Source organism: Phyllostomus discolor, chromosome 14 (genome assembly GCF_004126475.2).
Source record: "Phyllostomus discolor isolate MPI-MPIP mPhyDis1 chromosome 14, mPhyDis1.pri.v3, whole genome shotgun sequence".
NCBI classification, from domain to species: domain Eukaryota; kingdom Metazoa; phylum Chordata; class Mammalia; order Chiroptera; family Phyllostomidae; genus Phyllostomus; species Phyllostomus discolor.
In genome coordinates this window covers 17,935,452-18,058,355 of record NC_040916.2, presented here as the reverse complement: position 1 = coordinate 18,058,355, position 122,904 = coordinate 17,935,452, and the positions used below count along the sequence as shown (strand labels likewise).

Below are 122,904 nucleotides of genomic sequence, written 5' to 3'. Positions count from 1 at the left end.
CACTAGTTAATTCATTTTTTTATTTTATTTTAATCATTGTTCAAGTACAGTTCTCTGCCCAGTTAATTCATTTTTTTAATCAATGAAGGGAAATTAAAGGTAATGGGAATAATGATGTTTTAAAATTTGGGTCCTGGTCATGGCTCTGTCTAGATAAATTTGTATTCTGATTTCGTCCCATTGCTTCTGTGTTTTCTATGCTGAAAAAGGGAAATAGATATCACAACTCCAGGTACTATCTTGCCTTGGCTGGTATGGCTCAGTGGATTGAAGGTCAGCCTGCAAACCAAAAGGTCACCAGCTCCATTTCCAGTCAGGGCCCATGCCTGGGTTGCGGACCAGGTTCCCAGTAGGGGGCGCATGAGAGGCAACCACACTTGGATGTTTCTCTCCCTCCCTCTCCCTTCCCTTCTCTCTAAAAATAAAAATGATTTTTTTCAAAAACATAATATAAATAAAATATTTTTTAAAATTTATTTTCAGAGAGAGAAAGGAGGGAGGGAGGGAGGGAGGGAGAGAGAGAAAGAGAGAGAGAGAGAGAAACATCAATGTGTGGTTGCTGGGGGCTGTGGCCTGCAACCCAGGCATGTGCCCTGACTGGGAATCGAACCTGTGATGCTTTGGTTCACAGCCCGCACTCAATTCACTGAGCTACTCCAGCCAGAGCTATAAATAAAATCTTTAAAAAAAAAACAAACCTCCAGAAACTATCTTGATATATAATGGCTACTATTTGTTGGTAAGATCCTCAAAAGAACAGAGCTTTCTTTAGTTTTCAGTCTGTGTCTTGGGCAGGTGAGGCATGATTGGCAATCGTGTCCCCCTGCTTCAAACCTAATGTTTGAGTGTTTTCCCACACTTGCCACCATTCTTGGGCTAAGTCGAGAAGAGAATCTGGCCGGTGCTCTGCTGCTCAAGAGAGAACTTTCACCCACAGTCAGTGCGTGCGCTTCTTAGTGGGCAAAATGTTTAAATCTCTTCTCAGTCTCTCGTAGTTTAAATGGACTCCCTCTTATTTTTTGTACGATGAAGATGGAAGCGAGCTATATAAAGATCTTCATAGTTGAATAAGTATTGAGTTGTCCTTCACCCTTGTCCATATTTTGTTATTTACTGAGTACTTATTAAAGCTGTTCCAAGTGCTTTACATGTATTAACTGATTGAATTCTCGCAGTAACCCAGTGAAGTGGCACCGTTACCCCAGTTTAATAGGAGACTGAACCACAGAAAGGTAGAAAGTGACATTCAAGAATACCCACGGAGCAAGTGGTGAAGCAGAGATGCCAGCCCAGGCAATCTGGCTTTAAAGTATCTATTCTGACCACAGTGAATATAACTTCAAGATCCCCATATATCGTCTTTTCCCCCCAGTCTCTCTGGTCTCTATGCAGGCTGGAGTACATTTCTGACCTGTGGGTTCTCATTTGTGGCTCTCTCTTAAACCCTCTTCTTTCCTCCTTGCTCAGCGTTGTGGCATCCAGCATTGCCCACACGGAGGGTGTGAAGACATCCGAGTAGAGAGAGATAGTCATCATGCAGTCCTATCTGCTGACTCATGTTTGCGTCATGCTGGCATCATGCTTTTGGAACTAAAGGCCGGCAGTATTGGTTCACAGTGCATCTTTTTGCAAAATACCTACATGCAACCTGGGCGTTAGCTCTCCCTGCATGCCACACAGCCTTTGTTCGTGCCCTCTCTCAGCCCTGATGCAAAATGACACCTCTTTGAATTCCTGAGATAGAGCGCATTTGTATCCAAAGCCTTGGCAATTTCACAGAGACAGAGGGGAGAGTGTGATAAGAGAACAGGCCCACGGTCTACATTCTTCCCTGCCTGAGAGTCCCAGTCCCCGCTCCGCACTGAATGACACTGGCAAATTACTTCTCTCAGCCCCAGTTTTCTCATCTCTAAATGGAAGGGAATCGTGGTAACTTCTCTCCTACAATGTGAGGATTAAGTCAGGTAGTACATGCAAAGCACTTAGAAAGTGCAAAGCACATCAAAGGTACGATGTTAGCTATTTTTGTTGCCCTAAATCCTTAGCAACAATTCTCCTTGCCCCTTCTGACTGGCATCAACTGTGACTGGCTGCTATTCTCACCTTCCTGAGTGACTCATTATGCAGAATATGCCAGATTTCTCCCAGGTTGCACCTCCCCTACAAACCCCAACCCATCACAATGTTCATTAAACAAGGGGCTTCCAGGTACCAGAAATGTGAGGGCTTAAAAATGAGAAAGCTTTCCATCATTCGTCTGTAGTTCTTTTTTCCTGTTCCCATGGCTTATTCTTACTCAGCTCACGACCCTGCTTTTGTCCTTAAAGACCTCACTTTTATTCAAGCATCTGTAATTTGTTGATATTCTTTTCCGAATGCTGCACAGAGCCCCCTGTGTTGAACGCTGAAGGTGCATGCTACCTAGGCACCCTTAAAGGAAGGATTTGTTGCACCTGCCGCTGGGAGGGCAGTCAGTGGACAGCCCCCACTGTCAGTCACGTCTCGGATTGCCCCGGCTGCAGAGAGCCACTTTGCCAGAGGTCGTGCCCAGCGAGGGGGAGAGCGGTGCACAGCAATGCCTGGTGGAGGGAGTATAAAGGCTCAGCTGCCTCAGCGCAACACAGTACAACTCGTGTGGGCCACCTGCACTCAAGCTTCCCATGGCATGGGCGAGGCTATGGGACCTGTATTACACCGAGACTTCTCTTTCCCGATCCTGTTTCCTTCCCTCCCTCCCACAGGTGTTCATACTAAGGGCACTCCCTGGTAGTGCAAAACAGAGTGCAAAAAACATTTATCATGCTGCAAACTAAATTTTGTCTCATAGTCTGCTTTACAGAGACCCCAGCCTGGGCCACACCAAACTTAGTACAGCCTAAGCTAATGTCTATTAAGCACATAATATGATGTGCCAGGCACCATCACAAGCATTGTACACATAGTATCTCATTTAATTTTCATAATCCTTTGAAGTAGATACTGTAGATGAGGAAACAAAGACACAAAGCTATACTGTTAGTAACCGGTGGCGATAGGATTTGAACTCACTCTCTGACTCCAGAGCCTACTTTCTTAACCATCATGCTATATTCTATCCCATAATATCTACTTCTTAAGGAGCAAAAGCGATATTAAACCATGTCTTACAAACCACAAACATATAATGGCTATAAGGGAAATAGTGTTAAGCCCATAGTATTTTGCTTGATTTTCTGATGCAAGTCTGTCTCCTACAGCCCATAACCTGTCCATTGTGCCGCAAGTGAGTCAAGCTTTGTTTGAATGGTGTCATGCTTGCCACTTGAAACATAACATCTCTGTGGGCAGATTCCAATGACAGCTGTTCCTTTGGAAACAGTCCCAGGAATTAGATTTTCTGTTGTTACCTGGTAGATTCCAAAGACCAGGTTGCTCCTCTGACATCTTTTTACCAGCCTTGGATCAGAAGGTTGACAGACAGAGGGAATGAAGTGCTTTCACGTTCAGGAAGCGCAGCCGACTTCCTCCCTCTGACTTCATCTCCAAGTTTTAGTTGTTACTGAATCAGCAGCTCTGCTTTTTGAGTCATCTGGTTCCTGAAGTAGCCCTTTGACCTTTGCCATCTTAGCTGAGGGGATCAATATGTATCAGCTGGTTGGCCTAGAGGTTAAGCTCAGACTTAGTCCTCGGGAAATGATCTTTTGCCCCCACCCCCTTGTATTGTGTTATCTTGTTTCTCTAAAAAAGGGACACAAACCTCAAAACTGACAGCAGTTGCAACATCCACCTTAAATCTCTCGCCAAGTGTACAGGGAGGGACGTAAGGATATGTGTGCATGCTCAAAATTCCCTTTTATAATGAATTAAAGCAAATAACTTCAAACAGGAAGCCTAATATAACTCTCATAGCTGTAATTACAAAGTTGTTTAAGTCCTTTTTTATTTGTTTCAAATCTTAAGCATAAGCACATGAACGTAAACAACAAAAAAAGTAGAAAACGCAGTAAAGGGTGGTCTCGTGGTTTCTTCAAAGCATCGACTCTCCTCAAAACAATGCAAACAGTGCGATGAAGTTAAAACACCTAAAGAGTGTAAATAGACATGAATACAATGAAAAGCAAGTGGAACAGGGAGAGTGGGGAAGGTAGGTGATGAGATAATCAGCGAGGCTTGGTAAAGTCCAACTTTGAACCCGAATGAGGTCATGCCCAGATAACGAGTACTTCTGGCGCCTCGCAGCTGAGGCTCTCCAGGTGCTCCGCTGACATAATCTAATAGCAAATGTGACTGCCCCTATTTCATGGGTGGAGAAAGAAAGATACTAAGAAACCGAATAGCTTGTTTAGGCAGGCACGATGAGTTGCTGATGGAACTAGAGAATTATTTCAGGAATCTAACCTACTTTTCTGAGTGTAGCAGCAGGTCAGCTTTCTACATACCAAAAGACATTTATTAGCGAAAATTGGTAGTGAATGTACTTTTGAAATTTATCTTCTGTAAACAATGTGATGAAAATACCTTCGGAGTAAGTCATGGTTGCTTTTTGTGGGAGACATTTCAGAGACTTAAATATTTTATTTATCTTTTGGGAAGGGAGGCGAAGGGAGAAAGAGAGGGAGAGAAACATAGATTGGTTGCCTCTCACAAGCCCCCAGCTGGGGACCTGGCCTGCAACCCAGGCATGTGTCCTAGCTGGGAATTGAACTGGAGACCCTTAGGTTTGCAGGCTGGTGTTCAATCCGCTGAACCACACCAGCCAGAGCAAGAGATGATTTAAAAATAAATTCTTCCAGATTCAAAAAAGTACCCACATTAGGTTTAGTTTATTTAGTAGAACTCATTTTAGGCACCTAACATGAACCACAGTGAAACTGTATCAGTTACTACCCAATGTCCTAGTGGTTGTGTGTGTGTGTGTGTGTGTGTGTGTAAGATTCATTATTTCTGGGGGGTGGGCCATGAACTCGCTCTCTAGGAATTATTCTATGTTTTCTATCCCCACTCAGCTCAGGATTGTCCCAAAACATTCTGTAATCTTTACGGGAACATATTATGGGAGGTGGGGGTGGTTCGTGGTGGCTGTCTTCTCAAGAATGTTACTCTTTCCCTTTTCGCCCTATAAATTTAGTCCAAGCTCCTATAAATGTTTTATAATCTATTTCATGAACACACAATCTTTGGTGCAAAGTCAATATCACTACTTCTGGTGAAAACACAAATAGAATTTCTTTACATACTACTACTATCAAACACTTCTGCTAAAAGTAAACTATAATCACAGCACAACGTTTTACATGAACTGCATGAACTGGGACTACATTTCGAAATGAAGAATTGATACATTTCTCTTTCACTCTGGCCTGAGCTCAGGATTACAGTGACTGACAAGAGGTCGGTTCATTCAGGGCAGAGCACTACACATAAAGCCCTGTAGATGTGTCTATCCGCAAAAGGGGGGGGGGGCAAAAGCAGGTTTACAACTGTTCAAATGCAAAATAATGCAATAGTTCATAAATGATAATGCAAGAATAAACTCTGTTTCCCGTACTCACAGCGGTAAAGCTACTCTGGCTGCTCCTGGTACATCCTTTGTCACCTGTGTGATCTAGTGAAACGGTGACTAGAGATTCGGCGAGAGAGAGGAGCCATAGACTCAGCAAACAGAACCACTTCCCACTTAGACACTCGGAACGTCTGAGTTTGGCCAAAGCACAGAATCCCACCCTCCGGTGTTCGTTCTGAAGAGCCTCTGGCGGCCTTGAGCAGCCAGCAGTGGTGGCCCAGGCACGCGACCGGGTTCAGGAGATGAGGTTCCTGCTCTAGCTCACCACTCTCTACCCTTGTGACCGAGACCAAGTCACTGCACCTCCCCAAGCACCGGCTTCCTCACCTGTGAAAGAGGGTGACACAGCAGAGGTTTCGATGAGAATTAAAGCCGACAATGAGAATAGCTGAGGGTATTAGAGTTTATTCAAGAGTTATTTACATACGTGTTATAAGATACATATATTACATGAAATGCATATGTATGAGTTATCATATCACTTTTACATGTAAAATAGTTGTCAGCAAGTTAGAACAGTACATATGTTTATTTTGCCAGATTTTTCACTCCATGCTTGATAAAATATGTAATCCCTCCCAATTCCCAAACCAGCTATGTCTCCTCCATCACTCTTAAGCCTGTCAATTTTTCTGGGAGACAGTCCCAGCTGCTTCTGCCCTCTTGTAATATTTTGCGGGCCTTCCGCTAATGCAGTGGGATTTGTAAGCAAATGCTCACGTGTTCTCATTTCTTGTGTAACAGGTGGGGGGCATCCAATCTCGGGATTCCGGGAGTGTTTTAGTGGCTGATAAGTCCCACTAAAAACCTGTGGGTCTTCTTCCAGCCCGGGTACCCAGCTGCCTTTTTCTATTTTTGGAAGGGCCATAGAAACTCTCCTGCCAAGAGTTTAAAACTTTCCACTGCCTGGAAATAAGCTGGTTCACCCCTTGCAAAATACAACCTCGTTCTGACTTATATTCTTCAGCTTTTTTTTAAATTGCAGCTGTCTTGCTATATTTTATTGCATGTTTCTATTACTAGTCTATAAATCATCATCGAAACAAAGAGATGCTATAAAGAAAGAAGTTCTTCTGTTTGAGTGTTCCAAGAAGAAGGGGTTGCCTGTACGTAGTAAAAGGATCACCGGGTTTATTAAGCTAAACAATTTAAAAGGGATGTCAATAGGGAAAATACTAAGAAAAAGAAGGTACTCAACAGCAAAATAAACTAATCTTTGAAGGTTCATGGGGGTTAAATGTAGGAAAATGTAATTTTTAAAGCTTAAAAACATTTCAAAATCACATTGAAGAAGTATTTCTGTTCTTAGCGAGCACAAAATTTAATTTGGGGAACATGAGAAAGACTTAATACTTGGATTTAAGTATATTGACTGTCCCATTGACAAGACTGGTTGAGGGAACCTAACAAGATAGGAAGCAAATCATAGTAACACAATGATGAAGTCAGCCTCACCTCAATCCAGATCTGTTCCCTAACACCCGGGTGTACCCCTTTTCCATATTGTTATACACTTGGGTATATACATGTGTCCATAGAATATGTATTGAATTATTTTGGTTCTTATGTCCATAAACGCCAGACCGTGGATATCATTTAAGCAAGTTGTTTTTTTTACACTCAACAGTGCTTTTATTAAGCAATGTTTTTATGATGCACCCATTGTTTCCAATGCCTCACAACTGCTACAATAAATGAATCTGTGATTCTAAGCCTCTCTATTAAAAAAAATGTCAGTCCTGATTGGTATGGCTCAGTTGGTTGGGTGTTGTCCTGCAAAATGAAAGGTCATAGGTTGTATTCCTGGTCAGGGCACATGCCTGGGTTGTGGGTTTGGTCCCTGATTGGGGCATGTATGAGAGGCAACTGATTGATGTTTCTCTTCCTTTCTTTCTCCCTCCCTTCCCCTCTCTCTAAAAATAAATAAATAAAATCTTTTAAAAATCCTTAAAAAATCAGCCTCAGGTTTGTACTAAATCCTGGTTTGCTTTTGCCCTTACTAGAAGTCAAGGAAGGAAGAAACACACTAATCCCATTGCCTGGCTTTGTTCCAAGAGCACTTCAGTACTCATTTTAAAGGAGGGATTAGTCACCAAAAGTGAGATGTGGATTTGAAGCAATTTGCCAGATAATTCAGTCCCCAAAAAGCTATTTTGAACTGAGTAACTAGTCTTTTAAGATGTGGAATTTGCTCTGCCTTAGAGTTCCAGCTAGTTCTCCTGGCCTATTTCATTGATGGAAGTCATCCATCCATCCATCCATGCATGCATGCATCCATTTAATGAGTTTTTATTAACTGTTAAAGCTAAATGCATGGCACTGTTCAACACATTTATGTTTTATTTGTGATCTTGTAGAAGGGCATACATACTCTTTGTGAGGGCATGTTTGTTCTTTTCATGTCAACTTTATACTTTATAGAATATGCTTCCTAAATCCTAGCTACCTTTACCAACTGCTATGAACCAATAGTTCAGAGTGGGAAGAAAGTGTAAGTCCTATCCCTAATTTAACTGTTTGGCCTACAGTTCCATCAAGTCTTCAAGTCATGTCCTGAATATCAGAAAAGGATATATACTCTAGAGCCAGAATCTCTGCTGACGCTATGTCCATCCAGGGTGAATTCCTCGTTCTAGACTCAAAGGGCAAATCGTTGTGAGTAGAGGGTTTGGAATCAGATGTGGGCTGGATTGACAATGCTCTGCCCTAACATGAAAGTGTCAAGACCTCATAAACCCTGAGGTATTTGATCACAAGCATTTCATTCTCAGCACCTGCTTCATACAAAATCAAAGTTAATTGTATTTATAGATTATTTGGAGTAGGCACTCTAAAATCTTTTTTAAAGTTAGAAGATAAATTTCCGGACCATCCAAAAATAAGTGTGTGCTTATTTGAGCTTGTTTCTTGCTAAATTCATGTAGCTGCAATGCACAAGGAAAATCTCTAATCTCTTTCCTAAGAGTCTTATCTTGACTTTCTCAGACAGGAATCTTTTATCTAGCAATACGTCAGAACCAACCTGTTTTAATATTTACTCAACAAGAGGTTGTAGGTAAGTTGAGTAAAGGGCCCTGTCTTAATTTTACTAGACTTTGTTTTATTAGAATTTCTTCCCTTCAAGCTATGGTTTTTTTGTTTGTTTTTGTTTTTTGGCAAGGGACAGGTAACTATTCACATTTAAGAGGAGTGAGATTCTGAGCTACTGCTGAGTTTGAATACCAAGTTCCTCTTTTTCAATAACGTAGACAAACACTGTTTGACTGTTTGCTTTATTGGTTGGTGTGTTTTACCTGTGACTGTGGTTGAAACTTTAAGGTACATTCCACGTTCTGTTATTTCTGACCAGCAATAGGCCCTCTCCCAGGCAATTCCTCTGAGTTTTTCTTAGGTTGTTTTTCTTACTGCCATTTGCACCATCGGGATACCCAAGTTTCCTGTTCACAGTACATATTTTACAAAAGTGCAGCATTTAGTACGTCCATTTAGCTCCTATTCAGGCATAGCCATCAGCTCTCCAAAGAGGGGGCAGCTACCGACTCCAGCTTTTATCGATACGATCTACTCAACATTGATTGAGCATCTACAGTGTCCTAGTTACTGTGCTAGGCCCTGTTGCGGTATAGAGAAATAAAAGACATTTAAAAATCCTCAAAATACTTAAAAATGAGAAACAGTCCCTGGGGAAAATAGCTACTGGATTTCAGAAGGTGGAGAAAAGTGATGGGTGGGGAGTTTGTGTGCGGTGAACACGCATAGGAAGGTGCCACGATTTGCACCAGAGCTGTCATTTAAGCTAAATCTTGACGGATGATAGAATTCACCACGCAAAGACTGGGGACAGAGGATAATGATATTGGAAGATATATTGATCACAGGGAGTTTTCCAAAGCGGAGTTTTATCAAAGACAACACCCAACGGGAGGAATCTCCCTTCTACTTGCTCTGGAGTCTTAAGCCATTAGAGTGAATGCAGAACAGAACAGTAACCCTCGCGAATAAAACGGCCAATGACAGCAGTGGATGACTGCAGCAGCCGCAGAGCTGCGATCTCTCTGAAACTCACTGGGGTAAAGGAGATTTATTTGGACAATTGGTGAAACGTAGCAAACTCTGAGAAGCTGCAATTTCTACACTTCCAGGTCATCCTGGTCCACAACCCCCGCCCCCAGCTTGTTTCCTGAGGCCGAGGATGAAATGCGCAGCCAGAAGGCCCAGCTAGAGTCAGAGGAAAGAGAGCGGGGAAGGTCTCCGCTGCGGATCTACTTTGGCTCCTCCCGAGTCCTGCAAGGCTCCAACTTCGCCACACCAATCATGGCGTCCTCGAGCTTCCTCTCCTCGCTTTCGGTCGCCCATACCTGTCGGCCACAATTAACATGGCCCTAACCGAAGGTTGCATTCCTGTGGAACCGTCTCGGGACAGTTCTCGCGAGGTTTGCCTGGGCCCCTACTGCTCCCGCCCTGCCTCGCGCCGTCGCCGCCGCCACCGCCGCCGCCGCCGGCGCCGCTCCTCCTCCGTGTCAGTTGTTGGGCTGTAATGGCGACTGGGCCGCCACTGCCGAAGTGACTCCCGGGTGGGGGAGCGGGGCCAGACCTGCGCCAGAGGGAACTGCAGAGAGCCGCAGCTCAGGGGCCGGCTTGCTGTGGGGGAGGGGAGGCAGCCTTTCCGCCTCTCCTTCCGTCTCTGCAGACCCGCGGCTCCCGGGAGCCGGTGCGAGGCGGGCACCCGGTGTGTCCCCGGCGCAGGGAGGCCAGGCCGGGCAGCCCTGGGGCCGGTCGGGGCGGCGTCACTGTACCCTCCGCCAGGCCCCGCGGGATGCACCGTGGGAGCCGAGGGCGGAGGCGACACTCTCAGGTGAGCTTCGGCGGGACCTGGCTGGGACCACGGAAGCCCGCGTAGCCTCCGCTGCCTCTGTCCGCGGTCCCGGGTCCCCGGTGGCGGCGAGAGAGGCGGGGCGGGGCGCGGGGGCCCCGGCGCAACCTGGCGTCCCCCTTGGAGAGCCAGCCTGGGTCCTGAGGCTTTGCCGGGAGGGCCGTCTCTTATTCCTGAGACCTGGGTTTCCAGCCCCACCGGTGCCTGCCGGAGACGGGCTTTCCTTCTTTACCTGCCAGTGTCGATCCCCCACCTCCCCGCCCCTCCCTCCTCTGCGAAAGGTGTACCCTACCTGTCACCTTTGGTTTCTGAAGTGTCTCTTACTCATGTAGAGAGATCAGGCATATTTTGGGAAATTCCGGGGAACTGGCAGGGATGACTAGTTTCTGTTCCTTTTTGATGGGGATAAACATGCTCAAGTATAGGAAAAACTTTGATTTTCTGCTCCAGTCCAGCAGCTGCTGAATGTGAATGTGGTCTTGCGATTTATTAACACACGATTGAAGGGGAAATTTTAAAGTTGTCATTTTCCTCTGCCCTCTCTGAAAACGTAGCCCAGCGTGCTAAATAACACTCAGCTGATGTTACACGTATGGGTTGGAATGTGGATGGATTTTTCGTTTTCAGGTAGGAAGTTGCACACAGGTACAGGTTTTCATGTGGCTTTAGTGTAGTAGCCAGTCCTCCGTGTGGGAGGAAACCGGTTGTCAGGAATAGTGGGCAGGGTCCATGTACGCCGCCGGGTCGTTTTGTTTTGATGGTGATCCTTGTTTTGAATTTGGAGAAGTCGTTAGGGTTATGTTGCCATGTTAACGTACCTCCTCCTGCCCTCTCGATTTTCAGGGTTTTAAAGGAAAGGCTGACTTAGGCAGATTTAGTAACGCCCTGAAAAAGGTTTGTACAAGCAGTGATAAAACACCGAAAGCTGCTCTCTCCATTTAGAAAAATGTCTTCGTGTAAAATTTTGTTTTTAAGTAAGGCAGTGTGCTGCTAATAACAGGAGATCGTGACTTGGGAGGATTGGTGGTTAGACCAGTGGTAGAAGTTGCCTCAGACTCAGGAGTGGGCGTGTAATTGCTCGGTTGTGCTAAATTGACAAACTCCAATAATCAAGTCAGCCAGCCATTGGACCTCATTGCGTCGAATTTAAGATACTTGAATCAGGAAATAAACATCATGTTAGAGTACACTGTAGGTGTGGATAAGTACATGTGTATCTCGTGTTTTCCTAGTCAGCAGGATTTTGTTATAATGAGTTATACGTAAATTCCATACATACGTGAGAAAATTTCTCTGATTCTCAGGGATACATTGCTATGTAGTGTTATGTAAGAGTATTAATACTTGGACAGCCAACCTCCTGTGGGGTAATCAATCTGTGAAGTAGGAAGTTTTGAATTTTTTTTCTGATGTTTCTGATTGCCAGTCTTCTGCCCATTTTATAACATGTCTGCCTTATCATGGACAGAATGCAGGAGATTAAGTCCCTATCCAATTTTATTTTTACTAAATTGCTTTAAGTTATAGTGGGAACGAAAAAGAAGCTGCTGTCTGAAATAACTGACATTATTTTTTGGTCTGCTTCCACATACATTACTTTATTTAGTCTTCATAGCAGTTTTGTGAAATGGGTTTGGTAAATATTGTCCCTATTTTGCAGCTGTGGAGATTGACACACACAGAGGTTCCTTCATGTGGAGTGAATGCTGCCCTTATCTCTGCAGTAGATCTGGAAATAATTTTTTCCACTGTTTTTTTTATTGATAACATGTTAGTTTCAGGTATACAACATGATTATCAATACATGTGTATGTTGGAAAATGATCACAGTAAGTCTAACATTCTAGAATTAGTATTATTTAAATTGAATATTAATATAGATATTTTTGGCCTTTAGCTTTTTAAAATCTAAATATAAATATGTTTTTGTTCCTTTTGACATGTCACTTGCCCCTTATGCTGATAATTGTCAGTTCTTTAAAAACATTAGTATTTTTATAGCATTTCATTAATTGTTACAAGTCATGAAGTATAATAATATATTGCTTTACTTCTATATGTACTTTTTGCTTGAACAGTGTTCCTAAGAAATTGCAGTTGATTTGTTGTCTCTCATTTTGTTTGGATACTCATAGTTCTGTCATCTGTGGTGCTTCAAATCATTTATACTCTTAATTATGTAAAGGAAACATTCAAGCTACATGGTCAGTAGCATAACTGAAAACTAGTAACAATTGGCGATTTTTATTGTAGATTTAAAAAGTTAACTGGCCATGTATACTTGTGATTGTTCTTTTTGTAGGGTGGAACAAGTTGTGAGCCACACACACACACACACACACACACGAGAGCCATATACACACACAAGAGAGCTATATATATATATGCCTTAAGACCTAAATGGCTTTATTAAGCAATTCATGATTCAGGCAGCATCGTATCTAGAACTAGAAGGGTGCTCCCAAAATACTCCTAATTACCTTCATTGACTTTTTACCCTATATTAAACAATTTCTAGTGTCACAAATAGTCCCCCCAAAACTGGATAATCAAGTGGTTGCATAGTATTTCCTGCACTAATATTTTTTGCTTGTTGTTATCACAAGTGTAGCTTTACATTTACTAGTTGTTACTTGGGTTATTATTGGACTTTCTCATCTAGTCTGTAAGTTCTGTGATTACAGAGATCCTCCGTTAACTATTTGGCACCCAGCGCCTGGCACATAGTAACATAGTAAATGTTGGTTGAATAAATTGACTGAAGAATGGTCTTGACATAATATTTAAAAAACCAAAACCAAAGCCATACTAGTTCATGGATCCTAGTTCTTTTTAGGAATATACTCCAAGGGTATATTCAAGTTCTCCAGGAAGAAGGGGAATGACAAAAGCCACCTGGGATTAAAAAGCCACTGCGAGTAAGGCACAGGTGGATCCTGAAAACTTTATTGACTATTTTAATGATTTGCCTAGCTGTTCTGGCAATAGTTTGTGTAATTTATAGAAAATAGGTGGTTTAAGACCCTACCTATTATACTAGTACTATAATTATAGGCTTGTAATAACTTTAAGTCACTTCTTAATTACAGGATTGGGAGTTTTAAATCTTAAAGTCCAGCTAGTCCACTTCTCACGTTTTATATCTAAGTAAACAAGCATCATGTGATGAAAATCTCTTACCCATAGTTGGTTTTATAACAGGATGAAGAATTCACTGTATAGCTGCTAAGTCTACATTTGTTTAATGTGTCAGATAATTATCCAATGAGAAGATAATTGTGAACAACCAGGCAATCTATTCTACATCAGTGTTAATTAAAAACTCAAAACAGGCTTCTCTTTTCAGTAATCAAAAATACTCGTTAACTTAGAAATGAATCTCAACCTTCTCTGTAATTGGGACTACAAATTGGTGCAACTGGAACGATGTTCTGGAAGGACATTTGGCATTACCTGTTAAAATTAAAAGTGCGCTCTTTTTTGGTAGAGTCATTTCATTTTTAGGAGTTTATCTTACAGAAATTTCGATACAAGAGCATAGGAACAAATCTGTAAGGATGTTCATTTTTAGCATTATTATAGATAAATGTCATTGACATTTATCAATAGTGAGAAAATGTCTTAAATGTCCATTGGTAAGGGAATAGTTAGTATTATAGTATATTTATGATATGAGGTACTACACACTTGTTAACAGTTTGAGGACATTTGTATTTACTTCTGAGAAGCAGCTGAGTGTATCCTTGAACTTGTATTCAGAACCATGTAGCAGACTTTCCAGGTTCAAATACTAACTACATCATTTATTAGCTGTGACTGTTAGCAAGGTACTTAAACTCATCTATAAAGGGGATATAATTATTGTTCTCTCTTACAAGTCTGTTGTGAGAATTAAGCAAGTTAATATTTAAACCCTAAATAAGCATAGTAGGTACCACATAAGTGTTTGCATTTACTATTATGTACTGACATGGAAGAATGTTTATTACATAATGTTGAGGGGGAAAAAATAAGTTGCACTGCATTGTGGAATATGATTCAGTTTTGTAAAAACACACAGAGGCAAAGAAATGTAGTTTGATTTTCTTTTGATTTCTCTGTGCTTGAGGAGTCTGTAAGGATAGACATTAAACTATTAGCTGTGTTATCCCAGGGAGAATGGATGACTTCCCTTTTGATACTTTAGACACTTTAGTGTTATTTGTCATATGTCCCACTTTTACAATTTCTGAAAACTAAAAAAGAAAATATTGAAGCAGAAATTTTCTTTTATTATATGGTCATATAAATGTATTTTTGAAGATAGTTGTTTTTCAGAGTTCTACAGATTTCATCAATAGAATATCACATGATTAGGTTCTGTTTCAAAACTTTTATTGATGGAAGGTTAAAATTAATTTATGAAAATTCCTAATGTATTTATTTTTCTATACGCTTTGTGACCTTAAACCTCATTTCTGATTTTACAAAGTAAGCATGTAGGCTGGATCAATAATTTTTAAACCCAAGATTCCCAGACTGTGCCCCAAGTTACCTTGGAGCACGATAGTGAACTCACATGGGCATTGTGGGGTATTTTTTTTTTAAGATTTTATTTATTTATTTTTAGAGAGGGAAGGGAGGGCGAGAGAGAGAGAGAGAGAGAAACACAGAGAAACACATCAGTGTGCGGTTGCTGGAGATCATGGCCTGCAACCCAGGCACGTGCCCTGACTGGGAATTGAACCTGCGACACTTTGGTTTGCAGCCCGTGCTCAATCCACTGAGCTACGCCAGCCAGGGCACCTTGTGGGGTATTTTTAAATGTTTGAGGGAAACAGTATTATTTGACAGCTGTGGGATATCTGTGGGACATTTGCCATCTGTGGGACACTGCTCAAACATTTAGTTTGAGGCAGGTAGTGATCCTGAGATTCCTTTGGATGACAGTATGTCTTCAAAAAGCTAGGTTTTGGGGATTGCCATGATAAAAAGCAAGTATTATGCAAAACTCCTTGTGAAACAATAAATAAAAGTGATGGTGTCCAAAGTGATTTCAAGGTTTGAGAAGTTGTGTAATGCCTCTTGGACACATACATCCCACTAAGAAGTTTGTTATTAGTAATAAAATAAAATATTTCTTTTAATTTATATGTATTTTTCAGAGTTGTTAGGACATAAATACTAAGTTGTGTGGGCCTAACTACTTAATAAATGGGATTGTTAGGTATTTTGGGGGCCTAGGGGCACCATGAAAAAACTACCGAGACACTAGGGTTCTGTGAACTGAGAAGGCTTGGGAACCCCTAGAACTCTTGACTAGGAGACCCACATATCTTCCATGGGGGCATAATATTCATATATATAGAGCTATATATAGAATAGAATGAAAGTTTTACTAAAAAAAAAAAAACCCTTACTACTTTCAATACACTATGATATTTTCAATTTAATTCTGTTTGGTTTTATTAAAAAATGCTAGCTCCAGCTCACAAATTTCTTTTTTTTTACCTACTACTGGGCCATTATTACAATACACATTTGACCCTTAACTTGAGCTTTAATATGCTTTGTTCTCTGAATTGTTATAAATGAAGTTAGACTACCTTATACAGTAGACATATCTTTGAAAATTTGTGTAACACTACATTTTGTATGATGAGTTATTTTAAATGCTAAAGGGAAGTAATGATGTAAGAAGATGTTTTTACAAGTAGGATTTACTTTTTGCAAACAGAAATCGTTTGTCTATAAGTTTGGGTTTTGTTGTTTTTTAAAAAGTTAACCACTGTTGTTCCAAGTGGACTTGTAAAAGCTGCTTATGGAGTTGTGGTGTCTCTCACTTTTAAATATTACATTTGAAATAATTTATCGGTAATAGCACTGCCACAAGTTAATAGTAAGAGTATTTTATTAAACAATTTCCTTCAGTTTGGGGCTTCTTTCAAAATATAAAATGCATACGTACACATAACTTTTATTTTTTTTTACATGCTACCATGAAAGAAATTTTCTCTCTAGGAATGGTTAACCTGTTTATATTGTATGAAATACTTGTGGGTTTTTAATTTTTTTTGCATGTTTGCATTTAAGAATGGATTCTGAGATGTATCGATGAGACTGTCATCATTCAGCAGCCTGGAGCACCTAGTGTGCACTGGCTGCTGTGTGTGGACTGGGACCAACAAAGATGAGTAAACATCACCTCCACGGTCCGGTGTAAGAGGCAGATAGATGTATATGTGAGAGCACGGGGACAGGTGAGAGGAGTGACAGAGAGCTGTGGATCCATAAGGCGAGAGTAGCTGCACTAGGTCAAGGAGTCAATAAAGACTTCCAATGAAAGAAAAAGGAGTTGTCTTTGTTTCCGTTAACAGCCTGTAAGTTAGCTAAGTTATTGACTGTGGAAGGAAACTTTTCAAAATTAATTTATGTTTCCTTGTTTTTTTGTCCCCCCCTCAAAAAACGGTAGGTGCATCTACTTTAAAAAAACTGAAAAACATATCCACTGAAAAATTGGCTGCCTGTCCTAGACTCTCACTCTCTCTCCTTGGAGTTATTACCCAGTGTTAACAGTTTCTTCTGTATCAGAGAAGCTTTTGTAAGTGAAAGTTTTACACTTTAAGGCAAAAAAATAATCCTGAGTTACAAACTTGTAAGACGCCTTTATGGGATATATTTCTTGAAATTAATTTAGAAGAGTAAATAGTAAGGATAGCTAGATAGTGTTTAATTAAAGCAAAGTAGAGCAAAAATATAGGCTCCTATTTTTAGAGGATTGGGGGTTTGTTTTTGTTTTTTTTTCTTCTGTCCCTAAGTAAGAGACTAGGGATACTTTCAGTCAGGTGCTAGTTTAGCTCTTCCTTTCATATCAGTGGGGAACACTGTGTTCTTTGAGATCCTCACCCTGCCTCCTATGCACCAGCATCCAAGCTGGTACCAAATATTACATAGTTTCTTCTGGATTTCCTGGATTACAGTCAGTCAGTGTAGGTCATTTGTATTTGTATATTGTACTACATTATGGGAGTGTTGGTTATTGACAGTTTACTTGGAACAATGTAATAGGTCTGACTTAGAGCTGGAATGTTTTCACTTTTCCTAGCCTGGTCCCTGCCAAATTTGTCCATTTTATAATAAGGCTAGTTTGTGCAGTTATTGCAAGGTTGTCTTTTCTCAACCTTTCAGGCAGAGATGGTTGTTATATAGGGTCTGATGGAGATGAGAGAAATGAAATGTAGCAAAAGCTTGGAAAGTACTCTCTGTGATAGCCAGACTGATGTCATTTCTTTCATCTTTTATCCCTAGTACCTGGCACGTAGCAGGAACCCAGTAAATAACGGAGCTGAATGAGTCTGTGTGACTGAATGAGAGCACTGTCAATAAATGTGTAAGGAGAAATGGCTGCCAGAAGACACTTGTGAATTTGCTGTCATCTTACACCTTCTCTGTCTGTGTACGCATACACCATAGGTGTAGATCGGCGTTTCTCAGACTTTTTGGTGTCAAGACCACTTTATACCCTTGTGTTACTGAAAACTCAAAGAGCTTTTATTTATGTGTGCTGTCTGTATTGTTATTGACTGTATTACAAATTTTAACCATTTATTAATTTATTTTAAATAACTAAACACACATTATATTAACAAATAACCATTTTTTAATGAAAAAGAACTTTATTGGCCCAAACAAAAAAATGCTTAGTGAGAAGAGAGGAATTACTTGACAGTTTTCAAATCTTTTTAATGTCTGGCTTAATGGAAGACATCTGGATCCTCATATCTGCTCTGCATTCTGTCTGGTGTGAAATCATGTGTCATGAAGCCTTTGGGAAGCTCTGCTAATGCAGTCATAAGAGAAGGAAAGTGAAAAAAGACAAGTAGTACCTTCGTATTGTTAGGGAAATAGTTTTGACTTCTAAGCCCTCCTTCCACCCCCTGGAAATATTTCACAGACCCTCGCAGATCCCTGGACCACACTCAGAACTGGTGGTGTGGGTTATAAAATCAGAGTAGGAAAGGACTTGAGAGGTCATATAGTGTAATCACCTCTTGTGGATATTTCTGGCTTGTGCACCTGGACCGAGGTGGGGAATACCTCGTTTGCTTTTTGGAGTAATCGTGAGTTGGCTTTTGGAAGATGTTGAGTTTGATGTGCCTTCGATATTTCTGAATAAACACTTTGACATGGGGGTTAGGATATCAGAGATGAGATCTGGACTGGCGTTTTGGCAGTCGTTGGCATACAGATGGCATTGGAAGCCTTGAGCATGGGTACGGTCACCCAGGGAGAGTGTAGTGTTAGAAGAGAGCTCAGAGTCGAACCCCCTTGAACCTTCAGGTTTACAGGAGAAGGACCAGCTAGCAAAGCAGAATGAGAAGGAACTGCAGAAGGGGTGGAAGTCAGAGCGGAGTGGGTAGAAGCAAAGGAAGGAGTGTTTCAAGAGACTGGTCAGCTATGGTCAGTGCTGCCAGGGTGTCAGGCAGGGTGGGGACTTTTTATTTGAAAATGACTATTGGATTTAGAGATGAAGAGGTCTTTGGTGATTTTAGTGAGAGCTGTTGTGGCAACCACGTTGGAATTGCTTGAAGGGTGACTGAAAAGTATTCTAAATGGAGACTGAATATATTGAACTTTTGAGAAGTTTGTGAAGGAAAAGAGAGCAGTGGCGGAGAAGGATGCTGGATTGAGGGACTTTTTATTTGTTTTAAGTATAAAGACTTGATTAAGTATAAATGCTGATAAGAATCTTGGAGATGGGCAAAGACAAGAGATACATAGGAGAGAACAACATAATTGATGGTTGAAACTTTCCTGAGAGAATGTGGAGGTGGGGAGGTTCTGAAACAGATGAAGTATTCTTACGGCTCCTTTCCTCTAGAAGTTACTGTTTCTGTTCTTCTCCCATTCTCCCGATTTATGAACTCTTAGCCTGCATGATAAGAGGAAAGTTAAATGCTAAATATAATTCTTCTAAATTTATTGGCTATTAGTTTTCTGTGAGCCTTTATATTTACAAGGCGAATGTTGAAGTGTGGACTGCTTGTTGAGTTTAGAGTATGTTTGCTATGAGCTGTCAAATCATCTTATAAAGTTGCATCCTTACTTGATTTATAGGCACGTTACTTTTTTTATATTATTTTAACAGGATTCCTTTGATACCATTTATTGCTTTAGTGTAATTGTGTTTCCATTTTCTTTTCACAAGTTAGATTCATCCTTGATGATTGTTTTGCACTTTCATTTCTGTTTTACATGATGCAAATAGAATCGTGTCACATGTAGTTTTTTAAATCCTCTTGATATTTGACTTTAATCTGAATGACGAAATATTGTTCATTTATGCTTAAACTTCTGCACAAAACAACTTGTTTCTCTACAAGGTGCCAGTTAAACTCACTGTAAATGTTCAGTAGAATAAAACTGGAGTCACTTAAATGAATAATAAAAGTATTTTTCAGTTTTCTGAAATTTAAGAAGCTGTCAGTATAGTAAGAGACAAAGCACAACGGAGTGATAGAAATTCTATGTTACTGGTTTCTGAAAACTGTAGTCAGTGCTTAAGAAAGGAAAGGCCAACACTTGTCCCTTTAAACACACAAATGTAATCTTGTTAGAGACCCTGAATGATCCTGTTTCTTTCCTTTTCCAGCTTTCTCTCACCATTTTCGCTGTCCGACACCTGTGGCGTGAACTACGTCTTGTCTTGTTGGCCTCAGGGCCGTTCCACATATCCTTTCTGCTGCCTGGAAAGCTCTTTCTTGTCTGTGCTTAGTTGAACTTTTCATTTCTCCTGTAGGTCTTAGATTAAACGACACATTTCTTCTCTACTTAACAGATTGGATGAGTTCCTTCTAGTTATGTTTCTATAGCACTTGCATTTTTCCTTAATTATTTTCATCCCATTTGTAATAGTTGTTGAGTATCAACCTTCCAAGCAAGCTTTTGGACTGCTTGAGTGTGGGGCCCATGTTTATTCTTTTCACAGCTATATCCCCACTCCTAGGCACTATTCATTCCTCCTACATACTTGGCACTCAGCAAATATTTGTTAAATGAATGAGTGGCATGGGTCAGATTGAGGAAAAGGTTTTTCATGAGTGTAGAACAATACAGTCTGATGCAGCAGTGGGAGGGGCCAAGGAGTTTGCTAAAATTTCTCACCTGTCCTGTTCAGGCAGGAGGGAAGAATGGAAAGCTTCATCCATAGACGTTTGTGCGGAAGCCCTGTCTTTTGGGGTGAATTTGAGAACAGTTGAGGCACGTTGGTTAAATGAGCCTTCTATAAAAGAAGTTAGAGTGCATTGCAGTTAATGGAACAGAGGTTCTAAAGAGGATAGAACGTAGGTGGGGAAGCAGGACGCCTTATGATGAAATTACAAGGGAGGACAGAGGGTTGTGTTATAGATGGTGGCTGAGTTTGAATACATGAGAGGCGTTCTGTGAATGACCCTTAGAGGATTTCAGAGGTTTGAGAGAGAGAGATTTAATTTCCAGTTCTGTCACTTACTGGCTGAATGGCCTTGGGCTAGTTCTTTGGTCTGTCTGATACTGTTTCTTCATCAGTAAAATGGATATATGGATAGTTGCCTTGGGTTGTGATGGAGATTAGAAATAATATACAGAAACAACACAGTCCTTGGCCCACTGAGAAGGAACACAGAAGTCGTAGCTACGATTATTAACTGGTCACCCCGATAGTATTCGAGGTCTGTAATTTTGGCTCCTGGTTTAAAAGGACTGTTGCTGTCAGGTGTTCTGGAGCTTCAGAGGAGACGTTCTCAGGTGATTGAAGAATAGCATTATTGTCAACACTGATGCTTGTTTTTATGGAATCAACAGTGTTTTTGGAGGCTTCAGACTTCCAAGAGTAGAATTGAAGGTAATCTCTTGGGCTGTCGTTCTCAAAGTTGCTGTATTTTAGGATCTTTGTAGATATAAAAATACAGGTTTTTTACCTTTTCTTAGACCCAGTGATTTCGAATCTCTTGTGGGTGGAGCCTCGGCATCTCGGTTTAACATGTTATCCTATCCAGGTGATTTTCCTAGAGCTGCTGGAGACAGCAGGCTCAGGAGACCAGAGCTCTGCAGCTGCTTGGAGGCAGTGTGGCTGCTCTGAAATCCACTTGCAGTGGGATCGATCAAAGGAATGTATGTACAAGTTATTTGCGAGAGAGTTTTCTTTATGGGCTTAAAAACTAGCTGCACAGGTTGAGTGGGGAGATGAATGATTTTAAAGTAGTTATTTAAAAGATATTTAAATTTAAATAAAAGGATGTTTTCTGTATGGTCCTCTTTGATATGGATTAAACAATTAGCGCATATGATGACTTTATGACTGAAGATGCATTTTGACAATATACTGGCATCAAAGACTTATTTTTTGTGCACTAAGCTTAATACCAGTCCACATCATATACCCAAGTTAAAAAAATAAGCTGTGTGTGTTATCATGTTGTTTTAATAAATGCATGTTCAGATATATGGATATATGTGCATGTGTTTGTACCGCATTTTGCTGTGTATAATGGACTTTTTTTGCCCAAATTTTTGAGGAAAAATAAGGATGCGCATTATACTGGGTAATACCTGAAGTACCTTGTATCTGTTCTTGTATTTTGTAATTATTTGTTATTACATAAAATTTCTTGTACCATAATATGTTCACAAATAAATGCTAAAAATTCCTTTATAATACAAAAGGCAAGTACCTAAATATAAATAAATAAAATATTAAATTAAAAAATTAAAATGAAAGTTTTTTTCCCCTGGAAGTTTGGGCCAAAAATGTGGATGCACATTGTACACAGGAGTGCATTCATTATACATGGCAAAGTACGGTACATATTGCATCTCATTCAGTGTGGTAAAGGTCTTTTTTCAGTTTTGAGGGAAGTTTTATTATGGTGTAGTTTTATTATAGAGATACCTTTTTTAGATGTTTAATTTTCTGATTTTTAGAAAAGCTAATCATAAACACGTGTGGTTTGAATATGAATAGTAGATGCAAAAATAGGATGGTTAAAGGGTAATTAAAGGTGAGAAAGGGAGGAGAGGAAATCAGATAAAAGGTTAATATAGAAAACCGAAAGTAGGAGGGAAAACATAACAAAAGGAAATAGGAGGTGAATGGAAAAAGAAAAATATACTACTGATATTTGAAGAGAATATGCCATATTTGGTTTTTAGGGAGTAGACATAAATGTTTCCCTAATTTTAAGCAAATTTTCCTAAATGAGACTGTACTAGAGAGTGAAAGATCGGAGATGATAGCAAAGGGGGGAAAGTATTAGGAGCTCCACATCCCCCTTTCAACTCGCTTTTTTACCTTTAGGGTTTTAGAAGGGATGGTATGGTATGGGTTTTAAGAGAAGGAAATGCATTAACTTTCCTGATTGAATTAATCAAATATGATCTCGGACAGTGTGTCTAGATTTCCATTTTTAATAATTTCAATTTCTGTGTTAGGATTCTGGCTGCTTACTGTCCCATTGGATACTGTGCACCCTGGAATCTTTGCTATGGGGATTTAATATAGGTCGATCAGATAGAGTTCAGGTCCGCTGAGGATGGGCTGGCAGCGACATCACCGTACTTCCAGAATCAGGGAACTTGATTTCTGACAGATGCAGAATTCTTAACAAGGTAGATGTGTTTGCCAAATTGTAGTTAGCCTGGTAGTTAGCAGTATTATTTCTCTAGTAATTCCTGCAAAGAATTGGTTCAGCTGGGGCCACACCATTCCCCTCTAAAAAACACTAAGTTTTTTTTCGTGAGATTGAAGCCATGGGTCAGGTAGTTATTGTTTGCTCTGGGTGAGTAGCTGGGAGAAACATCTTCTCCCTTTCTGAGTAGTTTCTGCTCTTCAGTGAATCTGGGTGACAGTGTGTTATTGCTGCAGCTTAACTGCTCATTACCTTGTTCGTGTCCAAAGAGTGAGTAAATGAACCTCCGGTGCAGTTTATACATAGTTCTTGTAGTGGGTTTTTTTAGCGTAATCATAATAAGGCTTTTACTTGGTTATAGCCAGAGTAATGACATTATCTTTTTCATCAACCTTCCGATTCATTTCACATTGATGATGTGCTTTTATCAAATGCCTCCCATTGTTTCCATGGCATCATGCATTTAGCTTATTATATGACCACCTGTAGCCCTCTTCTTTTCTCTGTCATCATCAGCAAGGGCAATTATGCTTTTGTGTGTGTGCCTTGTAATTTTACCAGAATTCTTACAGGTTACTTGCAAATTAGTATATGAATGCCAGCTCCCTGTTTTCCTTTCCTTTCCTTTCCCTACCCCTTTTCCTTTTCCTTTTCCCTCCTGGCCTCCCTTCCTTCCCCTGGCTTATGGACCTAGTGAGGTATGTTGTGTTCCTCTTCCTTTTTTTATGAGTAGTTTTCCAGCCTGGCTTTTTAACCACCTCTTCTTTTCTTTGATCGTGTTTTTTTTTTTTTTTTTTTTTAATTTACCCCTCTCCCATTCCTGTTCATGTCTTCACTGGCAGCCCTGTCCTTGATTCTTCTTTATTCTTTTCTGTTTAAATTGAGATCCTAACAGCTTCCAACACTGCCATTTGTTTTATCTGTTGATAGAAGGGCTCTGTTGATATGAAAATGAATCAGAAGATAGTCTTCAAGGACATCCTTGTGTGGACACTGATGCATATATGCTACTTGTAACTTTAATATGTAACCGTTACATTGTATACTATTTGCTTATACCTGTCTATTCCATTAGACTGTGAGGGTTAAGTGTTCAGCCAATGTTTATTGATTGAATGAATGAATGATGTGTATATGTGTGTGTGTGTAATGATAAGGGGTATAAAAACTGAACAGAGTGCTATGGGAAACAGATGAAGTAGTGACTCTGTTAAAGAACAGTCTGGGAAAGGTTTATAGGAGATGACATTAGAGTTTGGCTTTGAAGTGTATTACTGCCAGATAAAATTTAGGAAAAGAAGATATGGAGATAATGAAAATTTCTGGATGCTTGGAGAATGCTCTCTGGGTATGGCTAGGAGGCATTCTGTTGACAGGAACAATGAGTATAGTGAAGAAGGAGAGCAAGGGGCTTGGCTGTAAAGTAAGGTCGTGAAGACTTCCCAGTTGGGAACTTTGTCCCGTAGATGATAGTCATTGAAGAGTTGTAAGAGCAGATTTGTGAGGTCCTGTTTTAGAAAGGTAACTTTGGTTGCAGCATGAAGAACAGATTGGGAGCAGAATAATTTAGAATCTTTTCATCATAATTTAGTCTAAAAATGATGCTCTGAATAGAGGCAAGGGGAAGAGAGAGAAATTTGAGAAATACCTTACAGTTTTTTTCAACAGGTTTATTGAGGCATATTTTATATACCATAACAGAAAAACATTTTAAAGACAGCATTGTCTACCTCTCTTAATTCCTGATAGATTAAATAGGCAAAAGAGAACACACAAATATTCAGTAAATAAATAATTCCCAAATTTCCATATGGTTATAGAATAAATTTGTTGTCATGTTGTCTGTAAAACATTTAACTGGGAAGGTAGTTTCTGTATTGTCCAAGAAATGATTTTAAGTTTAATCTGTTTGATATGGTAAATACTTTAAAGTGGTTAGAAAAGGCATTTGGCAAATTAATATTTGTACTTTAAAGATAGAGTTTTGACAGATTAGATTCTCTTCTTTCTATGAAGAGATTTTTTCATTGTACTTTTTCGACAATAATTTTTCTATTTTTGTAGAAAATGGTGATTTTTATACATACTCCTACATAAAGATTTATATATATATTCTTACATGAAGAATAGACCTACTTAGAATATCAGGAACTCTTAAGAAGGTGTGAAGATAACTTTTAGAGATGACAGAATCCTTTTCTGACTTTAATGAAAGGCAAGGTAAATCAGAGCATTTTCTTTACTAACATTATAATATTGATACTCAATGAATGCTTGATGGTATGCTTGCAGGTAAATTGGCAGGATGAGGAGCAGCAAATCAAAAGAGGTGCCTTTACCAAATCCAAGGAACTCTCAAAGGAAGGATACTGTTCAAGGTATGATTTGTATTTTTTAAACTGAACTTAATTCCTTGTGTAGGTCATATGTATAAAATTCTGGGCTCATCAATAAATGAAAATTATATACATGCTTTGATTTATAAAAGGGGATAAATAATTTTTAAAATTTAATTTTTTCTTTTTTAAAATTTTTATTTCTTGGTGAGAGAGAGAGAAAGAGACATTGATTTGTTGTTTGTCCTAGAAGATCGAAGTCTGGAGTATTCTAATCTTTACACATTATAATGTGAAATATCATACAATGCAAAATTTTGTATTTGTTCAGCTCATTGGGGTAGATTGTTGGAGATGTGTAATGGGAGTGTGGGTGGGCGTTAGTCCAGCTGTGCTAAGGACTAATGGGACCAATGTCTAATGCAGCTCTGAACCATGTATCAGGAAGCTCAACTTTATTGCATGGGAGAAGAACCATGTTTTGGCCCTGGGTGGTGTGGCTCATTGGGTTGAGTGCTCGCCTGCAAACCAAAGGGTCACCAGTTCAATTCCCAGTCAGGGCACATGCCTGGGTTGTGGGCCAGGTCCCCAGTAGGGGGCGCATGAGAGGCAACCACACATCGATGTTTCCCTTTCTCTCTTTCTCCCTCCCTTCCCCTCTCTAAATAAATAAATAAATCTTTTTTAAAAAGAACCATGTTTTGGCTCTATATAATAAAGTACTTGCCGAGGACTAGTTCTGCCTAATAAAGTGGTTCTCAAACTTTGAGTGCATTTGGGATCTTATTAAAATGCAGATTCTAAGGTCAACTTCAGAGGTTGTGATTTAATAAATATCAGTGTTCCCCAGCAGATATAACCACATCGTGGGATGCACTTTCTCAGACCAAGGCTGCTGTAAGTAATTATAGTTCCATTTATTTCTTTCTGTTTTAAAGTTGATTACTTGTTAATGATTGAATAGATTAAAATTTTTCTATAGTCCTTTTTAGTAGAAAAATAATGTTAACATTTTGGTAAGAAGTCATGTGCCATATATCACAAAATGAACATTAATGACAACTATTAAATAGTAAAAGAAAATCAGGACACTTTAGGTATCAGGAACATTAACACCGTGACATATGAACTATTAAAATACTTTGTGCTATTTATTTTTCTGTATTAACTTTGCTCATTTGGTATGTTGAAGCGAAGATTTAAAACATAGAATGGATTTAGGAAGGCGAGACACTATGTAGAAGGCTCAGAGTCAGGGAATGAACAACTACTTCATGAATGGACTGCGAGTTGTCTTTCCTTTTTGCGGCAGCCTTAGCGGGGCCTGGTAGTGGGGCCTCTCTCAGCGCTGCTGCGGAGTGGCCGTGGGCAGCCCATTCCCATTCGTGTTCCCTCCAGTCTTGCCGGGAGTTTAGGAGTCCAGCTGTGGCGGGTGATGCAGAGTTCCTTCCAAGGGAGACCTTTCCTTTTCTTTTTCATTTGCTTTCTGGCCCATTCCATTTCTAGTGTGTCCTTTTTATTTTCTTTTGTATCCTACCTGAATTTGAATCATTTGTTTCTTTGCTCTTTGAATGTGGTATTTTCTGTCCCCTAATCTTTTGAACTGCTTTGAAAATCAATCTGGAAAAGGTAATAGTGGAACCTAGATTTGGTCATAATACAGAGCCAAATTTAGACCCCATAAATAGCAAGATATATTCTCTCTTTCTACATTATAATGTAGGGACAGCTTCTGTCCCCAATTTAATTTAGAGCTAAATTAACAGAGCTGAACTGTTAGTTGTTTTTCAAAATGATTGTTTTTTTTTTTGTTTTTTTTTAAGGATTTTTAAGGGTACGGGCCTCAGTATAAATGGGGGAGGGAGAGCCTGGTACAGAACTATTATAGGATTAGTGTAATTTTGTGAGTACATTGTACTGCAGACATTCAAAAGGAAATAAGTTAGAATTTTATACAAAGCTTTCTTTTGAAATCTCTCTTTGGTGGAATTTTGATGATTTTAATTTCTTTTTTTTTATACCTTTTCTGTTTTCTCTAAGTTTTCTTCCATAAGCATGTAATATTCTACTGTTTAGGGGAAAATGCTTCTTAAAATCATTGAGGACATTGGTGGTTACACCAAAATTTAACCTCTGTTGTAAATTGTGTGGGAACCTGAATTCTAGCTTGTGATTTTTATCCTTACCATGAAGCTTACTTGACAGACATAAGACTATAAAAAAGTTGTAGCTGTTTAAATAAGTGCTAAGTTTTAGTCTAGCTGAATCATTCTTTCCTCATTTTTGCATGTAACATGCACAAGATTTTATATGTTTGTATATATATATATATATATATATATATATGCAGCATATAATGTCAGAAAATTTTTACTGCTTTAAAAAGTCAATTAAAAAATAGGTCAAGGCAAATAGAAACTTTTTAAGTCTTCAGATTTTTTTTATTTTCTTGTTTAAATTTGGTCAGCGTTCTGCCAGTTGTTAGTAGAGCTGAAAGTAGTAAATAATGAAAAAAAATTTTTTTTTGTTCATTATAGTAAACAACTCTTTAGATTTTTTTTTCTACTTTGGAGAAAGGTATTAGACAATATAGTTTTAAATAACTGTGTAAATTTTTAGTAGCTGGTTATTTACAGAATTAACCTGTTTGTTGTGATGGTGTTTAACCTTAGCTGAGACACATTGAAAACAAGTTAGAAGTAACCCCTACAAGTACAGCTGTGTTCGACTCTGTCATGGATGCCAAGAAGCCTTCTGCAAGTGCTGTGCGAAAGATAAGTAGAAAAGGTGTGTATGGAGTGACCGCCAAAGGTCTGAATGTATTCAGTATGCCTTTTTGATGCTGGTTTCGTTTCGGTTTAATTTCTTTTTATAGTCCCATGTATTTGCTTTCTCTCTTGTTAGAGACTAAACCTCATCAGTATTTAGGTTTTTTTCCCTTGAGTACTGAGTCGTTATCAAGTAGCCTCAAATTCAGTGTCTATGGGTGATGTTTTCCCCGCCTTTTAATTAGGGGTTTAGCACCACTCTGTTACCTTTGACAGTGAATCTTCATTTGTTTTTAGTGGTGAGAATTTGATTTTGAGGCTTTGGGGTTATATATGTCTTTTTTAAAAATTCTCAGGTCTTTATGTCACTTTGAAATTTAGTTGGGGTTTAAAATCACAAATGGAATGTCTGTCTTACGGATACTCTCATACGTTCACATGGTGCCAGTGTTTTCTTTGTTGGCCTTTCATAATTCTGTGGTTTCCTAATCAGTGGGCTGAACCTGCAGGTTAGTGCTTCCCACTGAAACTGTGATTTTATTTTGACCCGTGAATCTGTTGTGTTTTTTCTGATATTTCTTTTTTTGAGTGAGAGCCTTTGGCAAAAAGGAATTTTATATGTCGAATTTTATTTTGCATTGTTTTCACATAATATAATCTTTCTCTATAGATTGATTTACTATAGTAATTTAAATAAACCCTGAATGTTTTTCATCTACTTCTATAATATTCAACTAGAGATTCCAGCAGTAATAGACACCTAAATTATTTTCTTAGGTCCCTGCCAAATTCAGAGACAGTTGTATTTTGTATCGTGTGTTCTCACAGACTTTTTTCCCTGCAGATGTTAGATACCTGGATGATTCTTGGCTTAACGCTCCAGTCTCTAAATCTTCTAAATCACGGAAGGAGAAATCTCGCAGCCCTCTCAGAGTTACCACCCTGGAGAGTAACGTGAAGAAAAATAATCGTGTGGAATTCCGAGAACCTTTGGCTTCTTACAGGTTAATGTTTTAAAAAAATAAGTTATCAAATTGGGCTAGCCCGGAATATTTACAGCAAGATTATAGTTTAATATCTGAGCTTTTCATAGTGCTCTGGCTCTGGTAACATTACCTTTTCATTAAAAAAAAAAATAAAGCACACATCTTTTATATTATGAAATACTGATTTTCTACTCTTAGTGATTAAATATTTCAGGAGGGCCCGGCTGGGTAGCTCAGTGGATTAGAGCGTCATCCTGATATGCCAAGATTGTGGGTTTGATCTCTGATCAGGGCACATACAATAAGCAACCAATCAATGCACAAATGAGTAGAACAACAAATCAGTGTTTCTCTCTCTCTCTCTCTCTCTCTCTCTCAAAATCAATAAAAAACAATATTTGGGGAAGGAAGTAGTAATATTTGCTCCTGGCCACTACCACCATTGTAGTAACTGTGTTTCCTGTAGACAAATTACTCAGGAAATGTTGCTTCCCCTCCCCCCCTTAATATCTCAGATTGGATGTTCTACATAATGAATTTTATATAGCTTAGTTTTCTTCTTTTTCTGATAGCATGAATCAGTTACTTAAAATTACTTCTTGAGAATATGGGTTGATATATTGTTTGACCTTAGCCAGTGGCTTTTTTCAGCAGCTTATTTAGTCAGATGTTCAAGCTTGATGTGTGAATTTCGATAGTGTGAATGATAAAAAATGCTTTGTGTTTTTGGATAGCTGATAATTTAAGATATTCAGATAAAATTATTAAATTTTGTATGTGAGGGACATTTTACTAATGATATAAATGTGTTTGTGCTCTTAGGGTAGCAAATAGTAATAAGTAATAAACACTGGACCTCATATTTCTTTGTTTCATTTATAAGCATTTTTAGTATTTTAAAGTGTCAATAAATCAAGGAATTTCATGATGGTGGTTGAGATACAGGGAGATGGAGGTGGATTACAAGGTCAGTTTTCAATATGGTTAATTTGATGCAGTTTTGAAATATGAAGTGAAAATACTTGGTGGACATGTGAAAATTTGGGTAGGAATGTATGTGGAAAGGTCAGGGCTAGGAATATAAATTTGGGCATTGTCACTAGTGTCATAGTGATAAAAAAAAATGGTGAAAAAAATGTAAAGAGAAGGCCAGGGACTTAATCTGGGTAGAAGTTCATAGTTTAGAAAAAAAAAGAAAAGTCAAATTTGAAAAATAATCAGAGTTCAGAATCTTTAACCATGAAAATATTAAGCAAGTTGCCTGGAAACATAGTCACTGTCAGAAGTGAAACTAAATTACTGACCTTTTATGTGTCTGTTGTAATGTTTTTCTGCTAAGAATACTACTTAGTATTTAAAATTGTGTAAATTATGTATCTTTTATGAAAAAATACCTTTAACATAGCTGTGAATAGAATGCCCTTCGCCTGACCAAATCCCTTCATCACTTCAAACTCATCTTTCATCACCTTACATATGAAACATTGTGAGATCTGTTTCTATCCCACTCTGTTCCCCCAGCCTGTTTAACCCTTCTGTGCTGCTGTAATACTATGTACCTTCCTGCATTTCAAATTGCATTATATTTTGATTCCTTATCTACCCATTGCATAAAGCTGTAAAAAAAAAAAAAAGCCATTATATAAAGCTGTAAATTTATCTTATTCTCAAAGTACTATCTAATGTCTATCATTTACTAAGTATTCCATAAATATTTTCCCCCAGCATTTTATTATTAAAATTTTCATATTTACAGAAATGTTGAAAGAATTGTATATTGAACACCCTTATATGTATTTAGCAAATGTTTAGTGAATGAATGAATCAATCCTTCCTCCTTTCCTTTCCTTCCCTCCCCTCCCTGGCTTCCTTGCTCCCTCCCTTCCTTTTCAGTGTCCTTCCCTTTTTAAGATTGAGCTGTGATATGTAGCCTATCTTTTTATGCTTTATTTTATTCTCTACATGTGCTAATTTCAGATCTAAACCATTTTAACTGAATTGTTATTACAGTCTGGTCGAAATAGTGAAAATAATTGCAGCTAGTCTTGATATTTAGTGGAAACTACAGGACTCAATTCTCAGCCCCCATCTTGTTTAATAATCAGCCACTCAGAACAGGGCCTAATGTGTTTTGGGTCATGGACCCCAGTGATAATCTGATGAAAGCTGTAGACTATCTCCTTAGAAAAATACACATACTCAAATACAATAGATATGGTTTATATAATCACCATGTTATGTGGTAATAATTTTTGTGGCAGAGTTTTATGCCTTTAAACAGAACATCTAGATCAGTGCTATACAATAGACCCATTAATGTGCCCACATGTGTAATATAAACATTTTTAGTAGTTACATACACACAGAGAGATGTTTTACATTCTTCTGTTGTTTTAAATCTTTTGAATCATGTAATTTACAGGATAGAACATCACAAGTTGGATTAGCCACACTTGAAGTGCACAATAGCCACATGTGGCTGACGTCGGCTCTTTCAGATGTAGCAGGTCCCGGTCGTTGTTTTGTGTGCTTTTGCAGTTTTGTTGGGTGTTTTATCGTGATTCAAATGCTCTTCTTACTGCTGAGGCATTTTTGTCTTCATTAAACCTCTCTCTTAATAAGCTGGTTCTGTTCCTAAAATATAACTTATTGGAATGATGTGTAAAATAAAAATAGTCTCTGAAGGAAGACTTTGCTAGTGTTTTTATGAATAGAGAATATGGACTTTGTGATATGCACTTTGGCTGTATTTAGTCCTTTTGCTTACTCTGAAATTTCTAGGTTTGCTTTACATGGTTTGAAGCTGCCAAAAAAGTGGTCGGTGGTTCAGAGAGGTTTGAATTTACTAACCACATGTATTTGAAGGAAAATATTTATTGTACCTTTACTTTATTTCTGTTCTGTCTATTTGTTAATTTGGTACATTATTTAGAAGTTACACATATGAAATGCCAGTAAAGGAGTAAAATACACATTTTGGTATAAGGTCTCAAGTGAATATCCAAAATCAGATTGTAACCCTGTTTTCTGGCATTCTTAAGGAACTTTCTCCAGACATCTTTTGCATTTTTCTTATTTTATAATATGCAGATTATGATTTAGAACTTGATAGAGGGGTCATTGAGTCTTAATATTAGTAATTGTTTTATTAGTTTTAACTTTCTGGAATTTCTGGGGGGGTTTGGTCTCTAATTTTACTTTAGAGTTCACCATTTTTAAGGCTAGTTTTAGTTCGACTGTTTTTTGTACTTTTTATTTAAAACTTATTATCTTTTAATTATAGGGAAATTCATGGCCTACCTTCCAATATAAGCCCCAGCCCTTTAGAGTCCAAGCATGTATATTGTGTGGATGTTAATGAAGAAAAGCCTGAGAGTGGGAATCGGATGGTAAGCAATCGAGAAGAACGAAATATACGTTGCTGTGATTTTGAAAGTTCCCAATCATCTGTCATCAATGATACTGTTGTTAGGTTTTTAAATGATCGACCAGCAATTGATGCATTGCAAAATTCTGAGAGTTTGATTAAGATGGCAGCTCCTGTGAGAACTGAGGAAGAAAAGCCTAATAGGACAAAAGGAAATGAGAACAATCTGAAGGCTTCTGTCAGTAACTCGGGCCATGATGTCGATCCGAAAGTGTTACAGCTGGCTGACTCTTCTCCCTCTTCTACTAGTACTTCTAATTCCCAAAGATTAGATATCTTAAAGAGGCGACAACATGATGTCAAACTGGAAAAACTCAAGGAGCGGATTAGGAAACAGTGGGAACACTCAGAAGAAACAAGTGGCCGGGGCCAGAATCTGGGTCACGCTGACCACCCAGTAATGGTTGTTAATGTTGATAGCTCAGTGACCGCGAAAGTCAGGAAAGTGGCAACAGCACCGCCTGCTCCTGTGTATAAAGGTTTGTGACCAGTCCTTGTGTCTTTCTCTTTCTGCCTCCTCATCCCCCGTCTCCTCCCAATGTGTTTGCGTAGAGGTGATCCTCTTTAGAACAGATAAGAAATTAATTCAAGGAGCAGGTTAAAAATACAGGCTTCTGGATCCTACCTTGGACTTAAATCAGAATTTCTGCGGATAGAGCCCAGAATTGGAATTTTTAATCAGTCCAGCAGGCCCACTATATGAACATTTAATAAGATGAACAGAAGAGGAAATAAGAGCTAGTACATTTTCAGAGAACTGAAAGAGTATTCTCTTACTCTGTCATTGTATTTGCATTGTTATTAGGAATTCTTTCAGAAATAATATTTAAAAGATAATTCAATCAGTTTGAATTAATATTTGGTTACAGAATATTTTGGCACTGACATTTGGTTCATGTTATTTTAACTTTCAAGTTTTAACATGAGTTTTTTTCCCCTGTGTTTAAGAAAAATATTTAAGTCACATTTATACCAACAGTAATAGATTTCCATTGAGAAAAAGGTTTTCAGAGAGAATTTCTGTTTTTAGCCAGCTCAAGTGTTTATGTATAGTGGTTTTAAGGAGTTTGTGTTTTTATGTTCCTGAAATTAATTTCCTAGGGTCATCATGTAAAGTTTCTAATAAAGAGTTAATTCATAGATCAGGTTAGTCTGTGTTAGACTTTTGTCATGAAAACTTCTGCCTTTGTAACCTTTCTTTTGTGCATATTTTTTAAAGTTCATTTTTTTCTAGATAAATGTATGAAGATCAAATATTGTCAAAATTTGTTTCTTCTGTTAATTTTAAGTTATGAACAAACCAAGACAGTTTTTGCTGTAGTCAGTTGTGTTTTGTATTTCTACTGAGTCTAATTTTTCTCTGACCCCTTTTTAAATTTTCAGTCCTGAGGTGTCTTTAGTTATTTTTTCCTGCAGAATAAATTTTACTGTGTACAGTTAGAATAGTTACCAGCTTTATCTTGTTGCTTGTTATGTTTTATTAGTGATATCCATTGTAAATTAGATAAAAATGGGTAATTTGCATTTTATTCTAGCTAATTTGTGATGAAATCTTGAGCAATTCCCTTTATTTTTAAATTTTTTTAAAGATTTTATTTTATTTTATTTTTATTGAAAGAAGCATCAATGTGGGGTTGCTGGGGGTCATGGCCTGCAGCCCAGGCATGTACCCTGACTGGGAATCGAACTTGCAACACTTTGGTTCGCAGCCCGTGCTCAATCCACTGAGCTACGCCAGCCAGGGCTAGCAATTCCCGTTATTTTTATTTTTATTTTTATTTTTATTTTTATTTTTTTCTTTAAGATTTAATTTATTTTTAGAGAAAGGGGAAGGGAAGGAGAAAGAGAGGGAGAGAAACATCAGTGTGTGGTTGCCTCTCATGTGCCCTCTACTGGGGACCTGGCCTGCAACCCAGGCATGTGCCCTGACTGGGAATCGAACTGGCAACCCTTTGCTTTGCAGTCCGGCAGTCAGTCCACTGAGCCACACCAACCAGGGCGTGAGCAGTTCCCTTTAGAAAGAATACTGAAAAAAAATTGCTCTGTTACCCGTGATTGGTCTGATGCATTATTAATAAAAATCTCTTCATCCTTTAGTTAGTTGTGTACCATGTAATAATTGTCCACACTGTTGACAGAGCAAATAGCAATGGTGGGGTCAAAATGTTCCTGTTGGTTCTGAGATAGTGAGTGATTATCCAAAACTTTTGCTATACTTGTATCAGACCTATTAAATGCATATGGTACATTTAAGATTTGTTTGTTTCAGAAGTTCAAGTTCTGAAATTCCAGCTATTCTACTAAGGCAAAGTTAAGATGGTCAGTTTGAATCCATATGCTATTTAATAATTTACAAAAATCTAAAGTGAAAGTTTCATTTGTTCAAATGCATAATAAAAATTCACTTCATTCAGAAGTCAAAAGATGAAAAGGGTGGACCTTCAAAAGCTCTTTGCCCCACCCACTTAGTCCCTTTTCTGGAGGTTACTGTGTATTTTCCAGAGATATTTTTTCCCAAATAATTTTTGCATACATAGAAAAAAGAGAGAGTTTATTTAGTTTCTTTCTCTTTTTTTTAATACAGTTGTTAGCATACTAAACCCATTTATACTTGGTTTTTCATTTATGTTTTTGTGTGCTTTATTTTAAGGAGACTTTAGAAATATTCTGTGATTCTGCTTTAAAATTTGAAGTATCGAACAGAAATGGTGTTTATGTGATTCTTTCTTGTCTTTTTTTTTTTTTTTTTTTTTAAGATTTTATTTATTTTTAGAGAGGGAAGGGAAGGGGAGAGAGAGAGAGAGAGAGAGAAACATCAATGTGTGTGTGGTTGCTGGGGGTTGTGGCCTGCAACCTAGGCATGTGCCCTGGCTGGGAATCGAACCCTCAGTGCCTGGTTCGCAGCCCGCGCTCAATCCACTGAGCTACGCCAGCCAGGGCTCTTTCTTGTCTTATACTTAGTTGTTTGCACATCTTTTTTTTTTTCCTGGTATAAATGCCCATGAATGTTAAGAGCCTGTATAAGTCATCCTTACTTTATTTCAGGGCCTAATCTAATGTCTTGGGCAGAAGTGCCCCGTAAATTTTTTATTCTATTCCATCAATTCAACTAGTAAGAAAAAATGGAGAAAGAATGGAAATAAAGACTGGAGGATGGAAAGAGAAACTGATATAGACATTGAAAGCTTCTTGACGTTAACTTACAAGTAAAGATGCAAACATAAAGAAAGGCTCTCATGCAGATAAATAGTTCTTAAAGGGGAGAGGAGAAAGAATCATAGGGTTAAATGTAGAGAGATGGGAGGCGGTTGACGATGAAGACAAGTCTCGATAGAGAGGGAGACTTGCATGTAATTGCTACACTTTCTTATTACAAACTAGTTTATAACAGACAGGACACTATGTAAGTTTTTTTCTTAAACAGATATAGGTATAATTGTGTGCCCCTTGCCACAAATGTTAGGTGAAATTAAGTTTATGCTATTATGCCCAGGAGCTGAATAGATTATTTACTATTAGACATGAAATTAACTTACTAGTACATTTCATCTAACACCTCTAAAGTGCTTTTACCAATTTCAGTTTGAATTTATTCTTTATATTCTTAGATTTAATTTTACAAATATTTATTGGCTGTCAAGTTTTCGATAAGTTGAACCATCTGAACCTATAAATCTTTGCACTGCTCTGGGTAACATCCCTATTCATTGTTTTATTGTTTTGTATAGTAACACTCCAGGTTCAGTGTATTTCTTAAAGAGTAGTGATAAATTTGAAGTAGGAATTCAGAACTAGGAAAAAGCACATGTGTAATGGTTTTTGAGAAATTGGACAAGTATGTTTCAAAGATACATTTTTCACACTTTGGGTGCACTTTGCCTATGTAGGCAACAACTGGTCCATTAGTTTAGCCATAGGCAAAATCAGACAGATGTTAGCAATTAATGCCTGTCTTCAAAGAAGAGACTAAGTAGTGCAGTCTTTCTTTTAGTCTTGAGACAGATAGTTTATGTCTCTGAACTTTGTAATTTATGATTAGCATTTTTAATCACTTAATTTAGTCTTTCTCCATTTGTAGTCTTTTTTGAACAAATGTACTGTGTATTGCTTTATCTCATCGAAGCTTGCTTTTTCCAAATAGTATTTGTCAACACATTGTGTGGTAGCTAATTATGCATTCTTCTCTTAAAAGCTTATAAAGCTGCCCAGCATTATTAGTTACTAGGGAACTGCAAATCAAAACCACAATTGAGATACCATTTCATACCTGCTAGGGTGACTGTAATAAAAAAGACAGACAATGACAAGTGTTGTTGAGGATGTGGAGAAATTGGAACCCTCATATATTGCTGGGGAGAATGTAAAATGGTGCAACTATTTTAGAAAACATTTTGGCAACTCCTCAAAAAGTTAAACAGAGTTACCATATGACCCAGCTATTCCACTCCTAGGTATAATACCCAAGGGAATTGAAAACATATGTCCACACAAAAACTTGTACACAAATGTTCATAGCAGCATTATTAATAATAGCCAAAAAATAAATACCCCCAAATGTTCATCAGGTGATGAATAGATCATAAACGTTGGTACATCGGTACAATGGAATATCGTTCTACAATAAAAAGGAATAAAGCTTTGATACATGTTATACAGTGGATGAACACTGGAAACATCGTACTAGGTGAAGAAGCCAGACACAAAAGGTCATGGATAGTATGATTCTGTTTACATGAAATGTCCAGAATAGGCAAATCCGTAAAGACAGAAAGTAGATTAGCAGTTTCCAGAGAATAGAGATGGGAGCGTGGGGAGTGATGGCTAATGTGTACAGGGCTTCTTCTCAGGGGGATGAAATGCTCTGGAACTAGATGGTGATAGTTGTATAACTTTGTAAATATACTGCAAACCACTGAGTTGTACACTTTAAAAGAGTGAACTTTATACTTTGTTAATTGTATCTCATTTAAAAAAGAGTATGACAAACAATACTTATAAGGCAGCTTTGATAAGAATGTTCTGTACTTTTGGCATGTATTAGGTTTCAATCCTTCAGAGACCAGGATTCGAACACCCGATGGCAAAGTGTGGCAAGAGGCCGAGTTTCAAAACATGAGCAGAGAACTGTATCGAGACTTAGCACTTCACTTTGCAGGTGAGAGGAGAGCTTTCTAAGGGTTTGAGTGTTTCATCATGCATGCTATCTAACTGAAAATATTTAAACATAAAATGGCCACCAAGCTAAAGATATTTCCCTTTTCTCACTACATGGTATATTAAAGTAGTGGTGGTTTTTGGTCTGTCATAAGGCTCCCTTAGCTTCTAGGCTCTGCTCCAGGGTTAAAATTAGCACACATGGCTGATGAGACAGAAACAAGGCTATTTTTAAACTGAAGGACTTTCAGAGTGGGGCCTGTCTGATTTGAAGAAAATATAGCAGTCTAGTTGAAGTTCATTTTTACTAGACCCCTTAGATGTTTGAAGTGGTCAGTAATTTCACGGGCAGCAGATAAGATACTAACATAGGGGCAAAATGCAGAAAGAAAAGGGAACCTTTTAGGAAGGGAATTATGTTAGAGAATTGGAAATGTGAGGAACTTCTGGAAGATTAGAAGAAGGAAATAAGGTCATACTCAAAATGTTACTATGTATTGAACATCTAGTATGATTTTGGACAAGATGTTGGGTATTTAGTATTCTGTATTTTTTACAGTTGAGGAAAGAGAGACTCAAAGAGTAATTTTCCCAAGGTTGCATAGAGCAGTTAAGAATTGAAGCCAGTATTCAAAGCCAACTTGGACAGTAAAGCCTGAGATTTTTCTAGGAAGCCCCCATGGAGATTCTACTAATAAATTTTGTGGCATTAAGTGTTTAGTCTACCTTTTCCACTGTTATTGGAACACTGTATTTAGTTAACAGTAAAGGTTTGGGAATTAGCTTAGAAGGGTTCAAATTGGGCTCTGTCACTTAATTAGCTCTGTATACTACCTGTGTTACATAACCTCTCTTCCTTGGTTTTCTCATCTGAAAAATAGGGGTAATAACAATATACTTCATAGGACAGTATCATTATAGACAAGTAGAATGCTGTATGTCAAAGAAGTCTTAAAAAGGTTTGTCTGTTACACTCGTGTTATGGTAGATGATGAACTCTGTGCTCATGGCGAAGACCAGTTCATCCGCTTGTGTTGTAAGGTCCATGTGCTCTTGTGTCTTTAAGAACACAACTTGAGCATGTTTCCTTCCTTTTACATCATCAAGTGCTCTCTCTCTACAAGGTCATTCTGTCAACACACTGTTTGATAACATGCTGCCGTTTCAGCCATCATACAAGGACCCCTGTCTTGACCCTGCTGTCTTCAACGACTGCCCTTCTCATCTCCTATTTTCAGTAAAACTTCCAAAAGTTTCCCTGTACTCACTGTCTCTAATTTTTCTCCTCCCTGTCACTCTTGGGTCCTTTCTCTTAGGTGTTTGCTCCTACTTCTCTGTGAACTGCTGTTGTCAAGATTATCAGTGACTTCCATGTTGCTAAAACCAGTGTTTAATTCTGATTTGTCATCTCTCAGGAATACTGGACAAGATTGAAACTCTTTACTTGACATTCAGGATACCACCATGAGTGTTTGGTTTTCCTCCTAAGTTTAAGTTGCTCGTTTTCAGTTTTTTTCCCAATCGACACCCTGACCTCTAAATATTGGCACGTCCCATTCTCAGTACATGGATCTGTCCCCCTCTCCTCTTCCTCCCCCTCCTGCTTGCTTTCTTTTCTTTTCTTTTCTTTTCTTTTCTTTTCTTTTCTTTTCTTTTCTTTTCTTTTCTTTCTTTCTTTCTTTCGCAGGGGGAGGGCTTTTAATTATCTACATACACACAAGACAAGCTTACCTCTAAATATTGGCACGTCCCATTCCTGACCTCTAAATATTGGCACGTCCCATTCTCAGTACATGGATCTGTCCCCCTCTCTTCTTCCTCTTCCTCCCCCTCCTGCTTTCTTTCTTTTTTTCTTTCTTTCTTTTTTTTTTTGGCAGGGGGAGGGCTTTTAATTATCTACATACACATAAGACAAGCTTATCTCATCTCAGAGCTTTAAATATATTTGTTGTTGTTGATTCCCAAATTTATGCCTCTGGTCCAGACTTTACCTCTGAACTCAGGCTCTTATATCCAGCTGCTAACTCCAGATCTCCCTTTGGGTGTATAATAGGTTTCTTAAGCTTAATATGTCTGAAATGTAGCTGACTAACTAGATGGGGTTGCTGTACGTACACCCCTTAAACCTACTCCTCTGGTAGTCTCTCCATCTCAGGTAATCTATTCTAATTATTCTAGCCTCTTGACCCCCATGTTCTCCTTATGCCTTATTTCTAATATTGCCTGAAATACATCTAAAAACCACTACTTAGCCTGCCTCTGTCACTGTCACCTAGGTCTGAGCCACCATCAGGCTCTTGTCCAGATTACTGCAGTAGCCTTCTAACTGGTCTCCCTCCTTCTGTGTTTCATCTGAGTTTGTTCTCTTCGCAGGTGTTAGAGGAGGCTTGTTAATATTTAATTGAGATTGTATTGCTCCTTTGCTCAAAATCTCCCAAAAACTTTCCATCTCATTCTTGAATAAAACTCAAAGTTCTTATAATGACCTATAAAGCCCTACGCGGTCTGGCCCTCAGCTATGTCTCTGACCCTGGCTATTACAGCTTTCCTCTTCGCCTCTTGCACGGTGGCCTCCTGCTGTTCCGTAGACACTAGGTATGCTCTTGCCTTAGAGCCTTGACTCATACTTCCTTCCACTTGCCCAGAATGCAGTGCTGTATGTATTTTAAAGTATGTTTATGTAGATCTGTAATGGAGGTTAACTTACACACATGGGGGTGGACAAAAGTAGGTTTACAGTAGTGAATACATAAAACAGTTTATTCCTGTATTGTTGTTTATTTATTATTTATTTGTATTATGTAAACCTACCCCTTTATATATTCCTTTATTAGAACTGAAAAAAAATTAGTGAGTAATTTATATATGAAATACCTTCACATATTTCACTAGCATAACCATAAAAGGGCCTAATTTAGGAATATTATATTGAGTATTTTACGAAGTTTTATTTTAGAAGTTCACAAATATCCCAGTTATGTAGGAATTTTTAAATGAAATTGGAATCTGAGAAAGTGCCTACCTCTGAGATTCTATAAATACTGTGGATCCTGGGTTGGAAAGCATTAGTTGCGCTTTCTTTCAGTTTGTGAAAACAAGTTAAATTTCTCCAGTGTTTTCAGCGGGGAGGGGGGGGAGTGTTAGTAAATAAACACAAAGAATTGGAACTGAACGGTAGAGCAGTAGTAACCTTTAGACCTTTTCATAAGAGGAGTTGGCGTTGGTAGCTTATGGGTCATGGACATAGCCTTAGTGAAGGTTTCTTTCTCTTTACCTGAATCATATACCTTATGCTGATTTTTCATCCTGGGGGGAGGATGAGTGAGTGGGTAGGAATCATTGTAATATTTGCTATTTCTGCCTTTCAGATGATATCTCTGTGAAAGAGAAACCTGCTGAAAAAAGTAAAGAGAAGAAAGCGGTCAAGCCAGTACGAAAAGTCCAAAAGGTAGCACAATTTTCAAGTCCAGAATGCAAAACAGGTTAGTTTTTTCCATGCCATGTACCCCCTAAAGTTAAGTATTACTGAACTGGCATGTACATGGAAATAAGTGTCTGTTACCTAGATGTTCTCATTGTTTGGCACATAGGAAAATGGAATACAGTTTGCGTGTCATTATTTTGTGTATGTGTATTTAATTGACATATCATAATTTATATGTAGTTAGAACATATAGTTCGATAAGTTTTTGTATATGTATATACCCATGAAGCCATATGTTCACCATGATACTGATTATATCTATCACCCCCCAGTTTTTTCTATCATTCTTCATAGAAATCAATCAGGTTAAAGGTAATGATTTTTCTATAGTGAACTTTTGTATACAAAGGGATTGCTTATGAATGTCACTAAGGAAAGTGTGGCAGTCCAGGCTTGTAGTGGTCAGGCTGGACTCTGAACAGGTCAAGACTGGGAAAGAAAAAGAATTCCCTAGTTCCATAGTGACCAGCATTTCACGCTCGATCCAGGTAGCCCAGATTTGTAACCTAGCTTTGTTCCTTTGGTAAATGAGTGGTGTTAGTACCCTTCATTTTTCCCATGTGCAAAAGGGAAGGCAGTAATGCTTCTCATGGGGTTGTTGTGAGAACTGAAATAATACCTAAAGCACCCAGCGTAGCACCTGGCATATGGTAAGCGGTCAAATGTTAGGATTGAGTCATTAATAATAATTATTATTATTTCTGGCTATACTGAAAATGGCTATTTAGTATGCAGTATTTATGTCATTGAGTAATTTGGGCCAAGAGAGAGTGAAGAAAATTGGGGACTTGTCACTTTCAGCTCTGAGACATTTTGAATCAATCATTCATACATGCATTCATGATGCAGACATTTTTGAGCACTTGCTATATGTGAGGCATTGTGCTGTACTAAGCTTAGAAAATTGGTAAGCAAGATGCACAGAGCCCCTGCCTTTTTGGAGTTTATGATTTTGTCAGGAAAACAGTGGATTCAGAGCTAGAATGAAGGATGATGCGTGTGTGATAGGGGATGTGCAGGGTCTGTGGAAAGAGAGCAGGGGTGGTGGAGCTCTGGTTTTTGACCAGGCACTTGTTTTTCTGGTCATAGATTAGTTACCACAGTGGCAAATAACATATTTTGTGACACCCATTGTTAACTTTAGCTGTCATAAGAGAATGACCCTCACTGTACACAAATAAAAAATAAAACTTTATAGGAGCATGAATCATCTGAATGTAAACTAAACTAATTCTTATGTTAAAAAATAATCCATGTTATTTTTTCATGAAATACTATGTAATACTGTTGTCAGGAGCACAGTTGGAAATGAAACACTGGAACCACTGTGACTTGGAATGTATTTGTCCAGTGTGCGGTGAGCGAATTTCCATTTGTGCACTGGGGTGACGACTGAGACAGAGCATCATTAAATGTGCAAAAACTGTATTAATAGTTTATTTATAGCGAAAGTCCTCTTTTTCTACCAATGACTGCATGAGACTATTCTAGAAAGCCAGAATTTAGAAATAACCACCCAGCAGATTCAGAAGCCAGCATTTATAAATAACTGCCCAGTATATTCATGGTTGCTTGCTTTTGATTCAGAAGATTAAGCTGAAATTGAAGAGAGGCCTGTTTTCTCATTTTGCTTAAGAACATAAAGTTTTTTTATAGATTGAGCAATAGGCTTCAAACCTTTTAAATATTTTAGATAGACTGTTTAAGGTTAATAACAAGGTGAAAAATATTTCTTTGCTAAAATAAATAGCACACATTTATAGTTCATGTTTCTCTATAATAGATATATTCATTAAAACAATACTTTCATTTAAACTTTTAAATTAAAAGTCCTATTTAAAGAAACTCTAAATGTAATGTCTTTTATTATACAGTTAAAATACCATGACCAAAAGCTTGAAAAGTAGGAGAAAACACAAAAAACCACTACCCTTACTTAAAGTACTAGCATTATATTGTGTACTTCCTTATAATAATTTTAAAATAATGGTATATAAATATCATTATATACATAAAATTATAACTTTTTCTGTTACAAAATTTCCACAGAACATTTCTGTCATTTCTTATGGAAATTGTTGTTTGAAATGACCACACAATACTCTGTCTGTTGGAAACATAACTAGTTTAATTAACCATTTACTATTCTTTAACATTTAGGTTACTTCTGATATTATTAAAAATGATACAGTGAACATTTTTATTTTTTATTTTGTATTACTTCTATTAATATGCTGTTTCTTGGATTTTTTGAGCAAGGTGAGCACTTTTGGGATTCTTGACATGTAATACTACGTTTATTTTAAAATAAAGAAACTATACCCACTTATGTTTCAACAATCACTGCATAAATAGAATGATTTTATTATAATTTTACCAGCATTGACAATCAATGTAAAAATCTATTTTTCAAATTTAATTAGGTTTAAAATACTACTTTATTCTGCGAACCAAAGGGTCACTAGTTCAATTCCCAGTCAGGGCACATTCCTGGGTTGCAGGCCAGGTCCCCAGTAGGGGCTGCTCAAGAGGCAACTACACACTAATATTTCTCTCCCTCTCTTTTTCCTTCCCTTCCCCTCTCTCTAAAAATAAATAAACAAAATCTTAAAAAAAAAAGAATCAACCAATGAATGCATAAATAAATAGAACAACAAACTGGTGTTTCTCCCTTCTCTCTCCCTAAAAATCAATAAGCTAAAAATAAATAAAATACTTTATTATTTTTATTCAAATTTTTAAATTGTTCAGTTACAGTTGTTCCCATTTTCCTCCCATTGCTCCTCCCTGCCCCGTCCAACCCCCTTTCCCAAAGACAGTCCCTACCCCATCGTTCTTGCCCCTGGGCCCTTTGCACATGTTCCTGCGCTTGCCCCTCCCTCTTCTTTCCCCGTTATCCTCCCCTCCTCTGGTCACTGCCAGTTCGTTCTTTATTTTCATGTCTCTCTGGTTCTTTTTTGCTTGCTTGTTTGTTGATTAGGTTCCACTGAAAGGTGAGATCATATTCCATTTCTTCTATTACTTTGCATTTAAGTATACATATATATATTTTTATGGTTTCTGTTTTCTGAACAATCTTTTATATCTTTTTTTTTAAGGTGATGGTCTAATTTTAATTTTTTTACAATATGAAAATAGTAAATGAAAAGATTTCCTCCTGGCAAACAGATATATTTATTTGAACATTCTTTTATTTTTATAAAATTGTATAATTAGGACAGTTGAAATGTTGATAGTGTTTATTTTTAAATATCATTTTATGTATAAAAAAGTAGTATGTAGTTTGGTATATATTTGTAAAATTTAATGTGTAATTTTTCTGTAATATTATCCCCTCCAAAGGTAGTCACGGTTAACTGTTATATATATATATATTTTTTTTTTTTTTTCTCAGTTTTTTTCCTGCACTTAGGTTAAGTCATTTGTTTGTTTGGCAAATGCTCATTTTACTTTGTGCCAGAAACCGTGCTAGTATTGATAAACCAAACACTTAATGTAGTTGACATATTTTTGTTCTGTGCCAAAATTGTTGGATTCAGTGACCTAATTTTTGAGGTTTCAGTTATCATTGTTAATATTTGTACTTTCAGAGCATTTTACAGTTATTTGAGGTGTATGGATAAATCAAGATTTAAGCAAACTGTTCATTGATTTTGGAGACTTAGGGTTAAAAATAAAAGTTGATTGTAAACTCTTTAATGTTGGCATAAGATAAGCATAAGATTACTGGAAACCCTGTATGACTGAGTAGGCATATAATTCTCAGAGCTAAAACTTACATTTCAGATTCAGTGCAGTGTGCATGTATTTCAGGTGGCAGTCATCTGATCAGTACATCTTCTTGGCGAGATGGACAAAAATTAGTGAAGAAGATTCTGGGACCTGCACCCAAAATGGAGCAAAGAGAGCGAAGAACAGCATCAAGTGACAGAAGTGGAAGAGAAAGAACTACTAAATCTGGTAAGTAATCAAATTATTACATTATCTTAGTGATTAAAATTGAGAAAAACAATGAAAAGTTGCTTGTATAATAAGTACTTAGGGTGAAAATACTCTTTTGGGAATGCTTTGTGTCTTTCTATGTACAATTGTGAATGTAGCTGAGAAAAAAAGATATTCTACTGGGCTTGTCTGGATAATTTCTACACAGAGGTGTTATGGTGATCTTTATGAAGAATATTTAAGAAAAGATATTAAACCCCAGTGATTGCTTAAGAGCTTAAAATTGAGTGAATTCTAAGTATGGTGGAAACCTCTAAATTATATGCAAACTGCAGTCATGTGGTTTGATAACTAAATCTTATCACTGGTCTGGGAGCTGTGTTCTCTGCTCGCTGTAATCTCTGATCCTGTCTTTATATGAAATTCTGATTTTTTTCATCATAAGTTTTGACATTAATCTTTCTTTTAAATATTTTATTGAAATATTTATCCTGGAAAAAAAGAATTGTTTCTTATGTTAATTACATACTCTGTCTTTGTGAATAGCAAAGCATCATTTAACCAAATATTATTAGACTTTTAGGGACCTTAAGAGAATCACATCTGACCTCTCTCATCCCTACGTACACAAACACAGGCACACACCCACAAAATTATTATTTCTTTTAATTTGGCAGGTTAGGAAGTAATCCCTGAGGGATAATTGAATATGTAGACAGTGGGTGGCAAAATTTGATCTAGGATTAGTTTGACCTTCGAGTCTTTTACTTTCTCTTTTTGAAATGTCTTGAATGGTATTTGCAGTAAGTAGTTACTTTTTCATGAATACTAATTTTGGGAAAGGAAATATAAATACCTACAGGCCAGCTTTCTTTTTTCAGCAACAATATTGCATTAATTTGAACTTTTGGAATGGACTCAGTAAGAAATGCAATTGCAACTATAATTTTATATACATAAGTCAATATAAATTTTGTATGTGCTCCTCTTCACTTTCATTTAGCTTGTAAACTCATGTGCATTCTCAGTCTAAAATTAAGCCATATCAACAAATGTCTAGATGATAAATGATTGTTTTCCTAAATATTTTTTCCTTCTGTCATTCATTAGAGAGTTGTGACAGCTTAACATTGTTGGTTTTTTATCAAACTTTCTGGGGGTTTGGGAGGGAGAGTAACATTAAATAAGTACAAGAGAGAGAAATATTGATAGTATTTCTCTGTTAATAGTTAAATGTGTCAATAATAATATCTCTCCTTGTTTCAGAATATTAAAAGATGCATTTGTTTAAATGCCAAGGAAGCACCGTGTTTCAGAATATAGAAATTCTCCTGCTATAAAAAAGATGTTTCTGTTTCCCTCTGTCATATTCTTCGGAAGACTTTCTATGATATTTGAATTAAAGTTTAAGATAAAGTGAAATTCCCTAATTTTCTCTTGAATACAATAAATTTTAGGAAAGAATACAGAATTTTAACATATCACTAACAGTTCATTCTTTGCAGGGGGTCATATTGGAAGAGCAGAATCTGATCCCAGATTGGATATTTCACATAGACATCTTCCACGAAACTCAGAGCGTTCAAGAAGTAGAGCACGGTCTGAAAATAATATAAAGAAATTAGCCCCGCCTCTTCCAGATAATAAACAGGAGGAAGATATTGCCTTAAATAAGGACTTTTTACCTGTTGAAATTCGTGGAATTCTTGATGACCTGCAGCTTGATTCGGCAGCTCAGGCTTTAAGACAAGAGACCAGAGAATTACAGAATCAGAAGTCGTCAGCAGCAGTACAAGCCCCGAGGAGTCATAGCCCAATAAAAAGAAAACCTGACAAAATCACTGCTAACGAAGATCCCCCTGTTATTTCTAAAAAGCGCCACTATGACACAGATGAGGTACGGCAGTACATTGTTAGACAGCAGGAGGAAAGGAAGAGGAAGCAAAACGAAGAGAAGAAGGCTCAAAAAGAGGCCACTGAGCAGAAGAACAAACGATTACAGGAGCTCTACCGGAAACAGAAAGAAGCCTTTACTAAAATAAAAAATGTGCCTCCTCCTGAGCCATCAGCAACCAGGCGACTGCAGGAAACTTACTCCAAATTGCTCCTGGAAAAAACGTTGCTCGAGGAGCCGACACATCATGTTATGCAGGAAACACAGGTAATCGTAGTGGCAGAAATACAAAGGGAAGTGATTTATCGTCAGGAAAAGTTTATTTGCTATACTGTTTAAAAATTACCAACCATTCCTAATATTCAGACATATGCTCAGACAGTATTTGTAATAATGAAGACCTTTCATGAAATGTGTATACTGTATTTTGCTGTGTATAATGTACTCCTGTGTATAATGAACACCCACATTTTTGGCCCACATTTTCAGGGAAAAAAATCTTTTGTTTTAATTTTTAATTCAATTACTTATTTATATTGAGATAACTTGTTTTACAAACTGCTTTAGTTGCAAGTTTGTCATAAAGTCAACAAAGCAAATTATCATATTCCAGGGTATTATTTTGCATACGGATATCATAATTGCTTTCTAGAGTTACATTTTTAATGCATAAGCATAAATAAAAGAATTAAAAACATTTATATAGGTGCATAATTAGTACTACCCATGTATAGTGTGCATCCTTATTTTTCCCTCAAAAATTTGGGTAAAAATGTGTGCATTATACATGGCAAAATAGAGTATATGAAAAGTTATTTGATAAATGTGATCGAACATAAGTATTGGATTAGAGTTTTACTATTTTTCTGTTATTAATTTCAGTTGGTCTCATCACTGCTCTTAGTTATATCCCTGCCCAGTTTTCATTGTATACTGAGCAAATGAAGTTAGAGTATGATAATGAAAAGCCATTTTGTGATCTGTGCTGAAATTAGAGAATATCCTAGTTCATTGGGATGATTTTGTGAGCATTGCTGATGTTTTTAAGAATAATAAGGGTAACATTGTGTACCATGAGCTACATACTCCAGACTTAAGCTTAGTGAACTTCAACAATCCTGAGGAGGTGTAGGCACTGCTAGTGTCTCTACCTACCTGGTGAAAACTGAGGTTTAGAAAGAGCATTATGTTCTCCAGGCTATATGCAGTTAGTATCAGCTGCCCTTGTTGGATTTCAGGTGTAATTTTGTTGTTAATTGTAATGGCTGTTTTTAAGACAAACTAAGTTTGAATTGGTTTTATTTGACAGGGAAAAAAGCCCCTGCATTTCATTGATCTTTGTAAAAGTGAAACGACTTAATTATTTGTCCCGTGTACACCCTGAATAAATCTCTGTGGTGGGAGTCAGATAAATGTGATGTCCGTTTCTTCTAGACCAGACCAGGGTATCAGCCATCTGGAGAATCTGACAAAGAGAACAAAGTGCAGGAGCGTCCCCCCAGTGCGTCTTCCAGCAGTGACATGTCTCTGTCAGAACCTCCACAGCCTCTCGCAAGGTACAAAGGGGAGAGTGAAAGCTGATCGGGGTCATCCTTTCCATGAAATTCAGCCAAGTGGTCTGTGCTCAATTAATTTTGTGGACCTGTGTGAGCAAGAGGTTTACTTGGACATTGGTTTATATTGTCTGATGGATACTTGAGCATGGTTGCACCCGTACTTGCTGTATCTCCTATTGTGCAATCTCTGCCTGTCTTTTAGTGACCCAAGTAAATGTCAGTTTCTCCTGGGGATCACTTGCAGTTGGAAACACTCTGGCTATGATCAAAACACGCAATACAAGTTTGTTGGATGAATGAACCAGAAATCAATATTTTAAAGTATTTGTGGTGAATAATTTTGAAAAGGCACTTCTGTATCCATTGCTGCATTCAAAATTTTTTCACGTGACTCATACCAGTTTATTCATCTTATCCCTCAGAATTATGTTTGGGGATGCATGTGAACTTATGAATAAGGAAGGATTTGATTTAATATCAAATTGATGATTAAATCTTAAAGTTGGTGATTTTACTTTAAATTTTTGTAAAAAAATTTTTTTTGCTGTAATAATATTGTTCGCAATAAATTTTAAAAAACTATTTGTGGAGGCAAGTTACAGTGATTTTGAGATTACTTGGTTATAAATTAATCTTTAAAATACCGTTTGGGGAAGACAAAGATTTTGACATTCTTCTCTGAGACTACACAAATAAAAATTGAATCACACACCAGTTTTGGTTTAATACACATGATTCTCCCCCTCTAGTAATACGATAAAAATACCTAAAATTTATTGACTGCTTGTTAGGTTCCAGGCACTGATCTAAGTACTTTGCTCATGTTATCTTATTTAATCCTTGTAAAATATTTTGAGTTGGGTGCTGTTATTCCTGTTTTACAGAAGAGACCTAGAATTTAATTAACTTTTTCAAATATCAAAATGTTAGTGGTAGAGGTAGATTTGAACTTCAGCATTGATTCCAGAAGCCTGTGCTTTTACTCACCCTATATACTACCTCCTAGTACATGAAATGTTTCCTGTGATTTGATTAAGGTTGTCAACACATTTCAAATTTTAACCATAAATAAAGTTTTTGAATTTGAATACCTACAAGTAGATGCACTCTCTGGTCTCATCAGTCCTATTATTGTTGTCAGGCGTACCCTGCCAGCTTCATGTCTTCAATTTTTACCTTTCCCTGAGCTTCCTTCTAGCGCTACACGAGTGACCCAATAGTAAAGAGAAACCACACATAAACTAATATATTATTAAACCTTGTTACTATGCACGTGTTTCTCTCCTTTCTTTTAATATAAAATTCTTTGACTTGTGATAGCTAACCTATTGCCTCTACTTTCTCTCTACCTGTGCTTAGCTTCCCCATTTCTGCTAATAGTTTTAACATAATTCAGTTACTTTATGCTTAAAAGCATGGCATTTCTTCTCCTTCCTTTTTATGTCTCATGATTCTCTGTTAGCTACCTGGAAAACTCCAAATTACTTACCTGACCTTTAAGACCTTGAAGATGTAGCTCAAAAGTCACTTGCCATAGCTGGCCGAGTTTTTTTCCCCTTGTCTACACCCTATTGAACTTTATTTATCATTTAAAAATTATTTACTGATTTTAGAGAGAGAGAGGAAAGAAGACAGAGAGGAAAACATCAATTTGTTGTTCCACTTACTTATGCCTTCATTGGTTGCTGCATTTGTGTGCCCTGGCCATAGATTAAACCCACAATCTTGGCTTTTCAGGCAGTTCTCTAACTAACTGAGCTACCCAGCCAAGGCCTGAACTTGATTCATTTTTGCATTAGTGCTTAACACTGTATGTTAGCTGTTTATTAGTCTCTCATCCTTGCTAGATCTTAAGAAACTGAAGAATAAGGATTAAGTCTTAACTGGATAAAGTTGTTCCATTTTTGTTTCCCCTATCCCTCTACCATCAGCTTAGTACCTGCTCCAAAAATTGGCATTCTAAAGAGTTGAATTTAAAGATTCTGTGTTTTTACTCAGCAAACTTTATAACTTCCTTTGCATTCCCATTACTACTACCTTAGTTTGGGCTCTAATAACCTCACACCTTGCATTTGTAGGGATCTCTATTCTATGGCATAGAACCTATGCACTAGTCTTCCTTTCTTCATCCTGTTTTCGTAGTAGCCCTTCAGTGTAAAAGATGAGAGACTGCTACAACATAATCTCCAGCCAGACCTTGCATGACATGCTTTTCAGTTCCTTTATCACCCTGGTTACCCTCTAGTACATGGTGTTTTTTTTAACTGACTTGGTAGGACTTCACACTAGTTTATCCACACTAGTTTGATCTCAGGCACAGCCTGTCCAAATAACTTTGAGTCATAATTTGATAATTTGTAGGGTTATCCATACCTCCCACCTTTCTGTCATCTTCAGATTTGATAAACATATCTTCATGTCATCATTCCAAAATCATGGGCAAGACCAAGGACAGAACTTCATGTTATTTTGTCTAAGGATCTTCTTAATAGTTATCATCAGCCTTTAATATATCTATAGTATCCCTTAATATACAGGGTGTCAGTGGTCTGGAAACACAGGTGAATTATATAATACTGTCTAGGACATCTTTATTCTGTTATTAGACTTCATGGACCCCCTGCACAGTATCGTATATTTATTACTGGTACTCAGAGTTTTACGTTGGTACTCATTGTTTTGATGTTAATTTTTTTTAAGAACTAGATTATAGTAATCTTATTTCTTTAGTATGTATGATGTTAAACATAAATGTTTGGTATTTGTTAAATATTGGTTGATTGGAATAATATATAATGCCTATGTTAATATTTAGCAACCTTAAGCATTCTCTTTTATTTTTTTATTTTTATTTATTTTATTTTAATTTATTTTTTTTTCTGCTTTTAAAGAAATATCAATGTGTGGTTGCCTCTCACTCACCCCATCCTGGGGGCCTGGCCCACAACCCAGGCATGTGCCCTGACTGTGAATCGAACTGGCAACTCTTTGGTTCTCAGTCTGTGCTCAACCCACTGAGCTATACCAGCCAGGGCAAGCATTCTCTTTTAATATAACATTATTTTTAAAGGAAAAGGTAGAGCCAGTGCTGTAAAGAATTTTGTCCACACAGTTTTAAGGGTAATAATGCTCTCTTTAATTAATAATTTAAAATGTCTTAGTGAAGAAAGCAGTTGGCAAAACAGCATGTGTCACCCTGGCCAGGTGGCTAGAGCATTGTCCCGTACACTAAAAGGGTGTGGGTACGATCCCGGTCAGGGCACGTGCCTAGGTGCAGATTTGATCCCCAGTTGGGACGAGTAACCCAGTCAATGCAACCAGTTGGTGTTTCTCTCTCACATCGTTGTTTCTCTGTCTCTCTGTCTTTCTCTCTCACCCCTGCTCTCTAAAATCAGTAAAACATATCCTCGGGTGAGGGTTTTTAAAAAATGGTAATTTTGATAAGATTTCATCTTTGTGAAAATAACACCAAAACACAACATACACATAGGAAAATGCTTGGAAAGATATAGTTCTAAATGAAATATTAATAGTGCCTCTTTGTTATTGCTTAGCTATGACTGATCTTTATGTCCTCTTTACCTATCCTTTAACAATGGTGGCTTAGCTATGAGTTGCTGTATTAACTAACATACTGTGACTTTCATTTGCAGAAGGGACTTGACGGAACCGGTGTGGATGCAGCCCGACAGACTGAGCCCACGAGTCCACCATTCTCAGCCACAGCCTCTTGTTGGAACAGCCGGAAATTTACTCTCCCATCTCTTGAGTCTAGAGCAGGCAGGGTTTTTGCATAAGGATTTTGAATCTATTTTACCAACCAGGAAGAACCATAATATTGCTTCAGGGCCATTAACTTTTACACCTCAACCATATCTGACCTCACCAGCTGCTCATCCAGATGCCTTGTTAAAACCTAGTGCCAGCCAATATAAGAGTAAACTGGATCGTATCGAAGCCTTGAAAGCAACAGCTGCTTCTTTGTCCAGCAGGATTGAAAGTGAAGCCAAGAAATTAGCTGGGGCTAACATTAATTATGGGTCAGTATGGAACACTGAGTATGATGTGCAGCAGACACCCCAAGAAGATGGACCTTGGACCAAGGCTCTGAGTCCACCTGTGAAAGAGGATACCGAAGATGTTTTCTCTGCCCGAATTCAAAAGATGTTGGGAACCTGTGTATCTCATGCAACTTTCAATGATGAACTTCCTGGAATAGGCAATCTTAGTGAATTTAAAAAGCTTCCTGAGATGATAAGACCTCATAGTGCCATATCAAGCTTCAGAATGAGATCCCCTGGCCCTAAACCAGAAGGGCTGCTGGCTCAGTTGTGTAAGAAGCAGGCTGACTCTTCTAGCTCTGACCTGCAAGCTTGTTCCCAAGACAAAGCCAAAATGTCCCTTGGGTCCAGCATAGACTCAGTCAGTGAAGGGCCTCTTCTTAGTGAGGGGAGTCTCTCTGAAGAAGAGGGGGGCCGAGATGGACAGCCCCCTTTGAAGATAGCAGAAATCTTAAAAGAAAAGGAATTTTGTGCCGGAGAAAGAAATGCTTATGAATCCATCAAAGAGTTTCAGAAGGAAGCTGAAAAATTCTTGCCACTTCCAGGGCACTTAGGTGGTACACAAAGCAAAGGACCATGGAAAGAATTGGCAAAGGGAAGTCCACATAGTGTCATTAACATTTTTACAAAATCATATCAGTTATATGGAAAAGGTGAGAAAAATAAGTAAACCTTGTAATATTTGTATGTTATCTTAAGATAAATTATTGCATAATTTTGGAAAGATAATACCAAAGTACAGATTTTCATTGTTAATTATGAGGAGAATGGAAACATTGTCTATATTGAGATTATCTGTAAGCTTCAATTAGAGTTGTAATTTATTCTTTACATTTTTATTTTTTAGTATTTATTGTCCTAAAACAATCGTTGGTTGGTAGTTATAGAAATTTTGGTCTAATTTAGAGAAACCTTAGATGATGTTCATGGTTGGTTTTTATCAAGTATAGCTAGGTTTTCTGTGACCATAGGTAAGTATTTAAATAGTATGTATATTTTATAATATAATGACTTATTGGGAATATCATGGTCAAGAATTAAAAGGGGGCAACTATAGTAACATTTCTAATGTGAAAATAAATGTATTACTGTTTGTCAAAACTAATTTTAAAAGCAGACTTTGAGGCCCTGGCTGCTGTGGCTCTGTGGATCAAGTGCCAGCCAGCCTGTGAACCAAAGGGTTGCGGGTTTGATTCCCAGTCAAGGCACATATCTGGGTTGCAGGCCAGGTCCCCAGTAGGGGGCATGCGAGAGGCAACCATACATTGATGTTTCTCTCCCTCTTTTTCTCCCCCCCCCCGCTTCCCTTCTGTTGAAAAAATAAATAAATAAAATCTTAAAAATAAATAAATAAAAACAGACTTTGAATAGTAATGTACCTCCATATTTGACTCCTGAAACAATAACTTCTAAAGTTTCCTTCTTATCCCTGAGATTCTGCAACACAATTTTTCTGTGATGGACTCACTTCCTTCAAGTCCCCTTTTCTGTTCTTACTGCCATGGGTAGATTCTACCTGTTTTACGCTAACATAACCTTCGAACTTCAGGTTGGAGAGTGAGGCTGAGCCTTATGTTAGCTGTTGATACTGTAGATTTTTATTTCCATTCTATGTGGTGAACAACTTATTTAACAAATGAATTGATTTCATTTGTTCATTTTATACTTAATTGAATATCACATTGCATTTTCCTAGAATTCATATTTAGCCACTTGTTACGACTTTCTATAGACTTACATATGCTGTTGATCTCTTTGGTTTAACACATTTCTGTAGACGATAATTTTAAAGTTCTTTTGATTTTAAAGTTCCCTTGATGAAAGCAAAGTGCTTTTAAATCAGCACCTTTGTTTTTAATAAGAAATTTGGGTTTGTTCTAATATCCTTCTGTTAGATTTTCATTAAGATTTTATAGTTGTACTGAAATATTTACAGTTGAAATGATGTTTTATCTGGGATTTGGCTCAAAATAATCTTTAAGGGGAGTGAAAGTTGGGGAGAATTGGAAGTTTAATTGAAACTGGGTTGATCATGTATTGGTGATTGTCGAAGTTGTGTAATGGATACATCTGTTTCATGTATTCTTGAAAATGAATAAAAAGTTTAAAATGTATTGTTAAATATAAAGATGAATTGAAAAGAAGCACTAATAAAAGCAATGTAAAATATCCCTAAATCTATGTTGTTAATCCCCACGTTGTGGAATGCTTTGCTTGTGGTAATTTTATTTTTGTTTTAAAACGCATTTCGATTCTTTCTTTTGACAGGGTTTGAAGACTCGTCGGAAAGGGGCAGCTCTGCCCTGCGGCCTGTGAACGCCAGCATGGCCCCTCTAAGCAGCGTTTCCTACGAAGATGATTTCGTCTCCTCTCCAGGGAGTGGGACTTTGACAGAAAAAAAGCCAGCTCCTGAACCTTGGTAGGAATGTGTTCACGATATGGAATGATGTCTGAAGAGTGAGGAAAACGTACAAGTGAGAGCCGTGGTCTGAATATTAGTCAGATTTTGCTGCTTAAAGATACACATTGAGGGTGCGTAGTGCAGTGGTTACAAGGGCACAGGCTCTGGGTTCAGACTGCCTAGGTCTAAGTCCGGTCTCTTCTGATCATTAGTTTTTTGTCTTTGGGTGTTTACGTGACCTCCTTGGGCCTCACTTTCCCCCCTCCGTGAAATGGGAAAGAATAATCGTACCTGTCTCATCGAGTGTTAAGAATATTCAGTGAAATACGAAGAAAAGGGCCTGGAACATCGCAGGTCGTGAAGTCAGTCTGCAAGTCCCCGGTGGAGGGTCGTATTGGTTTTCTCTGGTAGAATTGAGGATGAGGTAGATCCTTGGCTTCGTGATCTCAGGTAATCAGTAAGTTTTTTTAATAATTGGGACATCTAAAATTTTGCAAAGCTTTGAAGAATAACTGTTACAATGTTACTATTTGTTGAGCACTTCATGTGCAAAGCACTGAGAAGACTGCATTCTTAAGCCTGATAAGATCAGTGCCATTGTTACCATTCCTACCTAAGGAACTGCGGCACTGAGGTGAGGTCACTTGTGTGAAGTCGTACAGCACGTGAACCAGACTCTGCAGAGAGAGTTTCCTCCCTAAATTTTGTTACTATATAAAGGGATCTGTAATTACGTACATCACTATTATTTTCTTCAAAAATGATAAATTATAATCCATATAAAATGACTGGATGACCTTTTAAAAATAGTTATGTCTAGTTGGACTAATGAAAATAATTATTATTAAAATTACAGGAGGAAAAGTGTAGTTTTAATTTTGAGCTCTAAAGGAAAGATTAAATTTTAAAATCAAAACTTGTAAGGATTTTATTGTGACATTTAATATCACCAGTATGATTTATTGCATTTTATTTCTAGGTTGAAGTAGAACATACTAAATCGTCGTTTCCTGTAAGATTATCAAAAGGAAACTAATGATCATATACTAAATTATACATCTGAATAGAAACTGAGGCTACATTTTCTAGCATGCAGCATTTTTTTTTTCTCCTGTATCTGACTTGTCCATTTTTATTGACCTCACTTTAGTAAACAACAGCCTGATATTTTTCTTGGTAGTAAACTGAGCCATACGAGACAGTCAATCCAGGCTTATGGTAGTAAGAAAACGAAAAAGAAAAGTGGAGGGCATCTTTGAGTATAGTTATATTTTCCTTGTGGTTAATATATCTATACTTGAATATATCTATACTTTAGCTGCATTTTAAGACTTGCTATTTCTTATTTTTAACTACTACTATTCTTTGACAGTATTGGTGGTAGCATTTTGGGCATGAAGGAGGACCATTCTAGCAGGAAGTCTGCTTACGATCTTTCCTCTGTGGATGTCACCTCCCAGCATTCATCAGGGGCACAGTCTGCTGCATCATCTCGTTCATCTACTTCTTCCAAAGGAAGAAAAGGAAAAAAGGAAAAGACAGAATGTAAGTGGAATTCTGTTGAGTTGACCAAAAAGTCCATACAGTTTATTCTGTAAAGTAAAAGACACATTCTTCATTTTTACCAATAATTTTATTGATTTGGATATTTTGAGTACGTCGGCTATCTCCCAGTGGTATAACATTGATTGTTCTCAGTTTATGCCTTGGTTTGATCATTATCAATTTCAACTCATCTACCTGACTGTGGAGCATCGTCCAGCGAGAAATCTCCCGCATGAAACTTCGCAAACCACTTCTGACACTTTCAGTTACTCACAGCACCTTCTCCATGCACTGCACAAATCTTTTTCTGAGTTTTAGTTGCGTTACTTTTCTTGAAATAATGAAGCATAAGATGCCAAAAATGTTGTGTGTTTTCTTCCATCTTCAGTATTAAAATATCTACACAAAAATTCACCAAATTTGATGTTTGTTTTTAAATGCATACTGATTTGACAGCTGTCAAAATATAATCTAACAGAATTGTTTCAAATGAAGTTAAAAACAACTACATGCTATTAGAGCCATCTGACAGGAAAAAACAAATGAACTTTTTGGCCAACCCAATATGTGGTGATTATTTTTCTCTTACCAATGATTTTGTAGTAGTGATCTAAAGTTATGATTTTATTCCATAAGCAATTAGGTAACTTTCTTTATGACAATGTAATTGGCTTTTATGTTTATTATTACAGTAATACCTTTTGATATATTAATAGTATAAATATTTTCCTTAATACAAAGGAATACATTTGCAAAGATAAAAAATTAAGGGTTGTAGATAAACAGGCATACAAGAAATATAAATCCCCATTGAGCCCTCTGCTCAGAGATTACTATTAACCCTTGGTGCCTATTTTTCCAATATGTACATAAAAACCCATGCACACACATCTTTATTTTAAAAAGAAAAATAAAATCATACTGTTTTGTAGCTGCTTTTAAAAAAACTTTATGGTGTATCATGTATATATCTGAACATCATTATATATAATAATCAAATTTTCTTAACTGTAAAATAAAAATAACAATAAATGTTTCATTAGGTAATTTTGAAGCTTCCTTGAAATTAACAGATAGAATGTGTATTTAGCATAGTACCTGGTCCTTTGGACACTGTAAGTATTTTTGAGTGATAGAGGAGAATACCTTTCAGTCCCCTCCTTCCTTATCCTGGCTGTGTTTGCTGTAGAGGTGAGAAGATAACAGTAATTAGGCAAAGGTCTCTTAAACTTACAGGATGGTCCTGAGGGAATGAATGATATGCTTCTAAAATGTTTTTCTAAATGTAAAATACTGGCCCTGGCTGGTGTGGCTCAGTGGATAGAGTGCCGGCCTGCAAACCAAAGGGTCATTGGTTCGATTCCCATTCAGGGCACATGCCTGGGTTGCAGGCCAGGTCCCCAGTGGGGAGTGTGCAAGAGGCGACCACATACTGATGTTTCCCTCTCTTTTCTCCCTCCCTTTCCTGCTCTCCAAAAATAAGTAAATAAATAAAATCTTTTTAAAAAATGTAAAAAATTGTTGAGTTTTTAAAAAAAGAGGGAGGAAAATCAGTCAATATAGAAAACTATTTAAAAATTTAAAAATACCTGTACTCCTTCTGCCTACAGATAACCAATGTGAACATTTTTTTTAGATTTATTGTGAAATATACGTAATATAAACTTTATCATTTTAAACTGTTCCTTAGTGAACAGTTCAGTACCAGTAACACATTCACATTGTTGTGAAATGATCACAACTATCCATTTCTAGACCTTTTACATCATCCCAGACTGAATCTCTGTACCCATTAAACAGTAACTCCCCTTCTTCTCTTCTCCCCACCCCTGCTGACCACTTTTTACTTTCTGTCTCGATGAGTTTGGCTGCTTAGGTACTTCGTGTAAGTGGCAGCATACAGCATTCATCCTTTTGTGTCTGGCTCGTTTCATTTCGCATTATGCCCTCAAGTTTGCTCCCTGTCGTAACATGTATCACAGTGTCCTTTTCTCGTAGCGTTGAATAATACTGTTGTGTGTATACACCACATGTTGTCCTTGCATCAGTTGATGGACATTTTGGTCGTTTTAACCTTTTGGCTCTTGTGAATAATGTTGCCGTGAACATTGGGGTTTAAACACCTGTTTGAGTCCCTGCTTTCAGCTTTTTGTATATATATCCAGATGTGGACTTCTTGGGTCAAATGGTATTTCTGTGCTTAATTTTTTTATCCTCACCTGAGGATATGTTTTTATTGATTTTTAGAGAGAGGGAAAGAGAGAGATACATCTATATGATAGAGAAACATCAATTGGTTGTCTCCTGTATGTGCCATGACTGGGGATCAAACCCACAACCTAGGTATGTGCCCTGACCAGGAATTGAACCCGCAACCTTTTGGTGTACAGGATGATGCTCCAACCAACTGAGCCAGCCAGGGCTTCTATGCTTAATATTTTGAGGAACTGCCCTACTGTTTGTCATAGAAGCTGCAGTATTGTATATTCTCACCAGTAATGTCCAGGGGTTTCAGTTTCTTCATATTTATGCCAACACTTGTTTTCTGTTTTGTCTTTAATAATAGGCATCCTAATGGGTATAATATTAACATTTTTAGTAAGAATCCTTTCAGATAACTTCTGGCCTGTGCACATAGAAAGTGTTAAATGTATGGGATCACATCTTACGTGCTGTGTTGTTCTTTCAGTGGGCTACAGATGTCTTTCTGTCAGTACATGTGGATCACCCTTTGTAATGACTGCCTCGCTTTTACTATTTGAATATATTGTAATTTAGCCAATTCATCATTGCTGGGCATTTATTTTCTTTTTTCCCCCCACTATAAATACTGCTGCATTGAAGTATCCTTACAAATGTATCTTTATGCATTAGTCTGGTTCTTTAAGGGAATATCCTAGAAGTGAAATAATGGGGCAGAGTATATCATGTTTAAAATTTGGGTACATTTTGACAGCCCTTCAGGCAGCTAGTGTCGCTTTGTACTTCCAATGTGAGAGTGCTAGCAGAAATTATTTCCTCATAGTTAACCTAGTAATAACTGTCTTGCAGATTAGAAGCATTCTGAAAGGCTTTTGTAGGAACATTAGACATCGTTTTACCAGCACTTTCCAGAGTCTCTTCTTGTGAAATACCAAATTCGATGGCAGAGGCTGTGTCACAGCTGTTCCGAGGCTTATGAAAGAACTCCGTGGTTCTGTACATTTGGGGAATTCTTTTAAGAACGAAATAGGCCTTTTACCTACCAGATTCATCAACACTTTTAATATGCTAATATGCATTATTTATTTTAGGAAGAGGGTGAGGCTATAGTATGAAGTATTATCTAAATTTATTTTACTACAGAATCATTCCTTCAACCAGCATGTTATGGCATTAGAAGTCAGCTGTACACATTTTGTGAAATGCCAGTTTTGCTCAATTCTTTTGCAATTTCATGCTTTATGTTAATATCTCACTTCAGGTTAGTTATTGGCAAAGCTTGAATTCTGACTTTTGACATTCAGATTTTTTTACTGCCATATATTTACTGTGCAACTTAAAATATGATATATTAAATAGGAGTATAAGCAATATGATTCATTATAGGTTTTTAAAAGTTATAATCTAAAACATTATATGTAGTATAGGTAGTGTTTTGTGGCTTTTCATTTTCCAGTCCCCTGTCATAATGCCTTAAAAATTAATGCTGTGCCCTTGCTGGGGTGGCTCAGTTGGTTAGAGCATCGTCCCATAACCGAAGGGTTGTGAGTTTGATTCCCCGTCAGGGCACATCCTGGTTTGTGGATGTGATCCCAGGCCTGGACACATACCATTCATTGCCTGTCCACATGCATTGGGAAGGCAACCAACTGATGTTTCTCTCTTCCTCCTTCTCTCTCTAAAACCAATGGAAAAAGAAAACGATATATACTTTATTTTTCACAACATCATCTTAAATATAGTTCTTTATTCCTGAGTTCTAAAATCAGTATAATTTTTGTTGTGTATACTCCACCTGGTGGTGAAAAAAGATTGTCTGCATGCTTTGTACAAAAACTCCTTCCTAATGAAGTTAAAAGTAGTTAGTAGATTAAAGTGGCAAACATCATTCCATACTAAACTCTGTACCTATTAAACAGTGACTCCCCATCCTTTCCTCCTGTGCCCCGGCAGCCCCATTCTACTTTCTGCCTCGATGAATTTGGCTAGGAAATGGAACCATTGTTGAGTGCACTCACAGTTCAGTAGAAGAAAGTACCTGTAATTGTGCAGTTACCATCACTATCCATCTCCTCAACTGTTCCATCGCCCCAGACTGAAACTCTTCATAAGTTAAATAATAACTTATTTTCCCGTCCTCCCTGGCCCCTGGTACCAGCTGTTCTACTTTGTGTCTCTATGAATGTGCCTCCTCTAGGTACCTTAAATAACTGGATAATCAGAGTATTTGTCCTTCTGTGATGGACTTAATAGCATAATGTGTTCAAGGTTCATTCGTGTAGCATGTTGGAATGTCCTTCCTTTTTAAGGCCAAATGACACTTCACCATATGTGCAGACCACATTTTTGTGTTGGTTTGTCTGTACATCTTTCACAGTGTTGAAGGGCACTTGGGTTGCTTTTACCTCTTAGAGTAAGCTGCTGCGAACATGGGTTTAGAGGATATTTTTTCCCTTTTCCATTTTCTTTTGATCATTAGCCATATATCTGGTTTTTAAAAATTCATTTAGTTGCCGTTAAAAATGTACATAGAATTCTGTGTTCTGCTGCTTTTAATCTTTTAATGTAACAGATATTTTCCCATGCTGCTATTGAAACATGTCATTGAGATGAATGATACATTAAGTGTAGAGTCATGAGGCCTGGGTCGATGTCCTATTTCTGCTGTTGACAGTGTACCCTTAAGCAAGTGGTCTCATAGGTCTCTAGTTAAATGAGCATATGTTACCTACTTCATAAGGTGTTTAAGGAAGTATGGTAATATACATGGAAAACATTTTAAATTATAAAGTGCTATTTAAATATTTAAGTTACTGTTATCTATGTAATTTAGACAACTCTTCTGTTGCAAATGTAGGTTGAACTTTTAAAAATTATATAAAGTTGTTCATTGAATATTATACATAATTTTTGTTTGTTGGTGTCAATAATCTCTTTAAGATTATGCCTATAGGTGAGATTATTCTCAGTCAGAGAGTATGAACAGTTTTGTGTATCTGGCTGCACAGTTCTTGCCATAAAGTTTTTCAGAAGGATTGTGTAGTCCAATTGACAGTTGATACCTTTTTTCTCCAGCTTTGGGTATCCCTGAAAGACTTCTTTTTTGTTTACTCTTTCTTAGGTGTAGAACTGCGTATTCGTCTTTCTAAATAATTTGATTACAGGACCATTTATTCTTAATAGCAAATACAGGAAATGTTAATGGAAGAAACTTCACTTAAAGGGGAGCAGAAGGATGAACTTTATTTTAGATATAAAGAACAAACTTTAAACATAAGTCAATTTTTAAATATTCTGCTCTGTACTAGTTATCTGTCAGTTATTTTTTAGTACTTCTATTGGGAATCAGTTTTATAAGAAATTCTCTTTCCAGGGCTGGAATCACTCCCTGGAAATGTTCAGAGCTCGCTTCTCGATGAGGAAAAAGTGCTCTCCGGCTCAGAGCGCAGCTCTCCTCGGGGGAAGAAACCCGAGACCAGCAGCAAACCCTCTGTCAAAGTCCAGCACACTCTGGACACTGATAGCACTTTGGAGGATCTTTCTGGGAGGTAAAGTGATGTATGTTTTATATTGTGATTCATTTTAATTAAATTTACAATGTGATTGGTGCTCAGAGAATCCATTTAGTAAAGTCCTGTATTCGATGTGTAGATGCTGCAGGTGTGTCTGTAGCTCCAGTCCTCATCTGTTTTAGAGTAGGACCATCCCTCATCCAAACTATTAACAGCCCTTCCTTCAGAAGATCTCTGCCTCTGGCACAACCCTCTTTTCTATTCTGAATGCCATTGCCGCAGCTGTTCTCATGGCTCAGCCAACCCTCTGGCCGGGCAACTGCTTTCCTTGGGGTACTTGGGCGGCTCACAGTCACCCCACAGATGAACTCCTAAGAACTTTATTTGAAGTGTTTTCACTAAGCTACCACAAATTATCTCATTTCCTTTGTGCATTTTGCTTCTCAACTGTGTTCTTCTGCTCTTTCAACACAACTACTTAGCATTGGTTTTGGTCTCATTATTTATTTCTTCTTCTGAACTTTTCTCTCCTGCTCAATTTATTAGATTACTCAAGCAGATTACGAAATCTCATTCTTACTCATATATTGTTATGGAGTTTACATACTTTGTCGTTTTTCCTTTTGGGTTAAAAACAAATAATAAAAGAATAGTTTGTGTCATTTCTTAATGCTTAATATAAAATGATATTTTTCTGTTTCACATACATTTTTTTTCAACAGACTTGATCTTTTACATATGGCTGTAATTTTATTGCTATATATAAAGGGTTTCGCCTTGTACTACAGTATTGAGTCATGGTGCATTGACATTGTAGAGGGAAGAGTTAAGTGGCAGTTTAATCCAGAGGCTCCTTTCCCACGTTACTGTGGTCAGGGTTTGCCCCGTGGCAGTTTGCAAGTGGAGAGAAGAGGAGGGCTCGGAGCAGTTTACTCAGCATGAGGCTGTGTTGAATGAAAAATGCCTGAGTCACAGCTTTTCAAAGCTGATGTTAATAAAGAAATGCATGTTGTTCTTATGAATTGTTTATGTGGTTCCTGAAGTAGTTTTCCCTTCTCTTACTTTTTTTTTTTTTTAAACAAATCTTCTAGTATCTCCTCAGACAAGGGAAGATCTCAGAAAACTCCAACTTCTCCCCTATCTCCAAGTTCCCAGAAATTGTTACAGTTTGACCTTCCAGGAACTTCATTAGAAAGATCTAAGTCCTCAGTTATAATGCCTCCAACTCTAACAGGATTTAAGCCTAATGCATCTTTTCCTGATATGAACATGGCTGCCGGCAGAGCAGCTGTGGAGATGACTTCAACACCAGGCAAGTTGACCCGTGCAATTGTAAATTTAAAAATAAGATTTATTTTTTAAAAAATTTCTTTCAGTTGAATCATAAGGGAAAGCTTTTTTTTTTTTTTTTAAATGAGTGATTTCTCTCTGAAGTATTAAACAGAAACTGTGCAGGGGAATAAATATTTAGAACCATGAGAGATTCAGTAGTGGTGCTTTTCTTCATCTTGCCAGCATTAGCAAAAGCACGTTGAAAAGTGTATGCTGTGGATGTACTCCTAAGCGTTTACAGGTATATGTGTATGTATACACCCATGCATGTGCACCCCCCACACACACACAAAATAAGTAACTATTAAAATACATTGTACTCAGAAGTTACTGTCTTTGTTTTTGGCTTTTAAATGAGAAATGAATTTTAGAAATCCGAGCTATAACTTAATTTCATGTTCACCTCTGCATTTGGCAACTGTCATGCCCTCCAGGTTCACAACGCTTTTCCCCTGCTGGCCTCCAGCATCGCATGGCAGCCGAACTGAGCTACTTGAGTGCCATCGAGGAGTCTGTGCGCCAGCTCTCGGACATAGAAAGGGTGCGAGGCATCTCGCTCGCTCAGCAAGAGAGTGTCTCTCTGGCTCAGATCATAAAGGTATTTGTGGGGTTTGCTACTTTAGTTCTCTGTGTGTTTTTTCTCTTTTCTCTGCTATTTAAAATAGTCTTAATGATGAGTTAAAAATAGTGGGTGGTCACTAATTTTGATAAATGATAAGTGGTTGATGTCTGTCCCATTTACTGTCTTTTAGAGTAAAAGTTTAATTGGTTGCTTCAAAAGATTTGTGTTAGGAAAAGAGCATTGTATTTAATATAGTCACTGTGTTGTAATAGTTTATTATCTTAGCATTAATGGTCGAGCATTTCTTTCTCATGAAGGCACAGCAGCAACGCCACGAAAGAGACTTGGCTCTTTTGAAATTGAAGGCTGAACAAGAGGCTCTGGAGTGTCAGCGACAGTTAGAAGAAACCCGAAACAGAGCATCTCAGGTGACTTACTTTGTAGCAAGTACTAGCTGTTAAACCTGAATTTATATCTTTGAAATCACTGTAGTATTTTTTTAATTATATAGGAGTAAAAAAGAAAAGATGTAAAAGTGCCACATGGGTTAATTTCATGTCATTTGATTCTTGTAGCAAAGTTGTGAAATTAAGTAGTCAGGATTTAGCCCCAATTTAATAAGTGGTACATAGTGATTACTTGTCTACAGACACATCAGTGCATTGAAAGTGCAGTTAAGGAGGCCTCCAGTAGTGATTTTAAGACTCCAAATTTTAAACTTCAGATTTTGAGACATGAGAACTGGATAGTAGTCCAGTGGTTTTTTCACAATGCATTTGCTCCGTGAAACAAATGCACAAATTTACAAATTGTGTGATATGACAGGAGTTCTTTCTCACCCTCTTTGTGCACAGGTCCACGCAGAGTCGTTGCAGCAGGTGGTTAAATCACAGCGCGATGTGACCGAAGTCCTGCAGGAAGCAACTTGTAAAATAGCTGCTCAGCACACAGAGGCCGCGCGCCTCACCACGGACGCAGCGCGCCAGATCTGCGAGGTCAGAGCCACTGAGAACTCTTTTCTTTGTAGTCTTTACCTAGTTCTTTTTAGTCGATCTGAGTAACTTTGGCCTTTTATTTCAGTGTCTTGTACATTTGAATGTATAGAGGCAGAAAAATAAGATGAAGAGCTCTAAATGGAGTGAGCTTTTTAAATACTGATTTTACTGATGAGTAATGTAGAAATAACAACATGCACTCACTTTAAGTATAGTTTGAGGACTTTTACATAGAAAAACGTAGTTACCTGTTTATATTTCTGTACCTTATCCATCCACGCCTGAAAGCACCACTGTGATCACCACTTCCAGCACTCTGAAAAGCGCCCCAGGCCCCTTCGCAGCCGTCCCCCAGCTCTGGTGCCAGGCAGCCACGGATCTGCTTCACGTGAAGATGTTGCATCTTTACCCAGAGGGGTGGTACTGCCCTCTGCTGTACCGAGGACAAAGCTGGAAATAGTGTTACTGCTGTCTCCATAGAGGGCATCATAATGGATAGATACAGTTCCTGTTTATGTTAGCAGTTACTGCTTAGGGTTGCTTGTGAAATGATTGTTATTGAAAAGTCACGGACCTACTGTACGTTGGATACTATGGGACTGTGCAAATAAGTGTAGTGTAAATTTTCTCAAAAATTTTAGACAGCATTAACAAAGACGTCAAAAACACTTCAAGTCATCAATGCACCAATTGGGAAAAAAAACGCAAAAGGAGTAATTCGTGCAGCGGCGGCACTGCTGGCTGAGGGGGAAAGCGTACTGCACGCCGTTGCTCAGAAAAGACGCAGAGAGGAAGTAGTCATCGAGTTGGTTCTTGAAGAAAGATTTAATTTTTGGTTTACTATGGCTCATTAAATGACTTGAAGGTTTTGTGTCTAATTTATAGATTTATATCTGGGTGAAACCTTACAGATTATGTTGTATGTATCTCTCTATTTTTGTAAGGAAGCTGTTAAGACTTTAAAAGTCTAAATGACTTGCTCACAATATTTCACCTATTATTGCAAAATTTGCTCGCTCTCAGTCCAGCAGTCTTCGAAGACACTGCTCTTTCAGTTTTTCATCTACTTTTTTGCTTTGTGGATTTTCGTATTTAGATGGCAGAGTTGACTCGAACTCACATCTCAGATGCCATTGCTGCTTCTGGAGCTCCCCTGGCAACGCTGTATGACCACCAGCGGCAAAACGCCCCAGACGTCGAGAAACAACTGAGGACCAGAGCTGAGACAGACAGGTTAATATTCAGTCCTCGTCAGACATGTAGTGACTGTCTGCTGTGTTCCAGGCACTGTTGTGGGTGCTGGGAACATAGCTGTGGGCGTAGAGCCCAGAAGGGAAGGCAGCCATTATCAAACAGTCACTTAAGAGAACGAGCACTGTAAACCAACGTAGGTGTTCATGGAGTAAAGGAACGTTGTCTCTGAGCCATACAGCAAAGAGTTTGAAGAGCCCGTCATGGGGGTCCGGGAAGTTCTTCCTGAGGAAGTGAAAGGAAGTTTTGGGGTGATAACGGTGGAGGAAAAGGAGCCAGTGATGTAAAGGGGGTGAGGGATAGAGAGGTCAGCACGTGTGAACGTGGGAGGAGAGAAGGAGGGAAGACCAGTGGGACTGGAGGCAGAGAGCAGGCGGGAAAATGGTGGGAGACGGTGCAGGGGTCAGACCGTGGCAGAGCCTCGCAGACCCTCAGGGTTTTGTTCGTCCCGGAGCAGTGAGAAGTCGTCGGAGAGTTTTTGTGTGGGGCCGGGTGCTGTGACCACGTCCGTGTGTTTGCTTTTACATCTCCTTTTGACTGTCTCTAAGTCATAGATTTTAAAAGTCTATTCGTGTTCATTGATACTTGGGGTGTTTTTTGCTTATTTCTTATAATAAAGCAGAAGATACTTTTTAATATGTTATTTCTATGAATGAATGCCTTCAAATACCTTGTTATTCCATAATTCCTGTTCACTCAAGGTTTTATCTCAATATTAACGTTGAGCATTATTTAAAATCTTACTCTTACTAAAGACTTTAAATGTTTAATCAGTTTTTATTTTCTTTGTAGGAAAAGTCAATCTGTTTTACTCTCTCACAGCAAAGAAGGGACCCCTGACTCAAAGCACCAGAAATACTCTCCTTCATATGATAGTTTTTCTGAGTCTTCGAGGTACAAGAATCACGACAGAAGGTGAAAAGAGTTCAATGTAGTCAAATCTGATAAATGACTGAGAAATTGCTTTTTTTTTTTAACAATTTAATCTCATTTATTTAAATGAAATAATATCTTCCCTTCAGAGTTCTGGCTTCCCCATTTAATTAGCTGATTTATTAGTTGTTTCATGTAACAATATAGCTGTTATTCCTTGAAAACCTATATTGTATAAGCACTATAGTTTGTTTTTAATACTTAATCTTTCATCCAGATTACCCTATTGTTAACATGTTACTGCATTTGCTTTAGCAAGTAGAACTTCTACAAGGTGATAGAGGTCAGCACCATCTAATGATGTAGATTGTCAATTGGATTTGGCAGTTAGAGTTTAGGTAGAGTTTATAAGAACAGCTCCAGTAGAGTAGTTGCAGGGGAAGCACACTGCAGTAAATCGTGATGTTCGTGAAGAGTGTGGAAGTGGAAATAACAAGGTAGAAGCCCCTTTTCCCAGTCGGCTGGTTTAAAACGAAATGAAATGTGGGTATGCTAGCCTGAGAATAGTGCTTGCTCATTATGACAATTTAAACTTGAAACCGTCCTCTTTCCTACTCATCTTTTCTAAAAGTGTCTTCTCAGACTGACGTCTAGTTGTTATTTTTATGTTTTACCATTACATCTTTCCTCATTTTATACCTTGATCATAAGCCCTATTCCCTTAACCAAATAAGTTCACTTTGAGGTTACGATTCTTATTGTCGCTGTTTTTTGTTTGTTTCTATAATATTCGTAAACAGAAGTAGTAGTGGCAGCAGCCGTCAGGAAAGCCCTTCAGTTCCATCTTCTAAGGAAAATGAGAAGAAACTTCACAGTGGAAAGATGGAGAGTTCCATTGATGAACAGGTTCGGACGGCCGCAGATGATTCCCTGCGCAGTGACAGTGTGCCATCTCTTCCCGACGAGAAAGGTAACTTCCTCTCACATGTCTGTGTAATCACTTGTTTGGGGAGGCTTCCAGAACCCTTTGAGATATCTGTGACTGAGCTAGTTAATACAGTTAAACGTGATCATGGTGAAGACAGTGTTAGACATCTGATAGTAATGTGTCCAGGGGAGACGGTTGTAAGGCCACACACCATGCCGGTGATGCTCGCCAATGTTTCATACGATTGTGCGCCACGATCCTAAGGGGGGACAAAACTAAATTTAGGACAGTGTTCGTGCGAATGACAAATACACACTCCACACTGAAAAACTAATTTTGTCCTATTATAGATATGTAACAGAAGCATTAAAAGGATACATTATTAGAACTTTACATGTTGAACAATATAAGAATATAATTTCTTATACATAATAACAACATCAGATACAATAACTATGTTAAAATTCATTACTCAACTCTTTCTAGATTATAAACAAAAGCTGTATTGCTAGCAAATCACGGGCAGTAAATAACAAAGAAAACAGAATTTGGCAATAAGTGACACCTTTAAGACATGAAGTCAGAATATTATTCCATTTTAGAAATTTACTTTTATTTTAAATTTTTTGTTGTTTTTTACTTTTTTAATTAGTTTACTTTTTATTGTATGTTTTCCCCATTGCCATTTATCCCCCCGTACCCTCTTCTACCTCAACATACCTACCTGCCCCCTTGCAGTTACCACACTCTGGTCCGTGTCCATGAGTTCTTTTTCTTTTTTATTTGGTCCCTCCACTCCCTTTCACCCACCCAGAACTGTCAGCCTGTTCTCTGTGAGTCTGTCTCTTTTTCCTTGTTAGTTCAGCTTGTTCGTTAGATTCCACATATGGGTGAGATCATATGGTATTTGTCTTTCCCTGACTGGCTTATTTCACTTAGCATAATGTTCTCCAGGTCCACCCACACCGTCACAAGGGTAAGATTTTCTTCTTTTTTATGGTAGAGTAAAATTCTATTGTGTAAGTGTCTCATAGCTGTTTTATCCACTCATCTACTGATGGTACTTGGGCTGTTTCCATATCCCGACTATTGTAAATAATGCTGCAGTAAACATAGGGCTCATACATTCTTTCAAATTAGTGTTTCGAGTTTCTACAGATAAATTCCCAGAAGTGGAATCCGCTGTGTTCCACTGTGTGTAACTGGCCCTTACACTTCAGGCCAGCTGCATTTTTTGAGTTAACTCCATACTGCATTCCACAGTGGCTGCAGCAGTCTGGGGCGTTCCCACCAGCAGTGCACACAGGTCCCCTTCCCCCACATCCTCGCCAGCACTTGTGTGTTGATATGCTGGTGACAGCCATTCTAACAGGCGTGAGGTGATATCTCATTGTGGTTTTAATGTGCATTTCTCTGATGATCAGTGACGTTGAGCATCTTTTCACATGTCTTTTGGCCATCTATATGTCTTCTTTGGAGAATTGTGTAGTTAGGTCCTCTGTCCATTTTTTAATTGGATTATTTTAGGCTTTTTTTGGTGTTGTATAAGTTCTTTATGAATTTTGGATATTAACCCCTTATCATATGTATCATTGGGGAATATGTTCTTCTATTCAGTGGTTGTCTTTTCATTTTGTTGATGGTTTCCTTTGCCATGCAAAAACTTTTTAGTTTGATATAGTCCCATTTGTTAATTTTTTCTTTTGTTTCCCTTGCCTGAGGGGATATATCAGAAAAAAAATTGCCATGAACAATGTGTCTGAGATTTTACTGCCTATGTTGTCTTCTAGGATTTTTATGCTTTCAAGTCTAATATTTAAATCTTTAATCCATTTTGAATTCTTGTGTGTGGTGTAAGAAGGTAGTCTAGTTTCATTTCTTTTTTTTTTAAGTTTAAGCAATTTTTTTAAAGATTTTATTTATTTTTTAGAGAGAGGGAAGGGAGGGAGAAAGAGAGAGAGAAACATCAATGTGCGGTTGCTGGGGGTCATGGCCTGCAACCCAGGCATGTGCCCTGACCGGAAATCGAACCTGTGACACTATGGTTCGCAGCCTGAGCTCAATCCATTGAGCTATGCCAGCCAGGGCTTAGTTTCATTTCTTTTTGCACATATCTGTCCAGTTTTCCCAACACCATTTATAGAATAAACTATCTTTTTTTAAAAGAATATTTTATTGAAGCTCTGGTATATGGTATATATATATACATGGTGTATATATATATACCAATACATGGTATAACCACACTGGAGGGGTGGAGGGAAAAAGAACTGACCTAAGTAACGCTGGAGAGTGATATTTTGTGGTGGAAATTATAAGCCTAACTACAAAAATGACAGTATACACACACTTTCCCCCCCACAGGGGTACAGGCTGATAGTTCTCCACATATATTTTGGGGTTGAACAAATAAGTATGTAAATAGTTGTTGGATGGTGGGATCCAGATTTCTCAGTGTTGAAGAGGGAAGTCATAGATACACAAGAAAGGAAGAGTAGAATGAACCATGGCACTGAATTAGTTAGAAACATCATTATGAATCTATATTTGGATGAATGGAGACAGGAAAGAGTCTGTGTGTAGCAGGGGTATGTACCTGGGTTAATATACATGCAAATGATACGTAGCTCTGCCCCTTGATAGAATGAAGAAACAAGAAAATCCCAGTAGTGACAAGGACAACCAGTGCACTGATTGTGGTTTCTAAGTACCCTTCAGTAAAAGAAACTAGAACTCGTTAGAGAAATGACTGATTTTAGGACTGGGCGGGGAAAATACAAAATGAGCTTGGAGCATCCTGTAGTATCAGAAACTAAAGGTGTTTAATAACCAAAGGGTTGTCAGGGAGTGGCATCTGGAAGGCATGCGGGAGCCAACTTAAAAGAGCTGTTGTGTTTTTTAATTAAGCATAGAATCAATGAGTTATAAAATTTTTTTAATTTGCATTTCTGTGATGCTAGTAATGTTAAACTTCTTTTTTTAACTATATTTTGTATATTTATGTTTGCTTTGTGAAGCATCCAATCATGGTCATTTCTCATTTTTCTATAAGGGTATTAGTTTTCTAATTGGTTTGTAGGAGCTGTTTGAAGTACACTGCACTTTTACCATATTTCTTGTACTAATATTTTTAGATATTTTAGTTTTTTCCTTGTTTGTAAGTGAATTTGAATTTTATTTCCTGCTTACTGCTAGTGATTAGTTATGTGAATTGTTATCTTGTCCCATAAAGAGGCAGTGAGCACTACAAATTGAATACCTACTGAAAACTGTTACAGTGATAACATCTACTCCGTATTCTTTTAGATTCCGCTTCTATTGCAACAGAATATTCCCTGAAATTTGATGAATCCATGACCGAAGATGAAATAGAAGAAAAGTCATTTCGATCTCTACTCCCGTCTGAGAGCCATCGCAGATTTAACATGGAGAAGAAGAGAGGCCACCAGGACGACTCTGATGAAGAGACCTCCCCGGAAAAGACTACGTTGTCTTCTGCCAAGGTAGGCGTCGGTGTACCTGGACAGGTGCTTCATGAGTGGTTGTGAGTGTGTTTTCTCAAAGTTGTGAGGATACACTTTGTGCTTGAATTCAGCTGTCAGCCACCAAAACGATTTTCTTAAGTTACCAGTTTTATATTTTACTTTTGCTACAAAGTCTGGCTTTGCCTTCCTTACAAAGTACAATACAAACTTACTCCTTAAGGCCTTTGAGGATCTGAGCCAAAGTTATCTCTAGCTTTTTTACTTGCTTCACTCTTTAAAAACTATATTCTATTTAAAAATTTGTATTAATATAATCCTTACTAAATGGTAAGCTCTTTGGATAACAGGGACACATTTTTACCCTTTTTATGTGCCTGGGACACTATCAGCCTTACAGTAGTTTGTTAAAATTTTAATGACTGAATAAATTAGCAGATGAATGTTATTCTGTCTCATGTGCCTTTTTGAAGAATGTTTTATAGATGATTGGCAACATTTTTAACTTACGTAATTTTTATTGATAGTTTTTTATAAGTGCATACCTCTTTTTCCTTTTTTTTTTTTTTTGCATACCTCTTTTAATGAAGTTAATTACATTCCAAAAGCTTTAGATGATGATCAACTCAAAATAAACTCTCTACAATAGGAGCTGAGCATGCCATTCTCAGGAGGACAAGATAGCTTCTCTAAGTTTACTATGGAGATGGTCCGACAGTACATGAAAGAAGAGGAGATGAGGGCGGCTCACCAGTCCTCGCTCCTGCGGCTCCGGGAGAAAGCCTTGAAGGAGAAGACTAAGGCTGAGTTAGCCTGGCTGGAGCACCAGAAAAAGTAAGTTCTCTCGTGAATATAGTTGGTACTGTTTAATTTCGCCATCCATTGAAAGGACATGCTTTGTTTTTAAATATGTTTTTGTTTCCTAATTTAATTTAATTTAATTTAATTAACCCAGTTTCAGAAACTAATGGGCCACCATCCTTGAAGCACTTGCTTTCAAGACCTCCTGTTCATATAACATTTTCTTTGCATTTCTCTTTTATCACTTAACTGACTCTTATGTTATTTCATACTTAATTTACTTATTTTATTGTAACTTTTTCAAAGCAGTTTTCTCTGGAAAGGGCGCAGTCTAGGGTCTACCTGGATTACACAGGCAGGGAAGTAACGGTTAGGACGGGGGCTGCTGCCTGCAGCCGCTGCTCTCCCCGTTTGTTCCCCTTTGGAAAAGTTTAATTGGCTTCGAGACTTTAGTGGTCGGACTGTTGACATTAGAATAGAAATGTTATCTAATCTTTGTCTCAATGGGAAATATTTGCAGACATCTACGAGACAAAGGAGAAGATGATAAAATGCCCCCTCTTCGGAAGAAACAACGGGGTTTGCTCTTAAGGTTGCAGCAAGAAAAGGTATGTCAGGAAAAACACACCTTGAAGAGAATTTATCATACTAGCAAGTTAGATTGTGGAATCTATTATTTTGCCTAATCTCTTTTTCTTATTATTACCTTAAATGAAATTTAATTCATGTTTATCACTAGTTATGTCCATACTAATATAATTACAGGAGTTGCTTGGTAGTCTACCATATTTCTCCTAAATTAGGATTGCCTGTCACTGCTATCTTACTGTAATGTAGAGTCAAACCTTGTGCCTTCATTTAGTGTGTAAAATAACAATCCTTTGAAATGCATATTTTAAAAAATTAAGGTATTTGTAAGAGTCTATTTAGATTAATCTTTTACTCACTGTTTTCCCAAATAGATTTCCAAGACACATATTAGTTATAAATGGATAAATATTTTGACTTAGTGAACTCAGAAAGAAAGACCTGGGATTTGAATCCTGGAGACGCAGCATGATGTAGTGGTTGGAAATTCAGCTCCAGCCCTGGCTGGCATGGCTCAGTGGATTGCCTGTTGGATGCCCACTCAGGGCACATGCCTGGGTTTCAGGCCAGGTCCCCAGTAAGGGGTGTGAGAAGCAACCACACATTGATGTTTCTCTCTCTGTCTTCCTCCCTTCTTTTCCCTCTCTCTAAAAATAAATAAAATTTTTTAAAAAGTAAATAAATAAACTGAGGCTAATAATGATAACATACTTTGTAGGGTTGTTGGGAGGAATAAATGAATTAATACATACAGTAAACTTAGAATAGCCCTTGGCATAATGGTAAGGGCTAAATAAATGTTAGTTATTATTTGAATTCCATCTTTGTCCCTTGGAATTGTTAGTCATGGTCAAGTTTAAGTAACTCTCTAGGACTTAATTTCCTTATCAGTACGATCAAGATTATATATATTTCACGTGGTGGTTGTGAGAACTAAATGAGGTGACATAGTCAGTCTAGTTTTCTTTCCACTTGCTGACCCGTTGCCAGTTACTACTTACTTTGTTAGATGGCCAGTGAACGCCATCATTTGAGTTATGTGCTGGGTTACTACTTAAGTAGCCTTTTCTTTTAAGTTTACCCTAGGAAGCATTACTCATTATATGAACTCGAAAGAATTCTGAACTTTGGTTTATGTAAAAAAAAGAAGTTGTATCTTTTTAATCCAGAAAAGTTGGGTTTAAAAGACTGTCATTTTGCCCTGGTGGATGTGGCTCAGTGGCTCGCGCTCCCAGGCAGGGCCCGGGCCTGGGTGCAGCCAGGCCCCTGGCTGGGGCGTGTGAGCGGCAGCAAGCATCTCGCCCAACAGGGCTTCACTCCCTCTCTGTCTCCCTCCTTTTCCCTCTCTCTGAAAACAAATAGATAAAGTCTTTAAAACAGTGACAAAGACTTTGTTATTTTAAAAACTTAAATAACTTTTTACAAATGTTACAGTAGTTTTCTCTTTGTAACGTAGAATAAAAACTAGATTTACAGATATTTCCTCTCATGCTGTGAGGTGGTGTTTTCACTTCAGTAGTGTGCTTTGAAGCACAGTGTTTAATTTTAACGAGTCTAATATTTTATCACATGCCTGCTGATAACATACTTTTTTAAATTGGGTTTTATTAGATGTCATTATTTTGTTTTAAAGATGTACTTATTCATTTTTAAGGGGGGAACAGGGAGAGAAACATTGATTGGTTGCCTTCTTGTACGTGCCCTGACCGGGACTGAACCTGCAACCCAGGCATCTGCCCGACGGGATTGAACAGACGGCTGCCTGCTTGGTGGGACAGTGCCCGACCCACTGAGCCGCACATCAGGGCACATTTAGTTTCTGTTAGTTAGAAAATGTATTTGTTTTGGCTTAATTTTTGAAGAATGTTTTTACTGGGTATAGAGTTATTTTCTTTCAGCATTTTCAATGATGTCAATTTCCATTGTTTGCTGGTTTCCATTGTTTTTATGGAGAAGTCAGTTTTCTTAATACTGTTCTTCCAAAGGCTGCTTTTAAGATTTTTAAAAAAATGTGTCTTTGATTTTTAGTAGTTTTGCTATGATGCATCTAGGTATCATTTGTATTCATACTATTCAGGGTTTGCTGAGCCCCTTGAATCTGTTGTTTGTTGTATTTCACCCATTTTTGAAAATTATCTTTTCATGAGTAGCTTCTGTCCTGTTCTCTCCCTCCTTCCTTCAGAGGCTCAAAGTAGACATTTGTTAGGCCTTTTGGCCATTTACCACCTCTCTCTTCTACTCTTTTGTTTTTATGTTATTCTTTGAAGCCATTTTTACAGAAACATGCCTTCTTGTGCTTCAATTTGGAGAGTTTTTTTAATTGGTCTTTGAATTCATTAGTTAAATGTTATGTGCTGTAATGTGGACTGTTAAATCCATTTAATTTGATTTTGTTCAGTTCTATAATATCCATTTTGGTTTTTTAATAGATTTTAAATCTTTGTTGAAATTATGTTTGTTAAAAACATTTTTAAGATTTTATTTATTTATTGTTTAGAGAGGGGAAAGGAGGAAGAAAGGGCGGGAAACATCAGTGTGTGCTTACCTCTCACACTCCCCCTATTGGGGATCTTACCTGCAACCAGGCATATGCCCTGACTGGGAATTGAACCAGCGACCTTTGGATTCACAGAAAGTTACCCCACAGAAATAAAAGCACAGTGGTTCAGTGGTTGCAGTACTCAACCACTGAGCCACACCATCCAGGGTGAAATTCTCTGCATTTTCATCTATTTCTACATATTCTTTTGAACACATTCCTAATCATTTTAGTTATTTTGTCTGCTAAGACTAATATTTGGATATCTCTGTGTCTGCTGCTGTTGTTTGCTTTTTTTTTTTTATCATATTAGCCTTTTTGCATGCCTAGTAATTTTTGACTGCTGGACACTGTGTGTGAGTAACTGCAAGGCTCCAGGAGATGTTACCTTCCCCCAGAGAGGATCTGTTGTTTGCTCTGCCGTGCAGTTTGAGTGCTCAGCTGTTCACTTGAATCCTTTCAAGGGCTGATGAGTGGAGTTAGTGTTGGGTCGCAGCATTGGTAAACCTCAGTCTACTTATGTTTTGCGTTGACCCTAGCTAGGATGTGACCCACCAGGGATTTCAGCTGAAAGCCAGGCAAACCTTTTTACCAGCACAAAGGACTGTGGGGATTGCTGCTCTGCTCTTGAGAAGTTTCTGGTTTAATTAACTCATTAGCTTTCTGTCTGTGCTGCTACAGAAGTGGCAAATACATTGAGGGGGAGACTGCATTTGAAGCCTCTTCAGTCTCCAGTTTTGTCACTTCAGTTCTGTGTTGGTGGGAGCCGTAACTGGTGTAACCGCTTTATGAGCAGTGTGACTACACCTAGTTAAGTTCAGGACATGACTCAGCAGTTCTTTGCCTTGGTATAGATTCTAGAGAAGCTTTCACATACATACAGGGGAAAATGGAAACAATTTCTTCATTAAGAGAATAGATTAAACAAAAGCATATTCCTGCGAGAAAGTGTAATGCTGCAGAAAATGAGCACATCAGTTATCAGCAGTGACCAGTAGAGAGTTCTGAAATGAAGGTAACGTTCTGTTACCTGTGCTATCCAATACAGTAGCTACTAGCCCCGTGTGGTTTTGAGTACTTAACTTAAAATGGGATGAGTACAACTGAGAAACAGAAATTTTAATTTCATTTAATCTTTTAAATAGTGCAGCAGTAGCTCTCCATCTATTAAAAGCATTGCATTTGTTTTTATAGACAAGCAAGATACAAAAGAATATGTATAACATGATACCACTCTCGATAATTACAAAAAATCCCCGATCAGTAATGCATGTTCTGTGGAGCCACTCACACACCAGAAGCGCACAGACACATGCAGGGGTGGCACACGCACACTTCTAGGGAGTGAGTGGGAGAAAGGCACGAGTGGGGCTTAGTTTCATGTGTAATGGTTTATGTTTGAAAAAGAGATTTGAAACAAATACAGCACACTGTTCAGTCCCACTGGTAGGACTTTGAGTGACTAGTTTTTCTGCATATTATGTTTGTAGTACTTTAGAATGTTTTTAAAGTAAATGTGAAAAAAATACTCTTTGATCCAACTGGATACCCCTGGAAAGTTACCCTACAGAAACAAAAGCACCAGAGTGTGAAGATGTAAATGTACTAAGATATTTATTGCAGCTAAATCAGTAAGAATTATTTTCACTGGTACTGTTATGGCTGAATGGTCACATTATCTTTGTACAAGTGTATGAAAAAAGAGAATATGTTTTCCTATGTGTTACTCCTTTTTTTTTTTTTTTTTTTTGGTGAAATGCACATATTAGGAAATAACCATTTTAAATTGAATAATTCACTTATACTATTCACCACTTAAAGTGAACATTTTCTTTATATATCCTATGGCTATTTTTAAGAGAGAAGAAAATTTTTTCCCTCCTTGAAAGAGTGTCTTTCTTTTGGGCTGAGATTGGGTGAATTTATACATTAATTGGTTCAGAAACTCAGGTCTAAGCTAGTAGCAGTTTTCAAAAGGTCTCTGAAACCTTCCATGTTCATGATAATAATGGGATGTGAATTTTCCCTTTTTGTGTGTTGACATTTTTCACTAAATGATGCAGAAACAATGGTGGTTGACACTGCTGGTGCCATAGCCCAAATCAGGGCAGCGGGACCAAATTATGTAAGTAGTCAGAATGTGTTTTACTGCCACACACTTGAAACTAAAAAAGAAAAAAGAAAAAAGCTATTTTCACAGAAAAATGCCCTGGTTAAGAAGTAAAAAAAAATTATTGATTTTATTGAGTGTTGACCTTTGAGTACTTGTTTTTTTTTTTCATATCCTGTGTGATTAGAAATGGAAAACCCACAATTAAGCACTTTTGCTAGAAACCGAAGTACAGTGATTATTAGCCAAAGGAGGATAATTTGTACAGTTGTTTGAACTGCAAGCAGAACTAGCCATAGTTTTTCATGGAATTCCATTAGACTTGAAAGAATTATTCAGACACAAAATTCAAACTTTCAAGCAAAAGTCAGAATTTTGAAAAATTTTTATCTACCACCCAATTCAATACTGATGAACTTTTCTTTTGAGATCAGTGATGATATTAATGAATGTAATTTTTGATCTACTATAATATGTCAGTATTGGAAGATCTGCATAATTCATTGAACTATCATTTTCTAAATGACCATTTAAGATATTTTTTTAAAAATCAATCCAGATAATAGAGATTTGCAAAACTCGACATAGTATTTTTTCACTAATTTTTTTTTTTGTTTTGGAAAATGTAACTTTCTTAAGAGTACATATAATGCTATTGTATATTCATGAGAGAATGAGAATGAAAAGGGCAAATAATGTGTTAGTATTATGAAGATGGTTTGACCCTAAGAGACCCTCCCAAGGAGTCCCATGGACCATACTTTGAGGTCTGCTCCTCCACAGAAACTAATGTGTGTGTCCAAGGAGGCACAGAAGTACAAGGATGTTCACTGTAGCATTGTTTATAATAGTAGGAGCAACCTTATCCAACCATAGGGTAATAGATAAATGAAATATCTGTACCTCCAATATAATTTTATACAGCATATAGGTATAAATCAACACAGAGCAATATCAGAAGCAATGTCTAGCACTGGCTGGTATGACTCAGTTGGTTGGAATGTCATGTTGTAAACTAAAAGGTTGCAGGTTCAATTCCCAGGCAGGGCAAATACCTAGGCTGTGGGTTTGATCCCAGTCAGGGTGTGTAGGGGAGGCAACCAATTGATGTTTCTCTCTCTCCCTCTCTCTCCTCCTTGCCTCTCTCTTTAAAAAAAAAAAAAAAAAAAAGTGGTGGAAAGTGTCCTCAGGTGAGGGTTAAAAAAAAGAAGCAATGTGTAGTAAATAAAGCAAGATTGAAAATATGTATAATATTATTTATAAAATTTAAAAACATACAAACCAAACAGTATATGTTTTTGCAAGTAAGTACAAATATTTATAGAAGAATTTGAAAAGAACGTACTGGAAGCATACGTTCCATGAGAGTGGTTACCATGAGGAGCTGGGGTAGGGGATTGCAGGCTGGTTTTATCTGTAGTGCTTAATATTAAACACTAGGAGAAACAATGACAAACTGTTAAAAATTGTTAATTTGGGATTTTGGAAGTGAGATATTTATTGTGAACTATTCTCCATTTTTCAGCTAGTTTCAAAAAAGTCTCAAACATTATTGCAAGAAATTATAACATTGTTAATGACTTTATTATGCTTAATTTTATTGACGAGAAAACATTCATGAAAAATGTTAAATTTTAACAATTATTAACAGTGTAGTGTATCATCTTTTGCCCACTTAATTAGCAACAGAGAACCTGGTAATATCCTGTGTGGAAAGAGTTTGGTACAGTGTAGCCTTAAATATTTCTGGTGACATTTTAAGTGGAGACAATTCTGTTTAGAAAGCAATTTTTAAAACTATTTTAAGGGCCATAAAAATGATTCATTCTCTGATCTATTTGTCCTTTTTTCGGGGCGGGGGGCATGTCTCCTAAAGAACTAATGCTTAGTATGAAACAATTATAGACATTAAAGATTGTTGGTGATGGTAAAAAATTATAAGGGGTTTAAGAGATTAGCAATAGAATAAAGATTACATTAATGAGTTTACTTGATATGCAATAAAAAATAAGTGTGTAGAACAGGCAGCACTATGGAAAAATGTGAAGGGTATAGTACGTTTACAGAGAGCATGTGAAATATCAGTCTGTTGTAATTATAGTTATTTAAGGGATTATGTTAAATTACTTTAGATGGATAGAGTTATGTGACTTTTTTAATGTTTACAAAGTTCTCCATGTTATTACCTTTATCTTGAAATACTGTGTATGTTTATTTTTGTTATATGTGATGATTGGATTTTCTTTTTCAAATAATTACTTCGGACTTTTTTCCCTCCAAATCTCAGTACCTTTCCTAACTCTTTAAACCTTAGGCAGAAATTAAACGTCTGCAAGAAGCCAATAAGGCAGCTCGGAAGGAAAGACAACTGATTCTTAAACAGCAGGAGGAGATAGAAAGGATCCGGCAGACCACCATAAAACTTCAGGAGAAGTTAAAATCTGCAGGGGAGAATAAATTGGTAAATTACATGAATTCTTATTTCTTTGGTTTCTGCCTCACACTGCTTACTAATACCTAACTCTGCATTATTTTTTAATACGATGAGTATGTTCATCCTAGCACTATGATACAGTGATGAACTAGGATACATTTTTATGTATGTGACTAGGATACGTCTTTATGTATAGTGACAGTATTTTTTTTACCATGGAATATTCAAATTTTGGAAGGGGCACATAGCATATATAGTAGCTTAAAAATGGTTTCCATTTATGAACTCATTTGGGACAAAGAGCCTTTGTTCTTCCTTAACAATCTAAATATATTCCTCAGAATTAACGAAGGAGACTATTTTTGTTCTTTATATTGTATTTATTTCAGCTCTCTAACATTAATATAATGATACATGATTCAAAGGAGATACTCAGATAAAAACAAAATTTGGGTCTGTCCTGAGACACTGTAAAGTATCAATATAGCTAGTGTTGAAAAACCCAACCTACATTGCAGTATAGTTAAATTACTCTGATGTTCTCTGCTTTGATTTTTAAAATATACTTTAAATTTTGAAACAATCTTAAATTCATGCAAAATTTCTACCACAGTATAAAGAACTCTGTTTTCTTGAGTTGAGAGTATGCTGCTAAAAGTTGACATTGATACATTACTACCATGTAATCTTCAGACCTCAGTCAAGATTCTCCAGTTGTCACAGTAATGTTCTTTTTATCGAAACATGAGCTCAAAAGCACATCCTGCATTTAGTTTTCATGTCTGTTTGGTTGCCTTCAGTCTGGAAAAGTTCTTTGACTCTCATGACCTTGACACTTTGGAAGATTACATGCCAGTTATTTTGTAGAATGTTCTCCAGCTTGGGTTTGTCTAGTTTTCCTTGTAAGTAGATTCAGGTTGTGCATCTTTGGCAGGAATATCACATAAGTTTTCTTCTCAATGTTGTGGCACCTGATTTAGATTTAACCCAGTAATGATGATGTTGCCTTAAGGTGGAAGGAAGGGAAAAAGGAAGGAGCTGGAATCTACTTTGTTTATATTGTTCACAAAGTAAAAACAGTGACCCCCTGGCTGGGTGGCTCAGTTGGTTGGAGCATTGTCCCAGTATGCCAAGGTTGTGGGTTTGATCCCCAGTCAGGGTACATACAAGAATCAACCAATGAATGTGTAAGTAAATGGACCAAAAAGATCAATGTTTTTTTCTCTCTCTCTCTCTGTTTCTCTCTCTCTAAAATCAATTTTAAAAAGCAAACAAACTTTGCCCTGGCTGATGGCTCAGTTGGTTAGAGTTTCATCCCATATACTGAAAGGTGGTGGGTTCAGTCCCTGGTTGGGGCACATACAGGTGGCAACTGATTGATGTTTCTTTCTCTGTCTCTCTCCCTTCCTCCTCCTCTAAAATCAATAAACATATCTGCAGGTGAGGATTTTTTTAATCATGATTTTTTCTAACCCATCTTCCTGAAAAGTTGAAAGAATAAGTGACTGATATTTCTGATGAATTTGTTCATCAAAATGTATTGATTAAACCAATGGCTCCTAAATGTCTTTTTATTATAAACTTTTTAACTTGTGAAAATATTTTCTGTAAGAAATATTTACAGAAAAAAGATCCATTCATCAGTGTGATTAAAATAAGTATGTTCCCTTCTTTGTGTCTACTCATATATGTTTTATATAGTTATAATGTGTATAATTTTATATTCCTTTTTGAGTAGTTTCATTTTTTAAAATTAGGACATTTAGATACTGGATTACTAATGGTAGAAGTTTTCTTGATTTTTTTTAATCTCTTAAAAGTTATTACACTTTAATTATATATAAATATGTGTAAAATATATATAACATAAAATTTTTATTTTAGCCAGTTTTAAATATGTGATAAAAATTTTGTCTGTTAAGTAATACCTAAATTTTGGCTATTTTAGAAATATTGTTTTCAAGATAAACTTAATTTTGAGAAGGTGTTTATGATCACTTTGAAATCTTAAACTCCAGTAAAATTGTGCTACTTTATCCCCCTCTGTTTGCAGGACTCTCATAGTGATGATGATACAAAGGAGAATAAGGCAGTCAGCCCTGGCCCAACTGACCTGGAGACCCGCAGCCCTTCCCCCATTTCCATCTCCAGCAGCGAGACCAGCAGCATTATGCAGAAACTGAAGAAAATGAGAAGCCGCATGGATGAAAAGTAATTCGTTTTTATAAATATTTTGTGTTTACATTGGAAGTAGCAGCAACAAATAGTATTTTTAATGTACTTCATTAGATTAGATTGATATAATATTTTATGGTTTCAGTAGCCCCTTAACAGAATTAGTAAGTCTGTCTAGAAGTCAATTAACTATAGATCTGATAAATAAACAAATATTCTTGTTTTTCATACAGCCGGGTTTCTTACTTTAAAAATCAAAGTAGTATTTGCACATATGCCCATGACAATGTTTTCTTCTTTCTTTCACTGAAAGTTGTAAGTGTGAAATGTGTACCTTCTCTGAAATCTGAGGACAGGTCTACTGACTTGGGGGAGCGGCCGCTTAATGGCGTATCCTGGGGTCATCTCGTCCTGAGGCGGTCCGACAGGTGGTGGGCTTGTTCAGATAGAAGAGTGAGACTTAACCTTGTGAGTAGGTGTGGATTGCTCAGTTGAGACCACAAAGACTGAAATTCTGGGATGTTGAACGACTCGACACTCTACTGTTCTTTTAAAACGTTTCCAAGTATAAGTTTTTAAAGGTTCTTTTAAAGAAAGCTATACCTACCTAAATGTAGCTCACTTGTATGTCAGCTTTGACCGTATAAAAGGACATTTATGTGAGAGTTTACTCTTTTAAGTTCGCAATTTGAACCACAGATGGAACTTAAGTTTTATCTTGATATCTTGGTGATGTGTACCACATATTACCAAATTTAATAGTGCTCTGTGTTCATAAATATGCTTTACATTCATGAGATCAATCTATGATTTAATTCGCTTCTGAACAGCCAAGCGGTTGTAAGTCAAATCTTAGTAAATATTTGCTGTAGGTGCAGTGTTTTACATTGGGACTGCATTATTGAATGGAGATTGCATTTTAGTAACTTAATATTGGCATTTCATAACTTAAATATGCCTAAATTGATTATTAAAATAAGTTTAAAAAATAAGTACAAACTTTAAAAATAAAAAATATAAGGGGGTGAAACCAAATATTCACCAATGTGTAAATATTCCTTTTGGATGATTTCCATGGAATAGACTAATTAAGGCTTCTTCAAATAGGAATTCATTGAAATTTAAACTAGAGGTGCTTTCTTTCATTCCTAATAAAATTTTCCCATACTCTGTTTCGACATGCTGTCTTGCTCCAAGGATCTTTCGATTCAGAATAATCTCTCTCATAAATTTTCATAACTGATGGACACTTTACATCTGTGTCCAAATGTCTTTGATAAATGTCGGAGGAACGACAGCTAATGGAGTAGTGTCTTCATTGGCCCTTTGTTGTCTCTGTCAGTGAGATCCTCATAGCTGGCCTGTATGAGCAATAGCCTAATAAGTTTAATCATGTGTGGAAGAAACCGCAAGTCTTTGTTTATCTGTGAGATAGTCTCAGGTGCTTATTTCAGATTTGGTTAAACCTTAACAAATTCAAGGCTGAATTTATTTGTTCTGTTAATTATTTTCTCAGAATTCAAAATACTAAAAACCTAAAATTTTTGTAGTATTGTTCTCCCTTTCTTTGTCAACCATTGCAGTAAACTTCTGAGAAGTTTGTAAGAGAGAATAGGCCTTGAAACATTCATGACTATTTTTTTTAAATGACTCCTTGATTTGTTGTTTGAAGTGATACAGTTGTATTTATGGGTAGGGATTGGGTGAGGACAGCAGTGGCAAAGAAATTATCATTAAGGTTGGGATGACGGTGCTGAAATTGGAGGATGAACAGGAGTATTTTCCAGAATTACCAGTACATTGAAAAATATTATAATTATGCAATATTTTTTTATCTTAAAACAAAGTAATATGTGAAAACTAGTTTTTAAACACCATTCAGATCATTGAAAGCTTTAGAATTAGATCTTCAACTCAATAAATAGTGAGTTAATTTTGCTACAGTAGCACCCAATAATAAAATCATTTGAGCCTTATTTGTTCTGAGGGAAATAAAGAAGAATCAAACATGAATCTTGTTTCAAAGAGTTGATAGTCTAGGTGGAGAAAAAACAAGTATCAGGTTTCTTTAGAGAAATATATATAAGTCAGTTGCTAAGGAAGTTCGTAGAGGGAAGAAATTTGTAATCAAAAGAGTATATCAAGGAAATTTTCATGGATGAGTGTTCAGAATTAAACATACTTTAGAATTAGTACTTTCTAGAATAAGAAGAAAAAAAAACACAAACATTATTTTTGATTTGATCATTGTGGATCAAGGCAGCATGGAAAACTGAAGCCTGTGGTCACCGAACTTCTGTAATATTCCCTTTAAATATTTTGAATATTTAAAAATATTCCCAGTTAGAAGTAAATGTACTTACTTGGTTTTAATCAAAAAGTTAAACAGCCCTGGCTGGTGTGGCTCAGTGGATTGAGTGCCGGCCTGTGAACCAAAGGGTCACTGGTTCAATTCCCAATAAGGGCACATGCCTGGGTTGCAAGCCATGTCCCAAGTAGGTGGTGCATGAGTGGCAACCACACATGGATGCTTCTCTCCCTCTTCTTCTCCCTCCTTTCCCCTCTGTCTAAAAATAAATACATTAAAATCTTAAAAAAAAAAGTTAAACAAATAGCCCTGGCTGGTGTGGTTCAGTGGATTGAGCTCCATCCTGTCAACCGAAAAGGTTGCCAGTTCAATTCCCAGTCAGGGCACATGCCTGGGTTGCAAATTTGAAACCCCATTGGGGTACATAGAGGAGGCAACTGATCGATGTTCTTACATCGATGTTTTTCTCCCTCATTCTCTTCCTTTCTCTCTAAAATCAATTTTTAAAAATATGTCCTTGGATGAGGTTAAAAAAATGAAAACACATTTTAATTTTACTTATAACAATACAGAATTAAGGAATCATAGATCCAGAAAGAATTTTTAAATGATTTAGAGTATTAGAGTTTTATTTTGTTTAATATCTTTCAGAACCAAATAATAGAACTAGAGTATCATTTAAAATTTAAATCCTTTTTTAAGTATATTTTATCGATTATGACATTACAGTTATCCCATTTTTTTCTTCCCTTTATTCCCCTTTGCCATACACTCCCCTCTGACCAGCATTCCCCAACCCCCCCTTAGTTCATATCCATGGGTCATACATATAAGTTCTTTGGTTTCTCCATTTCCTATACTATTATTCTTAACCTTCCCCTGTTTTGTATGCACCATTTATGCTTCTTATTCTCTGTACCCTTTCCCCATTCTACCCCTTCCTCTCCCCACTGACACTTTATTGATCAGTGGTCTCCATGTAACCTCCATTTCTGTAATTCTGTTTCTGTTCTAGTTGTTTGCTTTGTTTTTGTTTTGTTTTTTTTTTTAATTTTTTTAGGTTCAGTTGTTGATAGTTTTGAGTTTATTTTATTTTGCTCTTTGAAATTATAGCATGGTTTTATAATCTGTTGGAACATTCTAAAGTTATATTAACCCAGGGAAAAAAAGGTTCTCATTTATGACACATGGTCTAGCAGTTTGTCATGGTATTTCGAAACGGATGAGGAGGTACTTCAATGGAGAAAGAAAGAATTATAAAATGATGGAACTTGAAGTGCCCTTAGGGAAGTCATCTAGTATAGTCTTTTAGTTTTACAGGAAGAAATTGATGCCCACAGGGATTAAGTAACTTGTCCCAAGTCACACACATAATGGCAGAGACAGAGCTAGAACCTTGCTCTCTGGACTTTAGCCAGCTGAAGTTAAAGTTGAGCTAAGTTGGCCTGTCTGCTTTCAGTATCAGGTTTAATAAAAAAAAAAAAAAACTACACTGGCCCTGGCCAGGTGGCTCAGATGGTGGAGTGTCATCCTCGTACATCAAAAGGTTGCTGGTTTGATCACCGATGGCACATGCATCGATGTTTGTCTCTCCCTTTTCATTTTTTTTTAAGATTTTATTTATTTATTTTTAGAGAGGGAAGGGAGGGAGGGAGAGAGAGAGAGAGAGAGAGAGAGAGAAACATCAATGTGCGGTTGCTGGGGGTCATGGCCTACAACCCAGGCACATACCCTGACTGGGAATTAAATCTGCGACACTTTGGTTCACAGCCTGCGCTCAATCCACTGAGCTACGCCAGCCAGGGCTTGTCTCTCCCTTTTCTTCTCTGTCTAAAATCAGTAAAAAGTATATGTGCCCTCCGGTGAGGATTTAAAAAAAAACCTACATTGATAACTTCAAGTTAGTAGAAACTGACCCTTAAACTGGAAGAGTGCCCATTGGCTGATTGCTGGAATTGAATAGCTGCATATGTCAAGTTTAGAGTATGAAAGTGTGATTTTAAAAATGAATCAGTTACTCATGAATTTCTTTTTTAAAAAAATTTTTATAATAATTTTTTAAAGATTTTGTTAATTTATTTAGAGAGAAGGGAAGGGAAGTGATGCGTGGGTCACCGGCCAGCAGTGATCATGGAACGCTGTGGATGGCTTGTTGAAACGCGAGAAAAAACATGCACAGAGACAACCAGGTCCTGTGGGGGAATAGGAACAGCATGGCCATTCCTCACTGTGATGAGCTCCTTGGCCACCCTCTCTCCTGGAGGGCGCCATGGCCACCCTCCCTGGTGGGGAGAGGCTTTTTATTGGTTTCGTTTGCATAAGAATTCAGGTAAAAGCTCATTACTCATTGCTAGGAAGTAAGGATCAAACAATAGATAACAAGGAAGTCTGAGGGCCTATTTTGAGTCAGGGTCAAAGAGCTGTAAGACTTTTAAGGAACAAACTAACTTCCTCCTTGGACCCTTCTTATTCAACTGAGAGCATTCTAAACAAAGAAGGTTTCACAGGAATTTACATGTTCTTTCTTAGGCCTGATCACCCGGGGAACCCGCCCTTTTCAGCACAGAGCGGCACCACCCTGTCATTGTTTCAGGCTTAGGTGGAGCAAGGAAACTAAGGCAACCAAGAGATAAGGAGATTTTCTCCCAGACGATGAGGACTCAGGCTATGTCAAAGCTGAGGATCGAGGGTCCATCACCCCCTTTTGCTGTAGCCCCCAAAGTCCTTTCTTGGGGGTCTCCCATGTGATCGTGCCTGTCTTAGGTCGTTCCCCCCTTGGGGAATCTTACCTGTCTTTGGCTAACTGACCAAGCTTTGGGGTTCTGTTATGAATGAAGCAGCGCTCCTGCCAGGGAGATAAGCTTTTGTCTCCTTGCTGGCTTACGGTTCCAAGGACGTTCCCTCAGTCTTAGCCTAGGCGGGGTTACAGCTTCTGATACCAGGCAGGGCGGTTCCATACAGGGAAGGAGAAAGAGAGAGAGAGAGACAGCAATGTGCTAGAGAGATACATCGATTGGTTGCCTCTCTCATGCTCCCAACTGGGGGCTTGGCCTGTAACCCAGGCATGTGCCCTGGCCGGGAATTGAACCCATGACCTTTCTGTTCAAAGGCTGACACTTAGTCTACTGAGCCATACCAACCAGGGCACTCATGAATTTCCTAAGATTAAACATTATAGGAACATAATCTCCATTTATACTAAATCTATTATACCTCTAATCCTAAGTCCACTGTTCTGTTACCATCAGAGGCTTTGTTGGGGTGATGCCTTAACACCAACTATAAAGTGTATTAGTAGCATTTTCTATTAGTAGTAGACATTTATGTCTCTGTGATTGACAACTTTTGTTTATTTTGTACTCATGCAGCATCTTGAAGGAGTTAACTCTAGTGCGAAGTACTTCTTTTATCTCTATTTTATTCAACTTTTAAAGGATACTCGTCATTTCTAGAATACACATATATTATATAGAGAACATTGCTCTGGGAAGAAGTTCTAACTTTAAGTTAAACTTCCCTTATACTGTTTCTTAAAATATTTTCTCTTCTTTTTCTGTTGGCCATTTCTTCTTGTTGTTTATTTCTAACCTAGAGCATTTGAATATGCTTAATCTTTGCATGTGAAAAAAGATCAATATTTGTTTTAATTAGAAAAATTTGTTTTAATAGAAGAAATTATCCTTTATTGAGCTGGACAAAAAATTAAATTGTGTCTTTTTATAGTTTATTTTATGTTTCAATATTCTGCTTTTTGTACTAGGTCATGCATGCATTTAGCAGTTACACACTTGAGAGGGTGGGTGAAGTTTGAATGTTATGAATACATTTTTTTGGACCTTTTGCCAAGTACATGTGTTTTTGCATAATATTTTGATACTTGGCATAAAAATAAACTTATTATACATTCATAAAGAATGGCAAGGAAGATTGCAGTGTCTTACTGAAATTTGGCAAAATTGTTTTTCCTTGAACTTTGGTGTGAAAATCAAGGCAATCCAGATATATGTGTGTGTGTGTGTGTGTGTATAAATGAAGGGGAGTTAAAATATTAAGTGAAATATTAAGTTGTATAAAACACATTGGTAGTCTGTTTTATAAAGATATACATGTAGGCAAGATTCTATATACTTTTTAAAATCCAAGTGACCGGCTGGATTTATACCTAGATTTTCTCACTTCCATGATGTACCGATACAATTCCTTGCCCTTCCAAGGCAATAAATGTTGCCTTGAGCTGTAAGTTGTTGTGTGCATGTGAACAGGAGCATGCTCTGTCAAAGAGAGTTAACCTTTCCATACTGTGACTGGACTTATTTTTTCATGTATATAATAATCTATTTACTATTTAAAATGAAGGGAAACTAGTGGGGTTTTGCTATTTTTATAACTTTAACATATGTAATTTTCTTTTAATGTTATGATTGAGCTGTCCACAGCATGATTATTTTAATGGCAGTATTTATTAGGACTAGCTTAGTTTATTCTTAATTCTTATCCTGATAATTTATAAGATGGGTATTGTATATCAGTATTCGAGTATGCCCTTGTTAAACATAAAGCATGATAACCTCCACTAGGTCCTGTTAGTGGCAGTAAGCTTTATGTTGTAGAGGTGAACAGTGTATTTTTAGTATAAGTGGATTTTTAAAATTATATTATTTTCAAGTTGATCATGATGGTAAGGTTAAATAAGGCAAATGTAGTGCTTTTTAATTTAAGTTCAAGACTTAAAATATATGACAAGGTACAGACATAAAAATCACTTGCGCAAGAGAACATATGTGTGTAGAATTGCTGATATGTAGGTTCACTTCCATAATTGTTGTACTCTTATGTTAAAGCTCATTGGAAAACATACTTAGCTCTACAATATACTTCTTATTACTTTATTCACAAACAAGTAAATTTACCTGGAAGTATAGATGATGGTTAAGCAATATGTAAGAAGAAAGGCACGTTTATTCAGAAATCATTGGTAAGATCTATAAAAGGTACATGTTTTATATGTCACACAGAGTATAATACTTGCGTTAACCAAGTAGCTTGTAATGTTCTTCAGGAAACATATTAAAAGTTCTTCACTCAGCTCTTGTGCTTTCCCTTTCTCATTCTTTCTGCCTCTTGATCTCTTGGTTTTAAAATCTTCCTCCTTATTTTGTAGACACTGCTCTCCTGTTCACTACTTCTTCTCTGTCTTTACGTCTCATCACTGGGCCTCTCTCAGTGTCTGTTTTCCCAACCTTCATCCCAAATTCCAGCTGTATATCTACAACCAGTTGGTCAGGTAACTTTGCACCTTTTTCAGTGCACTCTTTGATAGAGCATGCTCTGTTCTTTTTGTTTGTTTTGTTTGCTGCTTTTTTCTTTCTTACTTTTTTTTTCCCCCTAAGAGCCTAGAGGCCTCTTGTCAAATGTCCCATAGAAACCTTTTTGTTTCTACATTAATTTGATGTGCTGACTGCTCAAGAAGTGGAGTGTGACAGTTCCTGTGCTTTATATCAAATGCTTGTTGGATGCCTGGGTGCATTTTTGTTGATTAGCTACCGCTACAGATCTAATACCAGTTACATGAGCAGTCCACCTTTTATGAAGCTGCAACGTCTACTTTTGAGAAAAGTTTAATAATAGCTTTTTAACTACTCAAAGAACTTTCCCTAAATCAGTCATTTCTCCTAATGTTTTGAAGCTAAGATATATTGGGCTATTTCATTTCAGAGATAGGGTTAAACTGAGAAATTTGAGACATTTGGTGCATCCTTTTACTCCAATAAATAAAGTTATGTTTTTATGTATATGGCATCTGACTAGTGCTCAGAGTTCTCTCCATGGAAAACAGATTAACACCTGACATTGTATCTCTTAGGTAATGGCTCCCAAACTCACTACACCTGAAGCAAAACCAGATTGAATTTGAAAATAAAAGTCAAAACGGGACATGAACATGTTTTTTGTTTGCTTGCTTATTTGGGGGCTTTGGGGTTTGCTTTTTGTTGTTGGTTTGGTCTTTGTTGTTTTGAGTTTGTGTGTTGTCTAGCCTGAGCCTTCACAAAAAATTCCCCATATGTCTTCTTTTGTGAAAAAGAATCACCTATGAAAAAAGAATATATATTATCAGTCATGGTTGTGCAGATGTTCTGAAGATTTTTTCTCTGAATTTACCACTCTTTTTCCTTTGCTACTCTTAAAATTACAAGTAAAACATAAATTCTCTCGTTTTCTAAATAAGTTGGCTCATCTAAGCTTCTGTGATCTGAAATGTTTTTCAGATGAGGAGTGAGAATGTTCTTTTTTACACAGCTTGTTGATAAGGTGATGAGCGATAGCGCTCGCTGAGTGATTTCTGCCTGCAGATTTGCGCTCTCACTGTTCTTCGTGGTGTGACCATAGGTTTCTGACCAAGCGGGAGCAGAAACTAATGCAGCGGCGACAGCACGCGGAAGAGCTGCTCGAGTGGAAGCGACGCTTAGACGCAGAGGAAGCAGAAATTCGTCAAATGGAGAAACAAGCTTTGGCTGCCTGGGACACAGAATTAATAAAGCCTAAAGCTCCTAAGAAAGAACTGGAGGAACAGAGAGCAGAACAGAAAGGTAATGTATACTAGCTCTGTTCAGATTACAAACAGAAGTCTAATGTAACAAAAGTTTTACTCATGATTTTTTAAAAATGTTAATGATTAAGGGTGGTGAAGGCAGTAATGTACAAATGCTACAGAAATGGGAAAGTTGAGAGAATACTGTAAATATTTTTATCCTAACATACTTGAAAACGTAGAAGAAATGGGTAAATTCCATGAAATGGAAATGAGGTGTTCCATGACCAAATGGAGTTTAACACATATTAAAAAATTGATAATGTGGTGAATTACTTAGACAAATTAAAGGAGAAAAAAATACATGACATCTTAATGGATTAGATTCAGAAAAGGCACTTAAAATGTAAAAAGCATTTGTAATGAAACAAATCTCAGATCAAAGTAGCAATAGAAGGGAACTTCCCTTATCCTGATGTAGGATGCTGTTAACAAAAGCAACGAGCCAACCCTAACACAGACATCATACTTAATGAGGAAACATAGAAGACCTCTTTGGATTTAGAAGTAAAACAAAGATGCTTATTTTCACCTAAGGAGTGAAAGGAAGAAGCAAAACTCTTCATTATTATGGATAATACTATGCATGTAGAAAATTTAGCATTTACATGTCAGTTATCAGAATTAATAAGTGAGTTTAGCAAGGTTGCTGAATATAAACTCCATAAACAAAACTTAATTACATGTCTTTAGACTAGCAGAAATTGATTAGAAAAATCTAATTTTTAAAAGATACCATTTATAATAGAAATAAAAAATATGAAATACTTAAGAATAAACTTAAAATGCATACAAGATCTTTAATGTTTATAAAATTAAGAATTTTTTGAGACATGAGAGAAGACTAAAATAAATGGAAATCTTTTCCATATTCATAGATAGATTCAGTGTCATAAAGATGTTAATTCTCCCTGAATTTATCTATTGATTCATGACAATTTAAATCAGAAACCCAGCAACCCTTATGAAGATTTCTTCATAAGGTTTAATAAGCTCATTTAAAATGTATGTGAAAGCACAAAGAACCAGAAACATACTCGCTCCTAAAGAACTACAAAGTGCAAGAACTTGTCTGATGAGATATCAAGACTTCTGAAAGTATAGTAATTAAACAGTATGATATTTGCACAGAGATAGACAAATAGACTGTGAAACAGCCCAGAGGAAAATCCATGCAAAAAAGGAAATTTGACTTTTGACATAGGTAACTTTGCAGAATAGTGAAGAAAGGAGGAACTCTCCGATACGTTTTTGTAGGAGGAAAAAATGTAGTTGGATCCCTACCTGACAATGTAAAAAAGATCCATTTCAAAGGGTAAAGAAAAGCTTGAATGTGACAATTAAAACTATAAAACTTTAGAAGATATTCTAAAAAAATATCTTTATGACACCAAGGGGGAACAAGATTTAACGTTACACAAAGCAAACACCGTACAGTGAAAGACTGATAAATTCGACTTCAATAAATTAGGAATTTCTGTTCATTAATACACCGTAAAGGGAAAACTAGGTAAGAGATTTGCACCACATCAGACTGGCAAAGGAATAGTATCAAGCATATGTGAGCAGTTTCTATGAATGAAAAGTAAAATGACAACCTTATAAAAAATAGGCAAATGAGCAGTCACTTCACAAATGAAGAACTCCAAATGATCAATAAACATGAGAAGATGTTCAATTTCATTAGTTTCAGGGCATAAAATCCATAAAGAAATACCGTTGCATACCTGCATACATTTCCCTAAATTTGCTGGCTTAAATTTTTTTTCCACTTCCAGAAATCAGAAATACAAACTCAAGGTGTTGGCAGAATTCTTGGTACCAGGAGATAATTCCTTCATTCCTTCTCCCAGCTTTTGGTGGCCAAACTATAGTCATTCCTTTTATCTGTGTAACGCCAGTCTCGCGTAATCACATTTGTGTCTGTCTTCTCTTTTGTCTCTTAAAGAAACTTGTCATGGGCCCTGGCTGGGTGGCTCGGTTGTTTAGAGTGTTAGTCCTGTACACCCAAAGGTTGCTGGTTCGATTCCTGGTCAGGATACATACCTAGGCTGGGGTTTGATCCCCAGTTTGGAGAGTGCATATGGGAGACAACTGATCGATGTTTCTCTCTCTTCCCCCTCCGTCCCCTTAAAATAACATATTCTCAATAAACATACTCTCAGGTGAGGATTAAAAAAAGAAAAAGAAACTCGTTATTGGATTTAGGGCCTACCCACCACATATCTAGGATGACCTCATCATAAGATCCTTAATCACATCTGCAAAGACCTTTATTCCAAATAAGATCACATTCACAGGTTCTGGGGGTTCAGACGTCAACATGACCTGAACCTTTTACAGGGGCAGAGGGGGTCATCATTCAAGCCATTTACAAGTAACGTATCAAACCTGTTGGTGTGTAGGTGGAACAAAGTGCTGTTCTACCCCTGGTTTATGTACTGAAGAGAACTGAAGGCAAGTTTTCTAAGAGCTGTTTGTACGCCTATGTTTGTAGTAGCGTTATTTTCAGTAGACAAAAGATGAAAGCCACCCAAATATCTATCAACAGATGAATAGATTATTTAAAATGTGGTGCATACATGCAATGGAATATTAGCCTTAAGAAGGAAGGAAATTCTCATACGTTCATCTACGTAACAGTAGATGAATCTTGAAGACATTATGCTAAGTGAAATAAATCAGCTTCAAAAGGACAAATATATTATGATTGCACTTACATGAGGAACCTTGAGTAGTCAAGTTCACAGAGACACAAAGTAGAATGGTTGTTCCTAGGGGCTGGGAGAAGTGAGGAGAGAACTGGGAGTTACTTAAGAGTATAGAGTTTCAGTTTGGGAAGATGAAAACGTTCTGGTGGTGATGGTCGCACAATAGTGGGAATGTACTTAATGTCACTGAACTCTGCACCTAAAAATGGTTACTGTTGTAACTGGGAGCCACATCTGCAGTGTGGCGACAGGTGGACCTGCCCCAGCAGCCAGTGCGGCACCAGCCCGAGGTCCTGCCCCTCCCCCACTGCTGCCCCAGCAGAGGAAAAGAAAATGGAGCCAAGAAAGAAGGATCTGAGGAGTCTGCTGATGACATGGGCTTTGGTCCTTTTTACTAAACCTCTTTTGTAATACATTCAGTAAGAAGCTGAACTCTAAAAAGAAAGTAGTTAGTATTGTAAATTTTATATTATGTGTCTTTTACCACAACTTAAAAAAATTAAATTTTAAACAAGTCAGGCTGTATAGTACAAGGTCTAGAAAGACACCCAACACAGCAGTCCTACCTGGCTGCCATTGGTTTGCCTTGGGGGTGTGGAAATTGGGCAGATGACGGGCTGGGATGAACCAATCACTCTCCATCCTTCCCCATGGTTTGGAGGTGGTTTCTTTGGCACTGCGTTCTTGTACTACTTTTGTAATTAAAAAATAAGGGAAAAGGCCAAAAAAAAGAAGAAGAAGAACACTTCCAAAGTAAAGTCTTCCACAGACAGATTGGAGAAGCTTCCATAGTTTTCTTTCAGGGCAGGTGACCTTCAACTTTTATCTTGATACAATCTTTATATTGTTTGCACTTTTAAAGTGAATATATGTTACCATTATTGAACAAAAAATAAATTGTGTTGAGGGACAATAAAGCTGAAATGTGGAGGATTCTTCCGTTGCCTAATACCTAAAAATTAAGTCATTTTCCAAACCATTTTGAATTTTATACATAGTTTATCTTAGAATAGATAAATATCCTTGAGGATATTTAGAATTCCTTCCTTCATTCAACCATTCTGATTACGCTAAACATATATGGTATAAAAATATGCCTTTTTAAATTTTGAACTGAAGTGCTTTTAAATGTCCAGTCATTGGGCCCAAAATTTTAAGTGAGGTTTAGAATTAAGTATACCAAATGTTAGCAGTACTGACCCAAAGTGGGATAAAACCAAATTTTTGTGGGATATTATACCTGTAGAGACAAAGAGGGAAAACAGTGTACTTGTATTATACTTGTATAATCTTAAGAATTTCCTGTTTAGTGTCAAATATATTTTTCTTAGAGTGAGCAGAGGCCACAATGGACAGGAAATTCCAGAGGCAAGACAATGTTACAAATTCTGAAAGTGCTAAATAAAGTTCATAGTGTGTCTCCACTGATGAGCTACTGGTAGTTTACTCATTTTTATTGCTTTGTAGCATTTCGTTATATAAATATACCACGGATTATTCATTTTACTGTCAGTAGACGTTTGCGTCCCTTCCAGTTTTTGGCCATTATAACAATTCTGCCAATGACCATGGGCATTTCTCCTGCGGTCCATATGCAGGATTTCTCAAGGATGTATACTTAGGAGAGTGGACTTGCTGGATCATAGTGTTTTCACGTTTTCCAGATTCTACCAAATTGTCTTCCAAAGTGGTTGGTGGGACCAGTGTTCACTCCAAAAGGAGTGTGTGACTCCTCTGTCTTCACAAACACTTGGGGTGCCAGTCACTGTCATAGCTGGTCACATGTCACGGATAACCTTTCAGTCTGTGTCAGCCAAATTCTCAATTAGACTAACAGACGTCATAGCAAGTGTGGTTCATTGAGCAATGGGATTAAAAACTGTATCTAGGTGCAGTTAGTGAAATCATGTTAAAAACAAATGTGAAGTGTGACAGTGGAGCATTTCCCTTACCAGGTTGTGTACTTCTTGCTTTCGCCCTCTCCTCCTAGAAATGATGAGCGAGGCGGACTCGCCAGTCCCTTCATACTCTCGCCTGCACAGCGAAAGCTCCATCCCAGAAGAGTTGGCCAGCCCGGCCGCTGACTACATGCCGTGTGAGTCCACAGCTCAGGAGCAGCCAGGCAGTCCGGACCACAGCTTACTGACTGAGGACATGGTTTTTTCACAGGAACTGGAATCTACTACTTCTCCTAGTAAACACGTAAGTTTTTGTGTATTTGTATCTTAAAGCTTTAGAGAAAAACCTGTCTAAAAGGTATATTAGTAACAGGTCTGTTCTTCTATTAATGACAGTGTCAGCTATCACTCATACCTTTAACACACATATATAACATTTGAATAGAAATAAAGCTTTTCATTGACTCCTAAAGATTTATGTATGATTTTTAGCTTTAGCGACATTTATAAAATTACATGCTATTAAGTCTATAAATATTGAGGGTATAGGAACTTCTAAAGTCTTTGATAAAGACAATGTGTGGGAACATAACAAGTTGCTTTAAAATCTGTGTTTTTTCATATAATAGAAATAATAAGAGCTTAAATCATACACCAGTGTGCCTTTTCTACAATGTAGTTAATAACTGTTCTATAACTCATAATCAGAATAAAAGTAAGGTTTCATCTTTTTTTTGTTTTAGATTTTATTTATTTTTAGAGAGGGAGAAGGGAGGGGGGAAGAAAGGGAGAGAAACATCAATGTGTGGTTGCCTCCCGTGCGCCCCTTACTGGGGACCTGGCCTGTGCTCAACCCAGGCATGTGCCCTGACTGGGAATCGAACCAGTGACCCATTGATTCACAGGCTGGGGCTCAATCCACTGACCACATCAGCCAGTGCTCATCTTTTTAAGGCAGATCTGAAATGGTTATTGATTTTAAATTAGAATAATGGTCACTTTGAGAATAAGAATGTTTTCCACATTGTCCTTGATTCTATACTTCATAAATAAAACTTAGCTGGTAAAAATTTAAGCTACAATCTTAACTTTATTCTTTTTAACTTGGTTTTGTAAAGTACAAAAAGGACTTAACCTAACAATATCAAATATTAAATAAACAAAAATATTGTTAAGGCCTATGTTTTAAAAATTCACCTAAATTCATAATGGAAAATCCTTTTTTAAAATGTATTTTTATGGATGTGAAGAGAGAATAGCATTTCCCTATTAGAAAATCAATCAGAGTCACATGTATTACAGCACCTGAAAAATTTGGAGGATAAATATATTTTTTTAATCCAATGAAGAGCCCATTCCATGTTATGTTGCAAAATATAAGGCTTTATGCACATACTTGAAAACAGTACTTTTAGATTATATAAAGCTTCTATTTAAATTATCATGTTAGTAATTTCTTGGTTATTATGTGATAATGGGCTTGTTGTATAGGTAATTTACTTGTCACATGATTCCTACCTTTCAGGAATTTATAACCAAACTATGCTTTTTGACACAATCTTACTATTTTACTACTTTCTATAAATTGGTAAGATTTTACCTACATCCTTACTGAGGTTTGGATAGCCATCATCATCTGATTAAATACCAAAAAATAGATTTTTTCCCTCACAAAAAATATATATATCAAGGAGATCAAAACTAGTGTGCCTTAAAGTGGTTCCTGTAATAAAAACCGGTATCTGTTGAGTGCTTACTTACCAAGTGCCAGGCAGTGCGCTAAGTGCCTTGCGCAGATCGTCCTCGCAGTGCTGTAGGTGCCGCGCTGAGCCCCACCCTGAGGCCGAGCAGGCTGGGAACCTTGCCCCGAGCCACAGGGACGGGAAGTGATGAGAGCCACCAGTCAGGTCAGGCGTTCTCACTTCCATTGATGTCAGGGCCCAAATTATGTCCTTTGTAATAATCCCATGTGGGCAGTCTTCTTATGCTCTGTTTTCTCCCCTTCCTCCTTCCCTCCCTTCCTTCCATAAAAGTAGTACACATTTGGCATTTAAAATTTTTTCAGCTTTTTTGAGATATAACGGACATATAACACTGGATGAGTTTAAAGCGTATAGCATAGAATGACATGACGCACATCTCCTGTGAAGTGATTACCGTGCCGTTTAGTTAACATCCGTCACCCCATATAGTTACAGAAATGTTTTCTTCCTGGCTGTAAGAACTTTAAGGAATTACTGTCTTAGCAGCTTTCAGGTACGCCACACAGCGGTGTTCGCTGCAGTCACCCTGGGGTGCACCCACATTGGTGTTCGCTGCAGTCATCCTGGGGTGCACCCACATTGGTGTTCGCTGCAGTCATCCTGGGGTGCACTGCAGCTGTAGTATTTACCTTGTGGCTGGAAGTCTGTGCTTCAGACTGTCTTCGCCCAGTCCTCCCCTGCCCGTCCTCTGCCTCTGGTGACCGTAAATCTGATCTGTGTTTTTGTGAGTTTGGGTTTTTTTCAATTCCATGTATAAGCAAAATCACACAATATTTGTCTTTCTCTCTCTCTGACTTAATTTCACTTGGCATAATGCCCTCGGGATCTATCCATGTTGTCAGAAATGATATATCACATTTCCCTTTATTCATTTATCTGTTCATGGAGAGCTGCCATATGACCCAGCATTTCCACTTCTGGGTATATGTCCACGGGAAATAAAACTGCTACGTTGAAGAGATACCTGCACCCCCAACTAAGTATTTTTTAAATTAAAGAGGATAAATATCACTTATAAAATCTACTCCTAGTTTATTATAAATATCTTTTAAAGCATGCTTTTTATAGCATTTTTCTATACCTTTAAAAAATTGAAGTCTTATTTTTTGTAAAATTTGTAAACTGCTTTCACTTTTTATGTCATAGTTATTTAAAATTTTTTGTAAATATTAGTATCTCACGTTTAAATAAAGTTTACAGCTATTCACAGAACAGTTCCCATTTGGTTTTCTGTTTGAACAGTCACCTCCCAAAAGCTGCGCATCTGTGTCAAAGCAAGAGTCTAGCAAAGGAAGCCACAGGACTGGAGGACAGTGTCGTCTCCCTGTCAAGTCCCATCAGCCCTGTTCCAGTTGGTCAGACGAGTCATTATCTATGACCCAGTCAGGTGAGACTAATAATGGAGAGTTTTTTACTTGGTACTATGTTTGAGATTCTCTTGGTAAGTTTTCTCTAACTGTATGCTGGTATTATGTTATCCTTTGTTGCATTTGCGAAGTGTTTTTTCTTGCCAAGAATAAATTGCATAATTCTTTACCTTTTACTGATAAATACACCTCTGATTACACCAAACATGACAAGCTGTTATATTCTCTGGTGTTAATAGGCATCATGTATTCATCAGGCATTTGTAGAATTTTTCCCACGTGGCAGGCATGCTTCTGTGTCCCCATAGCACTCTGTGCTTCCACCTGTTACGTCAGGCAGCACAGCATTGCAACCAGACGTTACCCAGCAGGTCTCCCCCCCAGAATGTGGACTTCTGGAAAGGAGGGTCCGTGTTGTGTTAACAGTTGTAGCACCGGAGCCTGGCAGCTACTTTGCATTGCATGTGGTAGGACTGTATTAATGTTTCTTGAGTGAATTAATGACCATAAGGAGAGACGGGAGGCAGAAGAGCAGGATGGCGTGAAGCTCAGAGGAGGAGAAGTAGGGAAGAGACTGCAGCTAGCAGTGGGGAGCATTGTCTGTTTTCCCATAACCTCCATCCTATTACAAATCTCTACAGTAAATAGATTTTGAAAGAAGCAGCAGCCAGCTTCTACTTTAAGAGACTTCAAGGAGTTAGTTCATCTTGGAAAGTATATCTAGAGAGACAGTGTTCAGTTTGTGTCCGATTCTGAGGAAGATTAATACCGTATGGAGTGCATGCCTCTGAGCTCATTTTCAGTTTACTTGAGTAAGCATTCAGTAAAGGAAAAGGAAAAAATATACATATTTTTTGGTCTTTGATTCTATTCTATATCTTCTTTGTTTTCAATGTTTCAAACAGTAGTAAATCATGGAATTTTTCCTACACTCGTATTTATAGACCTCCCTTTTTCTTTGAATAACTGAATAATATTTCAAAGAGTAGATGTATCATAGTTTATGTGATCATTTCCCTAGTGATGGTCATTTAGATTCAAAAAATTTAATTGCATATTATGTTGTAGTAAACATTATATGTTTATATATTCTTGTTCAATATCTCAGTAGGAATAAATTTTCAGAAATGGAATTAATGGGTCATCCCAGTTGAAGAATCAACCAGTGAATGCATAAATAAGTGGAACAACAGAACCCAAAATTTCTCTCGCTGTCTCTCCCTCCCTCCCTTCATTTCTCTCTCTAACATTGATTTTATAAAACCTCTAGTTAAAAAAAAGAAAAATATATTTTATTGATAAAAATTGTTTTTTTAAAAAGAAAACTATTAATATTGTTATATGTTTGCTTTCCTGTGCTCTGGTAGAGTTCTTGCCTATAGAGTAACACGTCAGTAGACATACACTTGATACTTGGAAACGTGGGTTCTTATCTTGGTTTTATTACTTGCTGGTGACTTTCTTCATGTTTCTTGCACATATTGGATAGTGTCTTCCATCTGGAGCAATGGATAAGTTTATACACCAGGATTAATGATGATATTTATAAGATTCTGTTTCCTTGGCAAGAATAGTTTTAGAAAACTAGCTCCAAGATTTTTGAATTACAGATGCTATGTAGGTATTAATGATGACAGCATTATATATATAGTATTTATGGAAGTAATAAATTTTAATATAGCAAAATTATATAATACCTTTTTCACATAAGTGATAGTTTTCTAACAAATTAATATAGTCAGCATGTGTCAAATAATCAGAAACTTAACTTTTAATTAAATTATTCTGTCCATGAGGTTATTCTGTCTTGACATGTTTCAATAAACTTGAAGTATCACTTACCTGCCACCTCTGCTTTCCCCCACCTCCCAAAAACCCTGTAGGAGAGAAGGCCATAAAAACAATATGTTCATCTAGAGAGTTGCTTGGGGGAAAAAAACAAACAATTTCCAGAGATTCCCTTATATGTTATTGATGATGAATACTCTGCAGTAATACTAGATTTGGGTAGATATGTAATGCATTCCCATGCACTCTCATAGACTTTTATGTTGTTTCTAATTACCCTTAATTTGTACACTTTCGGTTTCTTTAGTATTTAAAAATAGAAGCGTTTCCTAAGGTCTTTCATCTAAAAACTCCAAGTTTCTCATTGACTACTATTAAATCTTCACAACCATAGATGATAAAGCTATTTTTATTAGAAAAATCACTGCTGGTATATGCAGTTTTTAAAATACATTAATTAAAATCATTCTTTTTTTGGCAAAGTTGTAACTAAGCCTGTGGGCATGTGGTGGTTTCCTATGAAATTTTATCAAAGTAACATCTCAAGCTTTGGAAGCACATAAAGCTTGCATGCTAAAAGAATACACAGTTTAGAAGATCAAAGGTATGAGTTTATACTTTATTTTAGAAAGATTGTAATTTTGAGCTCAGCCTGCAATCCTACCCCCAATTACTGTGCTAGAATCATCATTTGAGTCACTATAAAACCTACCACTGAGAGTTCAGAACCTTTGAACTCTGAAACCAGTTGATTATTTTTTCCAGAAATTGAAAGAAAGCATGAGGGAGATATTCCGTAGCTCTCTCTTCACCACCACCTTTTTCAGTTTTAAATTAAAAATAAAGTACCTAAAATATTGCCACATAAAAATGTAAAAATGTTTGCTTTACATGAGTATTAATACTGACACCATTTATTGAGCTTTTAGAGTAGTCCAGGTATGTACTTCACTACTTGCTTTTATATACCTTGTTCTATCTCCACACCAGTTCTAGAAACCGGTAAGGGTCAACCAGCAGCAGATACAAAGTTGAAAATGGCTTTTATTATTACTTCATTTTATGAGTGTTCATCAGCAAGTAGTGAGCTTTGTCCAAGTTGAGGGCTCAGAGTGATGCCACTACTGGTATCATATAGGTATAACCTCCCTATGTGTAACTTTATGTCAATGACATAGAAATAACAATACTTAGATTTCATTATTTCTAATCTACATATTTGGGTTACATTACAAAATAAAGACTAATCTTTTAAAATTTAAATATATCCATAACTAGTTATACATCTTAACCTGAAGTATCTTGGGAAAAAAAAACACCCTAGTTATAAACCTATGATGTCAGTTGCTGTATATGTGCATCTTCAGATTTATATGCAATATTATTTCTAGTGTAAAGCTGTTAAATGTCTCACTCAGCATTTGTGTTTGGAAACAATACCATTGTGATTCAAGGAGGACATGTCATTTTTATTGTATATCATTTCCATATGTAGTGAAATAAGCAGTGTCTTTAAATGATACCTGTTTTCATACCTGTGTGTGACAGTAATCATAATGAAATGTCTTTCTCATAATTTTGCTGTGGCGGGACAACTACTTCGTGTGTTTGCATGGATGTATGTGAACTTTGGGGAAGAAAATAAGATTTAATTAGCTTCATTTCAGTTATTTTAAATATTTTAAGAGCTTCCAAAGAAAGGTTACAGCAGAGTATATTTATGATTTCTCTTCCCTTTTTCATGGTACTAAGACATCAGCTGATGACTCATCAGTAGCAAAATTCCAGTTTGATTTTAATAACTATTAAATTATCTATTAACAACTAAGGGGAATGACAGTTAAATATGACTTACTTGTCCTTAGGAAGTAATTCCTTACAGAATGTCCAAATTTCACTACCCTAATTTTTAATTTTGATTTTTTTCAACTTCCAGTTGCTTATCTTTCCAAGACATGGTATCTTGAGGTTTACTTACAATTCTAAATACTACTATTAGGGAGTGACAGTAAGTAGGAGGACCACGCCCACCAAGCAAATAGAGAGTAGGGGAAAGGAGGAATGCAGATCACTAACACACTTTTTCCAGAAGCTCAAGTTTATTTTTCAGTGTTAGGTTGACTTTACTTTTTTAAAAAGTTGTTTTTCAATATTATTTTGTATTAATTTCTAGATTGGCTTTATTTAAATGGAATATTACATTGCTGCTTTTGATTAGTGGTTACTGAGCTTTTTTTTTAAGTTAAATAATAAGAGACTTTGTATCTCTTTCAGAAACCACGTCTGACCAGAGCGACATCGAGGGTAGGATCCGAGCCCTGAAGGACGAGCTGCGGAAGAGAAAGTCCGTCGTAGACCAGCTGAAGAAGGAGCAGAAGAAGCGGCAGAAGGAGAGGCTGAAAGCCCAGGAAGCCAGCCTGCTCAAACAGCTGGAGGTTAGACCTGGGGGGAGGGCCGGAGCGTGAAGGTCGGTACAGATGGGAACCTCAAATGTTTTTAATATTGTTAATGAAGTAATGAATTAGGATTTTTCAGTATGAGCTTGGTGCCACATTTTATCCTAACTCTTGGGGCAAAAAACCCCCACAAAACTTAGGCTATCTAAACAAACTCTTGCTTATAACACTAAATTAAATATTAAGTTAAAATGGTAAATGTTATAATAAGGATTAAAGTAATTATTAAAATGAATTAAAGTAACAAAATAAGGATATTTTCTGAATAAGATTACACACATGAAAGATTGATACCCATGCTCTCTTAAGAAAAGAACCATTAGATAAGTAATTCTAGCTATTGAAATTATTACTGCCTTTTTGAAAAAAATTTTTTATTAGAAGAATGACGTTTCATACCACACAACTTACTAGTACAGCTCTTTGCACTGTTTGGGTGGCTCCTGAATAGCTGTGAACTTGACTTTTCTCCCAAGATCCGGTAGCCTTCTCTGATTCTACAGGCTAGAACCCTTGTTTTGATAGCTTCCTCATTCTCTTTTCTCCAGTTTAGTCAGTCACCAGATATGGATTCCTTTTTATAATGCTCTTGCTTGTCCCTTTTCATTCCTACCTACTGCCATAAACCTATTTGGGGCCCTTATGACCTCGTGCCTCTACTGTCTGCTTAGCCTCTTAAACGTCCCTGCTTCTGGCTGCTCCCCTGTTGCCTGCTTACGTTCGGCCCCTAGTGTTCATTATAGAATCGGTAGGAACTTGCTGCTCATCACAAGACTCCCTTCTCATGGCATCACCGGAGCAGGTCATTCAGCTTCCCCCTAGACACTTCCAGGAAGAGGAATTTCACATTTTCACACAGGTGGTGTCCTTGTTGGACTCTAGGTGCTCCAAGTATTAAAAAGCCAAGTATTCTGGCTCCAAGTGTAGCCAGAATTTCTGTTCTTTTAATTGTCCTCATTGTGATAACAGTAAGCCTTTGTTCCTCCTGCGTTTGTTAATTCAGTCATCAAATATTCAAATGCCTGTTTATGTGCCCGGAAGCCAGTCAGCTAATTACCGTATACACATTTTTCATCCTATACTCACAGTAACAAGGCGTGGATATTGCTATCCCTATTTTTCAGATAAGGAAACTGAGTTTCGGTGAAATTGAGGATATCCAGGGACACATAACTCAAATGCAGTAAAGCTAGGGTTTCAGTCTAGCCCTATGTCCAAATCCTGTGCCCTTACTGTTATGACTATTATACCGCACTGTCTTCCATCTGGAAAACAGGCCCTGCTAACAGATCACAGAAAACAGACATGTATACAGCTTACGCAATGGGATTGGGAACCATACTGGGCAGTTCATGTTAGAGAGTGATGGGGAACAGGACTTAAAAATAAAGGATCATGTTTAGGACCTCGGAAAACAGACTGGTAAGTTTGGACTTCCTCCTGTAGGTCAGCAGTCGTCAGCCTAACTACACACTGGAATTCACTGAGGAGCTTTTTGAAAAATAGGGATTTTCAGACTCGCTCCCAGAGATTTTTATTTGATTAGTCTGGGGTGGGGCCCAGGATTTAAATCACTGCTATAGGTTACGAACCACCGACAGCTGCATGGAATACTAGGAGATCGAATAGCGTTGCTCAGAAATGCCCGTAAGTAGTATGTTAGCCAGAAAGAGCTCCAGAAGGGTGCTGTGAAAATGTTTTAGTCAGCCTCGTAATAAATGGTTTCAGGAAAGACAAAAGAGTGTTCTGTGTTTAGGCTTTACTAGTATAGTATATGATGGAGAAATACATAATCATAACAGTTCACATGAAAAAAAACATTGATTTTATTTGAACACAGATTTAATAAATCACTTTCAGGGCTGAGACATCACAGTCCTCATGCATACCTAGCGAGTTAGATCATCTAGCTGTAGTAGATGTTTAATACCAGAAGTTACTTTATTAAAACATTGAGAATTCAGAGTAATATGGACAGTGGGAGTCATAAAAGCAGGGACTTTAGCCCCGGTTTTAGGGATCTTTAGCAATAGACAGGCACCCATCTGCTCACTGATTCATTCTGTAATATCTACTGACAGCCTGCTTTGAACCAGACGCACTAAACATACAGTGTTGAGCAAATACTTATAGTCTCAAATAGTGAGAAGTGTAAAAGTGGGGAATTTAGCCCAGGAAACTATGGAGAGATTTAATAGATGGAGAGCTTCCCTTAGATTTCATACAAATTAGAATTATACATTAGTGAATTTTGTTTATAGCATGGCTAGTGACTGGGAGACATCGTCTGCAATTCTGAACTACCATACTTACAACCACACCCTTCCCTCCCTTCCAAATTTGTGTTCCTAAGTGCTTACCCCCTTAAGAAGCCAACTTTCATCAAAATTCAGCATAATAGCGACATGAAAGTATTAGGCCACCCTTTAAAGAATAATTATATCAGCAGCTGAAGAAGATTTTTAATGTGGCAGTGCCTGAGTAATTGCTTCATAAGTATTAAGGTTCTTCAGATTGAGACTTTATCATTTTCTAATTGATATTAGGATTACAATTCTGCGTCTTGCTTATATAGAGAATACTTCAAGAAGGTTGTACAGATAACTGTTGATAGTTCTTGGGATGATACTCATGCTGCGAGAGAGATTTTTATATTACGTCTTCTTTACTGTTTGGATATTTTATAGAATACACTATTTTGTAATCTAAAATAGTTTAAAAAATTCCGTATAGTGATTCTTCTGATTTTTCTAAACTTAGTCATATGACGAATTCATTAAGAAAACTGAAGCCGAGCTTAGCCGAGATCTGGAAGCATCGCCAACAGCCAAGCCTCAGATTAAAATGCTCTCCTCCGCTTCTGAAAAACCCAAGATCAAGCCCCTTCCACTACACAGGTAGAAACTTTTGGTAACTTATTTATATTCTGCCTTGTTTGAGAAAAGTGTAAAGAAAGATTTTTAGTAGAAGCTATCTAAAGTAACTTAAATTGTAATGGCAAAAATTATTTGTTTATATTTTTAGTTTTACAGATGTAAAATTCTTATATGATATAATTACAAATCAAGTTTAAAATAAGGTGCAGATTTTAAAATATATTTTTAATGCTGAAACGTGGTGAATGCAATGAAAATAGTAGTCTCTAGTATTGCCAGTCATAGCATGGTAAGTTTGTATAGACCTTTTGGAAAAACAGTTTGTAACTTTTGACTCAATAATTCCACTTCTGGAAATCCAACTTGAGAAAATAAGGGTAGAGAAATCTCTGTTTGCAAAAACATGTTTATCATTATATCCTTTATATTAATATACCCTTTATATTAATATACCTTTTATAATCCTAAGGATTAATATATTACTATAATATCCTTTATATTAATAAAACATTGGAAGCAGTCTTTGTGTCCAAAAATGAGTGAATAACCTAGTAAATTATGGTCCTTTCCAGGGTAGAATACTATGTAGCCAGTAAATGCAAATACAGAGGCACTAAGTAGCAACATAAGAATATATAATTTGGTATATTAAAAAGTTAGGTTATAATATTTGGGCTAAATTTAGAACAATGAGTAGGGGTTAGGTAGGTCAGTAGGATTGAGAAATAGGTGGACATTTAAGAGAAAAGGGTATTCAAGGAATAACCAAAAGCATATCCTAGAAGCTGAACATAATAGTGTTTTGCTGGAGTTAGGAGAAGAAACTAGAAAAATAAAGACCGAATTTTGAAAACTTAACACTCATTTTTAGTAACTTTCTGTTTTATTTTTTAGAAGATGTCAAGCCTTTAAAGCTTTTAAAGAAATATTTTGGAAATTTTTTTGTTCGTTACAAAAATAATACAGGCTGGTTACAGTTAATTTAGTGTTACTTGAGTTTGACTCTTGGCTGCGGTACTAGCTCGCGCTTCCACTTTGATCGAGTTATGTAACCTCTCGGTGCTTCAGTTTTTAATAGAGATTTATATTCCTGTAACAACACCCGACTAATGAACTTGTTACGAGGGTTAGAAGATGTGAGTTAGAACAGAGCCTAACATGATTAGCACTATGTATTAGTTACTATTATTATTATTAGAATATTCAGGAAAGCAGTAAAAAAAAAGTTTAAGTTATATCATAGAAACTATCACCAAAACTAAATGTCAGCAACTAGATTTATTTCTTTCTAGGATTTTTTGCTGAGATTTTGTGTGTATTTTTGTTATATATACAGTTTTTCATTATAAACTGTAAACTTTAATTTTTACATAATATACTATTGAATGGTTTTTAGAGTTTTACTAACCAAGCTACTGAGGGATTTTAATCAGAGAATGATGTGATTATTTGTATACAGAGCGATCTCTCTGACTGTAACATGAAGGAAAGAAAAGCAGTAAGCCTAGAAGTAGGGAGACAGCAGTCTGAGCCATGCCTCAAATAATTAGCACTAATAAGAATGGAGAACGGGAAAGAGATGTTAGGGAGATTCAAGAAGTAGACTTGGCTAATTAAAGGGCTGGACAGGGAAGCAGGGGAAATCTAAGGTGATCCCCAGGTTTGTCTTCAGCAGTTGGTTGGACCAAGGTTTCCTTAACCTAAAAGCTATACAGTGATCCTCAGGTGTCCTTTTGTGGGAAGCTCATGGGTTTGGTTTTAAGATGTTAATTTCAAGATGCCTGTAGTTCGTGTAAATGGAATTACCCAGGACAGATGTCAGGGTCAGACGTATGGGGATGCGCAACATGTGAATGGTGGCCGAAGCCATAACTATAGCAGCATCACCCAGAGAAGGCCTGCATTCAGAGGGAATAAAAGGAAGCCAAGTACTAAATATCATAAAATAGCGACATTTAGGAGCATTATGAAAGGCAGGAGTAGAAACCAAATGAGAGACATGAGGTAGAGGAATGAAGATTTGAGGAGGGGTGGTTTTATTTGAGGCTCGAGGCATCCTCATAAGTTGAGGGGGGAGATCTCCAGAGTGAAAGACTGACTGTAAGAAAGAGGAAGAGGATGAGTAATTGAGGCTGTGAAAATGTGTTGGATTTGGGGGCAGAATGAGGTTCGAACAGTTGGCTTTGAACAAGTGTCAAAAGACACACCTTTTTCTTCCCTGTAGACAGGAGGAAAGGCAGTTGGAATGGCTGTGAATTACAGATAACTTTGTAGGTATAATTTTGTATCTAAATTATAGATAATTTAAAGGCTGTGAAGGCAAGAAAGTTCATGCCGATGGCCTCTGTTTTCCTCATTAAAAGAGGCAAGATCATGTAAGTAAGAGTGATGAGGGTCAGAAATAGGCTTGATGGAAGTAGCGAAGGTTGGAACAACTTCTGTGGAGAAGAAGAAAGAAGTGATTTTCTAAGAATTCACCCCTTTTTGTTATTAGTTATTGTAGTGTCAGCCCTACATTTATTTCTGTTCATTAATTTCTACTTCAGATCTGAAACAGCAAAGAACTGGAAATCACTAACAGACTCAGAACGTTCCAGAGGATCCCTGGAGTCTATTGCTGAACATGTTGGTATGTAACTAGAAAAAGTAATGATGCTGTGTCTACCTAAGACTGAGGGTTTATGCTCATGCCTACACACTTCTCCCTCTTCAGCTTTTTTATTAAAAATGAATATCTTAAAGACAATAGATTATTTAATATTTTGAGTTACTTTTATACTTTAAAGTGATTTATTGATTATGCATAAGTTATGTGAATCACTCTTTATTGTCTCAAATATTATATACAAGTGTCTTTTGACACTTGTTTGTTTATGATGAAAAACTGAGGCAAAAAGACATTAACCTAAAATGCCTGAGCATGGCGGCAGCTTCTCTAAATTCTTCCTTAATCGGCTTTTGTTTCTGATGATGTATATTTTTAGCTTATACTATTTCTCAGGGTAAGAGGTGTTATATATATATTTTTCAATTTAATCCAAAGAAGAATAATTATTGAAAAGAAAGTATAAGTCAGTGAGGAAATAAAGCAAAACTGAGACATGAAAAGCCTACTTAATAATAATGATGAAATAGCAGTTTGAATTCAAAACATTTAAATCTTGGTTTGTTAGCACATCAAATCTTACTTTTCTTTGCAATATCAGTTCTTAAAGTGCTGTACTTGCAGAAATAGTTGGGTTTTTTTCTTTTCATTTTTTACATTCAAGAGCTTAGTTAAAATGCCCAGGAAAAGTCATTCTTTTAGAAGTACATATAGAATTATATTTGTCCTTCCTTTATTGCTTTACTATTTGAGAATGTATATAATATTTATCATACAATTCTTGTTTTTCATTATTTGAGAATGATCATGCAAATCAATGACTGCATAAACTTAGATTCATTTTTCTTCACTTTTTAAATTAGAATAACAGTTCAGAAATTATTCTAATTTAAAATTTTCAGTCATTTTAAATGTTTGTTTATTGTTGGTACAGTATATTCTCCTAAAGGGAAAACTTACCTAATATAGTAACCAAAACAAATAATATTTATTGACTGAAGTGTTTCCTAACTAAATTTGGCTTTTATTAAATTTTGGTTCTAGAAATTGAGAGATTGAAATTAAACAATTTTTATGTGATTTTTTTTCCTTTAAGATGCTACATTGGCAGGTTCTGAGAGATCAGTATCAGAAAAGTCTCTATCTGCATATGCAAAGAGAGTGATTGAATTGGACAGTCGAACAGAAGAGCATTTTCATTCTTCATCTCCAATTCTTAGATCATCAAGGAAAACCAGAGCAGAATCTGGAGATTCTCTAGAAAATGTACCTTCGTTACCGCTTCTCAAAGAATTAAATGCCCCTAATAGAATTGTGGATGTGTCAGGTGCCAGGGTTGTTGAGGAAGAGGCTAGTCAAAGATCAGAAGTGCAAGAAATAAAATACACAAACTTGGAGGAGAGTCCAGCTGACGAGGCCAGTTTTAAACAGTCTAGGAAGTCGGATGTCTTACTGAAACTGGACCTGGAACAGGGCGATTCGTCTGAAATCCTTTCAAGGAAAGAGCTTCCTGTACACGCTACAAATAGTCAGAGAGACTTAATTAGATTAGCCATTGAAAACCTTAGTAAGAAAGAGTTGAAAGAGAGACAATCAGACCAAGATATGGATCATAGTCAAAACATCCAAAGAGAAAAAGATACTCATCAACAAGAGAGCGTAAAGGAAAGGGACTTGTCTTTGTCAGAACAGCTTTTTGCTCCCAAAGAAAGAACATACTCAGAAGACTTTGAAGTGTCTTCTTTCAAGAAAGACACCTCAGCTGAATTGTGCAAAGATGACTTTGAGGTTTCATCTTTGCTGTCACTCAGGAAAGACTCAGCGTCTTGCAGAGATAAGTCACAGCCCACAAGAAGCTCTAGCAGTAGAGCCACTAGCTTTGGTACTGACGATGACATCAGTGAGTGCCTCAGTGAGAAAAGCCTTTCTGTCCATAGCAATATCCACTCCGAAAGGCTGTTAGAACTCAAGTCCCCTACTGAGCTCATGAAAAGTAAGGAGCGCAGCGATGTAGAGCATGACCAGGGGGTCACCGGATCCTCGTCTTTGGCTTCAGTTTGTGTTGCAGATGAGTTACTTGATTTCCACATTGGTGATAGGGTATTGATTGGCAATGTTCAGCCCGGAACTCTTCGATTCAAAGGCACAACTCGTTTCGCTAAAGGGTTCTGGGCTGGAGTGGAGTTGGACAAACCCGAAGGCAATAACAATGGAACCTATGATGGCGTTGCGTACTTTGTGTGCGAAGAGAAGCATGGCATCTTTGCTCCTCCTCAAAAAATATCCCACATTCCAGAAAACTTTGAAGACTACGTAGACATAAATGAAGATGAAGACTGTTACTTAGATGAACAATATCACTACAATAACCAAGAACAAAAACATACAGAGGGCCCCACATTTGATGGAGAAAAGGATGCAACTGAATATTTGTATGAGAAATCTTTACCTAGTATGCACCATGTAGAAGCTTCAGTTGATAGAAGCCTTAAAATAGAAGCAGACAACGTACAGGATGTTTCTGGGGTACTCGAAGCCCAAGCTCACCAGCAATCTTCAGTGGATTCACTGATTCCTTCAAAGGAAAACAAAGACCTTATTTCCAGTGCCACAGAAGAGGTTTCCACTGCTGTAGAAGACGATACTTTAGACAATACCTTTTCTGAAGAATTAAAGAAGGCGCAGGAGTTTACGGAAGAGGAGGAGAACCTGTATCCCGAGGTTTCAGAAAAGCGTTCTACCCCACTGCTGGACCTTCTAACAAGAGAAAAGAACCAGCTGGAGGCCCAGCTGAGGTCATCGCTAGGTGAGGAAAAAAAGTCAAAGGAACAACTGGAAACAGTCAGCTTACTAACAGACAGTTTACTGGACGTCTTTCTGGCGGACACAGTCAATCAGCTACAACAAATCAAAAAGGCCAGGAATGAGAAAATCCAGCTCAGCAATCAGGAACTTCTTGACGATGACCAGAAGAAAGTCCCAGCCCAAGGCTCGTCCCCACCTCTCGAGGAGCAGTCACCAGGTGTTCCAGGTTGCTTCCTAAGGTCTGAACTGGATGATGAAAAAGAAGAGATTTCCTCACCGGATATGTGCCCCAGACCTGTAAGTAGTTTGCCTGGAAGAAATGTCAATCAACCTTACCTTTGTAGTGCATGTTTAATACGGATGGCTTTTTGGTGATGTGGTGTCTATTAGATGAAGATCACTATGCTAGTTTGTAAAGACCGTGTGACTGTTTTTTTGTCAGAAACATAATTGTTCTCTGTTGTGTCATGAGTGGTCACTGTAGGTGGTCACGCACACTGGCAGGTTGATGCCAGTTTGACACCCCTGAGTACTGTTCGCAAATTAGAGTCCCTTGCAGACTCATTGAACAGTTTATTCCATGGAGCTTTCTAATGGTTCTCAACCCAGGTCTGTCTTGCCTGTGAAATTATTTGTCCCCATACCTACTCAGTCATAGTTGCCCTGCAAAGATTACCAGTTGTGACACTGATTCTGGTAAAGCTGGATTATAGTCATTGTAACATACACTCATGCCATCACCTTGTGTAGGTCATCCGTGGACAGTTGAACAAAAGTAGTGATTGTGAGTAACTTGATCAAATAATCACTAAAGATGAGAAATTTCGTATCCCAGTTCCATATATCCCAGAGACAAGACAGTTCTACAGAAACAGAATAATGATGATACAAAAAGGAAACAAACTATATTGATTAACAGGTGTTAATCAATAAACACTTATACAGATTCAGCTTACGTAAGCAGACTTATGGGAAGCAGGACAGTTTTTTTTTTTCTTATATTATTAGTAGCTACTGTATCGTTTTTATTTGGCTTATTTATTAGAGATATAGTAAATATACAAATAATATATTTGCTTTGTCTTAAAAAAATGTGTAAGTGATCTGAGGCCACTAAGTAGGCTCCATTTGAACGGTCCGGTTTCTTGCAGGAGAGCCCAGTATTTGGTGCCAGTGGGCAGGAGGAGCTTGCTAAGAGACTTGCTGAACTCGAGATCAGCCGGGAGTTCCTGAGTGTGTTAGGAGATGATCAAGACTGGTTTGAAGAAGATTTTGGTTTGAGCTCTTCTCACAAGATCCAAAAAAATAAGGCAGAAGAAACCATTGTGCCTCTCATGGCAGAGCCAAAAAGGGCCCCCCAAAAGCCGTGTGAAACACTCCTGGCGGTCCCACACACTGCAGAGGAAGTGGAGGCCCTCGCGCGTGGCGCGGCAGAGGAGCTTTGGAAGTGGAAGGAGCTGGGTCGCGATCTCCAGGGCGTCGGTATCCCTGCAGAGCTGCTCGGCTGTGCCAGTAAGGGGCTGGACTTAGAGAGCACAAGCAAACGGGTCTATAGACAGGTAGGTGGCGGGGAAGGGACATCCTGGCTTCTGAGCTTCCCTCTAGTCGGAAATTCAGGTTCTTAGCCATTTTATTTTGTTTTATTCTCTATTAAGGCGGTTTTTGACTTAACAAAAGAGATTTTTGAGGAAATATTTGCTGAGGATCCCAACCTGAATCAACCTGTCTGGATGAAGCCGTGCAGAATCAACTCGAGTTATTTCCGACGAGTGAAGAACCCAAACGACCTTGATGAAATCAAGGTAAACTGCAGGCTTCCTGACCTGCTGTTCTTTCATGCAGATCCATATATGCTCTAAAGTCAGGGACTCCCGGGTGTTACTCATCTGTCCTCAAGGCCCGTTCCGTCGTGGGTATTCAACAAACTAATTGAATCCGTGAGCAGTGGAAGGGTGGGGGTGAGAGAGAACCCTGAATCCTCAAGATTTGCACAACAAAACTTAACTTTTAATAGAGTTTCCATATATGTACAATTTATAATGTCTAAGAAAAATTAGGAAATACTCAGGGAGATAAATTATTTCATCTCATAGGCAGTTTAGGTGAGTTTTTGCTGATATAGAAGTAAGTATAATATTCTAGTGGTATACCTGAAAACACATCATGTATCAAACCTGCCTGCCCTACACACACAGATGTTACCTTCCCATATTGGATTTTGGAGGCTTCAGCTTGGTAATGGCTTTGAAATATGTAAGATAGTAATATGACACGTAAAAAACATTGTTTATTAACTAAGGAGCCCCTTGAAAAGATGAGGTGCCCTTGAAGCCACAAGGACTCCCAGCAGACCAGCGTCAGCGTTACATCGGTGGACATTCTCTGCCTACTCACTTGTTTCTTCAGTTCAGTTCAGCAGACGCTGTGTTTTCAGCGCCGTGCCGCTCACACTTTGTGCACGTGGATCAGCTGGGCGTCTTGTTTACATGGAGGCTCTGCCCCGGCAGGCCTGGAGTGGGACCTGAAGTTCTGCGTTTCCGTCAGGCTCCCAGTGATGCCAGTGCTGAGGGCTCTAGGGCCACTCTCAGTAGCAGGGCTCTGGAGCTGTGTGTTCCACACTTCGTCGGTCGTAGAAAGTTTTTCTTTCCTCAGAGAGCATACCTCTGATTACTCACCTTGTTGATGTGTTTTCTTACTTCATCCAGGAGTCTGTGTGGACTAGCCAAATACATTACAGGAACATGTACATTATTCTGGTATATAGTGTGATGGCACTGCCTTAAACAACAGTCTTTTTTTAAATTGAGGTATAATTGACGTATTGGTTGTGGATGTACAACATAGTGATTGTAGTGCTTCGACGTTTGCATACAGGCTCCAGCACAGATAACCTCTTTTTTATTACAAAATCATAAGCATGTAATTCTGTAACATAACAATATCACACTCAAGCATACCATGTGACATTTTAAGCGAAACGTTCAAATTAAAACTATAAATGATCACACCCATATTATTACCCTGCCAACCCCACTCCAGCAGGTGTTTCTCCTGCCGGACCCTGCGTGTTGTGGGAAGGTCACCACAGCAAGTCTAGTTGTTAACCACGCACAGTTACAAATTGATTTCCTTGTAATGAAAACCTTCAAGCACTAGTCTCTTAGCAGCTTTCAAAAGTATGTAATACAGGGTTATTAACTATAGAAAGCTTTTGAAAATATTTTGTACTGACAGAACACCAGCAAGTATTTATGAGATATAATGTATGCTTACATCAGGGAAGGCAAACAGGCTGAGTCCAGCCCACCGTGTGTTTTTATGAATAAAGCTTCATTGGACTGCAGCCACGCCCATTTGTTTACATACTGTCTATGTCTACTTTCCTGCTAAAATATTTATAATCTGGCCCTTTACAGAAAAAGTTTTCTAACCCCTGCTTAGATTAAGGTAAGTATCCCCCCAAAAAGTTTTCAAAGATTAATTTGATTTAAAAAATTATTATTTTGTTTAATGATTTTCAACCTTGAGGAATAGAGTAGTAGAACCACCTCGGGAGCTTTCTCAAAACACGGGTGTGCTTCTTTCCTGCCGGCTCTCCACAGGTGACACAGCCCCGAATGCGCATGTGTGTGCATGCTGTGCGGGCTGGGAGTGCTGGGGCTCGGGGGCACGCTGATGGTTTGAGAATCATCTGAAATGATTCCGAGTTGTAAGTGTGCCCTTCCCTCCACTAAGGACATTGTTTTTTTAACAAGTAGTAATATTGTAATATATAGACTTAAATACATATTTAATATGCTTTAAATATACTTAAAATAGCGGAAATCCAAATTATTTTAATAACAAACAACAAATAAGTTGAAAATAAGATATTTAATATATATCAACAATATCAGAGTATTTATCAATATAATGTACAGTGATGCTCCCCACTAATTTTAATGTTGAAATAACATTTTATAAAGTTTTTTAATGATAATAGTTCAAATTGCATTAGCAGTAAAACTGTTATGCTTTTTATACTTCAGGGTTGGTTAATATTTTTAAAATTTAACATATTGAACCTTGGTGCTTCAAAGTAAACTACCCCAGCCAAGGCGTATACTTTGCTCGCATTGCTCCCGAATTTATGTCGGGCTTTTCAGGGTCAGACATTTACGTCAGGCTTTCTTTAACAGTTTTGCCAGCTCGAAGTTAGCTAATGGTGGTTCTTGGTAGAGGGGACTCTAAAGCAATTTTTTCTTTGCAGATTCATCAGTGGTTTTACTTTTTTTAACACCTAAAATGTTTATTTTTTCAATAGTTTTTTTATTGTATTTTTTCCATTACCGCTTGTCCCCCCTTACACCCTCTCCCACCTCCCCCTGCCTGTTTTACTTTCGCACGTTGTGTAAAAACAAAAATTCTTTAAGTGAATAAAATCTGAGCTTCTGGAATACTTTTCAAATTGGTAAGTGGAAGAAATCTGTATGTTCTTTTATTATAAATTATATTTGCATAAATCTGCATTACAGCATGAAATCTCAGGAACTTTGTTATTTGTGTTTTATTCATCCCTTTTATTTTTACAGAACTTCATAGCAACTGAAGTACTCAAGTTGTTCAGTCTTAAAAAGGAACCAAACCACAAAACAGATTGGCAGAAAATGATGAAATTTGGAAGAAAGAAAAGAGACCGAGTGGATCATATCCTGGTCGGTGTATATAACTGAGCTGTTTTTATTTTGACCATCTCTTCTGAAATCAGAACATAGTTAGAGTCTAAAAAGAAAAGGAAATAGAGTTAATCTTAAGTCTGTAATAGTAAAGTCAGATAGCTTTCATTTGCTGCGTTTCTGCCCCTCAGGTTTGGAAATTGCATTCTTTTGAACTCAGTAGACGAATATTTAACTTAACAGTATTTTGGAGATGTGGAGAACTTGAGAAATAAAAAGTTGAGAGGAAGCCAAGTTTAGGAACTGAATTGAGGAGAGGCCAGCATAGACTGAATGTAAAGCCTGTTCTGCCGCTCACTTGGAGAGGAGCCTTGGGCTAATCATCTGACTCCGTGGTGCCTCATTTCCCCGTCTGCAAAGTGAGGGTGCTAGTAATAGTACCTACTGAAAAGAGGATCGGGAGGATTAAAAGAGTATTTATGTATGTCTATATGTAACAGTTCCCTGTGGGGGAAAGGAGAATGACATGATTGTTACACTGACTTTTTAGTGTAATTTAATTAATATAGCACATATTAATTTACGTACAGGCACCTTCAGGAGCAGGGGGAATGTGGAGTAGAACAGACTGTGAACACCAGAAGGAAAGCAGGGAGGCAGGTTTGCAGGCTGTCAGATCTGTCGGTTGCCTTGGTTGAAGCTCCACGTTGGGGTTGTGCTTTCTGATGGCCAGGGCAGAAAGGAAAACGTGTTCGCTCTCCCCGGCTGAGAAGGCAGCGGTTGGTCTTCCTAAGGAGGAGCCGAGCTTTTGCCGGCACTGACGAGAGCGCTGTCGGGGCCCACCGAGGGGGTGCCCGAAGGGGGCCTGCCAAGGGGACGCTGGGAGGCGCAGTGGGTGATGTCCTGAGCCGGTATTTCTATGGGGAGGGCAAAAACGATTTCATTAGGACAGTGCTTTCTAGATTTTATTATTGAGGAAGAAATTGCTCACAGAACAGATTTAATGCTAAAAGCTGAGATAACAGAAAAAGGAAAGCTGTGCAGCTTTGTTTGAACAAATGAACAAATTCATGGGAGGCGTGAAATCTTTTGTGGGGACACACCTGTGTGTCCCAGAACATGGTCCTCCTGCAGCTCCGGCTTGAGACGTGTTGCGTTAGGCTGTTGCCTATGACGTTCTCCGTAGGAGAGGAACACCAGTTCCTTGGTAGGTTAAAATATTCCTTACACATGCACACAGAATCTCTCTTTGGTCAAAGAAATACAGTACAGGAGAGTCTGAGTTAAACACGTTCATTTACTGGTGGCCCATTGCAAAACTTCCAGAGGGAGCCTTCTAGAACGTATGTGACCACAGAGTCCTTTTGGTTGGCATATCTGTTCGTGCAGCACAAGTCAGGGAACCGAAGAATGGATGTTTACATATCCTTCGAACGACCCCCCTCAAAGAGGAAGAACGTAGCAGCCACCTTGTCATACATTTTCAGCCCTGGCCAGGGGTATGTGTTGGCCATACCGTTCCCTCTCTGGCTGTCAGACTCCTGGGTGTTGTGGTCTCTTCCTCCCAAGAGTCTTCTCATTTTCTTCATAATGGCAGTGGTGCAAGTTCCCCTCTTCGCTCCCTCTGCCTTATTCAAGACGCATCTGTGGTCGGGCCAAGTCAGGAGCTGGTGGTTAAGTGTCTTTTTTGCCAAGTTAGACATCCGTTGGAGACCCCATCGCTGCAATAGCGGCTGCGTTTGGGACTAGGTCAGGGTTTGGAGGCCACTCTCCCCACCTGGGCTCCACGCCACAGACATCACTGTGTAATGAGCCTTCTGTGTTTCTTTCGTAAGTAGCTTTTAAAGTTTTTATTGTAAACAAGCAAAAAATCTTGAGCAGTTCTCATTTGATTGTGGTTTACCGTAGGAATCCAAAAATCCTAAAATGCAAAAAGAACAAGTATTGCATAACAGTGATCTTTAAAATAAGTTTAAGTGATAGTACATTTTAAAAAACAAATTTTATTCATTTATTTATGATACTCCAGAATCATATCCAGTATTGTCTTTGAGTATATATATGCACTTTATAATTATGAACCATATAACTGGTCATTTGCTTTCTTCTCTCCCCCTTAAGTTCTTATACATATTATCTTATGTTGACACAGATAACATGCTTGTAATCCTTAATAACTATAAAATACTAGGATATTGTCAAATTCCATTTTGACAGATTTGAAGCCGTTTGACAGTTTCAAAGCTACTTTTATTTTAGTTGGCAGTTGAGGTTTTTCATACTTTCTGCAACTTTGAAAGGGACGCTGTCATCACATAACTTACCCTCTTTCCCTGACTTGTGTCCTCGGCCTGTATGGGGCCGCAAAGTCAGCAAATGTAATAACTTCGCTAGCTTTTATGGGAATCTCTAACCTTTGTGTTTCTAAACTCTAGGTACAGGAGCTCCACGAAGAGGAGGCGCAGTGGGTGAACTATGACGAGGATGAGTTGTGTGTGAAGATGCAGCTGGCTGACGGGATCTTTGAGACCTTGATCAGAGATACTATCGATGTTCTGAATCAGATCAGTGAAAAGCAGGGGAGAGTCCTACTTGTGTGACATCTTGCAAATAAACCGAACACTGAGTGCTAATATGAGTCCTGGGCCTTTCTGCCCCCGATACACACCCCATCTCCATCATAGCAAGAGTGCTTCCGGACCTGGCGCCTGCTCTCAGAGACTGCTGGTGTGGAGTCCGTGGGACAGTGCGGTACGTCTGGTACTGCAGCCTCTGCCTCAGAGACTGTCCGCTGGATCGATCGTTGGTTTTCGGTGGGCGGCACACACCTGGTGTTGACACACAGCCCGGTTCTGCACCTCTTGTTAGCACCCCGACTGGGTTTGCAGTGAGGGCTGCCAGCACCAGGCTTACCTCGTAGCTTAGACTAGGGCGTCGTGGTCTTGAGCTGAAGTCAGGCAGGAGAGGTGTAGAGATAAATGCATCGTACCATTTTTGACACGTAATCCTGGTCTATGATAGTCTCTAAACAGTGTTACACCCTTAACCACTTCTGAGTAGGCAGATTTAGTCATGAGTGCCTATTCCACAGTCCGGAGTTCGTTTCACTTCTTTCTGAAGGCCATTCTCTTCCATTACTGTAGCTGAGCAGCAACAAGCGGACTGGCAAGTTAGCAGAAATCAAAGATAGCCTTGCTTTCTGAGCACCATCGAAAGAATTATAAACCTTTGCATTATTTTTAGTTTTCTCTGTCTGGGCATGAAAACAAAGCAATGCCCTCACTGAAGACCGAGCTCAGAGGACCGATGCCGGGCTGGCTTTTCTGCCCTGTGTCTGCCCCGCACTTTCTTGCTCTCCTGAACCTCTGCCAGCTGCTCCCGGACCCCCAGGCCCTCAGGACCGTCTCAGGCATCCAGGCATGGCAAAAGTGGACACCATTCATTTTGGCCTTCCAACTTCCAGCTCCCATCCCTCCCCGAGAAATCAGAGACGCTGTTACTTGAATGATTTGGGAAATGAGTGTGTGCACCAAAGACAAAAAGATATTGTCTGTTGTTTGTGTGCTTGTTTTGTGCTATGGAACATTTTTAATTTATTTTAAGATAAATTATTAAGTTGAAAATGTGTGTCCCTATTCACAAGTGAAAGAATCTTCTTAGAGTAGTTCCACTTCCGTCTTGAAGCTTCTCTGGTTCATAGTCTTTGCACAGGAAACCTGCAGTTTTAACAGACCCATGCACAGTGGAAAGAAGATGGGCTTTTCCAGGACCGCCTGCGGTAGCAGGAACGGGATAAGATGATTTAAAGACACTGTAGAATTCAGCTCTGCCTCTCTTGCAGCGTTGCTCCTCACAACTATTACCTTGTCCTGAAAACCTGTCCAGGCTCCATCCAGCTGCTACACTAGAGCATGTGCGATGATGCTCTCCCGAGACCTCAGTGCCCTGCCTTCCCGACTGGTTCCTCTTGATCAGTGTGTCCTTCTTCAAGTATCTGGAAGAATGTGGATAATCTTAGGCGTGAATGTAAATGCCTTAACATGGAAGGTCCTGATTAGAAGCATGATATAAGGCATCCACCGGATTCCTATTTACAAGTATCCTGGAACGTTACTGCTTCAAAATATGTTAGAAAAAACCCAAAGATGGTATAATCTTTGTGTGCACATTCGTTCCTTTCTGCATCTTTCCTCCAAACTTGCCTTTGCATCTCAAATGCTTCACTATGCACACTTCCATTCCTCTTTGGTTTCATCCTGTCATGATGAGAAACTTAATGAAATAACATTGGAATATTTGCATTTTGCACAATGACTGGTATGATAGCTCTTGACAAACAAGGAAAGCACTGAAACGTTGTGGTCGGTTCTTGGGAAATGCTCGGATCGATGCATCGCCAGCATTTCTTCTGGGCGTTGCATGTTGGGCTGAAGTCTCGTAGCCATAATGAGCGAATCGACTTAAGAGAAGCTGGGTTTCTTGGGGTCGTTAACCAGTAGTTGGGGATCCTATTTCCATGTGGCCAAGGAGAAGCGAGGGCTTTTCTTTGCAGCTCGTGTCATTTGGAAGGCAGCAGGCCACCTTGTCTGCATCCTCTGCTGCCCGCGGGATAACAGCTGTCCTCATGACACTGAAACTTCTCAGCTGCTGTAAATTTTTTATAAAGGAATATAAAAAAATGTAATAGGAACATAGGTGGTTTTTCTACATCCTCATTATTTGGACCTAAATCAATTTTTAACAAGAAATTTTATCTTTATTCTTTCTGACATTGCGATTTCAGAAGAGGAAGAAATGCTGGGAGCCGGCTGAAGGAGCCGTCCGGGCTCACGGCCCCCGGCGGGAGTGCCGCTGAGCGCGCGGCGGCCCGGTTCCGGTGTGCACCGGCGCCTCAGCGTTCTGGGTGCCACGCGAGAGACAGGAGTTGGTCAGTCTCACTCCTTGCTAGAAGTAACTACCCATAGTTAGGCAGCAGAAAACAAAGGAACCTGTGATTAGCAGGTTTCTTATTATTTTAACTCTCTGTTTATAATTGGAAGGGGTTTAGTGTTAGGGTTGAAATGATGAATGCGGACACCCGGCCGCTTGTTCCTTCCTGGGATCTTTTTAATCGTCTGCCTCTGAACCACGAATCTAAGCACCCCCTCTTTGTAATCTGTTCCTTCGCCCCGCACCCCGTCCTCTTTCACTCTCTCCATAATTCCTCTGAGAAAAAGATCTTTGCATCAGCAGTAATCTCTTTTAAAATAGCACTCAGAATTTAGTAGTAAACCAACATACAGGCTTCAGATTATTTCTGAGTCCAATACAGTTTGTGCTGTCCAGGGTGCTTAACTCTGGGTTAAATAAGTACAGGGTAGATTCCCTCTTCAGGTCTAAACAGGAATTTTTACTCTAGGGAAAAGCGTGAAGAGCTCAACAGTAGTTAACAGGGAAGGTGATTTGTTTTTCTTTTACCTAAAAGAAAAGATTCCTTCTGTGACTACAGGTCTCTGAGAAATTACCTTTCAGAAGAGATTTCATTGCTCATAAGAGTGTTGTGGCCTATTGATAAAAACAATTTTGTTCACTTTCTTGTCTTGAAAAAAAAGTGGCCTTAGCTTTTTGCAATACTTGAATAAAGTGTGTACTCGCACAGCATTAGAGACTCGTAACTTTTCTGCAAGAAGTTCAAACTTACATCTTCTTTTACTACCTTAAGAATACTAGTGAATAAAACATTAATTCAAAGAGCAAATGATAGAAACTACAATGATGTTTAATGCAAATTGTAGGAATTTACATGTTTACAAATCATCTTAAACTGGTTGTGCAGCAACTCAATAAAATATCTTTGTATTATAAAAATGTGAAGAAAATGTAAACTGATGTAAAGGAGGTACTGTCATTTTAATTAACCTGATGTTTAATAGCTTTTCCTTCCGGACTTTGCAAAGCCTTCTCGGGAAACACATTGCAAAGCATTCTCTGGGAGGCCTGGCCTCCGTGTGTGTACTGTATCGTGCAGACATGAAAAACAAACCCGTTTACTGTGTATGTGTAAATAGCCTGGTCATCAGGCCGTTTTCAGCCAATAGTCACATCCAGTGCAGCTTTGCACAGAAGACTTAGGGTGTGGTTTGTAAGTATGATCTGTAAAATAACTGGGATGAGCTCCCATGTACACCTGTGTAAATAGATTTGTTAACTGAAATGTACTTTAAGAAAAGATAAAAATCTGTAAATAAACTGATTTATAAGTTAATTGTATGTCAGGCGTCCTTTGTTCACGCTTTGAGCCCAGCTTAGAAAGCTAGCCCCTGACCGGGCTGCGGAGCCTGCGTTTGGCAGCACCACAAGGCGACGACGGTGTGCGGGGCTGCTCGCTCTGCGCGGGGGCGCCTCGCCCCACGCGTCGGGGCAGTCGGATGATCGTCACTCGGGCGTGCATCACACCTTCCTGTCCCCAGCCCGGTGCGCAGCAGTGCTGGGGGCAGCTGAGATGCAGACGTGATCCCTGACCTCCTGGAGCTTCAAGTCCAATGAGAGGGTCATCAAAAAAATTTCGAAAACAAGGCGTGACAGGTTGCAACAGATGCTGCAAAGGAAGCGGACCAGGGCTTGAGAATATATAACGGAAGGATCCAAGAAGGGTAGATGGAGGTGGTCGGAGAAGAGCTCGGGGTAAATTAGGACTTCATGTTCTG

The 122,904-nt window shown here is 37.8% G+C and overlaps 1 protein-coding gene across 5 annotated transcripts; it reads left to right on the top strand.

Annotated features, from left to right (window-relative positions):
• The first annotated feature begins 10,008 nt into the window (after positions 1-10,008).
• CEP350 (centrosomal protein 350) lies at positions 10,009-122,462 on the top strand. 5 transcript variants are annotated; one of them, XM_036015010.1, is made up of 39 exons: positions 10,009-10,397; positions 25,352-25,437; positions 26,249-26,292; positions 28,068-28,182; positions 29,008-29,167; positions 32,433-33,055; positions 37,618-37,731; positions 41,099-41,212; positions 45,028-45,174; positions 46,662-47,317; positions 48,485-48,606; positions 52,260-53,320; positions 54,936-55,086; positions 56,441-56,613; positions 62,189-62,363; positions 63,419-63,639; positions 64,094-64,257; positions 64,539-64,649; positions 65,076-65,216; positions 66,313-66,449; positions 67,260-67,382; positions 68,141-68,310; positions 71,575-71,771; positions 72,400-72,584; positions 73,072-73,159; positions 80,103-80,249; positions 82,276-82,433; positions 89,867-89,989; positions 91,093-91,292; positions 95,996-96,207; positions 98,909-99,053; positions 103,096-103,256; positions 106,038-106,174; positions 108,700-108,782; positions 109,855-111,860; positions 112,715-113,122; positions 113,219-113,365; positions 116,135-116,257; positions 118,654-122,462. In XM_036015010.1, the coding sequence occupies exons 2-39, from the start codon at positions 25,365-25,367 to the stop codon at positions 118,816-118,818; spliced, it is 9,480 nt and encodes a 3,159-aa protein (XP_035870903.1). In that variant the 5' UTR covers positions 10,009-10,397; positions 25,352-25,364; the 3' UTR covers positions 118,819-122,462. The 5 variants fall into 5 exon arrangements, with proteins under 5 accessions (XP_035870903.1, XP_035870902.1, XP_028386373.1 ...); XM_036015009.1 differs by having other exon boundaries at positions 26,246-26,292; XM_028530572.2 differs by lacking the exon at positions 89,867-89,989 and having other exon boundaries at positions 26,246-26,292.
• The last annotated feature ends 442 nt before the right edge of the window (positions 122,463-122,904 follow it).

Bases quoted from the DNA above. Each gene is read 5' to 3' on its own strand.
- CEP350 (XM_036015009.1), top strand. From the start codon at position 25,365: ATGAGGAGCAGCAAATCAAAAGAGGTGCCTTTACCAAATCCAAGGAAC. The intron at 113,123-113,218 runs GTAGGTGGCGGG...TTCTCTATTAAG, and splicing joins GCAAACGGGTCTATAGACAG to GCGGTTTTTGACTTAACAAA. The intron at 116,258-118,653 runs GTCGGTGTATAT...TCTAAACTCTAG, and splicing joins ACCGAGTGGATCATATCCTG to GTACAGGAGCTCCACGAAGA.